Source organism: Heterodontus francisci, chromosome 16, assembly GCF_036365525.1.
Source record: "Heterodontus francisci isolate sHetFra1 chromosome 16, sHetFra1.hap1, whole genome shotgun sequence".
Taxonomy (NCBI): domain Eukaryota; kingdom Metazoa; phylum Chordata; class Chondrichthyes; order Heterodontiformes; family Heterodontidae; genus Heterodontus; species Heterodontus francisci.
Genome location: NC_090386.1, coordinates 59,472,097 through 59,616,275, shown reverse-complemented (window position 1 = coordinate 59,616,275; position 144,179 = coordinate 59,472,097). Strand labels below are relative to the sequence as shown.

At 43.8% G+C, this 144,179-nt stretch overlaps 1 long non-coding RNA gene across 2 annotated transcripts; it reads left to right on the top strand.

Moving 5' to 3' along the window:
* The first annotated feature begins 29,653 nt into the window (after nt 1-29,653).
* LOC137378470 (uncharacterized) lies at nt 29,654-116,104 on the top strand. 2 transcript variants are annotated; one of them, XR_010976616.1, is made up of 4 exons: nt 29,654-29,749; nt 43,271-43,366; nt 112,526-112,715; nt 114,011-116,104. It is a non-coding gene; the product is annotated as an uncharacterized lncRNA (long non-coding RNA). The 2 variants fall into 2 exon arrangements; XR_010976617.1 differs by lacking the exon at nt 43,271-43,366.
* Nucleotides 116,105-144,179: the final 28,075 nt, after the last annotated feature.

The window sequence follows — 144,179 nt, the reverse complement described above, 5'->3', positions numbered from 1 at the left end:
GGCTGGATGTGGCTGGACTGAAGAGCTTAGATCTGATCAGTTGGTTATGGGATTGCTTAGCTTTGTCTATCGCATGCTGCTTATGCAGTTTGGCCCGCAAATAGACTTGTGTAGCAGCTTCACCAGGTTGACACCTCATTTTGAGGTATGCCTGGTGCTTCACCTGGCATGCCCTCCTGCACTCTCCATCTCCTGGCTTGATGGTAATGGTGGAGTGGGGAATATGCTGGGCCATGAGGTTACAGATTGTAGTTGAGTACAGTTCTGCTGCTGATGGCCCACAGCACCTCATGGATTCCCAGTTTTGCATTGCTAAATCTGTTCGAAATCTAGCCCATTTAGCATGGTGGTAGTGCTACACAACACAATGGAGGGTATCCTCAATGTGAATGTGGGACTTTGTCTCCACAAGGACTGTGCGGTCGTCACTCCTACTAATACTGTCATGGACAGTCATTTGCGGCAGGCAGATTGGTGAGGACAAGGTCAAGTATGTTTTTCCCTCTTGTTGGTTCCCTCACCACCTGCCACATACTCAGTCAACATGGAGGAGTACTGATTCATCAGCTGAGGGAGGGAGATAGGTGGTAATCAGCAGGAGGTTTCCTTGTCCATCTCTGACCTGATGCCATGAGACTTCATGGGGTCTGGAGTCGATGTTGAGGACCCCCAGGGCAGCTCCCTCCCAATTGTATCCCACTGTGCCGCCACCTCCACTGGTGGGACAGGACATACCTGTCGATGGTGATGGCAGTTTCTGGGACACTGGCTGTAAGGTATGATTCCATGAGAATGACTGTGTTAGGCTGTTGCTTGACTAGTCAGTGGGACAACTCTCCCAACTTTGGCACAAGCCCCCAGATGTTAGTAAGGAGGACTTTGCAGGGTTGACAGGGCTGGATTTGCTTTTGTCGTTTCCAGTGCCTAGGTCTATGCTGGGTGGTCCGTCCAGTTTCATTCTGTTTTATTAACTTCGTAGTGGTTAGATACAACTGAGTGGCTTGTGTGGAGGAGAAATTGAAAGAAAAATTGTGGCCGATGCAGCTAAATAAATATACACATATATACAAGATGAAAGTGTAGCCACATATTGTTACAAAATGGAGTATTTACCCAAGGCATTGTGGGACAAGTTAGTAAGCTTGCAGCCTTGAGTATGGTACTGCTTAGCACAGGCAATTAGTCTGACCAAGGAGGGCCCCCCATATTAGTACATAAGACAGCTGCTCTGTCTAATTGCAGACTGCACAACTAGGAATGCAGGCCTGATAGAGGTAGAAGGATTCATTGTGAAGACTCAAGGATAGTTGATAACGGGGTTTGGTAAACAAGCTGAGCTGGTCAGGGGCGTACCATAAGCTATTCCCACAACCGCATGATGCAGAATTAACAATTTTATTAGTAATGAATGTAATGTATGTAATCAATAACCATTATGATTGAATTGTGTCCAGCCGGGATGGGCTGAGTAACTGTATATCTGTTGTGGATTTTCATTTGTTCAGTGGAGAAGCACATGGTAAGCCCAGCGTCTTACTCTCCACCGGTGTAAAATAAACCTTTTGATGATTGGAACAGACCTGAGTATTGAGTGGTTCATTTTAGTCAATTTCACTCCAACAATTGGCATAGTTAGCAGGATCAGGTGTAGGTCAGCTCTTCTGTAACCTCGCTATCCCAATCACCCAGCCTGAGCCTGAATTAAGAGGACTTAGTCCCACGTGACGGCCAGGATCTAGTGGGCGAAGGGAACTAAGGAGCCAAGGGGGAGTTGGCTGGAGCCTGATTCCGAACTTTGGATGAACAGGATATCGAAGGGCGCCCACCATTGACAGAGTACCGGGGATGAGTATGTTTATTCATTCTCCCTGGGACCGGGTGGTGGTGTTCAGTGGTTAGGATATCCAAATTGTAGAGGGGTCTGACCAGTCGCCAAACGGTGGTAGGCAGCTCATTAGAACGCGTTATCTGGTATTGTATGAGTTACCATAAGTTTGTTGTAAAGTTGTGACAGGCTTGTGACCTGATAGTTGGCACAGTTGGTAGTTCACTACAAGTTGCAGACTTCTGACAGTAAATAGTTATTACAAGTCACGGACCTCTGAGAGTGAATAGTTCACTACAAGTCGCGCTGGGGTTACTTACTACAAGTCACGGACCTCTGAGAGTGAATAGTTCACTACAAGTCGCGCTGGGGTTACTTACTACAAGTCACGGACCTCTGAGAGTAGACTGACAGGTGGACCTCTGAGAATGGACAGTTATTAGTTTATTACAAGTCGCGCTGGGGATAGTTACTACAAGCCACAGACCTCTGAGAGTAGACTAAAAGGCGGACCTCTGAGAGTAGACTAAAAAAACAGTGCTGATCCTACCCAAATATGGCCAATGAGAAAGCAAAGCTAGAGCGGGGACCAGAGGGTTCCCTTACTTGTTATTGGGCAGTTAAGAACAAGAAACTTATCAATAAGATGATTAAATCTAATTGGAATCCCCCCCGACCCTGCCACAAAATAAAGGGAGTGGTGACAAAAAGAAGAAAAGCATTCATTAAGTTTATGGCAGAGTGACATAAAGACTATGTTTTAGAGTAAAAACAAGTTATTGTGTCTTTTGATTCGAATGTGTGAATGTTGGAAGCTTCCACGAGTGAATTGAATATCCCTGGAATGTACAGCTTGTGTTCTGCAGAACTGACTGTCGTTAACTCTTTGTTGTCTGGCTTTAATGTTGAAAGCATGGGTCTATTAAGTTGTTTGGAATTGAATGGGTGTGAAAAGTGATTGTTGAGTGTGTTCATTTCAATTTAAGATTGTGCACCCAGGAATGGGATATAAACTTGAATTATATTTTAAGTTAAAGTTTTATTTTTATTTTAAAAGTTGGTTTTACAACTGTGAAAAGACAATGAATAATTTTCTAAGAGATAAGCTTCAGCATTGAAGGTCTGAAGACTTTTGGCAGAAATCCAATTTGAAGTTTAAAATACTGCTTTAATTGGAAACTCTGCTATTGCTTTATTTTGCAGTCAAAACTTGAAGACATGTTTTACTGACTGTTTTTAAGACGCAAATGTCAAAAGATTGAATATTGTCTTAAGGGAGAGAAGGATAAGCAAAGGAGATATGGGAAAGATTAAAGTTTGTCTAAGGAGCTGGTGTTAAGTCTTTTGTTGTAAGAATGTTAAATAACTTTTTCTTTAGTTTTTGGTTTTATTACTTTCTTCTTCTTTGGCCTCCTTATCTCAGGAGACAATGGGTAAGCACCTGGAGGTGGTCAGTGGTTTGTGAAGCAGCGCCTGGAGTGGCTATAAAGGCCAATTCTAGAGTGACAGACTCTTCCACAGGTGCTGCAGATAAAATTGGTTGTTGGAGCTGTTCCACAGTTGGCTCTCCCCTTGCGCTTCTGTCTTTTTTCCTACCAACTGCTAAGTCTCTTTGACTCGCCATGCTTTAACCCTGCCTTTATGGTTGTCTGCCAGCTCTGGCGATCGCTGGCAACTGACTCCCACGACTTGTGATCAATGTCACAGGACTTCATGTCGCGTTTGCAGACGTCTTTAAAGCGGAGACATGGACGGCCGGTGGGTCTGGTACCAATGACGAGCTCGCTGTACAATGTGTCCTTGGGGATCCTGCCATCTTCCATGCAGCTCACATGGCCAAGCCATCTCAGGCGCCGCTGGCTTAGTAGGGTGTATCTGCTGGGGATGTTGGCCGCCTTGAGGACTTCTGTGTTGGAGATACGGTCCTGCCACCTGATGCCAAGGATTCTCCGGAGGCAGCGAAGATGGAATGAATTGAGACGTCGCTCTTGGCTGACATACGTTGTCCAGGCCTCGCCGCCGTAGAGCAAGGTACTGAGGACACAGGCTTGATACACTTGGACTTTTGTGTTCCGTGTCAGTGTGCCATTTTCCCACACTCTCTTGGCCAGTCTGGACATAGCAGAGGAAGCCTTTCCCATGCGCTTGTTGATTTCTGCATCGAGAGACAGGTTACTGGTGATAGTTGAGCCCAGGTAGGTGAACTCTTGAACCACTTCCAGAGTGTGGTTGTCGATATTGATGGATGGGGCATTTCTGACGTCCTGTCCCATGATGTTTGTTTTCTTGAGGCTGATGGTTAGGCCAAATTCATTACAGGCAGCCGCAAACCTGTCGCTGAGTCTCTGAAAACACTCTTCAAGGTGAGCTGTTAATGCAGCATCGTCAGCAAAGAGGAGTTCCCTGATGAGGACTTTCCATACTTTGGTCTTCGCTTTTAAACAGGCAAGGTTGAACAACCTGCCACCCGATCTTGTGTGAAGGAAAATTCCTTCTTCTGAAGACTTGAAAGCATGTGAGGGCAGCAGGGAGAAGATCCCGAACAGTGGAGGTGCGAGAACACAGCCCTGTTTCACGCCACTCACGATTGGAAAGGGGTCTAATGAGGCGCTGCTATGCTGAATTGTCCCTTTCATATGGTCATGGAATGAGGTGATGATACTCAGTAGCTTTGGTGGGCAACCAATCTTTTCTAGTAGTCTGAAGAGACCACATCTGCTGACGAGGTCAAAGGCTTTGGTGAGATCAATGAAAGCAACGTAGAGGGGCATCTGTTGTTCACGGCATTTCTCCTGTAGCTGGCGAAGGGAGAACAGCATGTCAATGGTGGATCTCTTTGCTCGAAAGCCACACTGTGCCTCAGGATAGACACGCTCAGCCAGCTTCTGGAGCCTGTTTAAAGAAAAACGAGTGAAGACTTTCCTCACTATGCTGAGCAGGGAGATTCCACGGTAGTTGTTGCAGTCACCGCGGTCACCCTTGTTCTTATAGAGGGTGATGAAATTGGCATCGCGCATGTCCTGTGGTACTGCTCCCTCGTCCCAGCACAGGCAAAGCAGTTCATGGAGTGCTGACAGTATAGCAGGCTTGGCACTCTTGCTTATTTCAGGGGTAATGCCATCCTTCCCAGGGGCTTTTCCGCTGGCTCGAGAATCAATGGCATCACTGAGTTCCGATTTTGTTGGCTGTAAGTCCAGCTCATCCATGACTGGCAGAGACAGGGCTGCATTGAGGGCGGTCTCAGTGACAACATTCTCCCTGGAGTACAGTTCTAGGCAGTGTTCCACCCAGCGGTCCATTTGTTTGCGTTGGTCAGTGATTATGTCCCCTGATTTAGATTTGAGGGGGGCAATCTTCTTGATGGTCGGCTCAAAAGCTCTCTTAATGCCATCATACATTCCTCTGATATTTCCTGTGTCAGAGGCCAGCTGAATATGACTGCATAGGTGTTGCCAATAGTCATTTGCACAGCGCCTGGCTGTTCTTTGTGCAGCGCTTCTGGCAGCTTTAAGTGCTACGGATGTTAACTCGCTGGGGGCTTTCTTGTAGTTCAGCAGTGCAGTGCGCTTAGCGGCTATGACAGGTTCCAGCTCTTCAATGTGAGATTGAAACCAGTCTGCATTCCGCTTCGCACGATTGCCATAGGTGGTCATTGCTGAGTCATATATGGCGTCTCTGATGGTGGCCCACTTGGTCCCTGCATCCCCTGTGGGAGTATTTTGAAGGGCTTTTTCAAGTGAATTTAGAAACTTACGTAACAGCTGTGGATGAGAAATTCTGCTAGTGTTGATGCGCGGGCGACCCTTCTGCTTGGAGTGATGCAGCTTCTTTGGTTTGAGGCTAACCTTGCTGCACACCAGGGAGTGGTTGGTGTCGCAGTCCGCACTGTGGAAGCTGCGTGTGATTTGAACACCATTTATAGAGGCTCGCCTTGTGACGATGAGGTCCAGCTGGTGCCAACGACGTGATCTTGGGTGCCTCCAAAAAACCTGGTGACAGGGTTTAGTGTGAAAGAATGAGTTGGTGATGCAGAAGTTATGATAGGTACACAATTCAAGCAGTCGCTGTCCATTCTCATTCATCCTTCCCATGCCATAGCGCCCAAGGCAGGAGGGCCATGAGTCATGGTCGGCCCCAACACTGGCGTTAAAGTCCCCCAGCAGGAATAGGTGTTCGGTGTTGGGGATGCTGCTAATGATATTATGGAGTTCCTCGTAGAACTGGTCTTTAGCTTAAGGTGGGGAGCAGAGTGTTGGAGCATAGATGCTGAGTAGGTGTACTGGACCAGAGGCGGTGAACAGTCAGATGGACAGTATGCGTTCCGAGCCATTTGAGGGTGGCTGAGAAAAGAGTTTCTGATGGTGAAGCCTACTCCGTGCTGTCTTGGTTCTTCAGGATCCCGACCCTGCCAGAAGAAGGTGTAGTCTTGCTCTCTTAGAGATCCGCTTGCAGGGAGGTGTGTCTCCTGGAGTGCTGCAATGTCCACATTGAGTCTACTGAGCTCGTTGTTGATGATGGCGGTCTTCCGAGAATCGTTGAATTGTGTAAGGTCTTCCGACAGGCCAGGACACATAGTTCTGACGTTCCAGCTTGCAAAACGAAGGGCTGGTACCTTCTTTCCTTTTTTGGTTGTGCTGTTTGGTGTGGTGTTACAGTCCACTTGTCGGGCAATGACCCTGAGCTCCAAGCACCCATTGAAGCAGGTGGACTGTGGCAGGACAGAACCTTACTGACCGGGGGCTGCCCGGTTTGAGGTGGGCGGTAGCTATCCAGTGAGATGCGATGACCTTTCCCACTGACTAAGGCAACCCATGGCACCCAATCTCTATGCCAATTGAGCTGGACTTATAACCTGTAACTGTTGCCTTCCATGTTGTTTTGGTCGTTGTGAGACGACTATGGAGTGACCTCTCCATGGCGCATGCCTGGGCGGATGTATGGAGGTTGTGAGTTGCCTAAGCGAGGAGGAGGAGTGCGGTGGGAAGGGGTGGAGGGAAGGGGATGAGGGGGGAGCTGGGAGGGGGGCTGCAGGGGGTAGGGTGAGGGGTGCAGGGGAAGATGGTGCAAGGGGGGGGAGCTGGGAAGGGGGTGTGAGGGGGGTGGGGGGAGGGGAGGGGAGGAGAGTGCGAGGGAGTGAGCTGAGAAGTGGGGGGGGGGGGGGGAGAGGGGGGGTGCAGGTAATTAAAAAAAAACATTGCATCAGCTCCCACCATTGTCCCTTTTACAATGGTGTTCGACTACTGGGATCGGGATCAGGAGCCGGGAGCCGAGCCGGAGTTGTGGGGAAGGTTTGGGTGGAAACAGCGCAGAGTCGTCGAGTGAGCGGCAGCTGCTGCCGGGACCATGTGGCCGCTGTTCCTCCTGATCGCCGCCGTGGACGGGCTCCCCGAACATAGCCAAGTGGCCTTCCTGTCCAGTTGGCCAAGCTTGGCCACCACTGGCAGGGTCTCCATCAGCATTCCTTTCCCGGATTGCCAGCCATTCACCCTCTCTCTGCGGTGAATTCCTCTCCCAGCCTTACGCGACAACTGCCCTGGGCGCCGCCATGCTTACAACTTTATACCAGTCATTTGAAAAGGCATTGAAGAAAGAACAAGAAAAATTAATTATTACCTATCTTTTAAAAAAAAGCACGTGCTATTCTGTTCTGTGTGTAGTTAATGAGTATTATAAGTTAATAAGTTAATAAATCTGAATTAAATTAATACTTTTAAGGTTAACTAACCTGTTAAGTTGAGGAAAACTTTTAAATGTTTATTGACGTGAACCGGAATTTGGAATCATCTTGGTCATATAAAATCCTTGGACTAGAAATCTCTTACGAAAGATGCTAAAAGTTTAGAAACAATCTAAAATGCTGTCTTTCCTGATGGAGATGGTTTCCTTTGAAGTTGATAATGTTACTAAAGATTTTGTTGTTTTAAAATCCTAAGGATACTAAAAAAACATTTAAAATGGAGTTTAGTTCTTTTCGATAAGGAAAAAAGGGTTACGTAAAGCGACGGAGCTGAGAACGCTTTGCTCCGCCCCCTTGGAGACACCTTGCTGCAGCTACCTTTATCAATGAGACAAAGTGCTTGAGAAGGAGAAATAGTTACAAGCACTTCTGTCTTTAATGTAAAAAAAAAATGCAATATCACCCAGTCTGGGCATAAGAAATTGGAATCGATAAACAAAATTAAATTGATAAGCATTCGAAGGGAAATTTACTGTTATTAACATTTGGAATAATCTAAGAGGTCGAACATCCAGTTTAATTTGGCAAGTTATTTAAGGAACTAAAATGTCATCTCAGGTAAAAAAAAACAATATGCAGTAATGCCTGGAATCAAATGGAAATGTTTGATTTCTGTTTTAAGGAATTATGAATATTGCTTGTAAAGGTTCTCCAGGGCTCAAAATGAAATAGAATTATAATTAATGGGAATTGGCAATTATCTCTGGATGATGCAAGAGCTAATAAAGGAATTCTGGGGATAAACAAATGGTGAAATTAAAATTCAAACAGCTAAATTAATATAGTGTAAAATTTCCAAGAAGCCTAGAATTTTCCAGTGAAAGTCAGGAAAGTGTAGATAAGACTGGCAATTGATAGTTTTCTCTTGGAGATATGAGTTTTTAAGAGAGCTACATTTGAAAGTCTGGCCATTTTTGATCTTTTGATAAGATCACCTGAGAGTTGAGAATATGTGGCATGACACTGGGATACCAGTGTAGGTGTGCAGATGTGATTTGTTGCATGCAGAGCAACTAACATGCAAAATGCATGGTGAAATGCACTGACGAACGGGTCTAAAACATGTTTACTGACTTGAGAAACAGCATGGCATGAAATGGTTAATGCAGCCAGTGTGGTGAGACATCTCACAGAGAAAATGACTTTATAATAATCAGGATAAATTAAACACCTTAATAGTGACAGGAAGGGCAATGAGGTTGCCAGGGGATGTCGTAGCAGGTAGTGAGGAAATAGGACCCGCAAGAGAAAGGGTTAAAAGATTTTTGAAGGAGTTGTGCAGACAACTGCATGAGCTGAGGCAGGAGGTTCTATAGAAACAGACATGAAAGAGGAACAGACAAAGCTGCCTGCTGTGGGAGACAAAGTAATGGTAAAGGGAAGGGCTGATGGAAACATTGGTCCCAACTGAAGGTATGTAAAGACAACAGCAAATGACAGACTCTGAAATAAACACCACCTGGTATGCAAATAGATACCGGGAATGGAAGAATACACTTGAGAATGGACTAATCGGAGGGCTGGGAATAATGGTAGGATTGATAGGCATTTGGATTATTATTAGATGGGTTACTAACTGGGCAAGGATTGTGGGGAATGAAGCCCGAGCATGACGATATAGATAATTTCGGAAGAGTAGAGATGATAAGAATATAAATTAACTCCTGGATTCCCCAGGATGTGTTCAGTCCCCACAGGTAGACATGCATCCCTCATCAGGGAATACTCACAACATGGACAAGTACTAACACCTGGTGACCACCAGGGCAGTGTGTTTAAATTACAGATATAACCACTCATAGGCTCAGAGAGATACAGCCCTTTGGCCCACCGAGTCTGTGCCGACCAATGACCACCCATTTATATTAATCCTACATTGAATCCCATATTTCCTACCACATCCCCACCTTCCCTCAATTCTCCTACCACCTACCTACACTAGGGGCAATTTACAGTGGCCAATTTACCTATCAACCTGCAAGTCTATGGCTGTGGGAGGAAACTAGAGTACCCAACGGAAACCCAAACGGTCACAGGGAGAGCTTGCAAACTCTGCACAGGCAGTGCCCAGAACTGAACCCAGGTTGCTGGAGCTGCGAGGCTGCAGTGCTAACCACTGCGCCACCCAACGTGAGTATTGCTGAAAACGAAGACATTTTGCTGAAGCTTTTTGTCTTGCACTCATCAGGACAATTCGTAAGAATACCAATGTAAGGGAAAGCAACAAATCTATACTGTATGAGAAGAGAGTGCTGATTGGTTGGTAAGTTGCCTATCTTGGCACCATAAATAGGTGCAGTCTCCATGGCAATGCCTCTACCAATCAGAATCCACTTGCTAACCAATGAGCAATCTCTTCACATACAGTTTACATATGTTGCCTTCCCTTACATTGGCACTATCGCGAAAAGTCCTGATAAGTGCAAGACCAAAAGCTTCGACAAAATGTCTGTTTTCAGCAATACTATATTAATTATAATAAAAACCTAAACATTAACCAGCAATGACATTGGCAATTAACCACAGAATATGCTGTAAATACTCAGCAGGTCTGGTAGCATCCGTGGAGAGAGAAACAGAAGCAGAGTAAACGTTTTAGCTCTGTGACCGAAGGTTAACTTTTTCTCTCTCCACAGACGCTGGCAGACCTGCTGAATATCTCCAGCATTCCCCGTTTTTTTTTTCAGATTTCCCGCAGTATTTTACATTTGAGTTAACAACTAACGATATAGGTTCTATGATAATTTAGATTAGATTAGATTAGAGATACAGCACTGAAACAGGCCCTTCGGCCCACCGAGTCTGTGCCGAACATCAACCACCCATTTATACTAATCCTACATTCCTACCAAACATCCCCACCTGTCCCTATATTTCCCTACCACCTACCTACACTAGTGACAATTTATAATGGCCAATTTACCTATCAACCTGCAAGTTTTTTGGCTTGTGGGAGGAAACTGGAGCACCCGGAGAAAAACCCACGCAGACACAGGGAGAACTTGCAAACTCCACACAGGCAGTACCCGGAATCGAACCGGGTCCCTGGAGCTGTGAGGCTGCGGTGCTAACCACTGCGCCACTGTGCCGCCCTAAATAATGAGCCTATTCCTCCAGTTTATCTCTTTACCTTGAAGCTCATGATGAATATCTCCTGGACTGGTCTCATCTGCTGGGGTTCATTCTATTAACGCATGTTTTTAATAACCTGGCATTGCGGAGGCGTCAATGAATCATCCACAGGATTTCCCTGAAAACAGTCAGCACGTTTTTTCTAAATAGGTTCGATATGTGCCATGGAAGAAGGAAGTACTCACACTGTGACAGGCATGGAATTTCCCTGCTTCCCTAGCTATCGAACGGGAAAATATTTCTTATGGGAATTGTCGTCCTTATGCTTCTTAAACAATAAGAAATTCGCGGTTGGATGACTAAAATGGTAGATAATTGGTGGCGGTTTCTGCGGGTCATTTATCATCTATTAAATACCAACATTTGGAAACGACATCACTTTAAGAGGCTGTGGCAATTGTTTAATAAGTCAAATAGTGGCGAATGTTTTATATAATCGCATTCTTTTATTTCACCTCATTCTCTTTTTGTTAGTTTTTCTCAATTGCAAATTATGCTGCCTCTAAGTTAAATATTTTTGGGTCGAAGCTCTAGTCCAGGGTTTCACATACCGAGCAAGCTAGACATTATCTGCGGAGAGAGAATTAGGTCACGTTTCAGGTCGAAGACCTTTCCTCTCCACTGTGTCACTTGACAACACCAAGCATGAACGAACGCAGCCCGAAATAACAAAAAAAAATGATGGAGCAAGGCAAAAGGGTTGGTTATAGAACAAGTGAAGGAACAAAAAATGGGTCTAGAGGAGCTGTAAATGACAATCACAGAACCATTGCCAGCACCTGCTGGCTAAAAAAATGGGAGCAGTGGTTGCTTTTCTAAAATTGTTGAACACCGTAAGGTTGTAAAGTGCCTAATCGAAACAGACAGGTTGTGCCTTGAGCTCCATTGAAACAGCATAAGGGGCCAAGGACAGAAAGATCAGAATGATAATGGGAAGGAGAATTAAAATGGCAAGCAACCAGACACTCAGGGTCACTCAAAAACTGAATGGAGGTGTTCAACCAAGCAATTTCCCTCCCCCATGGTTGCCAAGGCTCTCGATCATTTCCATCCCATTTCCGGCATTTCTGCCCTCACTTCTTCCCCTCTCTCCTGGAACCAGGAGAATGTCCTCTTTGCCCTCATCTTCCACCCCACCAGCCTCCACATTCAACAGATAATCCTCCACTATTTCTGCCACCTCCTGTGTGATGACACCACCAAACAAGTCTTCTCCTCCCATCCCCTATCAGCATTCCAAAGGGTCTGTTCCCTCCACAGCAATGTGATCCACTCTTCCATCACCCCCAACACCAGCTCCCATTCCCATGGCACCTCACCTTGCAAGTGCAGGATTGTAACACCCCCTGCCTTTTCACCTTCTCCCTTCCTGTTTTCCAGGGCCCCAAATACTCCTTCAAGGTGAAATAGCAAATTACTTACATTTCTTTCAATATTGTTTTTAATTCATTCGCAGGGTGTGGGCATTGCTGGCAAAGTCAACATTTTTGTTCATTCTTAAACCGACTGGCTTGCAGCCCATTTCAGAGGACAGGTAAGAGTCAACCACATTATTGTGGTCTGGAGTCACATATAGGCCAGACCAGGCAAGGATGGCAGATTTCTTTCCCTAAAGGGAACCAGGTGGGCTCCTTATGTTAATCAGGTAGTTGCATGGTCACTATTACTGATTCTATTACCCAACTGCCAAGGTGAGATTTTAACTTACATCTCTGGATCTATACTGTATTTGTTGTTCATGTTGCAGTCTCCCTCTACATTGGGGAACCCAAATACAGATTAGGTAATTGCTTTCCTGTAAGGGGTGGTGGAATGGGCCTTGCACTTTTGTTTGAAATGGAATGCAAAGATACCAAAGTCAGATTGTTGCCTCGTTCCAGAGTTAAGATGCTACTTTCATATTAATGTGTAGCATTGAAGCTAAAGTAGCAGGCTAACTGTATCCTTCACTCACGGTCAATTCCTGCTAATTCAAAGTCATTCTTCACTCAAAGAATATTTGAGGTATCCATAAAGCAAATTAAACAAAAGCAAAACAGCACAGTAATCATTTTGCTAAAAAAAAGTCAAATTAAGATCATTTGAATTAAACAACTTCAAATTAAGAGTTGACTGTACCCTCTTCAGTTTTGCGTAACGTGCTGTGAAAAGTACAATGCACTGGAATGAGTACGGAGAAGGGGAACATGATTGATCCCCAAGTAAAGGGGTGAGCCTTGAGGAAGGAAGCTTAAGCCATAGAGAAAAAAAAACCCAGAAACCTCAATACTGGTAGATTTCCTGTGGTGTTAGGTGTGTCGAGGAATCTGTAGAATGAATGATTGTAGGGGTGAAATTGGCAATGATTATTCTTTTTACAGACACTAGTGGAGAATGGGAAGGTACCGGACTGCAGTGGCTGTGGGGCCTGATGCTAATATCCAGAGAGGAAGAACAAAGACCCAGTAATGGATGCACAACGGATTAATGAAAGGAGTATTAATCTGGACTATATGAACTATGGGGCATTGTACAACATGTTGGATGGGAAGTGTATACCGGTGAGTAAAGATCAAAACAGGGACTGATGCATGGCTTACAGTGAATCCGGGCAAAGATGCAGTATGTGTACGGTGCTCCACAGATGACCGTGCTAACTGCGTGACCAGACAGAAAGGGGGAGGGGTAACTGAGAGTTGCGTCTTTGACATCCTTGCTCCTGGCACCAGGGATGCAACATACCACCCTGGAGTCATACCTGCAGCCACAGAAAGGCCTGTCTGTTACCCTTATTAATGAATCCCCTATCACTATTGCCCTTCCACTCTTCTTTCCTCCCTCCTGTGCAGCTGAGCCACCCGTGGTGCCACAGACTTGGCTCTTGCTGCACTGCTCTGAGGAACCATCGCCCTCACCAGTATCCAAAATGGAAAACCAGTTAGCAAGCGAGATCATCTCAGGGGACTCCTGCACTACCTGCCTGGTTCTGTTAGACTGCCTGGCAGTCACCCATTCCCTCTCAGCCTGCATGCTCCTAACCTGCGGTGTGACCACCTCCCTAAACATGCTATTCACGTAGTTCTCAGTCTTGCGGATACACCACAGTGTTTCCAGCTGCTGCTCGAGTTCCAAAACCCGGAGCTCAAGCTTCTGTACTTGGTCACACTTCCTGCAGATGTCTTTGTCAAGAACACATGGTGCATCCACGAGTTCCCACATACCACAGGAGGCACATTCCACTCAGCCGAGCTGCCCTGCCATACCATAACATTACAAACTAATTACTGTTAGTGGAATAAGTAGAATATCTTACCAGTCATTCACCAATCAGCTTCTTCCCCTGTACCGAAGTAAGAACCAATTACTGGAGGCTGAAAAGGCATAAAAAGAAAAGAGACAAAGGAGCACCTCCTTTCCCTCGTCACCGAGCTCCCTCACAAACCAAACTCACAGCTACACACTCTGTCCAAGCAGCACTTTCTAATTAGTAATTACTGATAAATTACACTAACTTAAACCATTATAGTACTAAACTCACCACTGATAAGGTAGCTATTTGAGGGTTAAAAGAAATTTATTTTCCTAATTTGCCAGCTATTTACAGACACTCTCTAACAGCAGTTACTCTTACTTAATATTTTTTTAATGTTTTTAAACTCCCAGTTGTGTAGACTCAGTCCCTTAACAGCAAATACTCACCAGCTAATCAACTCACTGTTTTCCTGTGATGTCCTGAATTTTTTCCTTCTTTTTCAAACTCTGGCACGTAGAGATGCTAGGTTCCATCCAGGTCCACTGCTGCTGCCTCTGCTCCCAACTCTCTCCAGGTAGGTAGAAGGCCCCGAGCCTGGGTCTCTCTTTTATCCTCTCCCGGGTACTAGATTCCATGCAGGTCTGCCGCTGCCACTCCCAACTCCTCCAGGTAAGTGAAAGGCCCCAAGCCTGGGTCTCTCTTTCATCCTCTCCCAGGTACTAGGTTCCATGTAGGTCTGCCACTGTTGCCGCCGCTCCTGACTCTCTACAGGTAGGCCATGTTGGAAACTTTGCTTACCCCAGCCTGAAAGGAGCTCGGCGCAAAATAAATTCATGGACACGGTCACCTTCACAGCCACTGGCACTGCTGTCCTTGCCCTGCTTTGAGGCTGCAGGTCTAAATAGGTGGCAAATTTCAATGAGTACCTCCTTAGTGAAATAGTGACATCACACACATTGTTCCTTACTGAGCTTGGGCTCCCTGAAGATCATGAGTGAATACAGCCTCCTCCTGAACAGCTTGTCCTCCACTGCTCATTCTCCTTATCATAGTGCAGTTCAAGGCAGATGGATACTATTACACCCATGACTAGAAGCAAGTGGGCTGAGCACAACTCTTGAAGTGACAATCAAGACCTTCATTATATGCCACACCACTCCCTGTAGACTTTAGCAACTTTACGTAGCAGTATAAACCGCCAAACACTTCTACTAATTCAGTAACAGCCAATAGAAATCTATCAGCAACTAATCTGAAAGTGGGTAATGATCCCTTTAAATAGCATTGTTAGGAGGATTCTTCCTGTTGCTGAATGCTTGTTCAGCATTTGTTCAGCAGTGTGAGATTAACAGGACAGTGGCTGGACCATTCAGGTCAAAAATGGCTCTGCTAGAGCCAGATCAGTTACACACTGGATGACATCATGATCTGCCTATTCTGCATAATACTGGCGCACCATCCCAGCACCTGCACTGACACCGCACCAGCTAAAGCAGTACTTGTAGTGCCATAGATACGAACGTTATGCAAACGAATTTTGTGACTATGTGTTCCCACATGCGCTTCTCCAATTTTTCCATAGACAGAACTGATGAACATTGATAAGCCAAGGACAAGAACATCAAGAAGATACAGGGGGTTATTTCAAAATGCATGTACTGAACAAAAGAAGAAATTACAGACTTTTTAAAACTCTCCCTACAATGCTTCTTGAAAGCACAAAACATGAACACCGAACATATCAAATAACAGGTAGAATTGTTGACATTTTATTTCCTGTCAGGTTAGTTTCTGGCTGTGAAAACCAACATATTGTATCTTAATTCCCATCTGACCTTCTTTCTTTGTTAGGCGCAACTGGCCCGCTCCTTTTTCTTAGTTCTGATCCCAGGAAGTAGTCTCACCAAACTACCTTAAAAATAACCTCTGAAATAAAAGCAAAATACTGCAGATGCTGGAAATCTGGAATGAAAACAAAAAGTACTGGAAATACTCGGCAGGTCTGGGAGCATCTGTGGAGAGAGAAGCAGAGTTAACATTTCAGGTCTGTGACCTTTCATCAGAACTGGCAAAGGTTAGAAAAGAATTAGGTTTTAAGCAAGTGAAGGGGGAGTGAGTTGATGGGGAAGAGAACAAAAGGGATCGCATATGATAAGGCAGAAGGCAGGAGAGATTAAAAAACCTGATCTTTCGATTAGGTGCTTTACAGCCTTGTAGACTGAACATTGAGTTCATTCATTTCAGAGCATGACTGGCCTTTTGCTACATTTTTATATATTTTTTGTTTTATTTTATTGTATTTTATTTTTTAACCATATGCCTATTTTTCATGTAGACAGAGCTGCTCATTATTCTGCTATTAACACTCTCTCTGGTCTATTGCTTTGTCTTTCACCACAAGCATTAACACTCTCTTTGCCTTTGTCCCAGGACAGCTTTTTTATTTAATCTCTCCTGCCCTCTGCTCTATCACACACCATCCCTTTTGTTCTCTGCCCAACCCCCCCCAACTCACTGCTTAAAACCTAATTTTTTTCTAACCTTTGTCAGATCTGCTGAAATGTCACAGACCTGAAATGTTAACTCTGCTTCTCTCTCCACAGATGCTGCCTGAGTTGCTGAGTATTTCCAGCACTTTCTGTTTTCATTTCTAACAATAACCTCTGCTGAGCTCAAACGAATTAAGCCATCTCAATCAAAATAGGTGTGAACCATCATTGAAATGAACAACTTAACTTTTATTATAAAAGCAAAATACTGCAGATGCTGGAAATCTGAACTAAGACAAGAAATGCTGGAAATACCTAGCAGGCCTAGCAGCATCTGTGGAGAGAGAAGCAGAGTTAACGTTTCAGGTCAGTGACCCTTCTGCAGAACTGACAAATATTAGAAATGTAGAAGGTTTTAAGCAAGTAACTTTTATTGTCTGAAGCATATTGTTTCAGACAACACACTTGAATCCAATCTATATCTCCCAGCCATACTGTCTTATGAGTGTAACCCCTTGAAAGTTTGTTTTCACTCAATTGTAGCATGTTATGTTTTCCCACTTAATGCCTGGAATTACTAAATTTTCTATTTTCACAAAGTTGTGAATGATCTGGTTCATGTGACTAAATTAAAGGTGCTATACAATATTGGTATTGATTTTTCTTTAACATTTTAGCCTAGGTTTGTTAAGTAGGAAAGTTTGATTAAATTCTGAAGTCATGACCACTGAACTTTTGAACTGAGTCTGACCATGTAGCACCAGCAGCTTTCAATATGAAATAATTGCCTGCTTAATGAGAGAAGTTAATTGACCATTGCATACTGGCTAAGTTTCACAGAGCTGTAATCAATCATATGAATGCAAGGACAAAAGTTAGTCCTGCAAAAGGAAAAGATCTGGATAAGTAGTATCTTTTAATTAAGGTTTCTGTAGAATAAGGGATTAGCTGGAGCTGAATGGTAGAGAATCAAAGATGATTAAAGTTTCACTTGGTGGAATAGCAATTATATGTAACAAGAGTAAAATTTGTGATAACAAAGTAAGACTGTTAATAAATCTATGAACACTTGGCAATGTTCCAAGATCCTTACTGATGTTAAGAAATAGAACGAACCATAATTTTAAAAAATTCATTCTCGATATATGGGCATTGCTGCCAAGGCCCTCATTTATTGCCCATGCCTAGTTGCCCTTGAGAAGGTGGTGGCGTGCCTTCTTGAACCACTGCAGTTTGTACAGTGAACATGCTCCCACAATGCTGTTAGGAAGGGAGTTCCAGGATTTTGGCCCAGCAACAAATAAAAACCATCCTCGAACAAAGTCATTAACCTAGAATAATACTTTTGTTAAAGTCGTGACATAGGAATTTTTCATAAGTGCAGTTGCCAATGCACTTAAAACAGCATACAATGACATTTTAAAACAACAGTGAAAAATCTAACTTTTGGTAGCTTAAAGAATCTACATTCAAGGCACATTTTGGATTTTCTGAAAAATCATGAATAAATTAGCTGAGTTTGAAATTTCAACTACCAATTTGTACATTTGACTCTGTAATCATAGAATGATACAGCACAGAATGGAGGTCATTTAGCTCATTGTATCTGTGCCTTCTTGGTAGAGCTATCCAACAGCCCCACCATCAAAGCCCTGTAATCTTTTTCCCTTCAAGTATTTATCCAATTTCCTTCAAAAATTACTATTGAATGTACTTCCACTACCCTTTCAGGCAGTGCATTCCAGATCACAGCAATTTGCTGCAGAAAAAAGTTTCCTCATGTCGTCTGTGTTTTTTTTGCCAATCACCTTAAATCTGTGTCCTTTGGCTACCAATCATTCTGCCACTGAAAACAGTTTCTCCTTATTCACTCTTTTGAACACCTTTTTCAAATCTCCTTTTAAACTTCTCTGCTCTAAGGAAAACAACCCCAGCTTCTCCAATCTTGCCACATCACTGAAGTCTCCCATCCCTGGCACCATTCTAGTAAATCTCTTCTGCACCCTCCCCAGGGCCTTAACATCCTTCCTAAAGTGTGGTGCCCAGAATACTCCAACTGCAGCCTAATCAGTATTTTATAAAATTTTAAAATAACTTCCTTGGTTTTGAACTCTATGCCTGTATTCATAAATTCAAGGATCCCATATGCATTTTTAAGAGCCTCTTTAACTTGTCCTACCGCCTTCAAAGATCTGTGTACACACACCCCCAGGTCTCTCTGTTCCTTCGCCACTTTTAAAAATGTACCATTTAGTTCATATTGCCTCTCCTCAATTTTCCTACCAAAATGTATCACTTCACAGTGCTCTGTGTTAAATTTCATCTGCCACGTGTCAGTGTCAGCGTCAGTGTCAGTGTGCTCTCCTGAAGTCTAATACTATTCTGTTCATTGTTTACTACATTTTCAAATTTCATAGCATGTGAAAACCCAAGTTCAGGTCATTAATGTATATTAAAAAGAGCAGTTGTCCTAATACTGATACCTGGGGAAAACCATGGTATACTTCACTCCACTCTAAAAAAACAACTGTTTGCAAATCTTGTATCCAAGCTACCAATGTAATACAGCAACACTCCAGAAGATGTCAGTTTGTACCATTAACTGGGTCCACCTTGCATGCAGAACAGTTCCCTGACACGCTGCTGTGTTAACAACTTCAGAGTTTCATTTAATTTGATCAAATTTATTTGATGCTTGCTCGAAAACATATATTATTGTTCATATATATAAAAAATCTTGCTCTAAATGAATGTATTTTGCATTAATATACTGTAATGAATGTTAACTAATGAAGTTTTTAGCAGGTTCTTAAAAGGTTTCTAAAAGAAAACATGTATTCAGCTTTGCAAATCACACCTCCTCACTATTTGTTGTCTGGCAAGACAGTGTATCTGGTTTGTAAACATGTGTACTTGCGAGCAATATAGTAATCGAATCGCTGAAGATCATGTAAACAAATTTTAATATAACAAGCTTGTATGTATATAGTGTTTTAAATGTGATAAAATGTCTCAACTTGCCTCATAAGGGACAGGAGCATTGGGTAAAAGTGGTGGAGTTTGGAGAGGAGACCAAAGGAATGGTTGAATAGACAGAATTTGAGAAAGCATTTAAACAGAGGGAGAGGACGTGATATAAAGGGATTTAATGAGGGAATTCCAGAAAGTAGGACTAAGATAACTGAAAACTCTGTCACAGTAGTGATATGTAGAGAAGGAGAATTTACAAGGTACAAGTCAGGATTGCGATGGAATACTCTATATTCGCTTGGATGGGTGCAGCTGCAGTAACACTTAAGAAGCTTGACATCATCGAGGACAAAGCAGTCTGCTTGAGCTCAATGATAAACCCAGTAGCAGTAGTGTATCTATTTGCCGTTGCTCAGCAAAGGGGTACCAGAGTCCTCAGGCATAACAAAAAAGCATGTACAAAAGGGTGGCTATGCACAATGTATAAAAATGTACCCAGAGAGTACAGCAGTTTTCAATTTAGCTTTGTGCTATGTTTGATAGGGTTGCAAATGATGAAGAAGTGTACTGATACCAGGAGCACAGCTTCTGCACTTGTAGCCATAGTGTTGAGATGGCTGGTTTGGTTAAGCTTCCTATGATGTCCTCGAAGATACTGATGGTAGAGGATTCAGAGATGATTTAACGTATCACTTAAGGTCGGGGGAATAGAGCAATGGGAAGGAGTGAGAGCTGAGCGGGGGATAAAGAGCACAAGAGAGAGCGAGACTTCACTGCGAGAGCTGAGGGGAGAGGAGCGAGAGCAGAGTGGGGCACAAAGAGCACAAGAGAGAGCAAGACTTCACTGCGAGAGCTGAGGGGAGAGGAGCGAGAGCAGAGTGGGGCACAAAGAGCACAAGAGAGAGCAAGACTTCACTGCGAGAGCAGCGGGTAGGAGTGAGAGCCAAGTGGGGCATAAAGTGCACAGGAAAGAGCGAGACTTCACTGTGTGAGCGGCAGGGAGAGGAGTGAGAGCTGAGTGGGGCTAGCCTCTACCAGTATGTAGGTTCAGAGCCTGCAATCGGAAAGACAAATCGAGATGTGACATTACAGGGAATCAGGTAGTTGATTGGCTGGTGGGTATTTCCTACTTATTTTATCTAAGCTAGGGGTTTTCAATCGGGGTAAGTAGAACATTAATAAAAATAATAAGAATATAAGCACAGTCAGGACTGGAGGCATTAATTAAAATTCAATTAAGAAAATAATTAATTAATTAGTTAATTAAAACACAGTAAAGATGGCTGGACAGGTGATCTGTTGTAGCTGCAGTATATGGGAGCTGCTGGACACCAGTATGATCCAAGGCAGTAAGTGCACATTTGCAGTAAGTGTCTGTGGCTTGAGGAGCTTTGGCTCAGAGTCAATGATCTGAAGGCTAAGCTCAGACACTGTGATGCATCAGGGAGGAAAACAGATACCTGGACACTTTGTTCCAGAAGGCAGTCATACCTCTTAGGCTAGGGTCTTCTGATTTGGTCAGTGGCCAGGGACAGGAGGGTGTGACTGTGAGTGAGGCAGGTATGGGAATCGAGAAGGTAGAAGTGGAGGAGCGTCAGCCCTTGCAATTTTCTAACAGGTTCAAGGTTCTTGCAACTTGTATGGGTGAGAGCAGGGACTGCAGCCTGGATGAGCAAACTGACCATGGCACCATGGTACAGGAAGTTATTCAAGCAGGGGGAATAAATAGTAATGTAGTGGTAATAGGGGACAATATAGTCAGGGGGTACACACAGTCCTTTGTAGCCGAGAACACAAGTCCAGAAGACTGTGTCGCATGCCCAGTGCCAGGGTTCGGGACATCAACTTGAGGCTGGAGATGAATTTGCAGTGGAAGGGGAAGGTGTTACAAGTGCTTCGATTTTTTTTGAGGATTGGGTTTTAAAACTGAAAAGGATTCCATAGATGATGGAATTTGTGCTTTGCTTTAAAAAGAAGTCATTGGAAGGTTTTCTGGTCTTGGTTTGAAAACAAACAATTACTGGAAGAATCAAGGAGTGCTAAAAACAAGCCCTTACTAGAAGTCACTTGTCTTCAGATTATTACCCAGCAGAGGTTTTTTGACTTGGGGTAAGATGTTTACAAAGAAGTGACAAGTCAAGATTTGTAGGGGTCAGGAGGCTTGACTCTTGTGACATTGTTTTTGGTTTCGCTTTGGACATTGAGTTAGGGGTGTGGACAGTGTTAAAAAGAGAGTTGGAGAAAACTTACCAAGGGAGAAAACCCCAACTCAGCTTGTTACATCTCTTTAAAAAGCCTGCCACCTTTTCCATCTCTTTAAGAAGCTCTGAGAAGCACGTGTAAGAAACTGCCTGAAACCCCTGTTGCCGCATTTTTCCTGGAAAGCCTGCCCAAACTGATCTTCAACATCACCTGAAAAGAACTGTTCTAGGAAGATCCCAGTGACAGCCGTCTATACGCATTTGGGACACCAAAACAAAACAAAGGACCTCTGACATCTTTCCATATCTTCTCTTTTTTCTTCAAGAATTAGCAAGTATTTGGCCAAAGTATTTTCTTTTTGTAATAGAACTCTAAAGAGAAAATCTTTTTTTTTCAGTTTATTTTTTTCAGTTAACCGGTGTATGTGTGAGGGGCTAAGGTGAAAGGGAACTTTCATATTTCACTCTGTGTGTTAATGCTTTTCTTCTTTACTGGTTATATCTTGTTTTTAATAAACAACAAAATTTATCAGTTTATTATAAGAAATCTGGTTGGTGTATTTTATTCAGGGATAAAAATAGAGTCTATGACTGACCATATCGGTAACTTGGAAAATATTTAAATATATGTTGTGACCTGTGGAGAAGCGAATCTAGAAAACAGTGCACTCCTCCCGCCTCAGTCATAACAAAGGATCCAGTTGTCATGGCCCATATAGGTACCAATGACATAGATACAACTAGGAAAGAGGTTCTGCATAGGGAGTCTGAGCAGCTAGGGGCTAAATTAAAATGCAGAACCTCAAAAGTATTCTCTGGATTATTACCTGAGCCACGAACAAATTGATGTAGGGTAAATAAGACTAGGGAGTTAAATGCGTGGCTCAAAGATTGGTGTGGGAGGAATGGGTTTTGATTCATGGGGCACTGGCACCACTACTGGAGGAAATGGGAGCTGTACAATTGGGATGGTCTTCACCTGAACTGTGTTGGGACCAGTGTTCTGGAGTCATATAACTAGGGCAGTAGAGAGGGCTTTAAACTAAATAGTGGAGGGGTGAGGGATCACGTGAGGGAAGATGTGGTTGATTAAAGGGAAAGGACAAGGCAAGAGGACAAGGTAGGAATAAGGGTAATGATAATCAGAGCTGGCAGGAAGGGACAGAGTGTACAAACTTAAGAGTGTGCCAGCAGATAAGGCCAGAGTTTGCAAAAATAGTAAAAAGACAGAACTAAAGGTTCTGAATCTGAATGCCCATAGCATTCATAACAAAATGCATGAATTTTCAGCTCAAATGGAAACAAATATATATGACCTGATAGCCATTACAGAGATGTGGCTACAAACTGACCAAGGCTGGGACCTGAATATTTAAGGGTACTTGACATTTCAGAAGGACAGGAAGATAGGAAAAGATGGTGGGTTAGCTCTGTTATTTAAGGATGACATTAGGACAATAGTGAGAGATGACTTTAGTTCTAAAGATCAAGATATAGAATTAGTTTGGATAGAGATAAGAAATAGCAAAAGTAAGAAGTCACTTGTGGGAATAGGTCCCCCCCCCCCCAACTGTAACTACACTGTAGAATGGGGTATACAGGAAGAAATAATGAGTGCTTGTAAGAAAGGTACAGCAATAATCATGAGTGATTTTAATCTCAACTTAGATTGGACGAGTCAGATCAGCAAAGGTAGCCTGGAAGAGGAGTTCATAGAGCATTTTTGGGACAATTTCTTAGAGCAGCACATTCTAGAGTCAACCAGAGAGCAGGCTATTCTAGACCTGGTAGTTTGCAATGAAGCAGGATTAATTAATGACAACATAGTAAAGGTACCTCTAGGTAGCAGTAACCATAACATGATTGAATTTCACCTTCAGTTTGAGGGGGACAAGAGTGGGTCTAAGAATAGTATTTTAAATTTAAATAAAGGCAATTACAAGGGTTTGAAGACTGAGCTGGCTAAAGTGAACTTGGAACTTAGGTTAAGGGTTAAGCCAGTAGAGATGCAATGACAGACATTTAAGGAGATATTTTATAACACTCAGCAAAGATACATTCCAGTGAGAAAGAAAGACTCCAGGAGAAGGATGCACTATCTGTGGTTAACTAAGGAAGTTAAAGGAGGTATCAAATTGCAAGAAAAAGGGTACAATTCTGCAGAGATTTGTAGTAGGTCACAAGAGAGGACAGAACTTAAAAATCAGCAAAGAATGACAAAAAAAAGAGGGAGAAATTAGTGTATGAGAGAAAGCTAGCTATAAATACAAAAACATAGTTTCTGCAAGTATTTAAAAAGGATAATAGTAACAAAAGTGAGCATTGGTTGTCTACAGAGTGAGTCTGGGAATTAATAATGGGAATTCAGAAATAGCAGAAGTGTTGAACAGATATTTTGTGTCTGTCTTCACTGTAGAAGACAAAAATAACATCCCAGAAATACTTGTAAATCAAGAGGTGAAAGGGAGGGAGCAACTTAAAACAATTATAATCACCAGGAAAGGATACCGTTAAACCTATCACAACTAAAGGTTGACAAGTCCCCAGGACCTGATGGACTTCATCCTAGGGTTTTAAAAGAACTGGCTGCAAAGATAGTAGGTGCATTGGTTGTAATTTACCAAAATTCCCTAGATTCTGGGAAGTTCCCATCAGATTGGAAAAGAGTGAATGTAACTCCTCTGTTCAAGAAAGGAAGGAGACAGAAAGTGGGAAACTACAGGCCAGTTAGCCTAACTGCTGTCGTAGGGAAAATGCTAGAATCTATTATTAAGGAGGTTATAGCTGGGCACTAAGAAAATCTTAATGCAATCAGGCAGAATCAACATGGTTTTGTGAAGGGGAAATCATGTTTGACTAATTAATTAGAGTTCTTTGAGGAAGTAACAAGCAACATAAACAAAGGGAAACCTTTAGATGTGGTGTAATTGGATTTCCAAAAGGCAATTGATAAGGTGCCACATCAAAAGTTATTGCACAAAATAAGAGCTCATGGTGTAGGGTGTAACATGTTAGCATGGAGAGAGGATTGCTTAGCTAACAGGAAGCACAGAGTAGGGATAAATAGACCATTTTTGGGTTGGCAAACTGTAACTAGTGGAGTGCCACAGGGATCAGCACTGGGGCCTCAACTATTTACAATCTATATACATGACTTGGATGAGGGTTGGATATGGTTGCTAAGTTTGCTGATGACACAAAGATAGGTAGGAGAGTAAGTTGTAGGGAGGATATAAGGAGTCTGCAAAGGGATTTAGCTGGATTAATTGAGTGGACACAAATTTGGCAGATGGAGTATAATGTGGGAAAATGTGAACATGTCCACTTTGGTAGGAAGAATAGAAAAGCTGTATATTATTTAAATGGAGAGAGATTGCAGAACTCTGCGGTACAGAGGGATCTCGGTGTCCTGGTACATAAATCACAAAAAAGTTAGTATGTAGTTACAGCAAGTGATTTGGAAGGCAAATGGGATGTTGTAATTTATTGCAAGGGGAATGGAATATAAAAGTAAGGATGTTTTGCTACAGTTGTACAGGGCACTGGTGAAACCACATCTGGAGTATTGTATACAGTTCTGGTCTCCTTACTTAATCAGGATATTGTCAAGAAAACCTGCTATTCCAAAAGAGAATTTTTTAATTCATCAGTTGGGAACCTACATTAAACTTTTAATGAAACAAAAAGAGCTGGAATTCTATGGTTAACTTTTTTTTAAAAGCAGGCAGCTAAGATGGCCAACACAATTCACATTTGATCATCTTGCACATTGCAAGGCCTCAAAGAGGAAACCCATGTCTGATGAGCCTGCACCCAAAACAATGGCTTGCTCTGTTGAGTGAACCATAGGAGATTGCTTTCATTAGCAGGACATTCAAAGCCATCCTGGCACATTAACATTGAAAGGGCCAACTCTTCTAAGGCCTGAGGGATTGAAATTCCTAAACATAAATCTCTTTAGAGGGTTCCATACAATCCACTGAGACAGTCATGAGGCCATTTGCCCATCTCAGTGAAAGCTGGGAGTTTTCCCTTGGACAAAGCAGATAAGCCAGTGACTTAATCTGTGCAGAAGCCAGAAGGGGTGTCTCTCTCTTTCTCTCTCCAAAAGACCTCATGCGGGGCTTGCGAAGCCTAGCTGCTGGCTGCTAGATCCCAGACAAAGGCCCCGGGAGGGCACCCTTGGCTCAACTGAATCCAAGAACAACTATCAACCCAGAACTTCAGGATCACAACTTCAGCCGGCAGACAACGGAATCATCCAACCCCACAGACTGTGTATTAATTTTTACTTGTTCTGGACTCTAATCCAAACGAAACCATTTCTTGTCACTCTGTACTCTATTTATGTGTATGATTCTCATGTGCGTGTGTGAGTGAAAATGTAGAGTAATTTTATTACTTTTATCTAAATCAGGTTTTTGGTTTACAATAAACTCACCTCTTTCTTGTTTAAACTCAAGAAAATATGTCCAATTGGTTCTTTACAATCACAACAAAGGTAAAACACTCACTGGAGTGGTAAGCACAACCACTGTTTTAAAAGAGAATTAAAGCTGTTGCAGTCAAACAAGAGAAAGGGCAAGAGGGGAGCCTGGTGACCCCCTCCTCACCTGATCGTAACAATATAATTGCATTGGAAGCAATTCAGAGAAGGTTCACTTGATTGATTCCTGGGATGAAGGGGTTATCTTATCAGAAACAGTTGGACAGGTTGGGCCTGTATCCATTGGAGTTTAGAAGAATGAGAGGTGATCTTATTGATACATATAAGATCTTGAGGGGACTTGATAGGGTGGATGCTAAGAAGATATTTCCCTTATGAGACTAGAACCAGGGGACACAGCTTAAAAATAAGGGGTCTTCCATTTAAGACAGAGATGAGATTTTTTTCCCCCCAGAGGGTCATTAGGCTGTGGAATTCTATTCCCCAGAGAGCAGTGGAGGCATGGTCATTAAATATTTTTAAGGATGAGTTAGATAGATTCTGATGACCTGAAATGTTAACTATGCTTCTCTCTCCACAAATGCTGCCAGACCTGCTGAGTATTTCCAGCATTTATTGTTTTTATTTCAGATTTCCAGCAGCTGCAGTATTTTGCTTTTATTTAGTTAGATTATTGATTGATAAGGGAATTGTCTAGGGCTCCCCTATCAGCCTTTTCCTGGTTTGGCCGTAACAGGGTTTAACTTTTAAAACAGCTTCCCTCTCAGTGATTCCTTGCTCACTGCTCACTAATTGTAATTACAAAGAAATCAACCAGACAGGTTTTCTCTGATTTAAACAAGAAAGGTGTAAGTTTATTAACCTTAAAACTCTAACTCAGTTAAAACTACTAAGAATACGCGATGTGACCACACTAGCATGCATACACAATAAACACAAACACAAATAGAGACAGAGGAGGAGAAAGAAGGGGAAAGGTTTGAAGTAATAGCTGGAGTTCAGTTACTGGTTTGAATTGGATGTAAAGTCTTTGATTGAAGTTAAGTCTTTCAGTTCTCATTGGGACCCAATGCACACTTTCAAATTTGTTTCGCTGGTCTTCTGTCTTGAGGCTTAAATTACTTCCATGGGTCCCTAGAACTTTACTTGAAGGAGAGAGAGAGAGACCTTCCTTCTCTTTGTCTTCAAATTGGCAGTCTGTTCCTTTCTGCGTGGCACAATTCAAACAACCCCTCGGTTGGCCAGTAGGTTAGTCATGTGACTAGCTCCTTATTTGGAACCACCTCCTGCAGGTTTGTGGATTCCTCCAAGCTTACCAGACTTTCTCAATGGGGGGGTGGGGGGAGGAGGTGGAATGCTGGCTCAATGACTCTCAATGTCTCTTGATCATTCACCATTGACAAAAATCCATCTGGCTAATTGAGTCAGGGAATACGCCCATTGTTTTCTTCAGGCAACTGTCTTTTAGAATGCAAATGTGTAGCCATGTTTTCAGCCACTGTTGTGGTCTTTTTAAACAAGTTATTACAAGTCCAGTAACAGGTCAAAAATAATGTTCCATATGAAAAAATATGTCTCATTTTTTGTCAGGTGTGGTTTTCGTCACAGAATCAAAGGGTTTTGGGGATAGACAGGAAAGTAGAGTTGAGGGCACAATCAGATCAGCCATGATCTAATCAAAGTTAATAAACTATATATAAATTTCCATTTTTAGTCCATACTCTTAAGTTTTTGGTAAATTCGCTTCCAGCAGAAAGCTGCAGTTGAAGGACCTGTGGGTTGTAGAATAGGCACCACAGTGTCGTAGTCAAATCTGCAACTCCTCCTCCCTGTGATTGTGGCTTCCCACTGAGAATGTAGGGTCAGTGAAATTACCCTTCAGCTCTTACTTTTGGCAGCCTCGCCTGAGTTTATTCATATTGTCATGTCCTCTAGGATTTGGAGCTTTATTTACTGCCATTGTACTGAGGTTATTGAAGTCTGCCCATATGGACAATTCTTTCATTCACAGATTAACACTTTATTCCAGTTCACTTGAAGATTGGAAAATTCCAACACTTCTTGTTTTGTCCTGCCAGTCCCAACCTCGGTGTCGCAAAGTATTCTTCAGTTCTGATCGTTCGTCTCCTATTTCCTGGTCTTACAATTCAATATTGCCGCTTTAATTCCTTCTCATCGGATCTTTCTCGCCAATATGCAGAGAAGGTTTACTAGACCAATACCTCGAATGGGCAGGCTGTCTTATGAGGAAAGATTGCTAAGGCTAGGCTTGTATCCACTGGAATTTAGAAGAGTAAGAGGCGACTTGATTGAAACATATAAGATCCTGAGGGGTCTTGACAGGGTGAATGTGGAAAGGATGTTTCCCCTTGTGGGAGAATCTAGATTTAGGGGTCACTGTTTAAAAATAAGGGGTTGCCCAATTATGACAGAGATGAGGAGAAATTTTTCTGTCAGAGGGTCGTGAGTCTTTGGAATTCTTTTCCTCAAAAGGCGGTGGAAGCAGAGTCTTTGAATATTTTTAAGGCAGAGGTAGATAGATTCTTGATAAGCAAAGGGCTGGAATGTTACCGGGGGTAGGTGGAAGTATGGAGTAATCAGTTCAGCCATGAACTTATTGAATGGCAGGTCAGGTTCAGAGGGTCGAGTGACCTACTCCTGCTCCTAATTTGTATGTTCATATGTTTGTAATATTGCTCTGTATTAATAATACATTTTTAGTTCCTATGACAGAGTGTTGTTCTAGTGCAAGTTTCAAACCATCTTTGTGAATTTTAACACTTTACAATCCTGTAGAAAGAGAGCTATCATAATTTTCAACTGAGCAGTTACACTGGGCATGAGTTAATTGCAGTGATACTCTGTATCTTAGTGATCCGAAAATGTTTGTTCCTTTCCTTAGAACTGGTATGTTGGCAGCACACTGTGGGAAGTGAGCTGGGACAGAATGAGGCAATCGGTGAACTAGGGCAGCATTACAAATAACATTTTGTGATTATTTTACATTCGGGTCATTGCTATGATGATTGGAATGAGGGTAATTTATTTTACCTCTTAAACATGTATCAGGCATCATAGCCAGTAGAGACATTTGTAGCTGTCATTGTATGAGCGTGAATCAACATCTTTCTCATTCTTGAGTTGTCTTCATATTACATTGATATCACCAGAAACAGTATGCAATTTACCCATCAGTTTACCTTGCTTTCAAACTGGCATATTTCATCTAATCTCCCCTCCCCCTCCCGCACCCCCTTATTCAATTTCTCAAGTCCCTTTCCCTCCATTGCCTCCTTATTCTCTTTCTCGCCATCTGTTCCCTTCCCTCACAACCCTTTTCCACTTCCTCACCCCATTTCCCCCACCCCTGTACCTCTCCATCACCATGCTTGTGTCTGGACCCTGAGAACACGAACACCCGCGGTTATGGACCGTCCTCTCTTTTTGGTCAGTGAATTAACTTACTACCAGAGTGGGAAACCTATTTCAAAGACGCACTTTATGGACGGGAATGTACGGTGCTGTGAGTGCCTCTAGCGTTCTTAAAGACTCTTAAAATCGACCGAGTGCCAGTTTGTGGGGATTAGATAATAGTCCCACATCCTGTGGGCTGGAGTTGATGTCATTGCTGCTGGAGGGAAAGCTGATTCTGTCTTCCTTCAACGCAGGATCTCCGTTCAGTAAATGTGCTGAATTTACATTCTCCAGCACTCTTGGTATGTAAACTGCCAAACGTTTCTTTAATTTACTTTTCTGTATTTACAAACCAGGGTCTCTTTTTCTTTCAAGAAAAATGCTGCTGTCATGAGACTTTCTTTTTTCGAAGTTTGCAGCGTCACCTGAAAAGTAGTATTGGGATCTTGTAACTCACTCTTGCTTCTGTAGAAAATATTTTGTGAACGAGGAAGCATTGATCCACTCAAAGCTATTCAGCAGCCTTTCTTATATTCCTTCCCCGAATATCAGCTGGGGCTTATTTAGTAGCACTCTCGCCTGTGAATCAGGATATTGCGCATTCAAGTCCCACTCCAGAGACTTGAGCACAAAATCTAGACTGATGCTCCAGTATGGTACTGAGGTAGTGAGATACTCTGAGATACAGGGGAGAATTTTATCCTGGGGGTAGGGGTCTCAATGTCTGGAGAAACTGACACCGAGATCCCCACGTTGTCTCTTCTACATAAGGCCCACCGAAGCTTGCATAGCGCAATGGGCTGAATGGCCTCCTTCTGTGTCATAAATGACTCTATGATTTCAACGGGATCAAGGACCCCAGTGCTGGAAGTCCCGCCCTTGCAGAGCTGCCGGCCAATCAGAGGCCAGCAGCTGCAACGCTACAGTGGAGGCGGTGGCTGCTGCTGTAAATGCACCTGCTGGAGGCCCAGGAGCATCACTGGAGCCAGGCCTCCGGTAGGTCAGAATGGGAGGGGTCTCGCAGGGTTGGGGGTCACAAGGGAGGGGTGTCAGCAGCAAGGGCACGGGGGTGGCCCTCAGCGGGTTCCCCCTTTCCCAATGTCGGGTCCCTTGTTTAGGCACTAATTGCCTTTTCACGAGGGACCGCCCCACCCCCCCCCACCCCCACCCCGAGCCAGGAAGCAGACCGCATGATTTTCTGTGCCATGCTTCCCGTGCGCGACAGGGCCGCCTGTCACATGGCTAATTGCGGCTGTGGCAGGAAGAGGCCGTTAATTGGGTATTGCCCAGTTAAGGGCCTCAATTGGTGGTGGAGCAGGAAGGCCATTCACAGGCCTTCTTATGCCAGACTAAATTTTGGTGAAAGCAGGATGGTGGCAGGAACTCCCCCCCGCCCCCAGCATTCCACTGGATTTTATGCTCTCCCCCTCCAAACCTGCTGTGGGGGCGACGGGGGAGCATTAAATTCTCCCCATGCTGTCTTTTGATTTTTGAAGAACAGGGGAGTTCAGGCCCCCACCAATATCATTTAACAAAAACAGATTATGTGGTCATTATCATATTGTTGATTGTAAGAAATTGCTGTGCGCAAATTGGCTGCCATATTTCCTACATTGCAAACGTAACTAACCTTCAAAAGTACTTCATTGGCTGTCAAGTAAATTGGGACATCTTGAAAGGTGATATATAAATATACTTTTTTAACGATTCCAAATTGTCTTTATTGTTGTTGTTAATAAACCAACTTCTTTTCCTGTAGTTGAAAAATATCTACACCCAGAGGGTGGATGGAGGGACTGAAACTCACTGCTTGAAAAAATAGTGGAGGCAGAAATCCTCATCGTATTTAAAAAGTACTTGGATATGCATTTAAAGTGCTATAACATACAAGGCTATGGATCAAGAGGTGGACAGTAGGATTTGGTTGGATTGCTCCTTTTGGCCGGCACAGACATGATGGGCCAAATGGCTTCCTTCCATGCCTTAAATTCTATGTTTCTATGAGATTATCCTCCCATCAACTGTTTTGCTAATGATCTTGTGTAAAAACACCAACAAAAGTGTAACAACTAAGAAGTTTCCATAGCTAATGCGTTCTTATTTTATAGCCATTTATTATATGCTGTCAGCTGGTGATTCTGTTCTCTCTCCTCCCATAGTTATTTTAGTTCTCTTTGACTGGTTTGCTTCTTGGATGTTCCCCATCCTCCTCCCCCACTCTTACATCGTTCCTTATCTTGATTTGTTTTATTGCTGTCTACTGCCTGGACCCTAAAATAAAGTGTCTACTGTAACAAAATGATTATTCAGGATCAGGGTGAAAATGTAGGACAAATGTGAGATTAACCACTTTGGATCCAAGAAAGGCAAATTGGAATATTTTCTTAATGGTGAGAGACTGGGAGCTGTGGAAGGGCAAAGGGATTTGGGTCCCCATGTACACAGGTATAAAAAGTAATCAAAAAAGCAAATGGACCATTGGATTTTTATCTCAAGTGGGTTGAAATACGAAATTGAGGCAGTTATGCTGAATTTAGACTGGGTCAGATTCTATATGGAGTACTGTTTTGGGCACTGCACTGTAGAGATTTTAATCTTTCAATCAGGATCAACTGCAACCAATATGTTTGGTATGTTGAGTTTAATCAGCATTTAAAATGGAATATAACACACTAGTTATACAGCAAAAACATGCGACAGTGACAAGTAGCAAGTACTGGTCCAGATTAGGCAGGACCTGGCATGCGCGCAGAGCTCTTTCTGTCTTCTTCCACATCACCTCTCGGTGCCCCAAGTTGTCTTGACTTTTCGAATCACTCAGGTGTGTTGGACCAGAGTCTTCCTTGAGAATTTCGCTTCACCGCATACTGCACTGAGATCTCCCAAAGTCTCTTACTTTATTCCCTGTTTTAGGAATGGACACCTGGATGGATTATTGACAAGGGCCGGGATTTTATGTGGCCTCTGTTGGAGAAAATCCAGATTATGCCCAATTATTCAACAAATTCTCCGGACTCAGACTTTGAGGATAAACGTTTTATTCATGATATCATGGGGATCACACCTTCCCTAAAGGCGGTCCAGTGCTACTCCACAAAACAAAGGAAATCCACAACGGATATACAGTTACTCAGCCCATCCCGGCTGGACACAATCCAATCAGAATGGTTATTGATTACATACATTACACATATTACCAATTAAATTACTGATTAGGCATCATGTGGCAACATGATCAGCTTATGCCGGCCCTGATCATCAATTGATGAGCTCAGGTCCCATCCATTATCCTGAAGTCTCCCAACTGTCACTTTTAATTGGGCCTGCATTCCTGAAGGTGCCATGCAGTCTGCAGATTCACTGATAAGAGGGGCCCCCTCTCGTTATCTGTGTCATGCTGTACCAAGCTCCAACTGTGAGCTAACTAAATCTGTCCCACAGTGCCTCGGTCGAAAACTCCATTTTGTATCAATATGTGGCTATACTTTCAACTCATATATGAAAGAATAGATGTATATGTATTCACCAGGATTATATTAATCTACTTACTCAAATAACAGTTATAGAAGCAAAGACTCAACAAAACTGCACCCACAGCCCCCCTCAGGTGGAGACGGAGGCGAGGGGTCATGGAGTATCGCAACAAGTGGCAGAGAGGCAGAAGGCCCATTGCCAAGTGATCTTCCCAAGGTTGGAATAGGCCGACGATAGCCTTCCCGCCCACAGGCCAATTGAGGCCCTCAAGTGGCCTATTAATGGCCAATTAAGGGCCTCTTCCCACTGCCGCTGGGATCATACCAGCAGTGGGGGTGGGGGGGGGGATGTCTTCCGCCATGCGGGGAGGACACCTTGTACCATGAGGTGTCCTCCCTGTGGGCTTGGGGAAGGGGAGGGGGAGGTTTCCTCCTCCATGGGGCAATCTGTGGCCCATGGAGGATCCCCATCGGGAACAAGTTTACCCCCCGGGATCCCCGTCCCCCTGGGTTTAACGACCACCCTCATCTCCAGAGCATTGTGGACTGGCCCCGGCAACCCCGCCTCACTTGACTGAGGTCCGGGATTCCAGAGCTGGTCTTGGCTCCAAGGCCTCTGCAGTACCAACAGTGGCCACTGCTCACAGTGGCACTGCCAATACTGCTGAGCTGCTGACCCTCTGATTGGCTGGCAGCTCTTGGAGGTAGGCTCCCCAACTTTAAAGGGACAGGGATCCAGGAGCAAGACACTTAGCCTTGAAAACATCAGAGGATCACTTTCCCTGGCGCCGCCAACACAAAATCCAGCTCTAAGACTTTTCACCCTATAAGGATTTACCTTATTTTGAAAATAATTTGAAATGCCCTATGAAGCATCAAGTTCTTTGTCTAAACTGTAGGTTGAAAACCCCACCTTTAATGCCATTCACCTGTCATTAGCTTCTTGAGCCTTCGCACATACCTTCTGTCCTTGATCAATCACTCTTACTTCATTTTTTTCCTTATCTCATCTCAAGCTGTTCTCCTTTAGTAGTTCCAACCCCCCCAGAAACATTCCATCTCCAGTGTCAAACTAACTCACAAACGCTTCATTATCTGTATTTGTCTTATCACCATTTATTTATGTCTAAGGCCATTTCTAACAGCCATTCAGTTCAGCTGTTCTTATTTCTTATCTGATTCGCTAAAATAGGTTCTATTCTACTTCCACACAATAATTAACGTACATTTCAGCAGAGTCCTTATTAAGCAAGGTTGAATGAAAAGCCCAACACAATTTTGTATCATGGTTGTTTGTTTCAAGAATCTACCATTTGCTCTCCCACTAGGCCTTGTCTGACCATGGCCCCTTTCCAGGTTAGGTACAGCTATCATCATCTAACAATAATCACACCAGTGATATATTTCTAGAGTGACAAAACCTTGAGCAGTTTCAATAAAAACGAACCTCACAGCACTAATCCATTTCTTTACCTATTCCAGGTTGATTTTACTAGGCATATTACTAATTTCTAACAGCACCTCAGGAGCAATAAATTGCCTTGGAGGTGAAACTGCATACATTCACTGCAATTATATCAGCACTTAAAGGATTAAATTATGAGGACAGGCTACTTGTGCTTCGAAGGTTGCGGAATGATCTAATCGAGATATTTAAAATGATTAAAGGATTCAATAGCCTAAATACAGAGAAATTATTTCCTTTGGTGGAGGAATCCAGAACAAGGGAGCATAATATTAAAATTAGAACTAGTCATTTAAGAGTGAAATCCGGAAGCACCTTCTAAACTGTTCTAAAATGTAATATATTAATAGTTTAAATGTGTGTGTTTAATTGGAGTGCAGCGAACTATCTCAATAGGGAGAAAGCAGTAATTCGGAATAATAGGATGTTTAATAGCCTTAAGACATTTTTAAAAGTGAGGCTATCAAGAGAGAATTGTGCTGGTGGCTATTTGTAGTAAAATTGTAAACACATTCTTTTATAACACATGTGCTACTTGTTATGACCCAACCATAAGAATTAATATACTTATTAATATACATGTTGGATCTCATTAATTCAGGCACTTGTGTATAATAAAAGTGAAATACTGCAGATGCTGGAAATCTGAAATAAAAACAGAAAGACTTGAAATACTCAGCAGGACAGGCAGCATCTGCAGAGAGAGAAGCAGAGTTAACGTTTCAGGTCTGTGACCTTTTATCAGAACTGGCAAAGATTAGAAAAGAGTTAGGTTTTAAGCAAGTGGGGTGGGGGTGGTGGGGAAGAGAACAAAGGGGATGGTGTGTGATAGGGCAGAGGGCAGGAGAGATTAAATAACAAAGCTGTCCTGGGACAAAGGCAAAGAGTGTGTTAATGCTTGTGGTGAAAGACAAAGCATTAACAGACAGAGTGCTAATAGCAGAATAAGGAGCAGCTCTGTTTACATGAAAAACAGGAACATGGTTAAAAAATAAAATACAATAAAAAATATAGAAATATAAAAAGAAGGCCAGTCATGCTCTGAAGTTATTGAACTCAATGTTCAGTCCACAAGGCTGTAGAGTGCCTAATCAAAAGATCTGGCTTGTGTATGTTGTGTGTAAAATAGTTAGCTAATGCAGAGGGGTTTTGGCAGTGGCGATGTTAAGTTAGGAACTAATTGGTATTTTTGAAAGGTGATGTCACATTGATGAGGAAGACATTGAAGAAATACATCTTCTTTGAAAACACCTTTAATTTTTGTCCTGTCTAACTATTTTGACAACAGCAACTTCAGCGCCTTTTAACGTAGTAAAATGTCCCAAGGCCCTTCACAGGCGTATTATCAAATAAAATTTGACACTAAGCCACATCAGGAGATATTAGGACAGGTGAGAAAAACTTAGCCACAGTGTGTTTTGAGAGTGGTGGATCACTCAGGGAGGGAATTTCAGAACCTAGGGCCCAGACAGTTGAAGGCATGGCCACCAATAGTGAAGCGATTAAAATTGGGGTCAAGCAGCCAGAATTGGAGAAGTGCAGAGGTCTTGGAGGGTGGTAAGGCTGGAGGAGGTTACAAAGTTAGGGAGGGGCGTGGTCATAGAAGGATTTAAAAACAAGTGTGAGACTTCTAAAATCAAAGCAATGCTGGACTGAAAGCCAATGTAGGTCAACAAGCACAGGGGTGATGGGTGAACAGGACATGGTTTGAGTTAAGATGCAGGTAGCAAAGTTTTGGATGAGTTCAAGTTTATGGAGGGTGGAAGATGGAGGGCTGGCCATGAGAACATTGGGATATTTTTTAAAAATTTGAATAGGACTGTGTTCAAATTCATCCTTTCCAGTTTTCAATCTTACAAAAATATGACTCAGTATCAAACACATAGGGCTGGATTTTACCAGCCCCTCGATGTCATGGATCATTGTGGGGAGACCTGTAAAATACTTGCGGGAGTGGCCCACCATGACCCACAATGCCAAAAAGACCCCACCGCATATTACCAGCGGCGGCTGCCTTGATATCGAGAGCAGTCATTCTCACATCACCTCTGGAATTCAGCTCTTTTATCCATGCTTGGACCAAGGCTATAATAATGTTTGGAGCTAAGTGCTCCTGGCAGAACCCAAACTGAACATTGGTGAGCATGTTATTAGTGCCTGAGTAGTGGTTGGTAGCACAGGTGACCATCTCTTCCATTACTTTCCTGATGATCAATGATTTCCTCCTGACTGGGCAATAATTGGCCAGATTTGATTTGTCCTGCTTTTTGTGGACAGGGAATTTTCCAGTTTGTCATGTAGATGCCAGTATTGTAACTCTACTGGAACAGCTTAGCTAGATGCATGTCTAGTTGCAAATGCTTCAGCCTCGTATTTTGCACTCGTGTGCTGGGCTTAGACATCATTGAGGATTGGGATGTTCACTGAGCCTTTCCTGTTAGTTGTTTAATTGTCCACCATCATTTACAACTGGATGTGGCAGGACTGAAAAGCTTTGATCTGATTCATTGATTGTGGGATCACTTAGCTCTATCTATAGCATGATGCTTCATGTTTAGAATGCATGTAGTCCTGTATTGTAACTTCACCAGGCTGGCACCTCTTGTAGCTATGGTAGATGCTGCTCCTGACATGCTTATCTACATTCCTCATTGAACTAGGGCTGGTCCCCTGGCTTGATGGTAACGGTGGAGTCAGGAATATGCCGGGCCATAAGGTTACAGATTGTGGAGGAGTACAATTCTGCTGCTGCTGATGACCCACAGCGCCTCATTGATGCCCAGTTTTTGAGCTGCTAAATCTATCCCATTTATCCTGATGCTAGTGCCACACAACATGATACAGAGTGTCCTCAGTGTGAAGATGGAAGTTTGTCTCCACAAGAATGTCACGATGGTTACTCCTATCTATACTGTCATGGACAGATGCATCTATGACAGGTAGATTGGTGAGAATGAGGTCAAGTAGGATTTTTCCTCATGTTGGTTCTCTCACCACCTGCTGCTGGCCCAGTCTGGTAGATATGTCCTTCAGGACTCAGTCAACTCTGTCCGTAGTGGTGCTTGCAAGCCACTCTTGGTGATGGACATTGAAGTTCCCCAACCAGAGTACGTTCTGTGCCCTTGGCACTCTGTGCTTCTTCCAAGTGGTGTTCAACATGGAGGAATACAGTTTCATCAGCTGACGAAGGACTGTAACTGATAATCAGCAGGAGGTTTCCTTGCTCACGTTTGACCTGATGCCATGAGACTTCATGGGGTCTGGTGTCAACGTTCAGGTTTCCCAAGGCCACTCCTTCCTAGCACTTGTGGTGGGTCTGTCTTGTTGATTGGATGTACACAGGGATGGTTGTGGATGAGTCTGGAATATTGGCTGCAAGGTATGATTTTGTAAGTTTGATTATGTCAGCTGTTCCATGACTAGTCTGTTGGAAAGTTCTGCCAATTTTGGCACAAATTCCCAGATGTTAATGAGAAAGATTTTGCAGGGCTAACGGCTGGGTGTGCCTTTGTTGTATCCATTGCCTAGGTCGATGCTGAGTGGTCCATCTGGTTTTGTTATAGTCTTTTGTAGCAGTTTTGATAGAACTGAGTAGCTTGCTAGGCCATTTCAGAATGCAGTTAAGTTTCAGATTAATGTTCATTTTTAGAACTAAAGAATTTTTCTTACTTCTGCTCGAATAAACCTAGGATCTCAAGAATTTAAGATGATATATTGAAAGATTAAAATTTCTTTTATATCCAGTGATAGAGATTACAACTCAAATTAACAGATTATATTGACAAGATAATTGATGGTTAGACGGTTGTCAAGAAAATCCTATATGTCAAATGAGAAATATTAATTTCATCTGTTGGAAACTTACATTAGACTTTTAATGGAGAAAATCTTGCAGTTAACTTTAAAAAAAAACTAGCAGCCAAGATGGCCACCACAATTTGCATCTGAAACACCTTTTTATATTCAAAAGATCCACCTGGAGCCAGAGGTTTGAGCAGCATAGACCCAGGACAATGGCTTGCTGTAAGTGATTAAATTACTGAAAGGCTGCGTTTGCTGACAATGCAACCACTAGATGGCACAGTACTTGCACATGTGCAGATGCAGGCTGGAACGTCAGTGTCAGTGACGTTCAGGCAGCTGCCAGGATTAAAGATGGCGCTGCTCAATTTATCACAAGAAATGCTTACGGTTAGATTGTTCTAGCAAACTAACCTTACATTGAGTTAGTTGGAAGCCCAGTAATATGCTATGTGGTTATAGGATACTAACTGTAATCCTCAGATCCATTTAATATTCCAGTAATCCTGTTAAATACAAAAGGAATTTTATGATTGCATTTCCATTGGAAGAGAGTGAATTAGCACCCTGATGGATGGAAAGGAAAATCGGGCAGAGTATAAAATGTGCTGCCAATTCGTTATTGTGATTCGTTTACATGACTGACCAGGACTGATTTCACCCGAACGCAGACTCTCACTCCCGTCCCAACGGCCACTCTGCCCCCTCGGCAACTCGCTTTCTCCCCCTCCACACCAGCCGCTTCCCCCCCCTCAGCTGCACACTCCAGTCTTCGCTGCTCCCCCTTTGTTCCCCTCTCCTCTGCACCCCGCTCTCCGGCCGCTCGCACCACACTTCCCGCCCCCCTCCACAGCTCCAGCCACTAGCTCCATGCCACGCTTCTTCCCTCCACTCGGTCATTCGCTCCCACGTTTGCTCGATCTCAATGCACCGCCCGAAGAGGTAAGGGGTGACGGGGCGACGTAGGAGCGAGTGCCGAGAGGAGGGAAGTGGCGCAGCATGGAGCTAGCGGCTGGTGGGGGGGAGTGTGGGAAAGTGTCGCGCAAGGGGCTGGAGAGCGAGGTGGTGCGAAGCGAGGAGCGGGGAACAATCGGCCGGGGGAGTGGGGGGGAGCAGCGATTCTGGAGCGATGGGGGGGAAGAGCTCCAGCCTCAAAGTCTCCCATTCAGCCGCTAGCTCCAGCCAAGTGGGGGCCTGGATACCTGATGACGCTGCATCGTGCATGCGCGAAGATGGACCAGGTGCGGATACACGATGACGATGGCGCTGCGCGGTGACATCATCCCGCGCATGCACCACTTAGTCCTGGCAAGATGTAGCTGTCCATGTGCGCAGCTTGGCTCACCCTGATGATGTCAGCGGGCGACTGCGTTGTCAGGAATCATTTTGTTACCTAAAATGGCTTCATTAGCATGGTAGTCAAGGCAATCCTAACACATTGCTTTTGAAAGAGTAGCTAATGGTCCAAAATTGTAACTGAAGTTTCAAGATTCATCATCACGAATTGCTGAAGAGTAAACAGAAAAATAAAACAAAAAAAATTCATTAACCTGCATCACGTTACAACATTTAATTAAGTAAGACGGCACAGCTGTTCAGGTTAGAATTTACATGCCAAAATATGCATAAATTTACAAAAAGATCAAGTGACACACAACCTATTTCAAGTAGATGTTAAGAGGCCAGATGGTTCTGACAATACATTTTACAGATTAAAAAGGTACCATTTTCTGTTGCATATTTCAACTGGATACAAAACAGTTGATGGTACATGAAACGCTGAAGCAGTGACTCATTGTAAATGTAGGATACAGGCTCCTGACTACATTTGAGTGCATGTGATCGCTGCCATAAAGTTCTTAACTTAAACAAGTTCTTAAAAATAAGGGGGAAGCTAAGGGCGAGATGTCAATTATGTAAAGCCAATGGTGGAGTGATGTAAATTGGCCAGCAAGTTCTGGAGATTCACAACTCATGGCGTATCTCTTAATCGCTGTTAAATTCTGGCCAATGCACATTAATAATGGCATGTGCCATTAAAGAACTAGAGGGGAAACGGGGAGAAATGATTTCACGGATGGTTGTTATGCTCTGGAACATGCTACCTGAAAGGATGCTGGAATCAGATTCCATAGGAATTTTCAAAAGACAATTGAATATGTATTTGAAGAGAACTAATTTATAGCATTATGGGGAGAAAGCTGGGGTGTGGAATTAAATTGGACAGCTCTTTTAAAGAGCCTGCAGAAGCACAACATACTGAATGGTTCCCTTCTGTGCCATATGATTCTATAAGAGAGACAAATTGAGACAGAAAGGAAAAGTTTAAAAAAAAGTTAAAATTTCAACAACAATTAAAACCCAAAGAAATTAGACTCCATATTTGTAATGGTTTCCTTTTCAGTGCCAAAATAGTTGACTGGCAGTAACTAACACTCATTACATCGTTAAAAGGGTACTTGGACTGAAATGAACAAGACAACTTTATCTGTGGGGAATTTAGTTCATAACTACCTCACAAAAACATCACCTTCTTGCCAATGAATGCATTTCAATGGTGAGTCAGACCATGACAGGCTGTTTTCATGAAGCTAAAGCCAATGCAGTACATCTTCAGACAGCAAATTTTAGATTTCTGCATTTAACCACACTATTGCTATTACCTGAAATTGCAGTAGCATTTATGCATAAGCAATGGCGAGCACTATAAAATAAACTGCACAAAGCATTTTGTAGTTTTTTCAATTTCTTGTATATTTTATTTAAATATCATTGACCAAGCAATTATAAATTGGATAACACCAGTTATGAGTGTGCAGGACTTTTTGAAAAGGAAACAGGCCTTTCGAGATGAAATGATTCGCTAAACACAAAACAATCCTGTGGTGGATGTAATAGCATCTGAGTTTCCCAAATTGAATCATTCATTTTCTCAGCAGTGGCATCCTTTCACCTGTTAAGTAAACAAAATCCTTTGAGTATAAAGGTACATTGTCTCTGCTGTTAACACTTTGTTTTGGCAATTGCTAATTCTGATAAAGAATTGAAAAAAATGCAGTGCTTTGATAGCTCTTTTGAACTACATTTTTATTTAACATCATTGTGTTGAGTTTCAGTAATGGATTCCAGCTAGCTAATCATCCATATATTTGGAAGGACATCTGTTAAATGTAACTTCCGTTTACTCTTTTGGCAGCCAATAACGCTACAGAAAGTATTGTTCAGATATGGCTTTGGAAACTTTCCAAAGTCATGTTTTTACAATACTGGACAACTTATTCCCTTTCAACATACTGATTGAGTTAAGGTTTTAATTCTACCCCTCCACAAGCATATGTCGGTATGTGTCTAATACAGTGTAATCCCCTGAAAAGTATGGCTTGCCATGTCACTTTCTTTTTAAGAAGCTCATGAGCTTATTATTGCAATTTTGTGTGGTCTTATATTTACTGTGAAAAGAGCAATTAACCTTCTATCCTTTTATTTCCCCACACTTCTGACCAGAGTCTAAGTGGAAAGCTTTTTTCATTCTTCAATATTCCTTATGAGTCAACTTGAAATCCTTCATAAAAATACTGCTGTACTCTTAAAAATCTTTTAAACAGACTTCTAAAAATATCTATATTTCTTCTTTCTTCCCCCTTTCATTATCCAACACAACAACATTTGACACAAAAACAAAATACTGCAGATGCTGGAAATCGGAAATAAAAACAGGAAATGCTGGAAGTGGAGAGATAAACTGTGTTAATGTTTCACGTTGATGATCTCCTCTAAGTACTCTAGCTGCAAATGAAAATCAGCACTGGAAAGATATTTTGCAAATCCAGTGGCAGAAAGTCAAAGTTTTTAACTTCAAATTTTGTTTTTGCTTTTAATTTTCTGTGAATTTAAATAGATGAAATTAAGTACCACTGTACCAAGCTTCCAACAGCATAAGTACCAATAACTTGCCAGGTTAACCAAGTCTGGAGAAGGCCTGTCCTTGGGTTGACAGTGCAGTTTATCAAATGCCTTAAAAAATGAATAAGAGACTATTCTAGAGAGGAAAATAAATTGGAAATAATGGTACATCAATTAGAAAATGAAAAGGTCGTTAGTGTGGGAAAAGTGACACTGGCTTCATGCATATCCTTGAAAACTGAAGGCAGGATGCTGAGGATAGCATGTGACTAGGCTAAATTTAGAAAACAATGAAGAACAAAACATCAAGAATGCTCACTTATGCAAAGAAGTCCAACTCTCAAGGATACAATGAAGAATATTGGCAGCTGAATAATCCATTTTTTTGTGAAACCAGACAAGTTAGAAGATTAAATAATCCAATATAATTAGCTAAGAAACTACTTAATTTATTTATTATTTTTAATTTTTTTTTATTTATTTAGAGATACAGCACTGAAACAGGCCCTTCGGCCCACCGAGTCTGTGCCGACCCAATTATACTAACCCTACAGTAATCCCATATTCCCTACCACCTACCTACACTAGGGGCAATTTACAATGGCCAATTTACCTATCACCTGCAAGTCTTTGGTGGTGGGAGGAAACTGGAGCACCGGGCGAAAACCCACGTGGTCACAGGGAGAACTTGCAAACTCCGCACAGGCAGTACCCAGAATTGAATGCAGGTCACTGGAGCTATGAGGCTGTGGTGCTAACCACTGTGCCACTGTGCCGCCCCTAATGAGACTTGAATGCATTTCTACTTACAATTTAGCCTAAGGAGATAAGTGCTGGCAAGTTTAGCTGAATTTCTTTACAATGTCAATAAATTGATGCTGCCCTAAAGGACTTCTTTCCTGAATCGTCCTGCAGCTGGGTTGCAATAAGGGTTAGCAACAGTAGAACTTGGTGCATCTTCATCTTAGTCCTAAAATTCTGAAAGTCCTTTATGACCAGGGATCTAGTCCACTGAAATTAGCCTCAGACAAAAATATGTCATAAGGCCTGTTTGTGACATATTTTTAGTTTATTGCCTCCCCTCTCCCCACACCATGTTGTATGCCTGTTATATAGTCAAAATATCCTATTTTTCTTATTCGTTCTATAAATTCAAGTAAAACACTAATCTCATTATTTAGGTTGAGCTGATGGAAGTCCATTACACAGACCTGATAGCAAAGGGTAATCTTTAAAAGCAAGAAATTATACTGATGTATTAAAGTACCAATTTACAGGTATGTTGCTTTTAACTGTTTCCTTGTACAAGAGCTTTTAGTACATTTACAACTTCGTTTTCTTGTAATTTATCCTATAGATCATATTTTAAAATTATGCATATTGATTGCAATTGTATAAAACTTCTGTTGGAGATGGCAGGTCCTCTATGGCACACATATATTTGCAACATAAAATCTTATTCCACAGTTACAAAATTCCCATTTGCAAGTATTTTGCTCAATTTTTCATAACATTTAATATTTCACTAATTCCCTAACACTAACTAAACTTCCTTATTTTATCTTCAGCAGTGACAGGTAAGACTAACATGCAGTGCTCAGATGCTGAATAGGTTATGTATTCACTTTTCTATAGGGTATGTCTTGGTTTCTGTTGGGACGTAATTGTAGAGTGCCAAGTTTTGAGGATTAAAATTCCTCATTAATAAACAGTTCTGTTTTTAACATTACATTTCTTGAAAGAAATGTTTTATTTAAAGTTAGTTTTTGTATATGTTTTTTCAAACTCAGTTAACTTCCCCAGGCCCAGATGAGATGTATCCCAGACTGTTATGTGAGGCAAAGGAGGAGATAGCAGGGGCTCTGACACAAATATTCAAATCCTCTGTGGCCACAGGAGAGGTACCAGAGGACTGGAGGACAGCAAATGTGTTACCATTATTCAAAAAGGGTAGCAGAGATAAACCAGGTAATTACAGGCCGGTGAGTCTAACTTCAGTGGTTGGGAAACTATTGGAAAAAATTCAGATGGACACTTGGAAAGGCAGGGATTAATCAGGGATAGTCAGCATGGCTTTGTCAGGGGGAGATCGTGTCTAACTAACTTGATTGAATTTCTCAAGGCGGTGACTAGATGTGTAGATGAGGGTAAAGCAGTTCATTTAGTCTACATGGACTTCAGTAAGGCTTTTGACAAGGTCCCGCATGGAAGATTGGTTAAGAAGGTAAGAGCCCATGGGATCCAGGGCAATTTGGCAAAGTGGATCCAAAATTGGCTTAGAGGCAGGAGGCAGACGGTGATGGTCGTAGGTTGTTTTTGTGAGTGGAAACCTGTGACCAGTTGTGTACCGCAGGGATCGGTGCTGGGACCCTTGCTGTTTGTAGTGTACATTAATAATTTAGACGTGAATATAGGAGGTATGATAAGTAAGTTCGCAGATGAAACGAAAATTGGTGGTGTCGTAAATAGTGAGGAGGAAAGCCTTAGATTACAGGACGATATAGATGGGTTGGTAAGATGGGCGGAGCAGTGGCAAATGGAATTTAACTCTGAGAAGTGTGAGGTGATGCATTTTGGGAGGTCTAACAAGGCAAGGGAATATACAATGGATGGTAGGACCCCAAGAAGTACAGAGGGTCAGAGTGTCCATAGATCACTGAAGGCAGCAGCACAGGTAGATAAGGTGGTTAGGAAGGCATATGGGATACTTGCCTTTATTAGCCGAGGCATAGAATATAAGAGCAGGGAGGTTATGATGGAGCTGTATAAAACGCTAGTTAGGCCACAGCTGGAGTACTGTATACAGTTCTGGTCACCACACTATAGGAAGGATGTGATTGCACTGGAAAGGGTGCAGAGGAAATTCAGCAGGATGTTGCCTGGGCTGAAGCATTTCAGCTATGAAGAGAGACTGGAAAGGCTGGGTTGTTTTCCTTAGAGCATAGAAGGCTGAGGGCGGACCTGATTGAGGTATACAAAATTATGAGGGGCATTGATAGGTTAGATAGGAAGAAACTTTTTCCCTTAGCGGAGGTGTCAATAACCAGGGGGCATAGATTTAAGGTAAAGAGCAGGAGGTTTAGAGGGAATTTGAGGAAAAGTTTTTTCACCCAGAGGGTGGTTGGAATCTGGAACGCACTGCCTGAAGGGATGGCAGAGGCAGGAACCCTCACAACATTTAAGAAGTATTTAGATGAGCACTTGAAATGCCATAGCATACAAGGCTACGGGCCAAACGCTGGAAAATGGGATTAGAATAGATAGGTGCTTGATGGTCGGCACAGACATGATGGGCCAAAGGGCCTGTTTCTGTGCTGTATAACTCTATGACTTTATGACCTGGCAATACATTCTTAATGTGTTTAAAGGGGTTATTTATCAAAACTTAATTAGTACTGGTTATAGTTTCTGTGTTATTGGATCCAAATGTGTCTCATAACTTCAGTTTGCTGAAATGTTTAGAGCAAGATTATGGCACTCTAATGAACGTAAACCTGCTTCTGATCATGCATCTTTTTAAAGTTATCTCTCTCTCTCCAGGGATTCTCTTATCTGTCTAATTGCTGTGCATTTTTGTTAAAAACTGAATCCACATTTTGACAGTTTAGTTAATCCATCCTTTGGCTGGAAAAGAGAATAAAACAAACAGCAAATTCTCGCAATGATTTCAGCTGGGATTGTAGCTGGTGCAGTTGCTAACGTGCTTTTTGCAGAAACTAAAGAATGCTCATAAACTGTAGATTGAGGGAGGATATTTGCATGTTGTGATGTTCTTTATATGTGCTAAGTGTTAAAATCTAGTACAGTGAAGCCATGATAAACTAGTCTTAATAAAATGATTTCTTTACTACTTCTAATCAGCTTTTAAACTGATATGTACAGTTCTATGTCATATATTGTGCAAACTGTCATTTACTTTAGAGATCAATCTCTTTATGAATCAGCAGCACATTCTCCTTATAGTTGGTTGCAAAATTAGTTTTTGCTGCTCTCCTAAGCATTACGATTCACTTGCTTTACTTGCTTTGATAAAGTTAATATTATTTGGCTGATTTCAGATAACAAAGTGTCGCAGCAGTATTTGCAAAATCAAACCGTGAGCGTGTAGCAGGATTAGTCTCACCCAAGGTTGCATATCTGCATCAAGGCCAATCAGGTTCTACTTTGGAACACTTGAACCATTTTGCAAGAGTAGCCTGAAATTCTGAGATGTCTGTATCACTTGAGAAAGTATGGATAACGTAATGTGTAATATAAATGTTGTAATATGACATTCTGAACTGATCACAATGACATCCTCAAGGCAATGTATAGGATATTGTCACTGTGTAAATAAGGATGTAAATGCAAAGCAAGTCATCAACAAGCAAGGAGAAATCAGGTAATAAGTTTCACTGCAATCAGTTTAGAGGGTGGGGGTATAATTAAACCTCGGTGATGGAAGCAGATGCAAGGGTTGTTGGGAAGAAGAGATGACAGTGGGAAAGGAAGAATTTGCATTTATAAAGCATCTTCCACAATCTTGGGACGTCCCAAAGTGTTTTGTGGCTAATTAATGTTTTTTGTTGTAGAGAAACGTAGCAACCAGTTTGTGCACAGCAAGGTTCTACAATCATATTGAAAGAAATGATCAGACAATCTATTTTTGATAGTTTGTCAGAACACCAGGAGAATTCCCCTGGTTCTCTTCAAAGAATGCCATGGGATATTTTACATTCTTACAACCCACTATCTCTCTGTAGTTATTGACATAATTGACCACACCATCCTCTTCCAGTGGCCGGGATTTTACTGAGCTCCCGACATCAGGCTCCATGACAGGGGGGCGCTGGAAGATCATTCCGGCAGTGGTCCGCCAGTGAGCCCGACGCCGGGAGTGCTAGGCCTGATCTTCCTGGCAGCGGTGAGGCTCCGTGGAGGCACCCCCCCCCACCCCCCCCCCCCGACCACTGGGCGATGGGACCCGGATTAGCATATTTAAATTAATGAAATGAATACATTAAAAAAAAAATAGTGACCTTACCTTCAGGCCACGATCTTCCGAGCAGAGGCCGGCACTCACGCACCTTTACTTTCCTGTCCAGGGAAAGCAGGCGGCACTGTGGTGGGGAAGGGGGGAATTTATAATTTTTAGTGCAGTGGGAGGGTGGGGGGAAACGGGCTCTAATACAAATTACTAGTGTAGGGGAGGGTGGGAAGGGGAAATGTCTGCACTTTGATCGGTTTCGGCGGGAAGGTCAAGTGTTGAAGGTAAGTGTTTTGGGGCGGGAGAGGGCAAATGCTGAATTTAATTGTTATTGTGGGGGCAAGGGGTGATAGATTTATCGGCGGTACATTGTGATGGGGGGGCGGGGGGAGTAGCCCTTTAAAAATGTAAATGACCCGGCAGGGCTGGCTGCCCTTTAGAAATGCGCCAGCGCCTGCGCACAGGCAGCTGAAGCCATTGCCAGCATTGGAGAAGCTGCCCCCTTCACATGATAGGAGGGGCAGCCCCACACAAGCTGCAGATCATGATCATCTCGTGTAAGAGAAAACCCAACCATCTCCCCATGACCTTCAATGGCAGCAGCATCATTAAATACCCCATCAGCAACATTCTAGCTGGTGTGGGGATAAACAGAAGGATCACCACTGATCAGAAACAGAACTGGATTACTGTGGAGAACAGAGGAAAGTGCAGGTTAGGTACTCCATAATGAGTGGCTCACCTCATGACCCCTTAAAGCCTCTCCATCGACAAAAATCAAGTCAACAGTGTGATGGAAAACGCGCCATTCATTTAGATGGGTGTAGCTGCAACAACATTTAAAGCTTGACCTCTTCCAGGACAGAGCAGTTTGCTTGATTGCCCCAGCCAATAGAGTCAATATTTACCTCTTCTGTCACCAGCATACTGTGCCAGCAGCATGTACCATCTGTAGGAGGCACTGCAACAAACCACCAAATTTACTGTGACAACACCTTCATCCCACGAGACCTGTACCCCTCAACTGATTCCTGGGTTGAGAGGGTTATCATATGAGGAAAGTTTGGAGTTTAGTAGAATGAGAGGTGATCTTATGGAAACATATAAGGTCCTGAGGAGACTTGACAGGGTTGATGTTGAAAGGATGTTTCCCCTTGTGGGAGAGACTAAAGCTAGGGGGCACATTTTAAAAATGAGGGCTAGAATTTTACGACACCCCCAAAGAGCAGGATAGTGGCGGGCGTAGGGGGTAAAATGGAGCGGGAGGCTCGGGGGGCCCTTCCTGACCTGCTCCTGTCTCTGCCACCATTTTACACAGGGTGGCAGCAGCGATAAACGGGCTGCCTGCCCCAGGCCAATCAAGGCCCTTATGTGGCCAGTTAATGGCCACTTAAGGGACTTCACCAGCCGCCATGGGGATTTTACCCTTGGCTGGCGGGCGGCCCAGGCCCGAGAAAAGCTGCCTGTTATAAGTAGGCCGATTTCCGACGGCCTGGGTGGGCACTCCTGATTAGGCACTCTGTACCCGACAGAGGGCTGCCCCGATGCCCCAACCACCCCTAATGCCCAACATGTCCCCCGTCCCCCCAATCAATCATGCTTGCCTCACCGGGGCCCGTCCGATAGCCCCCAGTGAGGCCCCAAAAACTTACCCGTTCTCCAGGGCTCGACATCTTCCATCTTCAGCTGGGATGCAGTCTCAGCAGTGGCCACTGCTCCCGGTGGCGGTGCTGGGACACAGAGCTGCCAGCTCGCTGATTGGCCGGCAGCTCCATTAGGTGGGACTTCCCGCCTCAATGAAGTGGAAGTCCCGCCTCAGACCACTTAAAGGCCTGGGGACCGGAAAATGCGGTCCGGATCCCCAGGCCAGGCGGAGGCGGGTTCGCCACCAACTTTTCAGTCGGTGAACAGCTCCCATCTGCCGAGGGTAATGTTTCGCAAAGGGGTCTACCATTTAAGACAGAGATGGAGAAACTTTTTCTCTCAGAGGTCGTATGTCTGTGAACTCTCTTCCTCGGACAGCAGTGGAGGCAAGATCATTGAATGTGTTTAAGGCAGAGGTAGACAGATTCTTGACAGACAAGGGAGTCAAAGGGTATCGGGGATAGGCAGGAAAGTGGAGTTGTGTCCACAAACAGATCAGCCATGATCTTATAGAATGGCAGAGCAGGTTCTAGGGGCCATAAAGCCTACTTCTGCTAGTTAATATGCATGTAGCAATATTGTGGGTGCAGTGCTTGATCTGTGTTTGATTGTATTCGTCTGTCCACTTAACTGTGTTCACTGTGTTTGATTGCTTAAACCTATGGATGGAGCTGAAGAGTTTGAAACTGAAACTAAAAAGAGATAGACCTAGAATGTTTTACAAAACACAGACTGTCTGAAGAAGACATTGTACTAGATCTTGTAAGAGCTGAGATATTTTAAAGTGTTGTAAATAAACCAGTTGGTGATTTAATATAATTGCGATATCTGCATTGCTCAGAAATAAATCATATATATAATATATCTAGCAACACAGCGTAAACAGTGGGTACACCATCATCTCCAAATTTCCCTAGGCTAGGGTAGGAAAGAAGGAAGGATACCTCTGGGAGAAACTTGGGGCGAGACTTGAGGTGTTGGTAGGTAAAGTGTATTTTAAAAGAGAGGCAAGAGGCATGGAACAAGATGAATGACTTGAAGGAGAGGAAGGTACTAAAGGAGTAAGAGGGGAGACCAAAATGTGACTTGGTGAAGAACACCACACAGCTTGGACATATGGGAGCAGGAGCTTGAGGAACTAGTCCAACCAGTTTAGCGAGGGGTGTGATGGGAGTTCTGGAGCAGTGCCTACAGGAAGCATGCAGATAGCCGTTCTCCGTTTCCCCTCCCAGAAAGAAAAGCAGACTAGCCAGGGTGAAAAATAAAAACAAAAATCCAGCAAGAGAAACCTCTGGACCATTTTTTCCTTAGCCCAACTGAACTCCTAGGATCAAGAACAAAAACTTGTATCAACTCTTAAACTGCAGTGCTTTCAGCAGAATTATCAATTATGTTGGAAACTTTAATGTTTCATTCTACAACTCCAGTGAACAATAATCTACATAACCATGATTTGTATAAACTCTTGAAAAGTAATAACATTTTAAAAATCCAATATTTTGTAGGAACTCCATTTTCTTGTTCAGCTGTATTAGCATTTTGTTACTGCATGCATTGCTCTTTGCCTATTTGAAAACCAGAAGTAATTTTGTTGATTTTTAGGAAAAGTTCATGTATTAACCAAGTACTTGTGTTTCCTTTAGTCGGCTGAAGTAAGGTAATGGGCTCTCTAATTGACTTTTTGAAGAGATTCTAATGATTCAGCTTCATAAAATGTGTCAGAGTAGGCAAGTCTCTGCATGGGAGGTCTATTACAATACTCCTAAGTGGTCACTAAGTTGCTATATAAAATTCAGAACATGATAGTTTGTGGACTTGATGGAACAAAACAGTACTGCGTCTGGATGCTGGAATAAGTACTTGACAAGCACAAGAAGTCAATATTTTAATGTAAACTCTCCATTTCACTAATATGTAAATTACAGCAGTATAATGGAAGAATAAAATCTAGGGCCTTTCTATGCTTAAAAAATACAAATGAGTGTAATATGTCTTGTTTCTAAATGTTTGGATAATGATTTCAACAATTTTATTTTGTGGCTAGGAATTTTAAGCAAAAGTCAAGTGAATATGAATTAATTAGCTGCACAAAATGTACTTTCCAGTGTCACATGATTAATTTGTAAATGATTGCACCATTGTAAATGAGGGCTGGTACTCCTATTATTGTAGACACTAATTTGTGTGACTATCCTATATTAAATGTGCATATGATTATATTGCTTATTGTTGGGTTACAGTACAGAATTTTGCAAAATGTTATGTGTATCCGCACTTGTGAAATGATTAAATGTTGCACAGAAGGTCTCTGCCTGTGGGTCAAGTGGGTTAAAAGTTATACTTTTGTCTTGGGACCCTGCCTGGATTTAAAGCAGTGAAGGTATGATGGAATGCCAGTGACAGATTTTTCATGAATTAGATTTAGATAATTAATGTACTAAATTGACATACTTGCTTTGGGAAGGTTGACTGGTATGGGAAATGGAGAAAGTGCACTTTGGGAACTCTTCTCAGGTTAAGTTGAAGGCACTTTATTAGAAGAGAGTAGCTGGAGCATTATGGTTTTTATCAGTGATGCTGTGGCTGACCTAGGAATACTAGGCACAAACTTTTATCACAGTGGAAATATCCCTTTCCTCCAGCGATAATTAGCATGAAATAAGTAATTAAAGTAAGGTGCTGTCTGAAACTACTGCCTTGAAACAAAAGGCTTGGAAATGATCTCACTGTTTTTAATCTGATCATTTTAAATAGATTCTACCCTATATAATGAGAACAAATGTTATAATAATGCTATGCTTTTAATCAGATATGCACTTATCTGAATTTATCGCTTCCCCTTCATTATTGGTTGATAGAAGGAACATGCATTTATATCGTGCATTATGTCCTAAGGAGTTGCAAAGTACTTCACAAACAATTAAGTATTTTTGAAGTGCAGTCACGCATTCTACATAGGTCAAGGCAGCAGCCAATTTGCACAGAACCAGGCAGCAAATGAGAGAATGGTTCATTAATCATTTTGTTGGTGATGGCAAGATACAAGGAGAAATCCCTGCAGCTTCAAATAATTTAAAAAAAAAATTCATTCATGGGATGTGGGCATCGCTGGCCAGGCCAGCATTTATTGCCCATCCCTAATTGCCCTTGAGAAGGTGGTGGTGAGCTGCATTCTTGAACCGCTGCAGTCCATTTGGGGTAGGTATACTCACAGTGCTGTTAGGAAGGGAGTTCCAGGATTTTGACCCAGCGACAGTGAAGGAACGGCGATATAGTTCCAAATCAGGATGGTGTGTGACTTGGAGGGGAACTTGCAGGTGGTGGTGTTCCCATGTATTTCTTGCCCTTGTCCTTCTTGTTGGTAGAGGTCGCAGGTTTGGAAGGTGCTGTCTGAGGAGCCTTGGTGCATTACTGCAGTACATCTTGTAGATGGTACACACTGCGGCCACTGTGCATCGGTGGTGGAGGGAGTCAATGTTTGTAGACCGGGTGCCAATCAAGTGGGCTGCTTTGTCCTGGATGGTGTCGAGCTTCTTGATGTTGTTGGAGCTGCACCCATCCAGGCAAGTGGAGAGTATTCTATCACACTCCTGACTTGTGCCTTGTAGATGGTGGACAGGCTTTGGGGAATCAGGAGGTGAGTTACTCGCCTCAAGATTCCTAGCCTCTGACCTACTCTTGTAGCCACGGTATTTATATGGCTACTCCAGTTCTGGTCAATGGTAGCCCATAGGATGTTGATAGTGGGGGATTCAGCGATGGTAATGCCGTTGAATATCAAGGGGAGATGGTTAGATTCTCTCCTGTTGGAGCTGGTCATTGCCTGGCACTTGTGTGGCGCGAATGTTACTTGCCACTTCTCAGCCCAAGCCTGGTTATTGTCCAGGTTTTGCTGCATTTCTACACAGACTGCTTCAGTATCTGAGGAGTCACGAATGGTGCTGAACATTATGCAATCATCAGCGAGCATCCACACTTCTGACCTTATGATTGAAGGAAGGTCATTGATGAAAATCTGAAGATGGTTGGGCCTAGGACACTACCCTGAGGAACTCCTGCAGTGATGTCCTGGAGCTCAGATGATTGATCTCCAACAACCACAACCATCTTCCTTTGCGCTAGGTATGACTCCAGCCAGCGGAGGGTTTTCCCCCTGACTCCCATTGACCTCAGTTTTGCTAGAGCTCCTTGATGCCATACTCTGTCAAATGCTGCCTTGATGTCAAGGGCAGTCACTCTCACCTCACCTCTTGCGTTCAGCTCTTTTGTCCATGTTTGAACCAAGGCTGTGATGAGGTCAGGCTCTGAGTGGCCCTGGCGAAACACAAACTGAGCGTCACTGAGCAGGTTATTGCTAAGCAAGTGCTGCTTGATGGCACTGTTGATGACACCTTCCATCACTTTACTGATGATTGAGAGTCGGCTGATGGGGCGGTAATTGGCCAGGTTGGACTTGTCCTGCTTTTTGTGTACAGCCTGTGTGGAGTTTGCAAGGTCTCCCTGTGTCTGCGTGGGTTTTCGCCGGGTGCTCCGGTTTCCTCCCACAGCCAAAGACTTGCAGGTTGATAGGTAAATTGGCCATCATAAATTGCCCCTAGTATAGGTAGGTGGTAGGGGAATATAGGACAGGTGGGGATGTGGTAATGTAGGATTAGTATAAATGGGTGGTTGATGGTCGGCACAGACAGTGGGCCAAAGGGCCTGTTTCAGTGCTGTATCTCTAAATATAAATATAAATATAAAATATAAATAGGACATACCTGGGCAATTTTCCACATTGCAGGGTAGATGCCAGTGTTGTAGCTGTACTGGAACATCTTGGCTAGCGGCGTGGCAAGTTCTGGAGCACAGGTCTTCAGTACTATTACCGGAATATTGTCAGGGTCCATAGCCTTTGCAGTATCCAGTGCCTTCAGTCGTTTCTTGATATCACGTGGAGTGAATCGAATTGGCTGAAGTCTGGCATCTGTGATGCTGGGAACTTCAGGAGGAGGCCGAGATGGATCATCAACTCGGCACTTCTGGCTGAAGATTGTTGCAAATGCTTCAGCCTTATCTTTCGCACTGTTGTGCTGGGCTCCCCCATCAGTAAGGATGGGGAGATTTGTGGAGCCACCTCCTCCAGTTAGTTGTTTAATTGTCCACCACCATTCACGGCTGGATGTGGCAGGACTGCAGAGCTGAGATCTGATCCGTTGGTTATGGGATCGCTTAGCTCTGTCTATCGCATGCTGCTTATGCAGTTTGGCACGCAGATAGTCCTGTGTTGTAGCTTCACCAGGTTGACACCTCATTTTTAGGTATGCCTGGTGCTGCTCCTGGCATGCCCTCCTGCACTCTTCATTGAACCAGGGTTGGTCTCCTGGCTTGATGGTAATGGTAGAGTGGGGGATATGCCAGGCCATGAGGTTACAGATTGTCATTGAGTACAATTCTGCTGCTGCTGATGGCCCACAGCCCCTCATGGATGCCCAGTTTTGCATTGCTAGATCTGTTCGAAATCTATCCCATTTAGCACGGTGATAGTGCCACACAACACGATGGACGGTATCCTCAATGTGAAGGCGGGACTTCGTCTCCACAAGGACTGTGCGGTGGTCACTCCTACTAATACAGTCATGGACGGAAGCATCTGCAGTAGGCAGATTGGTGAGGACGAGGTCAAGTATGTTTTTCCTTCGTGTTGATTGCCCCACCACCTGTCGCAGACCCAGTCTAGCAACTATGTCCTTTAGGACTCGGCCAGCTCGGTCAGTAGTGGTGCTACACAGCCACTCTTGGTGATGGACATTGAAGTCCCCCACCCAGAATACATTTTGTGCCCTTGCCACCCTCAGTGCTTCCTCCAAGTGGTGTTCAACATGGAGGAGTACTGAGTCATCAGCTGAGGGAAGGCAGTAGGTGGTAATCAGTCGGAGATTACCTTTCCCATGTTTGACCTGATGCCATGAGACTTCATGGGGTCCGGAGTTGATTTTGAGGACTCCCAGGGCAACTCCCTCCTGACTGTATACCACTGGTGGGTCTGTCCTGCCGGTGGAACAAGACATTCCCGCCGATGGTGATGGCAGTGTCTGGGACATTGTCTGTAAGGTATGATTCCGTGAGTATGACTATGTCAGGTTGTTGCTTGACTAGTCTGTGGCACAGCTCTCCCAACTTTGGCACAAGCCCCCAGATGTTAGTAAGGAGGACTTTGCAGGGCCGACAGGGCTGGGTTTGCCGTTGTCATTTCCGGTGCCTAGGTCGATGCCGGGTGGTCCGTCCGGAACCTTCTCCATCCACCTGAGCAGTCAGATGGAGTCTCATAACATCTGATGCAGAAGATGCCACTTCCAACAATGTCACATGCCCTCACTCCTGCAGAGAGGTATCACCCTAAATTATCTGCTTAAATCCTGATGTGTATCTTGAACCCAGATAAGCAATTAATTTTGAGGTTTAACTGGCTTATAAAGTGTGGTTAGAGCTCTGTATCAGTTTTCTTTCAATCAGGCTACCTTAGACTGCTGCACTAACGGGTTATGGTAATATAATGGTTATGTTACTGGAATAGTAATCCAGAGGCCTGGACTAATGATCCAGAGAATGTGAGTTCAAATCCTAAAGTGGCAGCTTGAGAATTTGAATTCAGTTTTCAAAAGAAGTCTGGAATATCTAAAAACCTGATATGAGTAAAAGTGACCACAAAGCAGCTGAATTATCATTAAAAAAACCCTACTAGTTTGCTCATATCCTTTTTAGAGAAGGAAAAGCAACATGGTTGATTATTCAAGAATTGCAGAGGTTCAAGAACACTTCTTGGGCTATGATGAATAGGCAATCATGCCTGAAAATGGCAGGAAAAGAAACACGATCAGCAGTTGCTGCACGTTTCAACAATTGCATTTATGGAAATTACTCTTTTGATGGTTATTTTCAGGATCTACCCCACAAATTACCAACACAAAGGGCTGGATTTTGCAGGGGGAGGGGTTGCGAACTGTCAACGTTTACTGCCATTACCCTTCTGAAACTGACCACAAATACAGGATGTCAGACATGCACAGATTACCACGGAAATCCTGAAGTTGCAGTCTACTACTCAGTGCTCCACCACAGGCTGCGCTGTCGGCCCCATCCCACCCCCCCCCCCCCTCCCCCCCCACCCCCCTCAGAACTGGTAATCATTGAAATCAGCGAGAATTTCAACTTTTCTGCTCCCACACCACTGTTTGAAACGCCATAAAAAGTTACAGCTTTCCTTCAATCAGGTATAACTGAATTTTAAATGGTGATGTGATAAATAAAATTTGATGAACAACAGAACTTGCCCTGAAGCAACAATTCTGTAATTCTGGAGTACTGTTAAATGATTAATGAGCAGATTTTTAAGCTTTTTTTTAAAGAAAAGGTCTTTTTTCAGAAAATTTTAGCTTCCACCTCCATGTGTATGTCCCAATCTTTAATTTGGTCTATGTAAACATTTTTTAAAGTGATATTATTTCAGTGCTTTTTGTTTCCAATTTGTCAGGACAGACGCAAGAATGCCAAATTTCAAAGGGAGCAACAATTTATACAGCATGAGAAAAGGGTGCTGATTGGTTGGCAAGTTGACTCATGGTCGAGGTGTTGCCTTGGAGAATGCACAAGCAAACTATTGTCCCCTACTCTTTAATTCAAAAAATGGCGCAACGCCTAAACATGTTCCTTTTGTCTGCAGAGGACAGGTCCCTGCTTATGAATATACGTAGCTTCCAGCAAGCGTAAGTGAGCCACATTGCAAGCCCAGCTGATAATCTTAAATTGGTTGTAAGTGTAATTCTTAGCACACTGGGGATTGTTCAGCAAGTGCTGTCCAATCACGGAATCACATCTGTCGTTAGACATTGTGTCTTTTTTCAGCAATACTCAAGTTCTGTATTACCAAGTTACCTGAAAGTGTATCTTTTAAAATCCTTTAATGTGATTCACTGCTTGGACAGTCTGATGACATCCCTCATTAGATCTCTCAGCAAGACTTTCTTTGAGGTCAGTGACTAACACCCTTGCTTCGCTGCTGACCACAAACTCTGAGCTATTCAGTTTCCATTTTATAATTTGAGAAATATGCATTCAAGCATATAATTTCCAGAATACAACAACTTATGTTTATATAGCACCTTTAATGTAATAAAACCTATTAAGGCACATCACAGGGGCACTACAAAATAAAGTATGACACCAAGCCACAAAGACTTGACATAGAGGTAGGTTTTAAGGAGGAAAGCAAGGTAGAGAGGCAGAGAAGTGCAGGGAGGGTATTCCAGAGGTTGGGGCCCAGGCAACTGAAGGCACAGCCTCCAATAGCGTGGCAATTAAAATTAGGGATGCACAACAGGCCAGAATTAGAGGAGCACAGATCTCTTGGAGGGTTGTGGGGCTGGAGGAGATTACAGAAATAGAGGGGCGAAGCTTTGGAGAGATTTGAAAACAAGAATGAGAATTTTAAAATCAAGACTTTGCTTGACCAGGAGCCAATGTAGGTCAGCAAGCACAGAGATGATAGGGGAACAGGACTTGATGAGAGTTAAGACATTGGCAGCAGAATTTTGGATGACCTCAAGTTTATGGAGTGTAGAATGTGGAAGATCAGCCAGGAGTGCATTGGAATAGTCAATTCTAGAAGTAATGAATCTTGATTGAGGGTTTCAGCAGCAGATGAGCTGAGACCAGTGAAGTCTGGCGATATTACGGACGTGGAAATAGGCAGTCCTAATGATGGTATAAATATGAGGTCGGAAGCTTATCTCGGTTAAATGTGACACCAACGTTGTGAACAGCCTCGCGTAATCTGAAGACTATTGCCAGGAAGAGGGATGGAGTCGGTATCTAGGGAATGGAAATAAAAATAAAATACTGCAGATGCTGGAAAGCTGAAATAAAAACAGAAAGTGATGGAAATACTCAGCAGGTCTGGCAGCATCTGTGGAGAGAAACAGAAATCAGAACAGTTCTAATGAAAGGCCACAGGCCTGAAACGTTAACTCTGTTTCTCTCTCCACATATGCTTCCAGACCTGCTGAGTATTTCCAGAACTTTCTGTTTTTATGATAGCTAGGGATCAGAGTTTGGAGCAGGGACCAAAAACAATGGTTTCATCTTCCCAATATTTAATTGGAGAAAATTTCTGTTCATCCAGTACTGAATGTTTGATAAGCAGTCTGATAATTCAGCAAAAGCGGAGGAGTCGAGAGACGTGGTGGTGAGGTAGAGCTGAGTGTTGTCAGCTTATGTGTGAAAACTAATGCTGTGTATTCAGATGATGTCACTGAAGGGCAGCATGTTGATGAGAAATAGGAGAGGGCCAAGATTAGATACTTGGAGGACACCAGAGGTAAAAGTGTGGAGCAGAAAGAGAAGCCATTGCAAGTGATTCTCTGGCTATGATTCGATAAATAAGAACGGAATCAGGCGAGAGCAATCCCAAATAAAAGTATGATTACTTGATTTATGTTTTTGGGGTCATCTTGACAAAAACATTTCTGTAGTATAATGTTCATTAGGTTAATTCCATGCTTTGAAGAAAATACCCTTATCTGTTCATGCACAATCTATCTGTACATGAAAGCTTCTACTCAATCTTTGTTGCAGTTCCCAGGTACAAATTATTGTGTGATCACTGCTGCCATCTGCAGGAAATTCCAAGGGTAACAAATTAGCACCAATACCTTTTCAGTAATTCATATGCCGGACAACATAAAGTATGCTATTTGAAGATCACATTTCACACTGTGCTGATTTAGATTAGATTAGAGATACAGCACTGAAACAGGCCCTTCGGCCCACCGAGTCTGTGCCGAACATCAACCACCCATTTTATACTAATCCTACACTAATCCCATATTCCTACCAAACATCCCCACCTGTCCCTATATTTCCCTACCACCTACCTATACTAGTGACAATTTATAATGGCCAATTTACCTATCAACCTGCAAGTCTTTTGGCTTGTGGGAGGAAACCGGAGCACCCGGAGAAAACCCACGCAGACACAGGGAGAACTTGCAAACTCCACACAGGCAGTACCCGGAATCGAACCCGGGTCCCTGGAGCTGTGAGGCTGCGGTGCTAACCACTGCGCCACTGTGCCGCCCCAAATTTTGGAGCTGAGTAACTTTTTAAAAAAGTTTTAAATATCCTTTCTATTGTTGATCTGAATAATTGGAGACGACAGTACTCAATGAATGTGTATTGATTGATTATAAATATTAGTTACTTACTGCTATCTTCCAATGTTACCACTTGCTTTCAGCAAAATACTTCTGTATTGTTTGCAGATTTCAGAGGTCAGAACTAATGTTGATTTTTAAACATGCATACTATTTTAATCATAGCAGTCCAAATTAAATACAAGCAAAATGCTTTTACAGTTTCTGACCAATCTTACTTCGTCTAGAAGCTAAAGAGCTTTGCTTGCTCACAACTTGATGGCTTCATTCTATTTATGATGGTGTTCGTCGTATTGCAGATCCTCTTTGACAACCTCTCTCAGTCTATCTTCTGCTCTATGGAGTACACCATATCGTCCTCCCTGAATCAAGTAGACAGAAAATATCGCATTACTCTATTTTGAAGAAGAGTAGAGGAGTTATCCCCAGTGTACTGGCCAATATTTATCCCTTAATTAACATCATTAAAACTAAATATTTGGTCATTATTACATTGCTGTTTGTGGGAGCTTGCTATGTGCAAATTGGCTGCTGTGTTTCCTACATTACAACAGTGACTACACTTCAAAAACACTTCATTGGGTGTAAAGTGCTTTGGGACATCCTGTGATCATGAAAGGTGCTACATAAATGCAAGTTTTTCCCTCCCTAATATTGGTGGTGGTGGGGGGGTGGGGGATGACCATCTGGGCTGTCTTTTCCCACACTCATGCACCCCTTTCCAGTGTTACTACTGCCCCCAATTGCCCCATAAGGCTCCTCCCTCAGAGGTGTCTATCTACTTTACGATTTCCAGCATTGGAAGACCAATTTTGAAAATACTCATAGTGCTTATCACATAAATACATCAGAAGTTCTAGTTCTGGGAAACAAGCAAAGATGATAGAAGCCCAACACATGAGGGGGGGAAGTGGGTCTGAGTGGTTGAGGGGAAGAGGGAGGCAGGAAAGTGAACAGGGGAAGAGTGAGGGAATGAGACTGAAAATGGATGGGGAGAACAATGAGTGGGGTACCGAGATCATTGAATAGAGGAAGGTTGAGAAGATAACAGAATTGGGCAGCAGTGAGATTCTGACAGGAAGAGTGAGGTTGTGCATGCAGAATGTGGATTACTAAGAGATGGGTAAGAAGCAAATAGCAATGTAGTTAGGTACAGAAGGAGTGGGAAGCGTGTATGAGATATGAGGAAGTACACAAGAACTTTTTGGCAAGAGGCAAAAGGCCAACAGATGGAGCAGAACAGGAAAATGAGATACATCATAGAATCATAGACAGTTTAAGGCACAGAAAGAGGCCACTTGACCCATCATGTGTGTGCCAGCGGAAAAATGATCCACCTATTCTAATCCCACCTTCCAGCATTTGGTCCATAGCCCTGCAGCTTACTGCACTTGAGGTGCTTATCCAGACTCCTTTTGAATGAATTGAAGATCTCTGCCTCAACTACCCTTTCAGGCAGTAAGTTCTAGACAATCACCACCCTCTGGGTGAAAAAAGTTTTTCCTCATCTCCCCTCTAATTTTTCTACCAATCAGTTTAAATCTATGCCCCCTCATCACTGACCACTTTGCCAAGGTGAATAGACCCTTCACCTCCAGGCCCCTCGAAATTTTGTACATTTCAATCAGATCTCCCCTCAGCCTTCTCTGTTCCAAGGAGAACAACCCAAGCCTATCCAAACTTTCCTCATAGCTGCATTTTTCCAGTTCTGGCAACATCCTTGTAAATCTCCTCTGTACCCTCTCGAGTGCAATTACATCCTTTCTGTAATGAGGTGACCAGAACTGCACACAGTACTCAGGTTGTGGCCTAACCAATGTGTTATACAGTTCCAGCTCTTGTATTCTATACCATGGCCTTCTTAATCACTTTATCGACCTGTCATGCTACCTTCAGGGATCTGTGGACATTCACTCCAATGTCCCCTACTTCCTCTACACCTCTCAGTATTTTTCCATTAATCATGTATTCCTTTGCCTTGTTTGACCTCCCAAAATGCATCACTTCACATTTCTCCAGGTTGAATTCCATTTGCCACTTTTCTGCGCATCTGACCAGACCATCAATATCTTCTTGCAGCCTACAGCTATCTTCCTCGCTATCTACCACATGGCCAATCTTTGTGTCGTCTGCAAACCTCTTGATCATGCCCCCTACATTTACTTCCAAATTGTTAATATACACCACAAAAAGCAGGGGACCCAGAACTGAGCCCTGCGGAATGCCACTGGAAACAGTTCTCCAGTCGCTAAAACAGCAGTCAACAATCACCCTTTGTTTCCTGCCACTGAGCCAAACTTGTACCCACCTTGCTGCATTTCCCTGGATCCCAAGGGATTTTCTTTTAACCAGTCTGCCATGTGGGACCTTGTCAAAAGCCTTGCTAAAATCCATGTAGACCACATCAACTGCACTACGCTCATCTATCTTCCTTGTTACCTCTTCAAAAAATTCAATCAAGTTGATCAAACAAGATCTTCCCTTAACAAATCCATGCTGACTATCCTTGATTAATCTGTGCCTTTCTAAGTGACAGTTTATCCTGCCCCTCAGAATAGATTCCAATAATTTGCCCACTGCTGAGGTTAGACTGACTGGCCTGTAATTATTCAGTCTATCCTTCGCTCCCTTGTTAAACAGAGGTACGTTAGCAATTCTTCAATCCTCAGGCACCACACCTGTATCCAGTGAGGACTGGAAAATGATGGTCAGACCCTCTGCTATTTCCTCTCTTGATTCTTTTAACAACCTGGGATACATTTCATCTGGCCCTGGTGATTTATCAACTTTCAAGGATGCTAATCCCATTAATACTTCCTCTCTCCTTATGTTTATCACATCCAATACTTCACACATTTCCTCCTTAACTACAATATCTGCATCGCCCCCCTCTTTTGTGAAGACAAACGCAAAGTATTCATTAAGAACCATACCAATATCTTCCGCTCCTACGCATAGGTTATCTTTTTGGTCTTTTATGGGCCCTACTCTCTCCTTAGTTATCCTTTTACTCTTAATGTATTGATAAAACATCTTTGGATTCACCTGGATTTTGCTTGCCAATATTCTTTCATCCCCTCCCCTTGCTTTCCTAATTTCCTTTTTGATTTCAGCCCTCCACGTTCTATACTCCTCTTGGTTTTCTGTAGTATTGAGTTCTTGGTGTTGGACATAAGCTTTCCTTTTCTGCCTTATCTTACCCTGTAGGCTTATCATAAAACCATCAAGGAGATAGGGAATGTGTAGGGTAGGCAAAGATAGTGAAGAGAAAATGTGGCTGAGTGCGGACAGCTGCAGGGAGATAATGAACAGATTAAAGAATAAAAGTGAATGAAAACTGGAGAATAGGAGCAGGATAGTGTAAGGTAATGATAGATGGAGGAGAAAAGAATGGAATGGAAGGGGAAAAGCGTGATAGTGAGGCAATGAAGAAGAGAAATTAATTGGAAAATAACATTTAGAAAACACAACATAGGAAACAGCACAGCCACCACCATCAAAACTTCCTGTTTTATAATTTAGGAATTTGAGTCCACTGGAAATTACTTTTCTGATTTAGTTGCATCATTCAGTCTCGTAAGCAGTCTGAGTGTCTTACTTTTATGGCGTTGACTCACACCCTGCCCTTCATACAATTGCATGTTTGTCGGACCCAGGTGTGTAACAACAAAACACCCCTGACCTGAATCATATATCTTTGTATTTAATACATGCCTTTCTACAACCTCTCCAATGGATTGAGTTAGCACCAGAAGACACAAGATCAGTTCAAATCATTAAGCTGCTATATTTCACAGTAGGATGAACATACAGTGGAATAATTACGATCAGATTCACTTGATTCAATCAATGCAGACTATCTCTGAGGAGTAATGTGAAAATAATGACTGCACTATGCCAGTCCACTTCTGTTGCCCGGTTGGTTAACTCAGGTCAACTCATCCGTATCCTGTTAACGTTTCAGGTTGACCTCAAAGATTAACTCTGTTCCCCTCTCCACAGATGCTACCTCAGTATTTTGCTTCTGCATCTGTATCCTGCCTTTCCTGAGCCTGCCATTTCTGGAAGCTTTACCTCAACTGCCAGATCAATTGCACAAGCAAAACTTTTTTAGGCATCAACATTCTGCTTTATTTCCTGACTGTTAACAGTTAAAGAGAGATCAAAAACCTTCCAAAGTAAAAGATGTGAATTATTCATCATGTACAGAGACAAGGCGCTGAAAAGCTAGTCATTGACAAGGTCCCTCATGGCAGACTGATACAAAAGGTGAAGTCACATGGGATCAGAGGGGAGCTGGCAAGATGGATACAGAATTGGCTCGGTCATAGAAGACAGAGGGTAGCAGTGGAAGTGTGCTTTTCTGAATGGAGGGATGTGACTAGTGGTGTCCCGCAGGGATCAGTGCTGGGACCTTTGCTGTTTGTAGTATATATAAATGATTTGGAGGAAAATGTAGCTGGTCTGATTAGTAAGTTTGCGGACGACACAAAGGTTAGTGGAGTTGCAGATAGTGATGAGGATTGTCAGAGGATACAGCAGGATATAGATCGGTTGGAGACTTGGGCGGAGAAATGGCAGATGGAGTTTAATTCGGACAAATGTGAGGTAATGCAGTTTGGAAGATCTAATGCAGGTGGGAAGTATACAGTAAATGGCAGAGCCCTTAGGAGTATTGACAGGCAGAGAGATCTGGGCGGACAGGTCCACAAAGTGGCAACATAGCTGGATAAGGTAGCCAAGAAGGCATACGGCATGCTTGCCTTCATCGGTCGGGGCATAGAGTATAAAAATAGGCAAGTCATGCTGCAGCTGTACAGAACTTTAGTTAGGCCACACTTAGAATATTGCGTGCAATTCTGGTCGCCACACGACCAGAAGGACGTGGAGGCTTTGGAGAGGGTACAGAAGAGGTTTACCAGGATGTTGCCTGGTCTGGAGGGCATTAGCTACGAGGAGAGGTTGGATAAACTCGGATTGTTTTCACTGGAACGACGGAGGTGGAGGGGCGACATGATAGAGGTTTACAAAGTTATAAGTGGATAGTCAGAAGCTTTTTCCCAGGGTGGAAGAGTCAGTTACTACGGGACATAGGTTTAAGGTGAAAGGGGCAAAGTTTAAATGGGATGTGCGAGGCAAGTTTTTTACACAGAGGGTGGTGAGTGCCTGGGGGAGGTGGTGGAAGCAGGTACCACAGAGACGTTTAAGAGGCATCTTGACAAATACATGAATAGGATGGGAATAGAGGGATACGGACCCCGGAAGTGCAGAAGGTTTTAGTTTAGGCAGGCATCAAGATCGACGCAGGCTTGGAGGGCCGAATGGCCTGTTCTGTGCTGTACTGTTCTTTGTTCTTTGACAGTCTGAGGAAACAGCATCAAGATTAGCTCAAACACAAAATCAAAATACTGCGGATGCTGGAAATCTGAAATAAAAACAGAAAATGCTGGAAATACACAGCAGGTCTGGGAGTATCCGTGGAGAGAGAAACCAAGCTAATGGGCTAGATTTTATCCGGCCTTTGGAGACGGCTGGGAGGTGGGGGGACGTTGGGTGGCATGCTCGATGTTGTCCTGCCCCCATGCCATTTTGTTTATGGTGGGCCACTTAACAAGCTGGCAGCCTTCTAGTGGGCCCGGTGAGGTCCCACCTTTAGGAGCAATCCATGATCCACGGAGGGCCCCCTGGCAGTAATGGCTGCCGCTGCTGCAAGACACCCCCTTCCCTCACCAACCACCACTTCACCCCCTCGCTGGGCCGTATCTGACTGTCCCAAGTGACCCCAACCCCACTGACTTTTGTCCCGTGGCCTCCTCCATCTTCGCTGCTCTGGGCCTTTTGCAGGGTACCAGCAATTGCCACCACTCCTGGTGGCACTGCTGTACTGCTGAGCTGCCTGCTCTCTGATTGTCCGGCTGCTCTTGGGGTGGGATCTTGTTCCTTAAAGGGGGTGGCATCCTCAACAGTGGGCAACCTACTCACCATTGAATGCAGTCAGAGATCCGAGTAAGGGCTGGGGCGGGGTCGCTCAGCTGCCCCCGCACGCGCACGCACGCACACACACACACACACACCCCGGCCTTCCATCCTGTCGCCGGAATAAAGTTCAGCCCCGTGTTCCAGGTCTGTGAGCTTATATCAGAATGCAACATTAGCTCATTTACATCTTAACTACCGAATATGTCAGCCCTTTCTGTTAACTTACAGTAATGCACAAAGCTTTTAACATTAACAATAAAATCCTGAAACAGAACATTAACATTTCTTGAAGTTGTCAATTTCTTTTTAGAACATTAGAACATTACAGCGCAGTACAGGCCCTTTGGCCCTCGATGTTGCGCTGACCTGTGAAACCATCTGACCTACACTATTCCATTTTCATCCATATGTCTATCCAATGACCACTTAAATGCCCTTAAAGTTGGAGAGTCTACTACCGTTGCAGGCAGGGCGTTCTACGCCCCTACTACTCTCTGAGTAAAGAAACTACCTCTAACATCTGTCCTATATCTATCACCCCTCAACTTAAAGCTATGTCCCCTCGTGTTTGCCATCACCATCCGAGGAAAAAGACTCTCACTATCCACCCTATCTAACCCTCTGATTATCTTATATGTCTCTATTAAGTCACCTCTCCTCCTCCTTCTCTCCAACGAAAACAACCTCAAGTCCCTCAGCCTTTCCTCGTAAGACCTTCCCTCCATACCAGGCAACATCCTAGTAAATCTCCTCTGCACCCTTTCCAAAGCTTCCACATCCTTCCTATAATGTGGTGACCAGAACTGCACGCAATACTCCAGGTGCGGTCTCACCAGAGTTTTGTACAGCTGCGGCATGACCTCGTGGCTCCGAAACTCGATCCCCCTACTAATAAAAGCTAATACACCATATGCCTTCTTAACAGCCCTATTAACCTGGGTAGCAACTTTCAGGGATTTATGTACCTGGACACCAAGATCTCTCTGTTCATCTACACTACCAAGAATCTTCCCATTAGCCCAGTACTCTGCATTCCTGTTACTCCTTCCAAAGTGAATCACCTCACACTTTTCCGCATTAAACTCCATTTGCCATCTCTCAGCCCAGCTCTGCAGCCTATCTACGTCCCTCTGTACCCTACAACATCCTTCGGCACTATCCACAACTCCACCGACCTCGTGTCATCCGCAAATTTACTAACCCACCCTTCTACACCCTCTTCCAGGTCATTTATAAAAATGACAAACAGCAGTGGCCCCAAAACAGATCCTTGCGGTACACCACTAGTAACTAAACTCCAGGATGAACATTTGCCATCAACCACCACCCTCTGTCTTCTTTCAGCTAGCCAATTTCTGATCCAAAGCTCTAAATCACCTTCAACCCCATACTTCCGTATTTTCTGCAATAGCCTACCGTGGGGAACCTTATCAAACGCCTTACTGAAATCCATATACACCACATCCACTGCTTTACCCTCATCCACCTGTTTGGTCACCTTCTCGAAAAACTCAATAAGGTTTGTGAGGCATGACCTACCCTTCACAAAACCGTGCTGACTATCGCTAATGAACTTATTCTTTTCAAGATGATTATAAATCCTGTCTCTTATAACCTTTTCCAACATTTTACCCACAACCGAAGTAAGGCTCACAGGTCTATAATTACCAGGGCTGTCTCTACTCCCCTTCTTGAACAAGGGGACAACATTTGCCATCCTCCAGTCTTCCGGCACTATTCCTGTCGACAATGACGACATAAAGATCAAGGACAAAGGCTCTGCAATCTCTTCCCTGGCTTCCCAGAGAATCCTAGGATAAATCCCATCTGGCTCAGGGGACTTATCTATTTTCACACTTTCCAAAATTGCTAACACCTCCTCCTTGTGAACCTCAATCCCATCTAGCCTAGTAGTCTGAATCTCAGTATTCTCCTCGACAACATGTTCTTTCTCTACTGTAAATACTGATGAAAAATATTCATTTAACGCTTCCCCTATCTCCTCTGATTCCGCACACAACTTCCCACTACTATCCTTGATTGGCCCTAATCTAACTCTAGTCATTCTTTTATTCCTGATATACCTATAGAAAGCCTTAGGGTTTTCCTTGATCCTATCTGCCAATGACGTCTCGTGTCCTCTTCTTGCTCTTCTTAGCTCTCCCTTTAGATCCTTCCTGGCTAGCTTGTAACTCTCAAGAGCCCTAACTGAGCCTTCACGTCTCATCCTAACATAAGCCTTTTTCTTCCTTTTGACAAGCGCTTCAACTTCTTTAGTAAACCACGGCTCCCTCGCTTGACAACTTCCTCCCTGCCTGACAGGTACATACTTATCAAGGACACGCAGTAGCTGCTCCTTGAATAAGCTCCACATTTCGATTGTGCCCATCCCCTGCAGTTTCCTTCCCCATCCTACGCATCCTAAATCTTGCCTAATCGCATCATAATTTCCTTTCCCCCAGCTATAATTCTTGCCCTGCGGTATATACCTGTCCCTGCCCATCGCTAAGGTAAACCTAACCGAATTGTGATCACTATCACCAAAGTGCTCACCTACATCTAAATCTAACACCTGGCCGGGTTCATTTCCCAGTACCAAATCCAATGTGGCGTCGCCCCTGGTTGGCTTGTCTACATACTGTGTCAGAAAACCCTCCTGCACACACTGGACAAAAACTGACCCATCTAAAGTACTCGAACTATAGTATTTCCAGTCAATATTTGGAAAGTTAGTCCCCCATAACAACTACCCTGTTACTCTCGCCCCTGTCGAGAATCATCTTCGCTATCCTTTCCTCTACATCTCTGGAACTATTCGGAGGTCTATAGAAGACTCCCAACAGGGTGACCTCTCCTCTCCTGTTTCTAACCTCGGCCCATACTACCTCAGTAGACGAGTCCTCAAACGTCCTTTCTGCCACTGTAATACTCTCCTTGATTAACAATGCCACACCCCCTCCTCTTTTACCATCTTTTCCGTTCTTACTGAAACATCTAAATCCCGGAACCTGCAACATCCATTCCTGCCCCTGCTCTACCCATGTCTCCGAAATGGCCACTACATCGAGATCCCACATCCTACATCGATTGTGTTTGGCCATTAAACTAAGGCTCAAAACAACACATTGAAGAGAATCCAAAAGTCTTCTATAAACATATAAGTAGTAAAAGTGTGGTAAAAGGAGGAGTGGGGCCAATTAGGGGCCAAAAAGGGGATTTACAAATGGAGGCAAAGGGCATGGCTGAGGTACTAAATGAGTACTTTGCATCTGTCTTTACGAAGGAAGAAGATGCTGCCAAAGTCGTAATGAAAGATGAGATAGTTAAGATACTTGATGGGCTAAAAATTGGTAAAGAGAAGGTATTAGAAAGGCTGGCTGTACTTAAGGTTGATAAGTCACTCGGACCAGATCAGATGCATCTAAGGTTACTGAGGGAAGTAAGGATGGAAATTGTGAAGACACTGGTCATAACCTTCCAATCTTCCTTTGATACAAGGGTGGTACCAGAGGACTGGAGAATTGCAAATCTTACACCCTTGTTCAAAAAAGGGTGTAAGGATAAGTCTATCAACTACAGGCCAGTCAGCTTAAGTTCAATGGTGGAAAAGCTTTTTAGAAATGATAATCTGGGACAAAGTTAACAGTCACTCAGATAAATGTGGATTAATTAAGAAAAGTCAGCAAGGTCAAATTGTGTTTACTTTGATGTTTTTGATGAGGTAACAGGGAGGGTTGTTGAGGGTAATGCGATTGATGTGGTATACATGGACTTCCAAAAGGCATTTGATAAAGTGCCACATAACAAGCTTGCAAGCAAAGTGGAAGCCCATGAAATAAAAGGGACGGTGGCAGCATGGATACGAAATTGGCTGAGTGACAGGAAAAAGAGAGTAGTGTGATCAGTTGTTTCTCGGACTGAAGAATGGTATATAGTGGGGTTCTTGAGGGGTTGGTATATGGACCACTGTTTTTCTTGATCTATATTAATGACATAGACTTGGGTATACAGGGCAGAATTTCAAAATTTGCAGATGACACAAAACTTGGAAGTATTGTGAACTGTGAGGAGCTTAATGATAGACTTCAAGAGAACATAGACAGGCTGGTGGAATGGGCGGACACATGGCAGACGAAATTTAATGCGGAAAAATGTAAAGTGTTAGATTTTGGTAAGAAGAACGAGGAGAGGCAATATAAAATAAAGGATACAATTCTAAAGAGGGTGCAGGAGCAGAACGATCTGGGGTTATTGGCATCCTTCCATCTACGAAAGATGATGGACACGCAGCAAACGATCCATTTAGGTGGGGTGTTTTCTCTTGGTGCACCTTTGCTAATGGCTGTTAAGGCCAATCCTTAGGCAGGTTCTGCCACAAGTGCCGCACGTGAAGCTGCCAAGTGACGCTGTGAGTTGTTGTTTTTGACGTCGGCGCCTGTCGCCAAGCTGCTACAGCAATTGGTCATCGTGGTAGTGCACAGCAGTCCACAGGATATATCGCCATTTCCCTCTTTCGCCAGCTAGTGACTCCCAAGTGCAATAGTCGACATTTAGGGCCTTCATGTCACGCTTGCAAGCATCCTTGAAGAGGAGCTTTGGGTGCCCCACTGGTCCTCTGGCCCTGGCTACCTCACCATACAGAAGGTCCTGGGTATGTGACCATCTTCCATCCTGCAGACGTATCCAATCCAGTGAAGCTGCCTCTGTTTGATTAGTGCCAACATATTTGGGAGTTCTGCCTTTGCGAGGACTGCCAGACTTGTGATTTTGTCCTGCCAGGATATACCCATAATGTGCCGCAGACAGCGAAGATGGAAATTATTGAGCTTCTTTTCCTGGTAGCTGTAAATCACCCACGTTTCACAGCCATACAGCAAGGTGCTGAGAACACAGACCTTATAAACCATCAGCTTCGTCCTAAGGATCGGCTTGGCGTTATCCCATGTGCATTTCGCAAATTGGCCAGAGGAGGTAGCTGCTTTCCCTATGCATGTATCGAGCTCTGCATCAAGGGACAGATTGTCTGTCACCATTGTCCCAAGGTAGCTGAATTTGTTAACCACTTCCTGTGGGGTGTTATTTAGTGTGATCAGGAGTGGAGATGCAACACCTTGTCTCCCTTGTCCCATGAACATGGTTTTCTTGATGCTTATGGTATAGGAGAACAAGTTACAGGCATGGGAGAGATAGTCCATGAGTCTTTGTAGCTGAGGTTCTGTGTGAGTGACTAGCACCGCATCATCAGCGTAGAGGAGTTCTCTGATCAGGACGCAATGTGTTTTTGTCTTCGCTTTCAGCCTGAAGCGAAGTCCTGGGGGCATATGTGCACAAATCATTGAAGATAGCTGGGCAGGTTGAGAAAGTGGTTAATAAGGCATACGGGATCTTACACTCTATAAATAGAGGCATAGAGTACAAAAGCAAGGAAGATCTGGTGACCTTTTATAAAACACTGTTCAGCCTCAACTGGAGTATTGTGTCCAGTTCTAAGCACTGCACTTTAGGAAGGATGTGAAGACATTCAAGAGGATGCAGAAAAGATTTATGAGAATGGTTACAGGGATGAGGGACTTCAGTTATGAGAATAGATTGGAGAAATTGGGATTGTTCTCCTTGGAGAAGAGAAGGTTGAAAGCAGATTTGATAGAGGTGTTCAAAATCGTGAGGGGTCTAGACACAGTAGATTTGGAGAGCCTGTTCCTATTCGTGGAAGGGTCGAGGACCAGAGGATACCGATTTAAAGTGATTGGCAAACAAACCAGAGGCAACATGAGGAAAAGCTTTTTTATGCAGAGAGCGGTTAGGATCTGGAATGCATTGACTAAGAGTGTAGTGGAGGCAGATTCACTTGTGACTTTCAAAAGGGAATTGGATCAATATCTGAAGAGAAAAGATTTTCGGGGCTACAGGGACAAGGCGGGGGAGTAGGACTAGCTGAGTTGTTCTCACAGAGAACTGGCATGGACATGATGGGCTGAATGGCCTCCTGTATTGTAACCATTCCATGATTCTGGGAGTTAGGGAATGTACAAATCAAAAAATGAGAGTAGCTAGAAAACTGAGCAATTCTCTTTCCCTGAATAACTGGTCAAAAAAACCTACAACTAAACGGACACTGTTTTTGCTGGCCTAGTACGTGGAATGCTACTTTAGTGACTTCCTTACTGTGGTTAATCTGACTCTGTGGTCCCTTTCCATTGTACCACTGATCCTGTTCCTTCTTACTCTGAGATCATCAGTTACAAAATGGGAAGTATTTTTGAAAATTTATATACTACCTGTCTCAAATCTGATTCTCACAGCCAGGTGGGAGTTCTCAGCTTACATTTAAGCATGTATAAAATGCTGATTATGAAATTAATTTTTTCATGTAATGAGAATGTTGATGGAATGCCTGGTTTCTCAAAGAATTTGAAAGAACTGTTAAGTTTGTGAATTGTTCTGGTTTGACACTATTCTGAAGTTATAGTCCATTCAGTGCCAAACCCAAATGCTGTGAATCTGTCTTCTCGGGGTGGGGGGGGGGGTGGTTCGTGGGCGGGGGGGCGGTGGGTTGTTGGTGGGGGTGTGGTGGTGGGGTAATTCAATCTGGAATCCAGTTGGGATCAGCTAGGGTGATGATTTGAGGTTTTGTTGGAGAAGGAAAGAACAAAGGTAAGGGGGACAGTTTTCAGAAGATTCATATCTTATAGATTACTGATCTAGTTTAAAATATAGAAATAATTGAGTCTCCTATGGCATTGCTTTTAAGTTGCATCAAACAGTTTCTTACCTGCATCTGTGCTGGCATTCTCACCCATTCTTTCTCTCTAAATCTCACACTCCCTCGTTGTCTTTTGCATGTACATTCTGTTTTATGTGGTCTCGCTCTCTCTCACTTTCGCACACTTGCTCTTGCCCTCTTTCTCACTCTTTATCTTTCTTGTTCTCTGACTCTCTCTCTAGCTCTGTCTTGCTTTCTCCCTCTTCTGCTGTTGCATGCACTCTCACTATCTCGCTCTTTCTCCCTTTCTCTCTTTCCCAGTCTCATTTCTTGCCCTCTTGCTCTCATTCATGCTATCTCATTTGTTCTTGCTCGCTTACCCTTTCTCACTTTCTTTCTCTCTTTTGCTCTTGCGCTGAAACTCATGCCCACTTTCTCTCTTGCTTTATCTTTCTCACTCTTTTTTTCTTGCTCTTCTGTTCTCACACTTTCTCACTCTGTTCACCTCTGTCAGTGAGAAGTATGACCACTGGTCACAATGGTCATAGGCAGGTTGCAGGTGGGAGGAGAGATTTTGCTAACACAATGGAGATGCTGCTTTACTTTCCATGATGTCTGTTGCCACAACCACACACTGGGCTGAATTTTACACCCCCCCCCGCCCCCCCCACCAAAGAACAGTAAGGTGGTGGTGGGGCGTAAAATAGAGTGGGAGGTTCGGGGGGCCCTTCCTGACCTGCTCCCGCCTCCGCCGCTATTTTACGCAGGGCGGCGGCAGCAAACAATGGCCCTCCCACCCCAGGCCAATCAAGGACCTTAAGTGGCCACCTAACGGCCAATTAAAGGCCTCCACCCGCCGCCACAGGGATCTTACCCGTGGCCGGTTGGGCGGCTGAGGCCCGAGAGAAGCTACCTGACCAAAGCAGGCAGCTCTCTGATGGCCTGGGGGCGGCCCTCACTATCGGGCACCCTGTGCCCGATGGAAGGCCGCCGCCACTGTCCCAACCACCCCCAAAACCCAATACGCCCCCGGCGAGGGAACCAAAACTTACCTTGGTTCACGGCTCCCTGACATCTTCTTCGGATAGCTAGGTTGCAGGCCCAGCAGTTGCTACCGCTCCTGGTGGTGCTGCTGAGATTAAGAGCTGCTGGCCCACTGATTGGTCGGCAGCTCTATTAGGTGGGACTTCCTGTCTCAAGTGGGTGGAAGTCCCGCCTCAGAGCAATTAAAGGCCAGGGATCGGCAAAATATGGGTCGGATCCCCAGGCCAGGCGGAAGGGGGTTCGCCACTGTCTCTATTACTCCTGCTTCCTCCTCTCAACCCTTATACACTACTCTATTCCCAATCTGATCAACCTGACTCCGAAGCCAGTTTTCCAAAGCTGAACTGGGAAAATTACAATGTGATTTTTAAAGCTATTATGGAACCCTAAATGGACCATGGTCCTATAAGTACTTTACAAAACAAATTACTAATTTACTGTTTCATATTCTAACCATAGGTTATAACATGCTATGTGCTTCCTTTGATAATGTCTTGTTACGACCAGGTAAGAAAGAGGTCTAGGGGTTTCTTTTCAGCCTTCACCTGGTCTTACTTTAACAGGATTTATGTTTTTAAACACACTGCGTTTTGAGCTCCCCCTTAGTGAACCCTTGTTCACCACTTTCCAATTATAAGGCAAAGAAATGAGCACAAACAGGCTTTCTTAGGTTTAAAGATGAAAAGTGAAATTTATTAAAACTTAAACTCTAATTCGGTTAATGCCTACGGATACACGCCTTGCCCCACACTGGCATGCACATGCAATACGCACATGCAAATAGAGACAGAAAAGAGAAGAAGTAAAAATAAAGTGGAGAGGTTTGAAGCAATCTCTGAAGAGGGGTTTTTGTTACTGTGCTTTGAGCTCGCTGTAGTCATTGTTTGTAGATAGATCTTGCTTTTCGTTGGGGCCCAGTATTATTGTTAAACCTTGTTCACTATAGGAGATTTTTCTCTCTTGGGGTTCATATGACTTCAGTGGTTTTCAGTTCCATGAGGAAGAGATGAAATAGAGGCTGCGGCAAGCCAGCTACGAGAGGACTTGTCAGTCCAGGAGCAAACAGCTTTCTGAGTTCAAATTCTCTGTGGCAATTTTTTTTTAAACTGCAAGTCAGTTAGTCATGTGACTAAACTGGTCTGACCACGTCTGTTTGTGTATTCTGCCCATCTTAGCAGTTAACCTGGAATGCTAGCTGCTCCGTCTTCAACGTCTGGTAATCAAAGGTCCATTGTGGATTGAACGTATTAGGGAAATGGTCTTTTGTCCCTTTTAAGAACCATCTGTAAGTATGCAAATGTCTTTCCAGACAAGGGTCTGGTGTTGCTTTCTTTTAAAAAGCAAGTTCTTTCTTTACTCCAGTAACAGTTCAAAATTAAATGTTCATGTGGCGAAATTAATGTGCCTCATTCTTGGCAGGTAGGGCCCTGCATGACAGTCAGCTTCCAATATCCATCTTTCAACCCATTAGTTGGACTCTAAAGCTGTTGGTATGATTGGTTTTGCTTCTGAAGTTCATCAGTGCACATTGAAAAATGTGGATGATCAGTCCCATGTCACAATCTTGTGCTACTCTATTACAGGGTAATTAGAACAATTCAAGCACCAGGCAAGTGATGTAGCTTTATTTACCTCTGGCGTGATGTATTTAGCTTGTTTCAAGTTATAGCTAAAAATTTCACACTTTGTGCTTATTCAGACTAACTGATCTTTGTTAATGCTTTGTGACTGCAGCTGTTATACTGAAGCTAGCATAGTGTGAAATTAAATTGAGACCATGGTTTTCAGAATGTTTTGTATAAGCCAAACCAGTATTAATTTGGAAAGACACCTATTTTACCAATTTGGTGCAAAGTCCTGCTTGTTTTGGTGTAAATTTGGCATTAAATTGATGAAAAGCTAGTCCAATGGCGACCCATTGAAACCATTGTCGATTGTTGTAAAAACCCATCTGGTTCACTAATGTCCTTTAGGGAAGGAAATCTGCCATCCTTTCCTGGTCTGGCCTTCATGTGACTCCAGACCACAGCAATGTGGTTGACTCTTAACTGCCCTCTGAAATGGCCTGGCAAGCCACTCAGTTCAAGGGATATTAGGGATAGGCAATAAATGCTGGCCTAGCCAGCGATGCCCACATCCAATGAACGAATAAAAAAAAATGTAACAATGCAAATAAAATCTCAACATTTGAACTCTACTTCCAAAGAATTCAACAGATTAGCACTGATAACTAAACAGATGTGAGGCAGGCTACAAAAGCTGAGGCTGTATGGGATTTGAAACAACAATATAGTGATGCAAAGCTTTGGAAAAGTAATCTTTGTTCCTATGACAAGAGCCTTGCACATTATTAATTGGGATATCATATTTAAAAGTAGAACTGATAAGAGAAATATTTAAGGCCATCGAACAGGATGCGGAAAGAATATACATTCAACAAGACACCAGCAAATACAATGACGGCGCTGTGTGATTTGCAATGGTTTGCTTTCCATCATGTTGGCTGGAAGTACACTCACTCCTCCAATTGTTTCAGCCATGGTGGTGAAACTACTGGATTGGTCTTCCAATACTTGATACAACTGTTTATGTGGGGCTAGCATTTTTTTTCTCATTGCTGGGCCCCTGAAATCTGCATTTCTGTCCTCCTCAGCAGAGCTGCAAGAGGACCTTGCCCTCCCATAAGCTCTCTCCTGTGCTTTACAGCCATTTGTACCTGCTGTTTCTCGGTAGTATTGAGTGATTCACCACGTGTAGTCCTCCTGCAGACCAGCTGGGGTGTCAGTCTCTGTGGTACTTTGGAGTGATGCAATGTGTGACAATGCCTTCTCAGAAGGTCTGTCCTGTAGCTTCTTAGACCCTGTTGAAGCTGCATGAAGATACGTTTTTCTGAGATTCATGAAGTGGTGCAAATAATAGTCAGAGTCCCTGTTCAGATAAGCATGGCATTAAAATATCTGGTTCTGATAGCTCTGGAGGTGTCACTGATTTCCAGTGCTTGCTGCTCCAGCTTGGAAAGGTTTGTATTGTTGACTGGTCATTGTTTCTGTCGTGTCCTGTTTTATCTTATGAAAAGACAAGAGAAGGATTAATGAGTGTCTCCTACAAAGGAGAGAGCCCATGTACATGTTTTCTGCTTGTTATGCAAATGCGGAGAGGGAACAGAAGCAAGATACAAGCAGGATAGGGATGTATTCAATTGAAAGCAAGTGAGTGGAGTGTGGTGTTAAGGTCAAGTGAGGAGGGGTTAAAGGGCTTCCCTCTTTTCCCTCTTCTTGTTAGACCACAACAGGTTTATTTCTTTCTTAAAGTGGATGTACTGGCCAATTCAGTAGGTATTTGATTACTTACATGCTGTGATCATAACAAGAACCAATTGGACAGGTTTTCTTGAGTTATCAAAGAAAGAGTTTAACTTTATTGTACCTAAACCAAACTAATAAAATAATAAACAACACACCAACTTTCACTCTCACACACACTAGAGGGTTACATACACACACAAATAGGTTACAGAGTGGGGGAATGTAGATTGGTTGAGTTAGAGTCCATAGAAAAAAAGGTATACAGTCTGTGGAGTTTGGTGATTCGGCTGGCTTTTAGCTGAATTCAGTGGTCCTAAGACTTTTAGTTTGAAGAGGTAGATGACTAGTTTGGTGACTCTCTAGGATGTAGCTGTGCGGATGATTTCCTCCATGGAATTTCTGATTGTAGCCGAAGTATGCAAAGGTGGTCAGTCAACAATCTATATTTGAAAGCTTTCAAGCTGGAATGGAGAGAGAGAGAGAGAGACTCCCCACTTAGAGTCTGCTCATGTCAGAGTCCAGTTGCTTCTCCTCTGCTGCAGAGTAAAACACCAACTTAAAAACGCAGATGGGGAGGGGCTTGTCACATGACTGTCACTCAGTGATTCAAACATAGCAGTTCTTGCTGAGAGGACAAGTAGTTCCTTTAAACGTCCTGGGTCTTGGTTCTTGATGAGAGAACAGGCAGTTCCTTTAAACTTCCTGAGTCTTGGTTGTTGCTGGGGACTTAGCAGCCATTTTGTCTCTCCCCTCACAAGCATTGCAAAATAGGGCACAGTGTTGCAAATTAGGTGATCGCCTTAAACTGAAAGGATGAATTTGCTGTCAGCTTGGCTTTTAGAAATGTCTTCTAAAAAAAATACAAATTCAGATCTCCAGCCAGTGGACCAAAGTAAATTGTCATTCAACAAAACACATTGGCATTACAGTGATGTAGAAGGAGCTATAAAAGGCGTTGGTGATTCTGCAAAAACTACCAAGTGAGAAGAGGATGCTGTTAATGGCTGCTGTGAAGGGAGCAAGGAAGAGGTAAACCTGTTGTAATGAGAATGTGTGAGTGCTGGTATAGTGTGCTGATGTGATGAAGGGATGGACTTGTTCAAACTGCGGCAGCAGGGGGAAAGACTGTTCCCAGGTGTTAGATAAGGGACATGCTAATCTTGAGGTCATTGAAGCATTTCCTGCAGAGGATTCAGGCCTTGGATTACATTCCTAGTGCTGACAATCTGAGCAATATCTCGCCATGCCTGATGTACAATGTTTCAAAAACCTCCTCCTCCCCCCAGCTATGAGGATAACTTCAGTTCCCTTTCTGATCTCTTCCAGCAGAACTTCTGGGAAGGCTTCAAAACGCGGCGGTGAGTGCAGGGGCAGCTTCCCTTTGATTAATGTCAATGTTTTATGTTTCCTCTACCACTCTAAAGCAAAATCCTGCAGAAGGGACTGCAAGTTTGCTTTAACTAAGCCTCTGGCTGACCTGCTGGAAATTGCACTGACAAAGTAGACAAGTTTCTTCTTGTGTTAGCGAATCATGTGTAAGCCACCTGTGAGATTCTGGGACCTGGAAGTTAAAATATCCCAGGTCTCTCTTTCTGGTGAAGCAGGTGAGTTTCTAAATCACCCTGCTGCCTACTCCCCTGAAATTAAAATTGGTGTTACAGATTAAGATTAAGATGCAGATTAGATGCAGAGATATTCTATAAGAAAGCATGAAATACAATGCTGTTCAACCCATTGAGCCTCCACCTTTCACAGACCATGTACAAACTACTCTGTCATTGAAACATCCTAAGGGAAAGGCCTGCTTAAGCATTTAGATAATCAAGCAAGCTATGGAATACTTGTCATCCCAAAATTCCAATCTTTGGTTCTGCCCTTCATTTTATCAGTATTAAATCCTGTTCCAAAATAGTTGTGCAGTTGCTTTATTTTATCTAAAATTAAATCTCTCTGTTTAAACCTGATCTTCAGTGTCACTGAATGCAGATTAGTAGATGCTGCAACAAAGGTTTCTGATTAAGTATTTCAAAATGTAATTGTTAACTTGTCCAGAGTTTGCTTAACTAGTGCAGAGTGATTTTTCTTGGACTACATTTGATGCAAAACAGTTCAGACTGAGACAGTGTAAATCTGGAGTCTGAGCCTGACCTGATTCTAAAGCAAAGTGAGACTCTCTCTTCCAGGGAGAAAGGGAAACTGGTCTGCACTGTAGTTGTGTTTAAATGAGCACTTTGTATTGGTCAACAACTGTTTGCCTTTATATAGCACCTCTAACATAGGAAAAGGAGTATCATGAGCTTGGAATCAGACAAAAATTGACACAAAGCCAAAGAAGGTGACGTTAGGACAGATTACCAAGAGCTTGGTCAAATAGGTAGGTTTTAAGGAGCATCTTAAAGTAGGAGAGAGTTGGGAAAGGGAAAGTGGTTTAAGGAGAGCATCCCAGAGTTTAGGGACTAAATGACTGAAGGCACGGTCATCAAAGGTGTGAAGAAAGAAGTAGGGGATGAATAAGAGGCAAGAATTGGAATGCAGAGGAGCTCTTGGAGGGTTGTAGGGCTGAAGGAGGTTGTAGAGATAGGAGGAGTGAAGCAATAGAGGGATTTGAACATCAGGATTCAAATTTTAAAATTAAGATTTTGGTGGATTGGGGGTACAGGGGTGTTGCATGAACAGGAGTTGTATGAGTTAGGATACGAGTTTTGGATGAGCTCCAGTTTATGGAAGGTGGAAGATGGGGGGCCGGCCAGGAGAGTTTGGAATAGTTGATTCTGGAATAACGAAAGGCAGTGCCTGTATGTGTGTATATATAGCAATGTTCTGTGAAAGAAATAATTATTTTGTACCGAGTTTCCGACCAAGATATCCTCCCTCCTTTCCTCCCTCTGTATCTGCATTGAGTAACTCCTCATCCTTAAGTATTTCAATCTCCATCTCAACTCACTTTGCCCTCCCACCTGATTTTACTGCCTGCCTGTTCTCTCTTAACCTTTTCCTCTATTTAACACTCTTACACAGATTCATGGCCATCCTCTCAACTTTACCATCTTACATAACTCCTCTATTTTCATGTTCTCGATCACAGCTCAGGCTATCTCTGACCACTTCCTTGTATCCCTCACCACCCACACCAACTACCCACTTCCACCCCAAACTTTTTGCATCCACTCCGAGAACAAATTTTCCACCAAGTGATTTATTTTCTTACTTATTTTACTGCATTTTCAAACTCCCAACTGATTAGTCTTAGACCCTCTATTCAGCACATGCTCGCAAGAGACAGGTGTTCTCAGAGGGTTCTAGAACTAGGAGGTTAGAGGAGAGTGTGGAAGAGGCAAAGACATGGAGGGATTTGAACTTGAGGAGGAAAATTTTAAAATTGAAGCATTGGTGGAGTGGGAGCCAATGTAGGTCAATGAGCACAAGGATGAGGGGTGAGTGAGACTTTGTGCTGGTTAGGATGGGCAGCAGATTTTTTAATGAGCTCAAGTTCATGCAGGGTGGAAGATGATGGGCTGGGCAGGAGGACTTAGGAATAGTCGAGTCTGGAGGCACAAAAAATGGATGGATGAGGGTTTCAGCAGAATCAGGGGTGGTGATGGGCAATGTTACCCTCCCTACAACTCTGCCTCTTCACGTTGCTTTCCTCCTCAAAGACACTCCTTAAAGCCTACCTCTTTGACCAAGCTTTTAGTCATCTGACCTAATATTTTCTTATGTGGCTCAGTGTCATATTTTGTTTTATAATGCTCCTGTGAAACGCCTTGGGATGTTATATTACATTAAAGGTGCTATAGAAATAAAAGTTGTTGTTTCAGAGGTGGAAATAAGGCAGTCTTTGTGATGGAGAGGGTGTGATTTGGAAGCTTAGCTCCCTGGGTGAGCTCCACCCGAGGTCACATAGGACATCAAGGTTATAAACAGTCTGGGTCAGACTGAGACACTGGCCAGTGAGGGGGAATGGAACCAATGGCAAGGGAACAGTTTGGATGGTAGGTGGGTCAAAGACATTGGATTCGGTCATATTCATTTGAACTCAGTAAGGTTATTGCTAGGTTAGACTGGTGGGTTCTGCTGTTGAATGAGGTTGAGGAGAGAAGGTCAGTTTGACTGAATGCTGAATCTGACTTGAGAAAAAACATCTGACTGCAAAGGGCGGAGGTTTTTATCCCTGGCCAAAGGTCAAAATGAAGGGTATCAGTTTTCTATTGCCAGTATTTAAACAAAATGTAAACTAATTCTGAAAATATGAATAAGATGGTCCATCAATGTGGTACAGGGCTTATTCAACAAAGTGGAGCGAAGCTGAATGGAATCAATGAACTTTGATTATAACTGCTACTCTATGATCACATGCTGTAAATAAAATAGCTTAATGATTCATATCTGACCTTGTCTTGCCAAGCACCTTCCAAGAGATTGAAGAAATACCAGTGTGGAAGACAGACATAACCAGTTTAGGTCACAAAGGGGTATTATTGTTACACCCCAGGTTACAACATCATGCAAATATATATATGCAGTGTGAATCAACTCCTATAAAAATAAGACACTCAGGCTATTTATGGAAGAAACTGATCGCACAAAACCTGTGATGGTATGTACAGAAGATCTGCATTTGTAATGGGCACAAGTCTGGTATTTAGAGGTAGGTTAACCTGGCTTACATAGATGGGGTGGGGGTGCATTTGGGCATATGAAAACATACTTGTATTCATCAACTGACTGTCTGCAACACCCCAGGCAATTTATTAATAGATGATTAAATTGGCTGAATGGATTAAGAATTGGCTTGGCAACAGAAGGTGGAGGGTAATGAAAAATGCTGTGCCTAGGGAAGAGTAACCATTGGAGCTCTAGCTGCTTGTGAAACATGAAGTAAACCAGTTTCTTAGGATTATCATTTCACAGGAAAGAAGGAGCATAAAATCATCTTGTCAGTTCATGCCTGCAGTGACAAATCCAACCTACTGAAGTCCCTACTGACCTTTCCCTTTCTCTGCTTCATCAAACAGGGCACATGCATGTTCGGGATTGCAAAAGAGTGATTTATTGAAAATTATTGTTCCTTCACTTGAATGAGCGTCCATGCTGAAATTGTGATAGGATCTACGCCCGTTGGTAAAAGCCTAAAAAGGAAAGGATTTAGGAACCATTGTTGAGCATAATCTGAAAGTATCTGTGAGAGTTAGTTATTAGTGAAGCAAATTAGGTCCTGGGAGATGCATCTAAAGGACATTTTGGGTGCAAGTAAAATGTACACCAATTCTGAGGAGTATGGCATGCTGTTTATATCACCCCATTCAAAGAAAATTCATTAGAAAATGTTTACACAAGAATGCTCAAGATGAATCCAAACCATGGGGCAAATGGAATGACTAAACCTAAACCAGTGTAGACTGGAGGAAAGAAGACTGAGGGAGATAGTGATACATGTCATCAAAATAATGAAAGGTATAAATGCAGTGGAAGTAAAGAAGTCATTTATCCAGGGCAATGAACACTAGTACAAAATTCACAAGCCTCAAATAAGGTTAAAGGTTTTAAAAATAAATCTCCCCTCAGGATGAGTAGAACGAACAGTTAAAGAAGATAGTCGATTTGGGGTAGATATATTTTTTTTTTAAAAAGAGTTTGCTTCTGTATTTATGTATTGAGGGATATGAGATCTTTGAGACAGCTTAATTTTATTTTCAGAGGAGCAAAATTGATGGTCCGCAAAGTTTGCTTGGGGATCAACAGATATTCTAATGTTCATACATAGACTCTGATACTCAATGGGTGCTAAATTTGATGGCTCCCAAAAACAGATGTGGCGTTTGCAATGCACAATTAACCCATGCCCATTGTTTGCAACACAGGCATTACACCAAATTCCTGCTGCTTTCTCATTTCACTGATTTCAGCATCCAGCCATCGCTAACCGTAGTGTTAATTGAGTGGACGCCTGAGCAGGGTGCCAGTATTGTGAGTGGTTGGCACCAGTTAAAGCTAACCTGCACTGTTTAAAGTTCGCCTGTACCTCTTAAAGGGAAGATGCATTGTGGCTGGAGCAGGAGTTGGCAGTCGTGCAGGAAGTGAATCGGACCTGGGAAACACGTTGAAGAATGGCACAACGTGGGAGAACGCGGGCTGCAAGGTTTTTGGATGTTGCACTGGAGGCCTTGGCTGAGGCAGTGGAAAGGAGGAGAGATGTCCTACATTTGTAGGAGGCCCTCCAGACGCAAATTTAGAAGGTAGTGGGAGCAGATAGCCATCGATGTCAGACCCAAGGACCTGGAAGTACTGCCGCAAGTTCAAAATCCTCACACAGGTGGTCAAGGTCATCTTAAAATGCCATATCCTACCAACTGCACCAGATACTGCTCAATTCCTGACACCCCATCACACACCTACCATTGATCTCTACCATTCAGGACTCAGAAATTTATATTCACCGCACCCTTGCACTGTTAGCACTGCTTCAAGCCTCAAACCCACATATCACAGCTTGCACACACAGCTAGCTATTCAACCATGACAGCCACATCAGCCAAACAGATTGCATAACACACATTGACATACTTCCCTCTCTCTTGCAGGACAAGGTGGCACATAACTGGAGGCAGCAGGAGCTAACCAGAGGGTACAAGTGAGCTTGCAATCCTAGCCCACATGGAAGTGACAGTTCTGGCCCTTATTTGGATGTCCATTGCTGAGGCCTTGGCCGGTGGCTGGGCTGAAACCATTGACGATAACAATATCCTCATACCTAATCCACCATCTCACATCCCATTTCCCTCTCTTCCCTCACTCTCTTCTGATTTTCAAGCTGTGCCTCTTATATCTCCCCACTCCATGCACAACAACCTTACCCTTGTGCCTTTCTCCTTTCAGGTAACCAACAAGTGCAGCCTGGCCAGGCAGTGGAGGAACAGCAAGAAGACAGTGACGATGAAGATGCATCGTCACTCGATTTCAAATATGCAGCCACCAGCTCAGCTGCTGACACTGTGCATAATTTAGAGCAGTCGTTCTCAAATGTTTTTGGTCGATGGACCCCTTTTCAAATGGATTAGTAATCACAGATCACCCATCTAAATTATAATATATAATATTCATAATATGAAAGTGCTGCATCTAAAGAGTGTTTTAATAATGCCTTTAAGAGATGTCAGCGAGATGGGTGTACCAACTTCTCACTGCAGAATATGTCTACCTTTGGCAGGAGCCTGTGGTGAGCACTAGGGGAGCACAGGGGGAGTAGGAGCAGAGGGAGAGAGCACTAGAGGAGCAGAGGGAAGAGCAAGAGTAGAGGGGCAGCACTTACTTACTCTAGACCACAGCACCCTGGGTAATCACCCACATTGTCCACCATGAAGGCCAGTCTTGTATCCTGGATCCAAGTTTAAGAACCACTGATTGAGAGGATAGCATAGAGGCAGGATGTGCACATGATGAGACACCAGGCAGAAGGGTGCTGCAGCCAGTCAAGGGGCAAGGATAACACAGGTGCCTAGTCTGCTGAGGACGAGATTGTATTATAGCTCCTCTGCAGAGGACTCAGGTGAACACTTCAATGGCAACCTACAGAAGAAGACTATGGGTGCCCACAACAAAACGTTTGGTGCATTGGGAAGCCTGCAGTCAATGCCAAGGCGCATGATAGAGTTTGGCACCAACTTGGCACAAACTTTGTGCAGAGCTTGGAACCCATCCTTTCCAACATAGAAGTGGTGGCCAAATCTGCTCGCTAACTTGTGGACCCTACCATGATGCAGCACACAATGCCTGAGTACTGCAGTGGAAGCTCAAACTGCTACTATCATGGCTGTGGATTACAATGTAAAAAGGGGGTTGCAGGGTGTCACAGCAGTCCAGCAAACTGTCATTCAACAGATTACTAGGATTACTGAGATGCCACCCTAGGGGAGTGGCAGTGACTCCATGGAGTATGAACTTGTTATTCACTCTCAGGAAGACCTCCAACCCCTGCCACTCTGGCAGTGCCCTTGCTGTTTTCTGTCAGCCAGCTAGCCCTGACTACTGCTGCCCATGCTAAAGTGGTGCAATCCCCAGCCATGCTTTCTAGGCCGAGAGCTGCTCAAGGTCATTTTCCAAGGCCAAATGCAGTCTCCCCCACTGAAAGTCAGCTGCCTTCTACCAACCGTACTATAGCCACTGGGGTAGCACCGTGTAGGAGGACTAGGACAAGCAAAGGCACACAGAAGACAGGCACTAAGGGAATGCACAAATGTGACTATTGTCTTTTGTATGCAATATGACATTATTTCATTTATAAATTTGATTTGGAATGTTTATTTTGTGATGGCTTTTATTTTGCATTGTGGCCAAATGGCTGCTATGATGATCAGTGAGAGAGGAAGGTAAAGTAGGGGACTGTTGGCAAGTGAGGAATTGGGGTTGCAGTTATTGATAGTGCACTCTTCACGAACAACCTGACCAGAAGGGGGATATCTGGGTTGCGTCCTCCCTCTTCTTCCTGCTGCTCCTCCCCATCCTGCTGCTCTTCAGCTGTTCGCCTTATAGCTGGTGGCAAAAGCTGTCCCCTCATGATGGTGAAGTTGTGCAGCATGCAGGAGACCACTACAAATCTTGACACTCACACTGCCAAATACTTCAGGGCTCCTCCAGAGCAGTCCAGGCAGTGGAAGCGTAGTTTCAGCACCCCAATGGTCTGCTCTATCATGTTTAGTGTGTCAGCAAGGCTGCGCGCATGTGCATGGATTGCACACTGGTCTCATGAACTATATTGTCGGACAATAGCCAACCTTTGGTTTGTTGTGGTGATTCAAATGCGGTTGGCACAGCGGACTGCCACAGAATGAAGGCATCATGACTGCTGCCAGGATACTGGGCATTGATCTGCATGACTCACTGGCTGTAGTCATACGCAAGTTAGATGTTCAGGAAGTAGAATCGCTTTCGGTTCTGGCATAGAATGGAGTTGACTTGCAGTACCTGCAAAATGATATGCGTGCAGTCAGTGGCACCCTGCACCGTGGGGAGTCTGCAATTGTAGTGAAGCCATACACAAACTCTGCCTGTTACTGTCTGGCATGAGAGAATGAAATGTAGTCAGCACTCATTTAGTTGAGAGCTTCAGTGACCTCCCTTTCACAATAGTAGATGACAAACTGTGAGATGTTGCAAATATGTCTAGTTCTAGCCTCGATGGAGCTAGGCACATACAAGTTTACCATGGTCACCTTCACAGTCACAGGAAATGCTGTCCTTGCCCTGCTCTGAGGTTGTAGTTGTGGCTGCAGCAGGTGGCAGATTTCAGTGAGAATGTTCTTACTGAAGCATAGGCATTTGATACATTGATCCTCACTAAAATTTAGGTAAGAGAATTGCTCTCTGAACACCCAGGGTAGAAATGGCCTCCTGCTGAGAGCCATTCTCCCTCTCCTCCTCCTTGCACTGGCTTGTCTTGCTCTATATGGCCTCTGTTAATTCTCTAAGTCATACTGTATTCCAAGGGGAATGCCTACTAGTGCACCCTTATCTGGGACAACTCAACTGGTTTGTGCAGAAGCCTTGAAGTCAGCAAAAAAGTCCTTCTGCACCTGCCACACCACTCCCTGTACACTTTTCCAAATTTGAACAGATATATAATACTCTAAACACCTGTAGATTTGAAGCAACAACCAGAAGTAATCAACCTGCCGATAATCTGTAAGTAGTTGATCCCTTTAAATAGCAGTGATGGGGGGTGGGGGGGGGTGGGGTGTCCCTTCCTGCTGCTGAATGCGTGTTCATTCGTGTGAGGTTGAGAATGTGTTAGTTGGAGCGTTGAACTTCAAAATAGCACCGCTGGTATCTTATCAGTATTGCACATTGATTGACGTCATGATCTGCCTACTCTGCATATTTCTGGCAGCTGTTTACTGCACGTGCTAATACCCTCACCAATATGGTATCCAGTGTGACTTGCCCCACATGTGCGCTCATGTGCCACAGGCACTATTTTTGAGGTCGAAGGGCAATTACGGAACCCAGAAAATGGATACAAATGATTCCAATTACATAGCCAATGCAAATGAATGTTGTGAAGATACAAAACAAGATGCCGATTCACTACCACTCATTTTACAGTATCGCACAAATTCAAAATCTATCCCATTTTCCCATGCTCTCCTCATAGTCATGGAGCTTTTTCTACATCAAATATTTATCCAATTTTCCTCAAGTATTGACAGTATATTAGTAGAAAAGTAGCATACATAATCGTTTGTTGTAAGTGTCTGTAAAATGTAAACAGGCATTGGTAAGACCATGGCTGGAATTTTACAGCATCTACTATGAGCGGGACAGTGGCGGGGGGGAGGCGTAAAATGGAGTGGGAGGCACCGGGAGACATTCCCGACCCACTCCCGCCTCGGCTGACAATTTATGCATTGCGGTGGCAGCGAGAAACAGCCCCCGCCCCAGGCCAGTCAAGGCCCTTCAGTGGCCACTTAATGGTCTTCGCCACCTCCATGCGGATTTTACACGTGGCAGCACCCTGTGCCCGATGGAGGGTTGCCCACGCTACCCCAACCACCCAAAGACCCAACACACTCCTCTTCCCGCCAATTGCCCACCCTTGCCTCGCCAGGACCCGATCGATTACCCTCGGCAAGGCGACCAAATCTTATCTTCCCTTCCGGCTGCCAGGCATCTTGTTGTCACGCTGGGCTGCAGTCCCAGCAGTAGCCACCGCTCCGCATGGCGCTGCTGGAACTAAGAGCTACTGGCCTGCTCATTGGCTGGCAGCTCTATTAGGTGGGACTTCCTACCTCAAGCGGTGGAAGACCTGCCTCACACCAATTGAAGCCCGGGAACCCCCAAAATACAGGGTAGATCCCCAGGCGAGGTGGGTGGGTGGGTTCGCCACCAACTTTTCAGTCAGTGGCCAGCTCCCGTCCACCTACCGTTAAATTCCAGCCCACATCTCGAATCAGTTATACAGGGCATTGGTGAGACCACATCTTGAATACTGTGTGCAGTTTTGGTCTCCTTATTTAAGAAAGGATGGAAATGCGTTGGAGGCGGTTCAGAGGAGGTTTACTAGATTGATACCAGGAATGAGCAGGTTGTCTTATCAGGAAAGGTTGGACAGATTGGGCTTGTTTTCACTGGAGTTTAGAAGAGTGAGGGGAGACTTGATTGAAGTTTATAAGATCCTGAACGGTCTTGACAAGGTGGATGTGGTTTTAAAATTAGAGGTTGTCCTTATAGGACAGAGCTGAGAAATGTTTTCTCTCAGAGGGTTGTGTGATGTTGGAACTCTCTGCCTCAGAAAGTGGTGGAGGCGGAGTCATTAAATATTTTTAAGGCGGAGGTAGATAGATTCTTGTTAGACAAGGGAATCAAAGGTTATGGGGGGTAGATGGGAGTGTGAAATTTGAAACACAAACAGATCAGCCATGACCTTATTGAATGGCGGGGCAGGCTCGAGGGGCTGAATAGCCTACTTCTGCTCCTAATTCGTATGTGCATATAACATGACTGATAGTTAACTTAATCATTAAAGTGTTGTTAAATTGGCAGGTTTATGTTACTATAGAGGTAGAGGCTGAAGCTTGAGTATCCCACTTAACGAAGTGTGGAATTGGTCAGAGCATGAGAGCTGTTGTGTGAATTAGGAAATTATTTTAATTTGTTTATAGGCAGGTGGGAAATGATAGGGGTGGTTTCCCTTTCTCACCTCTCAACTGACCAAAGTCAGCGTTTTTATTAGAAATATGTTTTAAACCCTGAGCATTTTAGTGGTCAACAAACAGACAAATGACAGGTTTTCTTTTAAGTTTAAAGAATGATAGATGTTTATTAAACAACACCTGAAAATATTCGCAACTTCACCCACAATCACACACACACATGCACACACAAGAAAAGATAGAGATCGAAAGATAACATGTATTTAGGTCTGATAATTTTAAAAAGAGTTCACTGTAAACCTGGCATTCTTCCCTAGGGGTGAAGATTTAAATAATGATGTAGGCCTGTTTTTCCTTTTTCCTGGTTCGCTGAAGACAAAACTTGAAAAGTTTCAGGAGGGCGAGCGAATGCATTGTTGCAGATATCATTTGGCTGCATCTCAGTCACAGTTCAATGTCGAAAACCCTGGTACAATTTCTCAGGTAGAGAGTTCAAGGCCACTTCCAGACACTGTCTACTGGTAGTTTTAAAACAGTTTTCTTAGGCAGCATCCTTCTTCTTCCGCTGGAGCAGATAAAATCTCTTTCTCTGGCTCTGCCTTTGTCTGTTCGGCATATACTTTTATTCAGCTCCTTATCAGACCCCTGGTTTCTGTCATGTGACCATGGTTTCTCTTTACCATTGTCTTCATAAAGGGTGTCTGGTGATGGGGCCATTGTTAGACAATGGGGTCTGGGTGTTACCCATCTTCATTGCATTTTGATAAAGTGGAGTTTTTTCACACCCATTCATTTGTGTTTCAATTTGGAGACACCATGCCTGCCATGCCATTGTTAACCCAATTTGTTGAGGAGAGGTAGCCATTAACACAGAATGGGCCATTTACGTTGAAATGCCTTCTTCAAGGCCGGTCCAGACATGAAGATTGACTCAGGGTTCTTGTAGTTTCCATGTGTATTGGCAGTACAGGATAAGGTCACCTGACCTCTCGAATCCATCTTTTTTTTCAAGAAAAATGTCCATTTTTGTGTTTGTTTTATAAGTTCATATAGTTCATAATTCCTCCTTGTGTGAGCATGACAGGAGATGTAAGATTTTTATTGTACTAATGGTTCTTATTTGGTTTTGCACATGGGGACTCAATACGAAGTACAATATTCAGGTCAAACAGGATTAATGGGTGAAGAGGGTAAGAGGGCAGATGAAATGATGGAGGAGAGAATAGAATGGAAAATGAGGAATAAAATAGGAAACAGAGAGAGAGGTGATGGGAAATGAGGTAAGTAGTAGTGGGAAAGGAAGAGGATGAGTAAAGCAGGATGGAGAAAAGATAATGGGCATGTGGCGGGGAGGCAGAGGAGAGGATGGGGAGGGAAAATGGGAAGAAGATAGAGTCATAGATTCACTTATGGCTTAGAAAGAGGCTACTCTACCCAGCAAGTCCAATCCAGCTCTCCATGGAGCTATCCATTCAGTCTGAGTTCTGATGAAATGTCACAGACCTGAAACATTAACTCTGCTTCTCTCTCCACAGATGCTGCCCGACCTGCTGAGTATTTCCAGCACAGTCTCTTTTTATTTCAGATTTCCAGCATCTGCAGTATTTTGCTTTTTTAAATCCATTCAGTCCAACACCTGCACTCGATCACCATAGCCTGGCAAATCCATTTCCTTCAAGTGGCCATTCAATTTCCTTTTAAAGTCATTAATTGTCTCTGCTTCTACCACCCTTGTGGGCAGCGAGTTCCAGGTCATTACCACCAGCTGCATAAAAAAAGTTCTTCCTTATATTCCCCCTGCATCTCTTGTCTAAAACAGATTGAGAGAGGAAAAGGCAGCCAGGAACCATGTTCAAGGGTTGAGAGTTAGAGGTTTTGGAAAGTTGGCCACAGTGGAACTGATACTACTACATGTGGGATGGGGATTTGGAGGGTTCTTTTTATTCGTTCATGGGAGGTGGGCATCGTTGGCTAGGACAACATGTATTGCCCATCCCTTATTGCCCTTGAGAAGGTGGTGGTAAGCTGCCTTTTTGAACCGCTGCAGTCCATGTAGGGTAGGTACACCTACAGTGCTGTTATGAAGGGAGTTCCAGGATTTTTACCCAGTGACAGTGAAGGAACAGCAATATAGTTCCAAGTCAGGATGGTGTGTGACTTGGAGGGGAACTTGCAGGTGGTGGTGTTCCCATACATCTGCTGCCCTTGTCCTTCTTGTTGGTAGAGGTCGCAGGTTTGGAAGGTGCTGTCTAAGGAGCCTTGGTGCATTGCTGCAGTGCATCTTGTAGATGGTACACACTGCTGACACTGTGCGTCGGAAGTGGAGGGAGTGAATGTTTGTGGATGGTGTGCCAATCAAGCGGACTGCTTTGTCCTGGATGGTGTCGACCATCTTGAGTGTTGTTGGAGCTGCACCCATCCAAACAAGTGGAGAGTATTCCATCACACTCCTGACTTGTGCCTTGTAGATGGTGGACAGGCTTTGGGAAATCAGGAGGTGAGTTACTCGCTGCAGGATTCCTAGCCTCTGATCTGCCGGTATTTATATGACTACTCCAGTTCAGTTTCTGGTCAATGGTAACCCCCAAGATGTTGATAGTAGGGGATTCAGTGATCATAATACCATTGAATTTCAAGGGGAGATGGTTAGATTCTCTTGTGTTGGAGATGGTCATTGCCTGGTACTTGTGTGGCGTGAATGTTACTTGCCACTTATCACCCCAAGCCTGAATATTGTTGAGGTTTTGCTGCATTTCTACATGGACTGTTACAGTATCTGAGGAGTCGCAAATGGTGCTGAACATTGTGCAACCATCAGCGAACATCCCACTTCTGACCTTATGATTGAAGGAAGGTCATTGATGAAGCAGCTGAAGATGGTTGGGCCTAGGACACTACCCTGAGGAACTCCTGCAGTGATGTGCTGGAGCTGAGATGATTGACCTCCAACAACCACAACCATCTTCCTAGGTCTGACTCCAGCCAGCGTCGAGATTTCCTCCTGATTTCCATTGACTCCAGTTTTGCCAGGGCTACTTGATGTCATACTTGGTCAAATACTGCCTTGATGTCAAGGACAATCACTCTCACCTTACCTCTTGAGTTCAGCTCTTCTGCCTATGTTTGAACCAAGGCTGGAATGAGGTCAGGAGCTGAGTGGCGCTGGCGGAACCTAAACTGAGCGTCACTGAGCAGGTTATTGCTAAGCTAGTGCCGCTTGATAGCACTGTTGACGACACCTTCCATCACTTTACATGACGATTGAGAGTAAACTGATGGGGTGATAATTGGCCGGGTTGGACTTGTCCTGCTTTTTGTGTACAGGACATACCTGGGCAATTTCCACATTTCTGGGTAGATGCCAGTGCTGTAGCTGTACTAGAACAGCTTGGCTAGGGGTGCAACAAGTGCTGGAGCACAGGTCTTCAGTACTATTGCCAGAATGTTGTCAGGACCCATAGCCTTTGCAGTATCCAGTGCCTTCATTCGTATCTTGATATCACACAGAGTGAATTATATTTTCTGAAGACTGGCATCTGTGACTTCAGGAGGAGGCCGAGATGGATCATCCACTCGGCACTTCTGGCTGAAGATTGTTGCAAATGCTTCAACCTTGTCTTTAGGGTGGGGAAAATCCTGCTACGGGTTTAGAAGAGATTGCTCAATGAGATTGGGGGATTCACAAACCTGTTCAGTTGAGGGATGGGTCCATATGATTAAAATTTTTCCCCAGTTTAGGATTAGTAGGGCTGAAGTTGAGAAGGGCTGATTGAGGCTTAGATAATTCTGCTTTGGGCAGGTGGGTGAGGGTTCTTGCATATTATCTGAATAATGCTCAGGAGTGAAGGGGAGTATTTTTTTCTAGGTGTGTGAAGAAAGGTAGGTCTTTTTTGCCAATATGATGGCCACATTAGAGCTTGGACAGGGTTTCACAGACAATTGCTTAGCTGGGGGTCAGTGGAGAGGGATGGTTCAATTATTCTTCAAATCAGTGTCGGGGTGGAAAGAGGACACAATCCCTAAAATGATGCTTAGTGGGGAGGGGAGGTTTTGCTCATCTGAAGGAGTTTTGATTGACCTGAATTTTGATCTTTATAGAGATAGTGGAGTTTGTTTAGGATCACCAGAATGATGCTCAGTGGGGAAGAAGGAATTTGTTTACCTGCATTGAGTTTGTTCAGATTTCCACATTGCTGCTCAGTTAGTGGGTTGGGGGGGGGGGGGGGGTGGTGCTAAGTTCTGTTCATCTGTTCACAATACTAATTGACTGTGTGGGCTCCAGTTTTCCTAAATATACCAGTTGTGTCTCTAATTACATCTACAGCACTAGGTAATTCAGTCAAAGGCTATGTTGGATCAATCTTGCATCAGCTGCCAAGCAAACTTCCTTGCTTTACAGCCAGCAATGAGTGTCTCTCCGTCAACATTCCTGCAGCTTCGTTCTGCTTGTGTGAAAATTGACACCAAAGTGTAAAAGCAAGCATGAAAAATGATTCCGGTTTGTGCTTGTGAGATTGACACACTGAAGTTGTTCAGTGGCATTTTAAGAAGCAATGGTGTGAAGATTACTGCTGTTTATTGCCTATTTGTTTCCTGCTAGGAATGCTATCTGACCTGGGAGCTGGTCCCTTTATCAATAACTACATTGGTGCAGCAACACTCCAGTGACAAATGTAAGGTATTGCAAGGAGAGTACAGATAAACAGCATCATTTCGTTGACAATCACACAATGTTAGATAGAACCCCATTTTTAGTCACATAACTAAATGTTGCCATCTACAAGCACAATGCCATTGGAATGTTGTGACCATTAACTCTTTTGAATATTGTGTAATAGATGTAAAGACAGTTATGATTAACATTATAAAGTTATTTCTTATTTACTGGACTACTGAAACAAACTTGTCTTGAGGTTGCCATATCCCGGCAAGAAGAATGATGTATGAAATTTATAGTAGGTAGATCTGTAGTTATTTTTATTAATGTATTCCTGTCCCCACCACTTATAATGGTTGTGTTGGTATGAATGTGATTTGCTCACTATAAGTAGTGGTCAGTTACACCGTAATAGGTTAAGTCTCCTCATTTTGAGCTCAGTGTTAAGCTTCATCATTTCATTGCTCTAACAGACTGGAGCTAGTTAACATAATCAGCTGCATATAGTGACACCACTATTCCTGACTAGAATGGAGATGATTGGGTAATTACCCCATCAATTACGTCTGGAGCCCACACTGCTGTAAGTGACTGGGATTCATTTTACGCATATTATTTTAATGTAACCATCCTTCACTCACTGCCCTTTTCTGGAGAAATAATCAATTTGTATTATGTAACCATCCTAGCTCACCACATTTTACTGGAGAAATCACCCTGCTTTTATCGGGAAACATTGCTGCAATTTCAGCCATGAGTTCTGTTTGCTGTCATTTGTGATTCTTTTTAAATAGACGCTGTAGACTGTTTGGTGCAGTGTACTGTTTACACAGACTCAGCTTACTGAGTAAATAGACTTTATCTTCTGTAAAATACACTGTAGCTGTGAGTCCTTCTGTAAATCCTGCCCCAGCTGCAAAACTATTGCTGACACAGTGCAACTCACTGGCTGACAGAGTTATGGCAGTAGACACACTGAGCATATTCTCAACAGGTGCCAAGAATTAAATTGCAGCCTATGGATTCACCACCAGTTTCAAATTGGTGTTTTTTCCCTTCCTCTCCCTCTTTACTGTTCTAATTTGACATCTCTGATGAATCCAGTTACTGAGACAAAGGGCCAATTTCACAAATACAGAGGATTAATGAGTTTCAAACTTATTGATGAATCTATTGAACTCCACAAAATAGCCAGTGTGCTTAATATGTTATAAACATCGCTTTTGCAATCGACTCCGAAGGTACTGGCAAATGGTTAGCACTATTTCCCCGATAGAGACAGCTGTCCATTTTAAACACTGACGGCATAAGTGGCGGTGACCATACTACCGTACACAACTATTGCAAAATACTCTAAGTAGTGTTGATTCTGGAAGTTCAAGTCGCAATTTGAATTGATCCAAACCATGCTGCTAGCTATTAATGGCTGGGGATGCCTAGGAGATGATAGTGTCCAATATTGTCTAAAAATGGGCACAGACAGGATGTAACTGATCAGAAAATTGGAGATAAACCTGATCAGTCTGATTTCTGCTCTTGGTGGTGGATTTTCAGACAGATTGTGGGGCGGGTAGTGGAAGCTCCCATCCAGAAGAAGAAGGAATTTGGACATGAAATCACTTTTATGCTGTTTACGGCCTTGTATCACCAGTTCCTGTTCTCACTCACAAACCAGAGTTGAAGAATTCAGTTATTTCAAATGGAACCTATTTAAAGAGCCCAGCAAATGATAGATTTTTTTTCTTTGCTGCAGAAAGTATTCGGATGATTAGAGGCACTCAGCTTTGCGAAAACAGTTTGAATATTTTTGCAAGCAGCCTAACCCTTTGCAGTGTGGGTATCCTTCTGGAAATCTGCTATATTTGGCATACTTGAAGGAGGATTGCTTGGACCCACCCTTATCCTCTCTACCCCAGAAAGCTGTGGATGCTCAGTTGGTGAGTATATTCAAGACAGGCCACAACAATACACACAAGTACTGATCCACTGGTACAGCAACCACTTTCATCATTTTTTCCATCGACATGCAGAAACAATTCTCCAGATTGATGAATTTTCCAAAGGCCAGAATGTCATAGATTTTATGCATGTTGGCCTACGTGCTTCTGTCCACACTACTAAGCAGAATTCAGCTCACCTCGAATGCTAATCTGCAGTGTTGTTACAGGAATACTCTCAACACAATGTCAGTGAAATCCCACCACCTTGTATTACACTATATTGTTTGAATTTTACTGTTTGCCAAAACCTGTGTCTTTCCCTTGGTTATTTAATGCAATCCCTACTTCTACAGGCCCTTCCCCAGAGGCTACATCTTGGAAGGTTGATGCTGGCTGCCATGTCTCAGTCAAAGGCCCTTAACAGGGTCATGGTGGTAGTTGTGATGCCTCTTGGGACTGGAGTGAGTTTAGCTCAGTTTAATATAAGATATGTGAGACAGAGTCTGCAGGCTGTTGAACATAAAGGCTTCTTCTTTATCCTCTGATTTACTTTCACTTTCCCTTTGCTAGCACGTGTGTTCTACAGGAGCCTCTAGAGTACACAATGCAAAATGCAATTGCAATTTCAAAACACTACATCTCCCTTTCTTAGTAAATGTGAGACATAGCATGTTTCAATGATTTGTTTCCAAAGCTGTAAACAATAAATTTAAACCTAAATAATTCACTTTGTAACATAGTCACTTAAGTATGATGGGCATTTTCTCTCATGAGTAGGATATTGTTTGATATCAGATGTAGTCTCATCTGAGGTGTTGATGTTGGAATTGGGTTCAATGCTTACGAGTGGTGTTTTCAGTGCTTTGAAGAATGACTCATTTCTTGTGATGATTTATGAACCGCACTTAGCAGTGATCACTGAATCTTCTGTATTGGTCACAACAAATGGTTGGATGTCATAAAGAGTTGTTTGCTTTCCAGCATGACCATCACGTTTCACAAGTACTTTATCTCCTGGCTTAAGCAGCATAGCTCTAAATTTCATGTTTCACTCTGCATTTACCTTCATTCGTTCCTTCTGTTCTCAATCACGTTCGCATACATGTTGATCATTAGCTCCGCAGGGAAGCTCAGGTAGACGTGTGGGCATAGGTTTTGCAAAGCTGAGTGTATCTGGAGGTTTTCCAGTTGTCGAGTGAGGTGTCAGTCTGTAATTACAAAGAAAGTGATATTGCTGTTGCTTCCTTGACCTATTCTCAGCTGTAGCTGTACGTATCACTTTTTTCAAAGTTTGCATAAATCTTTCAACTTCTCCATTAGCTCTTGGCCAATGGAGTGTGATTTTTCCTATGAGTGAACCTTGGGTACTTAGTGAATTTGCTGAACTCATCGCTGTTGAATAGGGGCCCATTGTCACTTTTTACCGTTTGAGGGATTCCAAACAAGGTGAAGATTTTGTCAAGCTTTGGGTTGACTGCTTTCATTGAAGTTGGCATAAATAATGCCATGATTGGGAATCTGCTGTAGTCATCAGTGACAACAAGCAAGTGTTCACCTGTGGGCTAATCTGTGAAGTCAACGCTGACTTCAATCCATGGGCCTGGAGGTAGTTCGGACATCTTGCGAAGATCATGAAGATTTGACATTTTGGTGGCTTGACATGGCAAACATTAATTGATTTCGTGCTCTACCATACGGTTGATTCCTAGGAATCATACCTCTTACTTAAGGAGTTGTTGCTATTACAGAGACTTGGTTGAGAGGACAGGATTGGCAGCTAAATGTTCCGGGATTTAGAAGCTTCAGGCGGGATAGAGGGGGATGTAAAAAGGGGTGGGGGAGTTGCAGTACTGCTTAAGGAGAATATCACAGCTGTACTGCGGGAGGACACCTCGGAGGAGTCATGCAGCGAGGCAATATGGGTGGAGCTCAGGAATAGGAAGGGAGCAGTCACGATGTTGGGGGTTTACTACAGGCCTCCCAACAGCCAGCGGGAGGTAGAGGAGCAGATATGTAGACAGATTTTGGAAAGATGTAAAGGTAACAGGGTTGTAGTGGTGGGTGATTTTAACTTCCCCTATATTGACTGGGACTCACTTAGTGCTAGGGGCTTGGATGGGGCAGAATTTGCAAGGAGCATCCAAGAGGGCTTCTTGAAACAATATGTAGATAGTCTAACTAGGGATGGGGCCGTACTGGACCTGGTATTGGGGAATGAGCCCAGCCAGGTGGTCGAAGTTTCAGTAGGGGAGAATTTCGGGAACAGTGACCATAATTCCGTAAGTTTTAAGGTACTTGTGGATAAGGATAAGAGTAGTCCTCGGGTGAAGGTGCTAAATTGGGGGAAGGCTAATTATAACAATATTAGGCAGGAACTGAAGAATTTAGATTGGGGGCAGCTGTTTGAGGGTAAATCAACATCTGACATGTGGGAGTCTTTCAAACGTCACTTGATTAGAATTCGGTTCCAGCATGTTCCTGTGAGGAAGAAGGATAAGTTTGGCAAGTTTCGGGAACCTTGGATAACACGGGATATTGTGAGCCTAGAAAAAGGAAGCATTCATAAGGGCTGGAAGGCTGGGAACGGACGAAGCCCTTGAGGAGTATAAAGACAGTAGGAAGGAACTTAAGCAAGAGTCAGGAGGGCTAAAAGGGGTCATGAAAAGTCATTGACAAACAGGATTAAGGAGACTCCCAAGGCTTTTTATACGTATATAAAGAGCAAGAGGGTAACCAGGGAAAGGGTTGGCCCACTCAAGGACAGAGGAGGGAATCTATGTGTGGAGCCAAAGGAAATGGGCGAGGTACTAAATGAGTACTTTGCATCAGTATTCACCAAAGAGAAGGACTTGGTGGATGATGAGTCTAGGGAAGGGACTGTAGATAGTCTCGGTCATGTCGTTATCAAAAAGGAGGAAGTGTCGAGCGTCTTGCAAAGCATTAAGGTAGATAAGTCCCCAGGGCCTGATGGGACCTATCCCAGAATACTGAGGGAGGCAAGGGAAGAAATTGCTGGGTCCTTGACAGAAATCTTTGTATCCTCATTGGCTACAGGTGAGGTCCCAGAGGACTGGAGAATAGCCAATGTTGTTCCTCTGTTTAGGAAGGGTGGCAAGGATAATCCAGGAAATTATAGGCCGGTGAGCCTTACGTCAGTGGTAGGGAAATTATTAGAGAGGATTCTTCAGGACAGGATTTACTTCCATTTGGAAACAAACAAACTTACTAGCGAGAGGCAGCATGGTTTTGTGAAGGGGAGGTCGTATCTCACTAACTTGATTGAGTTTTTTGAGGAAGTGACGAAGATGATTGATGAAGGAAGGGCAGTGGATGTTGTCTGTATGGACTTCAGTAAAGACTTTGACAAGGTCCCTCATGGCAGACTGGTACAAAAGGTGAAGTCACAAGGCATCAGAGGTGAGCTGGCAAGATGGATACAGAACTGGCTCGGTCATAGAAGACAGAGGGTAGCAGTGGAAGAGTGCTTTTATGAATGGAGGGCTGTGACTACTGGTGTTCCGCAGGGATCAGTGCTGAAACCTTTGCTGTTTGTAGTATATATAAATGATTTGGAGGAAAATGTAGCTGGTCTGACTAGTAAGTTTGCAGATGACACAAAGGTTGGTGGAGTTGCGGATAGTGATGAGGATTGTCAGAGGATACAGCAGGATATAGATCGGTTGGAGACTTGGGTGGAGAAATGACAAATGGAGTTTAATCCGGACAAATGTGAGGTAATGCAGTTTGGAAGGTCTAATGCAGGTGGGAAGTATACAGTAAATGGCAGAACCCTTAGGAGTATTGACAGGCAGAGCGATTTGGCGTACAGGTCCACAGGTCACTGAGAGTGGCAACGCAAGTGGATAAGATAGTCAAGAAGGCATACGACATGCTTGCCTTCATCGGTCGGGGCATAGAGTATAAAAATTGGCAAGTCATGCTGCAGCTGTACAGAACTTTAATTAGGCCACACTTAGAATATTGCGTGCAATTCTGGTCGCCACACTACCAGAAGGACGTGGAGGCTTTGGAGAGGGTACAAAAGAGGTTTACCAGGATGCTGCCTGGTCTGGAGAGCATTAGCTATGAGGAGAGGTTGGATAAACTCGGATTGTTTTCACTGGAACGACGGAGGTGGAGGGGCGACATGATAGAGGTTTACAAAGTTATAAGCGGCATGGACAGAGTGGATAGTCAGAAGCTTTTTCCCAGGGTGGAAGAGTCAGTTACTAGGGGACATAGGTTTAAGGTGAGAGGGGCAAAGTTTAGAGGGGATGTGCGAGGCACGTTCTTTACACAGAGGGTGGTGAGTGCCTGGAACTTGCTGCCGGGGGAGGTGGTGGAAGCAGGTACGATAGCGACATTTAAGAGGCATCCTGACAAATACACGAATAGGATGGGAATAGAGGGATACGGTCCCCGGAAGTGCAGTAGGTTTTAGTTTAGGCAGGCATCAAGATCAGCGCAGGCTTGGAGGGCCGAATGGCCTGTTCCTGTGCTGTCCTGTTCTTTGTTCTTTGTTCTTGTTGAGTTGATTGATCTTGACTATTCCTTGGTGTCCTTCATGTGCTATATCAACAACACATTCCCTCAATGAATGTATAATGATAATACAGTTGTTGCATAATACAAGATCAGATGTAGTTGTCAAGTTGAGCTCATTGTGAAGACATTGTAGTGTGTGAGCAGATTCATTTGTAGATGCTTTCTTGATCAAGTTTAGTGTAAGATATGTGAGACAAAGACTGCAGATCGTTTAATATAAAAGCTTCTTCTTTATTCTCTGTCTTAGTTTCACTTTCCTTTTGCTAACATGTATGTTTTACAGCAGCCTCTCGAGTACACAATGCACAATGCAATTGCAATTTCAAAATACTACAACACTACAGTGGTGCTTGGCAGTCTCTGTGTAATTTATTGTAGACTAGAGTAGAGCATGACTACCTGACTCGAACCCGACGGGACCCGCAACATGTGTCGGGTTGGGCCGAGCCGGGTCAGACACTGTGACAGCCAGGGCGTCAAGGCGGGAAACACTCCACACTATTCTGCAGTGAGCGATTCCATCGAAGGTAGAGCACAATCTCTTTAATATAATCAACTTTATTTCGGTGGTCGGGTCGGGCCTGGTTGGGTGCGGGAAAAAATGAAAGGACTTGGGCCGGGTCGGGCTCGGGTTGGATGTGGTTCTGTCAGGCTCAGGTCGGGTTTCATTTGCAGACCCGAGCAGGCCTTTAGACTACAGTACAACCATTTATTTTGTGTATTCCAGTTTAAAGTTGACAACACATCATTGATTTTCTCTGGTCTATAATCAATAATAATTTTCAGAATCTGCTCTGTATTAAAAAGCAATATAAATTTTGCATTAATTGATGGAAATAATGTGATGGCGTGAACTGTTGCTATCTTTATTGCAATTTAGCCTGTTATTGTAGTGGCTGTCCCAGTGTTATTGCTGATAGCTCCTTTGATTGATGGGGGCTGAAGACCAGTATGTGCACAGGAGTTGGATTTCAGTCAAACAACCAGTTTTCTTGATGGCCAGCGAGAAAAATATGAAGTGTGTTGGATAGAGAGAAACCAAGGAAATTACTTAGCTGAAAGCTTAACTGTGCATCATCACTTTCCAGCTGGGGCTGGACTCCCAGTTTCTCACACAGCAGAAATGATGCAACAGTAAAAGATGCCTTCTTGTTTTGAATATGGTCAAGTTTGAACACAATGAAAAATCTTTAATTAAAAACAGAAAGCATTAGAAATACTCAACAGGTCAGGCAGCATTTTTTTAATTTCACGGGATGTGGGTGTTGCTCACTCGGTGAGCATTTATTGCCGATCCTTAATTGTCCTTGAGAAGGTGGTGGTGTGCCGCCTTCTTGAACCGCTGCAGTCCATGTGGCATAGGTACACCCACAGTGCTGTTAGGAAGGGAGTTCCAGGATTTTGACCCAGCAACAGTGAAGGAACGGCGATATACTTCCAAGTCAGGATAGTGTGTGGCTTGGAGAGGAACTTGCAGGTGGTTGTCTTCCCATGCATCCACTGCCCTTGTCCTTCTAGGTGGTAGAGGTCGTGGGTTTGGAAGGTGCTGTTGAAGAAGTCGATGAGTTGCTGCAGTGCATCTTGTAGATGGTACACACTGCTTACACTGTGTGTTGTTGGTGGTGGAGGGAATGAAGGTTTAAAGTTGTGGATGGGGTGCCAATCAAGTGGGCTGCTTTGTCGTGGATGGTATCAAGCTTCTTGAGTGTTGTTGGAGCTGCACCCATCCAGGCAAGTGGAGAGTATTCCATCACACTCCTGACTTGTGCCTTGTAGATGGTGGACAGGCTTTGGGGAGTCAGGAGATGAGTTACTCACTGCAGAATCCCCAGACTCTGACCTGCTCTTGTATTCACAGTATTTATATGGCTGGTGCAGTTCAATTCCTGGTTGATGGTAACTCCCAGGATGTTGATAGTGAGGGATTCAGCGATTGTAATGCCATTGAATGTTAAGGGGAAATGGTTGGATGCTCTCTTGTTGGAGATTATCATTGCCTGTCACTTCTGTAGCGCGAATGTTACGTGCCACTTATCACTCCAAGCCCAAATGTTGTCCAGGTCTTGTTGCATATGGACACAGACTGCTTCAGTATCTGAGGAGTCGTGAATGGTGCTGAACATTGTGCAATCATCATCAAAAACCCAACTTCTGACCTTATGACTGGGAAAGAAGCTGAAGGTTGTTGGGCCTAGGACACTACCCTGAGGAACTCCTGCAGTGATGTCCTGGGACTGAGATGATTGACCTCCAACAACCACAACCATTTTCATTTGTGCTGGGTATGACTCCAATTAGTGGAGAGTTTCCCCTGATTCCCATTGACTCCAGTTTTGCTTGGGCTCCTTGATGCCACACTTGGCCAAATGTTGCCTTGATGTCAAGGACAGTTACTCTCACCTCATCTCTGGAATTCAGCTCTTTTGTCCATGTTTGGAACAAGGCTGTAATGAGGTCAACAGCTGAGTGGCCCTGGCAGAACCCAAGCTGAGCATAAGTGAGCAGGTTATTGCTGAGTAAGTGTCGCTTGATAGCACTGTCAACGACACCTTCCATCACTTTGCTGATGATAAAGAGTAGACTGTTAGGGTGGTAATTGGCTGAATTGGATTTGTCCTGCTTTTTGTTAACAGGACATACCTGGGCAATTTTCCACATGGTCGGGTAGATGCCAGTGTTGTAGCTGTACTGGCTAGGGGCACAGCCAGTTCTGAAGTACAAGTCTTCAGTATTATTGTTACTATATTACTATATGTGGAGAGAGAGAGTTAATGTATCAGGTCAATGACCTTGCATCAAGCATGGAGGCTACATCACCTTGGAGAACATCAGGAAACCAGTGCAGGATGAGTGGAGCAATGGTCTGGAGGCAATGCAGAGAGTTCTGCGGATGGAAAAGAATGTAAACCAGTCTACGGGATCTTGACAAACTCTCCACTGAGAGCACTGATCCTCATTTTTGTGATTTCACGGGGATTCACTACTTGGATGAATGTGAAAATGATCAAGAAGCTTGGAGATTATATCACCTATTTCAAGCAGCTGGGAGCCCCAAGAATGGCATGGGAGAGTACCTGTTCAACACAGGCTGGGGGAGCGTGATTAACCTGAATGCAGGTGTCTAGTAATCTTGTTTATATATTCTTGTGTGTAGAACTGCCATCTTAAAGGGAATAAGGACTTGTGACTTAGCACAAAAGCTGAGTGAGATGGGCTCAAGATGTAAAATGTAATATCATCTAACTGTAAATAAACTGATAATATTGAAATATGTTCTGACTGCCAGAATGGTTCCAGGGATGAGAGATTTTAGCTACAAGGTTAGGCTGGAGAAACTGGGGTTATTTTCCTTGGCGCAAAAAAGATTGAGGGGAGATTTGAGAGAGGTGTACAAGATTATGACAGGTTGGATAGCGTCGACAAAAAAAGTTGTTCTCATTACAAGGACTAGGGGACACAGATTTAAGATTTTGGGCAAGAGATGCAGGGGGGAATGTGAGGAACAACTTTTTACACAGTGAGTGGTAATGACCTGGAACTCTGCCTACGAGGGTGGTGGAAGCAGAGATGATGAATGATTTCAACAGGAAATTGGATGGGCACTTGAGGGAAATAAGCTCACTGGGCTATGGGGATAGAGCCAGGAATGGGACTGATTGGATTGTTCTACTGAGAGCCGACATGGACTTGATGGGCTGAATGGCCTCCTTCTATGCTGTTTTGTCTCCACGACTCAATGATAGGTCATCGACCTGAAACATTAACTCTTTCTGTTTCCAACCACAGATGCTGCCTGACCGACTGAGTATTTCCAGCATTTTCTGTTTTTATTTCAGATTTCCAGCATCCACAGTATTTTACTTTGGAAGATCTTTTGGTTGGCTGTGACTGCTCTGTGTATCTAATCAACACTTGCAGTAAACCTCATGGTATACAAATAAATTAACTTATGAAATACAGCAATTATTATATAGACCTATGTTGTTTGTGCATGATATAAGTTGATCTGTTTTGTCTCTTGTGGAATTGAAGACCAGTTATAGTGTATAGATGAAACAGAGTTTGAGGGCAATATATAATTGGATCAGGGCCTGCAGGTGTAATGCAGTCTCTGTTTTAACATTGCATATTCCTTAAATTTTTATCTGGAGAAGGGCATCTCGTGGCATGCCCTGTTAGTTACACTTTTTCCTGCAGCCTTCAGATCAATATAATTTACAATTTCACTTATTGAAAGTGCGAGTTGACAACGACATGGCAAGGGCAACAGGGCATGTGGCTGCTTAGTAAATGATGGGACCAACAGTGTATTTCCTTTAACCAACGAGATTTAAGGATTGGGACAGAAACAGGAACAATGAGGAATGAAGGTGAATTAGACTGGGTAAATTAGAGTTAAATCAGATACAGAAAGAAATAGAGAGGAAAAGAAAGAGATTCGATTAATAGAGGGAGATCAAATAAAGTAAGAAAAACAATTTTTAAAAAATTCTAATTATGTACCACACATGCAGGGTTGAGACTTTCTGGGCCTGAGAGATGGAATGGATTGCTTTAACAATGATCATGTTAAAAGGATACTTGCGCTATCAATTATAAGCCCTAACTTTCTTTGATTAGTTTAATAGGCAATTAATGTGCAAATTCACAAAGTGGTTAAAAATATCAGGCAGGCTAAGGATGAGATGCTGTTTGTGTGAGGCAAATGACAGAACAGTGTCATTCGACCAGCAAGCTCTGGAGATTTGCAACTCATGCCTTATCCCTACTTCCCCTGAACTTACTGGCCACGTTCCGCATTAATAACTGCATTGTTTGGACTGCCCTGCTCTCATGCATTTTTTACTTGTTATTTTTCCAGGAAGATTTGGCCATTATATTTACAGTTAAATACCAAAATGTATCGCAATGTGGAAAGCAGAGAAATGGTTAGCTGGAGGATAGGAGACTCTCTGCAATACAGTCTGAGGAGTTGGGAAGTACAAAACTGAAATGTGACATAGGAACATAGGAAACAGGAGCAGGAATAGGCCACTCGACCTCTCAAGTCTGCTGCGCCATTTAACTAGATTATGGCTGATCTACCTCAGCACCATTTTTCAGCAGTATCTCCATATCCCTTGATATCTTTAATATCTAGAAACCTATCGATCTCTGTCTTGAACACTCTCAATGACTGAGCCTCTACAGCCCTCTCGGGTAGAGAATTCCAAAAATTCATCACCCTCTGAATGAAGAAATTCCTCCTCATCTCAGTCCTAAATAGCCTACCTCTTATTCTGAGGCTGTCTCCCCTGATTCTAGACCACCACTCCCCCCAACACCCCGCCAGGGGAAACATCCTTCCTGCACCTACCGTATCGAAGCCTGTAAGAATTTTGTATGCTTCAATGAGATCACCTCTCATTCTTCTAAACTCTAGAGAATACAGGCCCAGTCTCCTCAATCTCTCCTCATAGGACAACACAGCCATCCCAAGGATCAGTCTGGTGAACCTTCATTGCACTGCAAGTATATCCTTCCCTAGGTAAGGAGACCAAAACTGTACACAATACTCCAGGTGCGGTCTCACCAAGGCTCTATGTATTTGCAGCAAGACTTTGTTACTCCTGTACTCAAATCCTCTTGCAATAAAGGCCAGCATACCATTTACCTTCCTAATTGCTTGTTGTACCTGCGTGTTAGCTTTTAGTGACTTATGAACGAGGACACCCAGGTCCATTTAGACATCAACACTTTCCAATCTCTCACCATTTAAGAAATACTCTTCTTTTCTGTTCTTCCTACCAATGTGGATAACTGCTCATTTTCCACATTATATTCCATCTGTCGTGTTCTTGCCCACTTACTTAGCCTGTTTAAATCCCTTGAAACCTCTTTGCATCCTCCTCACAACTCACATTCCCACCTAGTTTTCTGTCAGTTGGGGTCAGTCTGCTAAGAGAGAAAACTAGTTAATTCTTTCTCCAACTCTCTGAGAAACCCTGAGAATCCAGTGTGAGCTGAAACCCCTGATGCCGCATTTCTGCTAGAAAGCCTGCCAGACTAATCCTCGACTTCGCTTGAAGAGAACTGCTCCAAAAAGATCCCAGTGACAGCTGTCTACACGTATTTGGGATGCCAGAATAAAGGGACAACTGATATCATTCCATATCTTCTCCCTTTCCTTCAAGAATTAACAAGTATTTGGCCAAAGTATTTTTACTTTATCTTTTTCGGAAAGATCACTGCAGAGAAAACCTCTATTTTTTCTTTAACTGGTGTGTGTGTGCGTATGTGTTTGTGTGTTGGGCTATGTTAAAAGGGAACTTTCATATTTCAATCTGTGTGTTAATGCTTTGCATCTTTACTGAGTAAGTCTTGTTTTATAATAAATTTAAAATTTTTTTGTTTATTAAAGAAACCTGGTTGGTGGATTTTATTCTGAAATAAAAATATAGTATATAATTGGGCCGTATTGTTAACTAGGTAAATATTTAAATGTATGTTGTGACCCATGGAGAAGTGAAACTAGAGAAAGGCAGTGCATTCCTCCAGCCTCGGTCGTAACAATTGTTTAAACTGTTCATACTGTACAAATACAGTGTAAACCACTTTAGTACTTTTTTAAAAAAAGGTTATCTTCCAGCTTAATGTTGAAAGAAACAAACATTTTCATTTTTAAAAAAATGTACAAGTTTGGGGTAGGGGAAGGAGGTGGAGGAGACAGTGGTTTGAAGGGAGGCTTAACAGAAGACAATAGTAGGTGTGATGGAGAGGAGATGGAGTGGAAAGGGTATGAGGGAACAAACATACAGTAAGGGATTATTGGGGATCAAGTAGTAGGAATGATAAAATATTTGATCTCCCATGCCATTACACATGGTGAGCAGGAGGATCCAGTAATATAAATGATGATAATCATAAGGTCATAAGAACTAGGAGCAGGAGTAGGCAATTCAGCCCCTCGAGCCTGCTCTGCCATCCAATAAGATAATGGCTGATCTCATCTCAGCCTCAACTCCACTTTCTTGCCCGTTCTCCATAACCCTTCAACCCTTTACTAATTAAAAATCTGTCTATCTCCTCCTTAAATGTACTGAATGTCCTGGCATCCAATCCACTCTGGGGTAGTGAATTCCACAGATTCACGACCCTTTGAGAGAAGTAATTTCTCCTCATCTCTGTTTTAAATCTACTACCCCTTATCTTAAAACTATAACCTCTCATTCTAGATTGCCCCACAAGAGGAAACATCCTCTCTATGTCTACTTTGTCAATCCCCATAATCATCTTATATACCTCAATTAGATCTTCTGTCAGTCTTCTAAACTCGAGAGAGTAATGGCCTAAACTGCTCAATCTCTCTTCATAAGACAAACCCCTCATCCCCGGAATCAATCTAGTGAACCTCCTCTGAACTGCCTCCAATGCAACTACATCTCTCCTCAAGTAAGGGGACCAAAACTGTACGCAATACTCCAGGTGCAGTCTCACTAATGCCTTGTACAGTTGCAGCAACACTTCCCTACTTTTATATTCTATTCCTTTAACAATAAATGCCAAAATTCCATTTGCCTTCCTTATTACCTGCTGTATCTGCATACTAGCTTTCTGCGATTCATGCACAAGGACACCCAGATCTCTCTGCACCGAAGCATTCTGAAGTTTCTCTCCATTTAGATAATAATTTGCCTTTCTATTCTTCCGACCAAAATGGATAACCTCACACTTATCCACATTAAACTCCATCTGCCAAAGTTTGGCCCATTCACCTAACCTTTCCATATCCATTTGTAAATTTCTTATTTCTTTATTGCAACTTACTATCCCACCAATTTTAGTGTCATCTGCAAATTTGGCTATAGTACCTTCTATCCCTGCATCCAAGTCATTTATATAAATTGTAAATAGTTGGGGCCCAAGGACCGAACACTGTGGCACACCAATAGTTACATCTTGCCAACCAGAAAAAGACCTATTTATCCTGACTCTCTGTTTTCTGTTGGTTAGCCAATCCTCTATCCAAGCTAATAAATTGTCCCTAACCCCATGTGATCTTACCTTGTGTATTAACCTTTTGTGTGGCACCTTATCAAATGCCTTCTGGAAGTCCAGATATACTACATCTACAGGATCCCCATTATCCACTTTGCTTGTTACAGCTTCGAAGAACTTTGTCCAATACCATTCCATTCAGATAATGCAAGAGAAAAAGTAAGGCCTTAATGTAATTTTAACATGCTCAACTTGAATAATTTAGCACATGGATTTTACATTGCCATGAAAATTGAATTTTGGCAGTGGACTATACAACTGATTACATTGGGCAAAACTCCAAGGCTGATCCATAGAAGCAAATGTCTTCCTAAATAATACAGCCATGCATGCTGTGTGTAGTCTTTGAGCAATTAAAACTTATCCTTTTTTATCCAAATCCAGTATATGTGAAAAAACATTGTTTTGTTTTAGTTTGATAGGAATTTTGTATCGTGTACAGCACCCTATTGACTGAACTTAGAAGCAATGTAGCAAGACTTATTTATTCATTCAAGCTGGCAAAAGAAAGTCTGATCTGAACCTCACAAAACTTGGCAGTGGTTCATGAACAATATGGGGTATTAACAGTTTTTGAACTCTGTCGTATTTACTGGTGTCTTGAACTCAGGCTTCAATTTGTAAATGGCAATTAACTTTCCCACGAAAAAATTAAATAAAAATGTGAGATTCATGGTGAAGGTGGTCCTGACCTTTATTTTCTGGTAGCATTAACATGCATTTAGAAGCAGTACAGCTCTGCAGTTATTCGAGAGAATGGTGGGGTTTTTTTAGCATTTGTACTCCAAGCCAGAAAGCCTGCCTTGGCTGTGGAATTGGTATTATGCCTCACTCAGCTGGAAGATCATATATTTGTCCCAAACTATTTGTTGCTCAGGCTCGCATTTCTGCCAAGCTGCTACGTGGAATGAATATTTCACTTACATCATTACCTCACGCTGGCTGATCCTGGAGTGACATTGACAGCAGCTGTGGATGACTATATTGTTTGGACTGCCCTGCTCACTTACATTTCCATCCAGCTGGACAGCAGGATCGCATGTGGAATGATAAAAGTAAAAAAGTAAAATTATTCTTATAAAGCCTAGAATGCCCCCATTATTTGTCAGGACTTTAATAGAAACGGGATTATATCTTTGCTTACTGACAAATCACCTTTTGGGATTCAATAGTCAATTGTAATATCCCTTGATTTCAGAAATACATCTATATGTAAGTTTAATGTGGTTCTCCTAATGTTTAAAAAAAAATAAACAACTGCGTTATCCAGTAATGTCCATCTGGTGCACATGTATCTTCTCATTATTGATCACTAAATAATGGCAACAGTAAAAATATTGCTTTTGGACTGATATAATCTTTTCATACTGCAAACTCAGAGGTATACGCAAAGTAGCAAGAAAACCATTTCTTGATGTTGTTTATGCCGAGTGCATGCATGAAGGAAAACAAGACAGTTATTGGCTATCTGCCCTCTCAAGTGTGTGTAAAAGATCAAATGGCACTATTTGAATTAAAACAGTGATTTTCTTCCATGTCCTGGACGATATGTTATCTCTAGACCAACATCATTAAAACAAGCTATTTTTCTCATTGCTGTTTGTGGGACCTTGCGGTATTTATGCTTTTGTTACCTCTAGACTTGACTATTCCAATGCTGTCCTGGCTTACTTCACACTTTCTACATTCAAACTCTGCTGTCCATGTTCTAACTTGAACCAAGTCCCTATCACCATATTCTTGTCTTTATTGGCAGCCCCTTGGGATCGTGGATGACTTGCTTCCGCTCCAGTTCAGTGAGATGCAACATGGCTAATGGGTTCAATGTGTGAACCGCAGATTGTACCACATGTGGGGCAGGTTACTTGGAGGGCTGTGTGTTCTTTCTGCTGCCTGGACTTGGCTTCCACGTGCTCCCATCAAAATCTCACAAAGTGCTCGGTAACTTCCCAAATGCACTTTCTGCACTATGAGCAGCAAGAGACAGGGACTCCCATGTGTCAGTGGATATGTTGGATTTCTTCAGGGATGGCTTGAGAATGTCCCTAACCATTTCCTCTGTCCTCTTGGGAGTCTTTTGCTGTGGAAAAGCTCAGAGTAGAGCAGTTGCTTTGCGAGCTTGGTGTCAGGCGTACAAGTGAGGTGGAACGCCAGTGAAGCTAGTTTTGGGTGATTAGCACCTCAATGCTGGGAATGTTGGTTTGGGAGAGGAGGCTGACATTAGACTGTCTATCCTGCCAATGAATGTGAAGGATATTGCAGAGACGTTATTGGTGGTATATCTTCAGTTTCTTGAGGTGCCTGGTGTAGATTGTCCAAGGCATATAGGAGCGCAGGGACCACTGCTGCCCGGTAAACCATGACCTTATTCCTGGGTTTGATGTCCTGGTCCTTGAATACTCTCTTCCAAAGTCAGCTGATAGTAGAGCAGGCACACTGAAGCCGGTAGTGGATTTCGTCATCTATGCCTAGCTTCATTGAGACGAGACTCCGAGATATAGCAAATGGTTCATGTTTTCCAGGGTCTCGCCATGGATCCTGTTTGATGGAGGGTGATGTTGTGCTGCAGGAGTGGGTTAAAAGAAGACCTTAGTTTTCCAGATGTTTAAAGTAAGGCCCTATTCAGTGAAGGTGTCAATGATGACTTGGAGCTCAGTCTCCGAGTGATTACGTACACAAACATAGTCCGCGTACGAAAGCTCAATGACTGAAATTGGAGTGACCTTTGTTTTGTGGTGGAAGCTGAATAATTTGCCTTCCATCCTGTAGGTTATCTCCATGCCTGTGGGAACTTGCTGGAGGTGAGGTGCAAAATTGGAACGAAGAAGATGGAGAAGTGGGTTGGTACGGGTATGATGACACAGCCTTGTTTGACGCCTGTCTCCACTGAGATAGGATCTGTGGTCATCCCGTTGGTGAAGATTATGGCTTGCATGTCATTGTATAGAGTAGATGGAATTCCTGCCGAAATCCTGAAACATGGAGGTGATACAATTGTACCACCTCATATCCCTTATCTGGGAAGAGGAGCACATGCCATGGGATCTCAGGGACGTCGTGATTGTGACCATTTTCAAGAAATGAAACCAATCCAATCGCAGTAATTATAACGGAGTCTCCCTGTTGTCTCCCACAGGGAAGATCATCTCAAGGATTCTCCTCAACTGCCTCCTTCCAGTGGCTGATGAATTCCTCCCAGAGTTGCAATGTGGATTTCACCCACTGAGAGGCACTACAGATATGATCTTCACTTTGCAGCAATTCCAAAAAAAATATAGAGAACAGAATCAACCACTGTACATTGCCTTTTTCTGACCTCATGAAAGCTTTTGACTCCGTCGCTCATGAGGGTTTATGGAGAGTGCTCTTCAAGTTTGGCTGCCCTCAGAAATTTGTCATCATCCTTCGACTACTACATGATGACATGCAAGGCCCTATCATGCATCATCTCTTTGCTCATTGGCCTATATTAGCTCCCAGTCTGGCAACGCCTCAATTTTAAAATTCTCATCCTTGTTTTCAAAATCCTCCATGGCCTCATCCCTCCCTATCTCTGTAACCTTCTCCAGCTCTACACCGGTCCAAGCCCCATGAGTTTTTCACAGCCTGCTGGGAACAGGGCAGGTTTCCACTGGATCTTTGTGATGCCATTATCACCACCTTGTACAAAAACAAAGGTCCCAGTGGTGCTGCCGATACTGCTGAGCTGCCGGCTCTGATTGGCCAGCAGCTCTTGGAAGGGGGATCCCTGTCCTTGCAAAGTCTTTAAAGGGACAGGGATCCCACCTCCTAAAACTTTGAATCATAAAGACAGGAGGATCACTTCGGAGTGGGGGAGGGAAGGGGCGCGGGGCACGAAAAGGCAGAAGCGGGGTTCTCCCCACCTTTTTGGCCTGGCACCAGGAGCCCCGCCACCTGCACAAAATCCAGTCCCATGTATTTAAATTTTTTTTGGTGGAAAAATCAATGTGTTTCAATTTGTGCTTTTGTAAATAATTTAAATGCATGTAAGATGATGAATTAGAGTTGGGTTTCAACTAAACTTTAATATAAGTTACTTCAAGAGCTGAGAGAGAGAACCTTATATCTTATCCCAATGCTTCCCAGAAATGGCTCTGACTAGCATCACAAGCTCACACATGATATATAACCTGGAACAAGTTTGAAATTACTGAATTAATTGCTTGCAATCTCTGCAGTCAGATGGTCCCCAAATTTGGCAGCACTGATTTGTAAGTGTGTGTCAAACTTTGGCCCTTGCCCTTGTCCTTGCTCTTTCTTTCATTGCTGATCAGTGAGCCAAATATCACATTCCATTTAACAGTTCTATCAAATCTTTGATTCTGCATCCACACTTCTATCAAGCTCTGGCTTGCCCTCCACAGCAGTCCAAGAGCACAAGACCCCACTCTAGTTCTGTCAGAATCTAGGAATGCCTCATCCTGTATAAATAAATACTATTCCTCATATTACGGCTAAAACAAGATATCTACTTCAACAGGAACAATGTAAATACGTTTAGTGTCCTCAGCTTTCAAAAAATGATATTGGATTAAAAAAGATTAACCACATAAGTAAAAACTATATAAATAAAAATAAACTCCATTCATTTTTTTATACAAAATAATGGACAGTGTCGTGAAATTTGATCTCCAAAGCATTGGGAAAATCCCATCAATCCTTGTAATAAAAACAGAAATTAATTTAGTCACTAATAATTAGTGGCATAGATTATAGCACTTTGTGGATTTTAACTCCCTCTACCTGGCAGAAATTGGGTGAAACCAGAATTAAAATTGAGCATCTCTTTTTCCTTTTCCAGGACCACCCAATGGTTATTTTAATGTTGCGTCCATCTAAATCAAGTGTCGCATTAATGTATGCTAAAAGGACTTCTATCACTCAGATAAGATCCAGAGGCAATCTTAACTGCCTGCTGGCTGGAGCAACCACCACAGTTGCTCTGATCAGTGAAACCTGACAGATACCAAGCAGAGTCCCCAAAAGTCCTGTAAAAATCTTTATGGAGTGAGGAAGAACAGGATCCACCAAGAAAGTGTGAGCACTGCCATTCTAGAAACCCCACCTCAAGAGCAAGCAGGTGACCTCTGGGCCACCTGATGTTTACCTGCTGGCAGCCAGCTAATAAACGTTTCTCTATACCCGTTTCAGGCAGGCAGCTGGCCAGTCAGACGATAAAGAGGCCCGGCCATTAAAATTGGCCAGGTCTCCCTTGGAGACCCAGGTGGGCAGTTCGGTGGCTCCCCAGCTTAAAATCCACAGCAAACAACACCATGGAAGATCTGATACTAATGATAACATAAACGCTTACAATGCAAGTTTCAAGGACAATAGATGGCACTACCACTGTAAATCTATTTTCCTTTTTAATAAGGAATGGGTGCTTCTCATAAAATAATCATCTCATTTAAAAATGTTATTGTAAGACTTGCTGTTGAAAACTCACCAACAGCACATTGTGCATAATCTTGTTACATCTGCAAGTATTCTGTAAAGTATTTGACATTCCAGGCTGTAAACATCTTTAAGAACCTCTACACTTCTGCTTTGGTTCTGTTGACAGGATGCATCCTTGATTGCTGGTTGGGGAGGAAAAGAAATTTCACTTTCTACAAGTGAAGCTGGCATGAGAGAACATATTCTTAAAATATAAAATTGGTTTAATATATTGTCAGCCAGATGTCTGCCCTTATAAAATGAGCATGAATCTGCTTCAGTCATTTGTTATGAATTATGTTATCTCCGCTTATTCAACTGCAGGTGCAGCTGCATGCAAATGGGTCTCAAATGACGGATATAAACAATTCATTCAAAGAATTCATTTCTTCGGCACGGTCAGGTCGTAGGAATGCTGTACCTGACATAAGGGAGACACAGGTAAATTCAACTGATAATGGAGGTACAAGCAAATTAACCACAGATATGGACGGGCTCGCAATCAAATCAAAAGGTTTGTAAATCATCTCCAGATTTAAAGATTTAATCTCTTATTAACAAGCTATGCATAAGGGTTGTTCTGAATTGGGGAATTATTTTTGGAATTTTGTCTGGCTATAATTCTAACTTTTTTAATGAATTTTATCTGCAAAACTACCTACTGTGAATGTTCTAACACAGCACATTTAAAGTTTCCAATTTGAAACTACATTAATAGACCACTCAAAAGCAGAGTGGTTAAAGACTGGATTCATTTGAGTATGTGCAAACTCAAGAAGAATTGACCATCTAGTTCAATCTTCACATCTCTTCTTCCTCTTATTCCCCACCCTTCCCTAATACAACAATGCAGGGTAACCAAGACTGAAACCATCACCGCAAGCACCATGAACATATCCTTGGTTCTGTTACCAGGATACATTTTTGACTGTTTGTGGGGAAGAAAGAAAACTTGACTCCCCACAGCTGAAGCTGGCAAAAACAAGAACATATTTTTTCAAAATATGAAATGTAATATTAATATTTGTTTGTTCAATTCTTAATAGCCTTTGGTGTCACTAACAAGTCCTGTCAAACACATGTGACCAGTTCTAAAATTTAGTTGAATAAATCAGTTATTTTTCTACAGTAATACAGTAACTGCTTATTTCTCATCCCAGGCACTTTGACCATTCTACTGGTATTTTGAATCCTTTAAATTAAAAAATTACAAATTCTGTGCAAGAGTTACAGAATATACCACAGTTATATTCAAACCCAAGGGTCTGGATATATATTTATATCTTGAAAATTGTGCACAGAACATGCTCTTTTTGTCCACAATCTTTTCTTGCTTATGGCATTTGGTCACACTTTTCTGTTGGAAAATTATTTTATTTATTTAGAGATACAGCACTGAAACAGGCCCTTCGGCCCATCGAGTCTGTGCCGACCATCAAACACCCATTTATACTGATCCTACAATAATCCCATTACCCTCTCACATCCCCACCTTCCCTCAATTCTCCTACCACCTACCTATACTAGGGGCAATTTATAATGGCCAATTTACCTATCAACCTGCAAGTCATTGGCTGTGGGAGGAAACCAGAGCACCCAGCGAAAACCCACGCAGTCTCAGGAAGAACTTGCAAACTTTGCACAGGCAGTACCCAGAATTGAACCCGGGTCGCTGGAGCTGTGAGGCTGCGGTGCTAACCACTGCACCACTGTGCTGCCTATGTTGACATTTCACTTTTTCTGTATCAGCTGTCTAAAGCTGACATATATATTATTTATATTTTAAAAGCCTCAATTCTTTTTCCACAGAAGCCTCCAATGAAGAAATGAACAGTGCTACAAATGCACAGGCTCATAATAGTCAAAAAGACCTCCAGGGGGAAAAAAAGTGAACACAGACTCTCAATGGATGGATGAATGGATGTTTGAGAACACATATGACAATGTGAAACTGATTTTAATCATATTCTGTGTAAAAATCTCTGACAATATGGTCCTTCCATTACGAAAGGAATAATTTAAAGTATTCTGTAACTCACAATGAACTGTGCAGTGGATGGATTTAAGTTATCTGCACCAATTAACATTTTTAGTTTTTGTTCTCAACACTACAATATTTTGATAGTACTTGCTAATACTGCTGAGATACCTGATAATTGGTATCTGAGAGCATTAATAAAGTTAAAGTTTTTGCATACATTTATTTAGTAGGATAACATTTGATGTCTACTGCCTTTCAGACCTCTTGACATGTTACAAATGGATTATAGATATGTTGTTGCAAGAAATGGGCCAAAGGACCTTCCTAATCTCATCAATAGGACTCTAAAACTCCAGCAACATATTATTTGCATACATTCCACTGTGACTTACTTTCTTGTTTTGAAAAATACTTGACAATTGGGCCAGATTTTGTGGTCAACGGCACGAGCCGTTGATTATATTTGCATTTGCCCACAGGCTTTCCATGAGGTCTCGCACTGGAATGTACTGTGATTAGAAAGCCATTTTGGTGCAGCACCCTCTAGCGGGGATCAGGAACCTGTGTGAACAGGGCAAACAACTATATTGCCCCTTAACCAATCAAATTGAAGAACTGTTACTGAGTCATGTAGAATCTGAATAAAGCAGTGCAAGTTCGAATAGTTAATTCAATGCCGAATCATGTACAGAAGGTGAAATGAAGAGAAGGAATGAAAGACAGGATTGAGAGAGAGAAAAAAGACACAAAGAAAAAATTTAAAAATGTATTTTATGATATCTCCAACAATAATTAAATTCTGAAGGAGTGAGACGCCACACTCGTTAAAAAAGAATTCAGTGCCAGAGAGGTTGTTTTACAGTCATTAAGATTAATCACGCTATTAAAAAATTTCTTGCACTGGAATGGACATGTCCTAATTATTTTTGTTGCGTTTAGAGGGAAAATACAGCAACTTCACCCTGTTCCATGTGTTTTAATACCGAGTCTTTAAGTGAAATACCAGTATAGCAAAGCTTCTGGAGGAGCAGGGCAAATCAGACAGCACCACCTGATTTCTTCATTTAACTGCATATGTGCTGTTACTGTATGTTGCCATATGATTTACACTTCAATAACAGTGAGCGCTGATAGCCTCACTACTATTTCTACAGCAAAATCCAAGCCATGAAGACTCTATTGACTTGCATAAAACATAAAGTAAGTGGAAAGCAGTATTTACAGCCAAGACATTTTAGTTGCTTAAACAGCAGATTTGTATTGCAGTTACGTTGAATAGATAGCAGAATCAACTTTGTATAGTTGTATAAAAATTAATAATCAAAAGCTTTCCTTCCCGCACATGGGGTTTAGTGTTGCAGTGAAACAAAATGTACTCTAATGCACTATAAACTTAATTTAATGTAACATTTGTCTACTCAATGTAAACCCACTCTTCTGCAAAGTAATATGGAATATCTGAGCCTTTCCAAAACTAGTCACTGATCACTCATTCTTCACACAAAAGATTACATTTCACGTAATGTTGCAGATTTGGAGGACAGGGAAATAAAAACCTTGTAAATTTAGTATACCTTGGGATGTTTTACTACATTAAAGGAGCTATATAAATAAAAGTTGTTGCTGTACAAGTAGGATTGTTATATGAATGGTCCAGAGTTTGAATTTGTGCCTAAAGGTGTTTTCACTCAATGACTCAGTTCTTGTTCATTTTGTCTGGCCACTGAATGCTCCACTTTGTAATAATGGAGCCTTCAACAGCAGCTTTCAAATCGTTCTTTCTCTATCGTAATGTCAGAACTGAAATTTACAATTTTTTTCTTGTCTTCCCTTTATAGTTGGTACCATCACAGATGTTTATCAACCTGTGAAATGTGGGGTAGTCAAGTTAGTTACAGCAAAATAAAGAGCCATGCACACTTCTATTTTTGTTGCATTTATTTATGCAGAGTCTGCAAAGTAGTTGTCATTTTACTAAGCAGGAGGATAGATTACTGGATTAAAATTGGTTAGCAGGAAGAAATGCGAGAGAAGGAATTCAAGTGCTGTCAAGAAAACATGCTATGCCAAATGAGGCTTTTTAGTTCATCGGTTGGAAACTCACATTGAACTTAAAAAACAGAAAACTGGAATATTAAAGACAACTTTTACAAAGAGTTTGGGCTGAATTTTATATTTCCACTTCCGAAATCGGCAGCGGGCGATAGCCAAGGCGGGCCGTCCCCCCCACCCCACCCTATGATGTGAAATGGGCGGGCTGTCCGTCCCCGGCAATGTTGTCAGCTGCCTGTGCACAGGCGCTGATAACATTTTTAAAGGGCTTTGAGCCCTACCATTAAATATTTAAAGATACAGTGAATTACAAAAATTAAATACATTTATTTTGCCCCTCTCCCACCGCCCCAATAACCATAAAATTAATTACTTGCCCTCTCCCCCTCCCAAAATACCTACCTTGTCCACCTGATCTTCCCCCACGAAAGTGCATAAACTTTAACCTAAAGCCCTTCCCACCATCCCCTACACAAATAATGTCACTTTGACCTTGTTCCCTCCCCTCCCATACTGAGAAACTTACCTCCTCTGTTGTCCCCACCAGTGTTATGCCTCGTTTCCCTGGATGGGGATCCGAAGGCGTGAGAGTGCCAGCCAGTGGCAGGAAGATAGCACCGGGATGGAAGGTGGTGACGTAAGTATAATTAATGCATTCATTTTAATTTATTTGAATATGTAAATGGGGGTCCAGTCGCCAAGTGGCGGTGAGGGGTGGGAGGGGGCCGCCACAAGGCCTCGCCGCCACTGGCAATATCAGTGTCGGGGTGCGTGGTGGCCCTCTCCTGGAGACAATTTCTGCCCCCCCATGTGCCACGAACCCCGATGTTGGGGATGGGGGGGCTCTGTAAAATCCAGCCCTTTTTCACAGCTAAAAATGGCCACCACCATTTGCATTTCAAAATTCAAATTCCATGGCATTAAAAGTGGTGACAAACGTCTTATTAGCCTGTACCCAAAACAATAGCTTGCCCTATTGATTGAGCTATATCAGATTGCTTTCATTAGCAAGACATTCAAAGCCATCCATTGAAATGGCAAACCCCACTGGGGAAAACATGGGCATCGTGAGGCTTGAGAGATGGAAATTCCTAAACTTGAATCTCAGAAGATACCAGGGAATACACTGAGACAGTCATGTGACCATCTGTCCATCTCTGTGAAAGCGGGGAGTTTCTCTCGTACAAGCAGACAAGCCAGTGACTCAAGCTGTGCAGAAGCCAGAAGGGCTCTCTCTCCAGAAGGCCTTGTGGGTTATGCGAAGCCTAGCTACCGGTTGCTAGATCCAAGACAAAGACACGGAGAAGGAAGCCCTCTGCTCAACTGTCTCCAAGGACAACTACCAACGCAGAACTTCAGGACCACAAATTCAACCGGAAGACCACTAAAGTCACCGGACAACACAGACTGCATTATTTTTATTTGTTCTGGACTCTAATGCAACACAAATCTATTCCTCATCACTCTGTAATCATTTTGTGTGTGTATGATTCTCGTGTGTGTGTGCTTGAAAGTGTAGCATAATTTTATTGACCGCAATTGTTGACAACGCGATCGGTAGGTGGCGCTGTTTTGGCACATGCGCAGATGCAGCATGTGCCACGAAAACGTCATAGCCAGCGACTGTTGCAGCTGCCAGGACCAAAGATGGCGCTATTCAAAAAATCACAGAGATGAAACCTAACAAACACGTGGCAGAATACAATGGCCGGAGTGAGAGAGTGGAGCGGGCCGGGGAGATCAGCGCGGGGGCCGGGAAAGGCAGCGCGGGGGCCGGGGAGATCAGCGCGGGGGCCGGGAAAGGCAGCACGGGGGCCGGGGAGATCAGCGCGAGGGCCGGGAAAGGCAGCACGGGGGCCGGGGAGATCAGCGCGAGGGCCGGGAAAGGCAGCACGGGGGCCGTGGAGAGCAGCGCGGGGGCCGGGGAGAGCAGCGCGGGGGCCGGGGAGAGCAGCGCGGGGAGACCAGCGGTAGCAGTGCCGGGGAGGGGGGGGGGGAGAAAGAGGGAGAGGGAGGGGGGGAGAAAGAGGCAGAGGGAGGGGGGAGAGGGAGGGGGGAGGGGGAGAAAGAGGGAGGGGGGGTGAAAGAGGGAGAGGGAGGGGTAAGGAAGGGGGAGGGGGAGAGCTGGGGGGAGAGGGAGGAAGGGGAGAGAGTGGGGGGGGGAGCAGCGGAACGGAAGAGGAGTGCAGCAAAAGACTTACTGGCCAGTCCCTGGACCCGGTGACACAAAGGTCTTCGCACGCTCGCTCCCCGCGGCTCTCTACGGCCTCTCGCTTCCGGCCCTCTCCATTCAGCCGTTCCCTCCAGCTGCGGATGCGCAATCCAGTTGCTTTCTCCCCTACCCAGTTGCTTTCTCTAAATCTCCTCAGTACTTCAGGCATTGCAACTGTTTGGTCCCTGCACTTTGCATGCTCCCTCTCCCCACCCCTCCCCGCACTCCCCACCCCTCCCCCTCTTCAAACACCCCTCCCTATGCCCCCCCCCCCCACCATAGTTGAATATCTGAAGTGCAGTTGCAAAGTCGGGGAAATAGCATGCAAAACAAAACCTCAACAATTCTGGGTTTAATTATTGAAAAGTTTTATTAAGTTCATTAAGTATCTGAGGAACTGCTGTGCATGGATACATGAGTGTTGTGTCCAGCATTCCCGTTAGACAGACAGGCCGATTCTCTGCTATGCACAGCTGAAGAGATTGTTCCTGGAGAGCCTTGTGGTGAATAAAAGCTTGGCTCTCTATTCCACTACTGTATTGTCCATGTGAAGAAGGCAAAGTCACAAGAGTCTGAGCTCAATCTATTCTTGGTGAATGTTCCCCAAGTGCATCCCAATGTTCATTCCCAATTCATCCATAAATGCAATGTTCCTTTTCACATCGTGATGAGCTCCGCAGCATGATCCAGTTGCCTTCGTTGCTTGAATGCTGACCGTAAGTCTCGAGGATTGTTTTCTCGACGGCATGTTTTACATGAAAACAAGAAAAGCAAATCAGAGTCAGAGCTTGCCTCCCTCCATCCACTGAAATTACTGTTGCGCACACCTTTTTAAGTTCTGCAGTGAAGGCACCAATTGATAACGTCGCCAATGAAGCACTTATTACCCACCTCAGATGCAGGAATCATCACATCCTTGCGTCCTCTCCCGCACTGCCTCCTTTGCTTGAATGCCGTCCTTAAGTGTCAAGGATTGTTTTCTCAAGGGCACGTTTTACATGAAAGAAAATAAGGAAAGAACATCAGTGTCAGAGCTTCCCTCCCTCCAATGAAATTACTGTTGAGCATGCTTTGTGTTCTGCGGTTAAGGCATGTACTGATAACACCGCCAATGAATCACTTAGTACCCACCTCAGCTGCAGGAGGCAGGATGATGTTACTGCCCCTATCTCGTGATGGTTCAATGCTGCTCTCAGGGAAAACATAAATGATGTGAGGGTGCTGGAAAAGAAGCACATTTCTTTTGGGCTATGAACATAAAGCTGGCCATTTAGCCCAGCAGTTCCCTGCCAGTGGTTATGTTACTCGTGCGTCTTTCCATCCATTCCCATTTAATCCTGCCTACTACTATCACCAGTTGTGTTCACAGCAAGAGCATTCACATTTCTGCTACCGCTGGACACGGCATGCTTGTTTCTTTTAGTGCTCAGTCTCTTCTTGCTGAATGTTCCCCAAGTGCTTGACCCCTTTGGACGCCCTCTCTGCTTGACAGGCAGCAACTGGCAATTGCGGAGTCTCACAAGGCTCTGCATGGTTGTTTCAACGTCGGATGGGGTAACAGGTGGCTGTGTGTCCATGAGCACTGCCCTGATGGGTGTAGGAGCAGGTAACTGTGTGTCCATGTGCACTGCCCTGATGGGTGTAGGAGCAGGTAACTGTGTGTCCATGTGCACTGCCCTGATGGGTGTAGGAGCAGGTGACTGTGTGTCCATGTGCACTGCCCTGATGGGTGTAGGAGCAGGTAACTGTGTGTCCATGTGCACTGCCCTGATGGGTGTAGGAGCAGGTGACTGTGTAACTGAGCAGCAAGGAGAGGGTACCGCAGGTAGGGGAAGTGGAGATTTGAACAGGTAGGCATATGTATGGTCCATCAGATCATTAGGCCAGGGGGTGAGACGCTCAGGATCCAGGGTTTGTGACACGTGACTGATGTCCAGCGCGCGGCCACCTCCATCCGAAGGTGCTTCCGGGCAATTGTTGGGCATAGTAAATGGCTCCATCTCATCAGCCAGTCCTTGCTGCCAGCGGAGAGTCTGTTGCCGCAGCCAGTCCAGTCTCCTCATGAATGCTGCCGTTCCACTCTGCAGAACGGCCTGTTGCAGCTGGTACAATTGATCTGAAAGCAAGCGGTATTTTTCATTGTGGCTGAGGGGCCTTGGCTGTTCCTCTGTAATCACAATGGCAGCAGCCATGCCTGTCGTCGTTGGTGTCTAAGATGCACGCCAGCGACAATTGGGGGTGAGCCTGTCCAAAGGCAGACCCAGATGCCTCTGCACAACAACAGCACGTTTGCAGGGCAACAAAGTCTGAATGGAGAAGATGCAGCTGCAGGTAGCCTGGCCATCATGTATCTGCAGTGTGTACTGTTTGGCGCCAGAAATCACAGTCACTGTGCCTTCATCCTGCTACCTGCAGTGGCCCAGACAATGGAAATGTTTTCAGAGCAACTCACAACAAGGGCTGGAGAACATGCGGTGGCCCAGACAATGGAAATGTTTTCAGAGCAACTCACAACAGGGACTGGAGAACATGCGGTGGCCCAGACAATGGAAATGTTTTCAGAGCAACTTACAAAGGCAGAGCAACTTACCTTGGAACAATCTCCTGTGTCAAATAAAAATGAAGCAAGTCTCCAAAACGAATAAATAATTCAGATAAGATGCCCGACGAAACCTCCGCTCCTTCCACTTTCAAAAAGTCGCGCCGAAGCTTTGACGCATGCGCAGAGGCCAAACTGGCGCGTCAGGAGGAAGACGAAATAACGCGATGACGTCATCTGCGCATGCGCACAACCTTACCGGCAGGTTGGTCCGCAGCGCATGCGCAGAGATGAATAGACTGTGTGCGCATGCGCGTACCGCGTCCTTTGCGCATGCGCAAATCAGTCCTGGAGAGTCGGACCGCAGCGCATGCGCAAGGGGCATGACACCGTCTGCGCATGTGCGCAACGCGGCGCATCCTGATGACGTTATCCGATGAAGTAGCGTTGTCATGAATTACTTTGAATTTTATTATTCTTATTTAGATTGGGTTTAGATTATTAAATATAATAAACTCACCTCTTTCTTGTTTAAACTCAAGAAAACCTGTCTGATTTATTCTTTTACGATCACAACAAAGGTAAAAGGTAAAACACTGACTGAAATAGTAAGCACATCCACTGTTTAAAAAGGAAAAAAACCCTGTTGTGGTCAACTAAGAGGAAGGACAAGAGGGGAGCCTTGTGACCCCTCCTCACTGATTGTAACAGTGCATTTTTTTGAGTGTTGGGAAGATGTCTCAGTTCTGGGGCCACTTCTGTTTAAAGGTCTACATAGGAAACCCGACCCGAGCCCGAATGCCGGACCCGGAAGTGCGACCCGACCCAACCCAAATCCGACACATGTCATCGGGTCCCGTCGGGGTCAGGTCGGGTAGCATGCATTTACTTCTGTTCACCCTGTACATCAACAATTTGGATATAAACCTAGAGAAAGGTTTTGAAATTTGCAAATGAAAAACAAAGTGGCAGATGAAATTCAGTGTAACTAGGTATGAGGTGATACATTTTGGTTGAATTAAAATACAATAGTAGCTCTTCACGGAATGGAAGAGCTGTGGAAGAAGAGGAATTTGGAGGTACAGGTTCACAGCATATTAAAGGCAGTACCTTCTGCTGTGAAACAAAGTGATGGAATTTTAGGTTTTACTTCAAGATAAATATTAATGCCATGAGCTAATAATGAAACTATATAAAAGCTTAAGACCTCAAAGAGTATTGTGTACAGTATTTGGATCCCCATTACAGGAAGGGTATTGACACCAGGAATTTCTTCAGAGTTTTCCTGCTTGCCCAAAATAAATTCACTGAAAAATTGATGGAAACCCTGTGTATGCAGCATAATTGGAGTTTCCACTTAATTAATGGGAGCTAATGGAAAATCCCCAAGTGAATTTGCTGCAAGAGGCTTTAGTGAAGTTACAATGCAGATTCATGTGGTTGCTGTCTGGTATGAAGAAATATAAAGAAGAAAGATTGGGGCTCTTATTCATGGAACAATGCAAATATTTAAAATTATGAAAGGATGGGTCAGGGTGTCTAGGTGTAGGGTTTAGAAGTATTGTCCATAAATGCAAGACCAAATGTAGGAGATTGAGAACAGAGAGCAAGAGAAACTACACTGACAGTTGTGAGGCTTTAGAATAAATTTCCAGTACTAATGGTTGGAATTAATTTCTCTTATCTGTCTCTTACACAGACAAGATGTGGATCACTGTTGCCCTGACCAATCTCTGTTAATTGAATTAGTGAGCAGTTCCCATTGTCTCTTCTTTTCTCAACTGTCTTTTAGAATGCAAAACGAGCAGTCATGTTTCCAGCCACTGTCCTTTTAAACCAAGCTATTTTTTCAGTTCAGTAACTGTTTAAAATTAATGTTCCTTATGACGAAATTAGTATGTCTCATTTTGGCAGGTGTGGTTTTCATGACAATTATAAATCAAAGTATTCACGTCCATAAAGCTGTATGATCATGAGGAGGATAATTGTATCCTGTGCATATAAATGTCATTAAAAGTGCAGTTTAACAAACTGAAGAACCTTTCATGTACTGCAGTTATATAGAAAGGTAGAACATAAGAACATAAAAATAGGACCAGGAGTGGGCCTTTAGAGCCTATTCCACCATCCACCAAGATCATGGCTGATCATCTACCTCAACTCCACCTTCCCACACTCGCCCCCTTTCCCTTAATTCCCTTAGTACTGAAAAATCTATTGATCCCTGTTTATGTTTAGAGATACAGCACTGAAACAGGCCCTTCAGCCCACTGAGTCTGTGCTGCTCATCAACCACCCATTTATACTAACCCTATACTAATTCCATATACCACATCCCCACCTGTCCCTATATTTCCCTACCAGTTACCTATACTAGGGGCAATTTATAATGGCCAATTTGCCTATCAACGGAGGAAACCCACGCAGACACAGGGAGAACTTGCAAACTCCACACAGGCAGTACCCAGAATTGAACCCGGGTCGCTGGAGCTGTGAGGCTGCGGTGCTAACCACTGCGCCACTGTGCCACCCATGTCTTGAATATACTCAACAACTGAGCATCTACAGCTTTCTGGGGTAGAGAATTCCAAAGATTTACAATCCTTTCAGTTAATAAATTTCTTCCCAGTTCTAAATAGCCAACCCCTTATTCTGAGACTGTGACCCCCTGTTCTAGATTCCCCAGCCAGGGGGAATATTTTCTCAGCATCTACCCTGTCAAGCCCTGTAAGAATTTTATATATTTCAATTAGATCACCTCTCATTCTTCTAAATTCCAATGAGTATAGGCCTAGCCTACTCAATCTCTCATCGTAGGGCAATCCCTTCATCCCAGTAAGCAGTCTAGTGAATCTTCAATGCATTCCCTCTAGGGTTATCTTAGGGAAGGAGTCCAAGACTGCACACAGGATTCCAGGTGTGACTTCTCCAGTACCCTGTATAATTGTAGTAAGACTTATTTACTCATATACTCCAATCCCTTTGTAACAAAAGCAAAAACATACCATTTGCCTTCCTAATTGCTTGCTGGACCTGCATGTTAACTTTCTGTGATTCATACACAAGGACATCCAGGTCACTCTGAATGCAGTCTCACCATTCAAAAAAATTCTGATTTTTTATTTTTTCTACCAAAGTGGATAACTTAGCACTTTGTCACATTGTATTCCATCTGCCATGTTCTTGCCCATGCACCCAACCAGTTCATATCCCTCTGCAACATCTTTGCATCCTCCTCACCGCTTGCTTTCCCACCTAACTTTGTATCATCAGCAAAACTTGGATACGTTCCACTCAGTTCCCTTATTTAAGTCATTAATATAGATTGTAAATAGCTGAGACCCAGGTGCTGATCCTTGCCGTCCCTTGTTAGTTATATAGTTAATGATTCCTTCCTGCAGCAGCCTTCTGTGCTCTAGGACTTGTTCTCAGAAGTTGTTGTACATATTATTGAATACACATTGGGAAGAAAAAACATTTAATTATGGGCAAAAGAGATGCAAAACCTGTTTATAGCATTTTTAATCTGAAACAATAAGTGATCTTTTTGGTTAAAGCAACCTATGCAAATGAATGTTACTATTTAATAAAGTTGTTATTACTGCATAATTTATATCATTTATTTTGAAAGTGCAATTTATTAATCTATTTTTACACTGTTGGACAGAGTTAAAAGACAGAATTAATTAAAAAGAAAAATTGTGAATGCTGTTATACTCCCCAAAGCAATGTTTGTTAAGACGTGCGATGGTGCTGCAAACAAACAGCTAGTGTGCCATATTCGCACTGCAACAGACAGCAAGTATTAAAACATGGACCTCCGTTCACTGATCTAACTGGCCAGTGAATATTTTCTACCTTTGGAAAGTTATGGCCACTTCCGCAGATCTTCAGCGTTCTTTTTCCTTTCTTTTAACTTAACACTGGGCCCAGCGCGGTTGCAACAGATTATAAGCCATGACTGATTCTGGCTGAGTTTCCCTATCAACCCTAAATTGAATTCTAATGGCAGGGTTCAGCTGAAGCCAACTGCGCAGGAAAACAAAGACTCATATCTTTTGGAAAGTCTATGTGATATTTTAAAATTGAATGTTGTTACAAAATGGATTACAGCAGTGTTAGATATTGTCTTTCTTTTGGGCCTCCTTATCTCGAGAGACAATGGATACGCGCCTGGAGGTGGTCAGTGGTTTGTGAAGCAGCGCCTGGAGTGGCTATAAAGGCCAATTCTGGAGTGACAGGCTCTTCCACAGGTGCTGCAGAGAAATTTGTTTGTTGGGGCTGTTGCACAGTTGGCTCTCCCCTTGCGCCTCTGTCTTTTTTCCTGCCAACTACTAAGTCTCTTCGACTCGCCACAATTTAGCCCTGTCTTTATGGCTGCCCGCCAGCTCTGGCGAATGCTGGCAACTGACTCCCACGACTTGTGATCAATGTCACACGATTTCATGTCGCGTTTGCAGACGTCTTTATAACGGAGACATGGACGGCCGGTGGGTCTGATACCAGTGGCGAGCTCGCTGTACAATGTGTCTTTGGGGATCCTGCCATCTTCCATGCGGCTCACATGGCCAAGCCATCTCAAGCGCCGCTGACTCAGTAGTGTGTATAAGCTGGGGGTGTTGGCCGCTTCAAGGACTTCTGTGTTGGAGATATAGTCCTGCCACCTGATGCCAAGTATTCTCCGAAGGCAGCGAAGATGGAATGAATTAAGACGTCGCTCTTGGCTGGCATACGTTGTCCAGGCCTCGCTGCCGTAGAGCAAGGTACTGAGGACACAGGCCTGATACACTCGGACTTTTGTGTTCCGTGTCAGTGCGCCATTTTCCCACACTCTCTTGGCCAGTCTGGACATAGCAGTGGAAGCCTTACCCATGCGCTTGTTGATTTCTGCATCTAGAGACAGGTTACTGGTGATAGTTGAGCCTAGGTAGGTGAACTCTTGAACCACTTCCAGAGCGTGGTCGCCAATATTGATGGATGGAGCATTTCTGACATCCTGCCCCATGATGTTCGTTTTCTTGAGGCTGATGGTTAGGCCAAATTCATTGCAGGCAGACGCAAACCTGTCGATGAGACTCTGCAGGCATTCTTCAGTGTGAGATGTTAAAGCAGCATCGTCAGCAAAGAGGAGTTCTCTGATGAGGACTTTCCGTACTTTGGACTTCGCTCTTAGACGGGCAAGGTTGAACAACCTGCCCCTTGATCTTGTGTGGAGGAAAATTCCTTCTTCAGAGGATTTGAACGCATGTGAAAGCAGCAGGGAGAAGAAAATCCCAAAAAGTGTGGGTGCGAGAACACAGCCCTGTTTCACACCACTCAGGATAGGAAAGGGCTCTGATGAGGAGCCACCATGTTGAATTGTGCCTTTCATATTGTCATGGAATGAGGTGATGATACTTAGTAGCTTTGGTGGACATCCGATCTTTTCTAGTAGTCTGAAGAGACCACGTCTGCTGACGAGGTCAAAGGCTTTGGTGAGATCAATGAAAGCAATGTAGAGGGGCATCTGTTGTTCACGGCATTTCTCCTGTATCTGACGAAGGGAGAACAGCATGTCAATAGTCGATCTCTCTGCACGAAAGCCACACTGTGCCTCAGGGTAGACGCGCTCGGCCAGCTTCTGGAGCCTGTTCAGAGCGACTCGAGCAAAGACTTTCCCCACTATGCTGAGCAGGGAGATTCCACGGTAGTTGTTGCAGTCACCGCGGTCACCTTTGTTTTTATAGAGGGTGATGATGTTAGCATCGCGCATGTCCTGGGGTACTGCTCCCTCGTCCCAGCACAGGCATAGCAGTTCATGTAGTGCTGAGAGTATAGCAGGCTTGGCACTCTTGATTATTTCAGGGGTAATGCTGTCCTTCCCAGGGGCTTTTCCGCTGGCTAGGGAATCAATGGCATCACTGAGTTCCGATTTGGTTGGCTGTATGTCCAGCTCATCCATGACTGGTAGAGGCTGGGCTGCATTGAGGGCAGTCTCAGTGACAGCATTCTCCCTGGAGTACAGTTCTAGGTAGTGCTCAACCCAGCGGTCCATCTGTTTGCGTTGGTCAGTGATTATGTCCCCCGATTTAGATTTGAGGGGGGTGATCTTCTTGATGGTTGGCCCAAGAGCTCTCTTCATGCCATCATACATTCCTCTGATGTTTCCGGTGTCTGAGGCCAGCTGAATATGGCTGCATAGGTGTTGCCAGTAGTCGTTTGCGCAACGCCTAGCTGTTCTTTGTGCAGTACTTCTGGCTGCTTTAAGTGCTGCGGATGTTAAATCGCTGGGGGCTTTCTTGTAGTTCAAAAGTGCAATGCGCTTAGCGGCTATGACAGGTTCCAGCTCTTCATTATGAGATTGAAACCAGTCTGCATTTCTCTTCGCACTTTTGCCGTAGGTGGTCAAAGCTGACTCATAGATGGCGTCTCTGATGTGGGCCCACTTGGTCTCAGCATCCCCTGTGGGAGTGTTTTGAAGGGCTGTTACAAGTGAATTTAGAAATTTTTGTAACAGCTGTGGGTGAGAAATTCTGCTCGTGTTGATGCGCGGGTGGCCCTTCTGCTTGGAATGATGCAACTTCTTTGGTCTGAGTCTAACCTTGCTGCACACCAGGGAGTGGTCGGTGTCGCAGTCCGCACTGTGGAAGCTGCGTGTGATTTGAACACTGTTTAAGGCGGCTCGCCTTGTGACAATGAGGTCTCGCTGGTGCCAACGACGTGATCTTGGGTGCCTCCATGAAACCTGGTGACAGGGTTTAGTGTGAAAGAACGAGTTGGTGATGCAGAGGTTATGATAGGTACACAACTCAAGCAGTCTCTGCCCGTTCTCATTCATCCTTCCAACGCCATAGCGCCCAAGGCAGGAGGGCCATGAGTCATGGTCGGCCCCAACCCTGGCATTAAAGTCCCCCAGCAGGAATAGGTGTTCGGTGTTGGGGATGCTGCTAATGATGTTATGGAGTTGTTCATAGAACTGGTCTTTAGTTTCAGGTGCGGAACAGAGTGTTGGAGCATAGATGCTGAGTAGGTGTACTGGACCAGAGGTGGTGAGCAGTCGGATGGACAGTATGCGTTCCGAGCCATTTGAGGGAGGCTCTATCATGCTGAGCAAGGAGTTTCTGATGGCGAAGCCCACTCCATGCTGTCTTGGTTCTTCAGGATCCCTGCCCTGCCAGAAGAAGGTGTAGTCTTGCTCTGCTAGAGAGCCACTCGCGGGGAGGCGAGTCTCCTGAAGTGCTGCAATGTCCACATTGAGTCTACTGAGCTCGTTGTTAATGATGGCGGTCTTCCGAGAATCGTTGATTTGTGTAAGGTCTTCCGACAGGCCAGGACACATAGTTCTGACGTTCCAGCTTGCAAAGCGAAGGGCTGGTACCTTCTTTCCTTTTTTCATGTTGTTTGGTGCGGTGTATCAGTCCACCTTTCGGGCAATGACCCTGAGCTCCAAGCACCCATTGAAGCAGGCAGACTGTGGCGGGACAGAACCTTATTGACCGGGGGCTGCCCGGTTTGAGGCGGGCGGTAGCTGTCCAGTGAGGTGCAATGACCTCTCCCACCGACAAAGGCAACCCGTGGCGCCCAGTTTCTACGCCAATTTATCTGGACTTATAACCCGTAACTGCTGCCTTCCGTGTTGTTTCAGTCGCTGTGAGGCAACTATGGAGTGACCTCTCCATGGCGCATGCCTGGGCAAATTTATGGAGGTTGAGAGTTGCCCAGTCGTCAAAACCCCCCTCTCGGCCTTTCTGGTGGGGTCCAAAGGAGTGCAGGACACGACGTTTGGCACCAGTATGGCTGCAGGAACTGCCGGAAACATGCCAAAGGTGACACATGACCGCCTACGGGGTTCCGCTCCGGATTTTCTGTTAGGGTTTACTCCCTTAGCCTTGGTCTCTCCCGAGACGCCCACAAGGCAGTGGGGTTGTTGGGGCCCCTACACAGGTGTAGGATGGTGCCGGTGGGAGGAGGGGATGCAAGGGGGAGGGGTAGAGGGAGGGGGTGGGGGGGGTGCAGGGGAAGGGGGTGCGGGGTGAAGATGGTGCGAGGGGGGGGCGGGCTGGGACGGGGTTGTGAGGGGGTGAGCTGAGAGGGTGGAGCAGGGAAGGGGACGGGGGTGGGGGGGGTGGAAGGGGGGTAAAGGGGGGGGAGGGGGGGTGGAATCTGGTGCAGGTAATAAGCCATTTCCTCAGTGCCCACCATCGACGTCCGGAAAGCTCATCCACGTCCTTCGGGAGGTGAAGCATCATTTGGCAGACTTAGAGGTGATTACATTTGCTAAGGGTTTTTTTTTTTGCAGTGGTTTAAATAAAGGCATGCAGCATTGCCGACAGTGCGCTGCAGATGCTCTCCGAGCCATCTCCCGCGGGCGCTTTGAAGTTGCGGCCGGGGGGGCCGTTCGTGGATGTTTTGGGTGTTCGGGGCACCTTTTCACAGGACTTCTCTCGGGTCCCGCAGCTCCTTCTTCACCTCAATGGACTTACCGCATGCCGTGGCTGCAGACACTCTGGACTGTGAAGACAGCATATAAGTTAGATATTACTCATGACCATAATACTACTTACAGTTCGCACAATCCTTTCAACATTACTTAGAACGTGTTTTTTACCTTTTAATCAGAATGTGCAATTATTCATTTGCTTTGAAACTGCTAATTTGAAAGTAGTTATTTCAATTCAGATTAAGTGGCCAATTAAATTACTTTAGAAACCAGGAAAATGGAACTATTTTTGAGTCAGTTCTCACAGAGCGGTGGATTTATTGTGAATAAGAACATGAGAAATGGGAGCAGGAATAGGCCATATGCACTCAAACCCACTCCACCATTTAATATCATGGCTGATCCCCGACTTCAACTCCACGTTCCTGCCCGATCTCCATATCTGGTCCAAAAATCTATCAATCTCAGCCTTGAAAATACTCAATAACTGAGCACCCACAGCCCTCTGGATAGAGAATTCCAAAGATTCACAATCCTCTGAGTGAAGAAATCTTTCCTCATCTCAGTCCAAACTGGTTGTCCCCTTCCCCTGACACTATGCCTTCTATTTCTAAACTCTCCAGTCAGCGCAAACAGCCTTTCAGCATTTACCCTATCAAGCCCTCTTACAACCTTATATGTTTCAATTAGATCACCTCTCATTCTTGTAAAATCCAGAGAGTATAGGCCCACTCAATTTAGTCTCTCCTCATAGGACAACTCCCTTATGCCAGGAATCAGACTTTTTTAAAAATTCTTTCATGGGATGTGAGTGTTGTTGGCAAGGTCAGTATTTATTGCCTAATTCTAATTGTTCTTGAGAAGATGGTGGTGATCTGCCTTTTTGAATTGCTGCAGTCCATATGGTGTAAGTAACCCACAGTGCTGTTAGGAAGGGAGTTCCAGGATTTTGACACAGCAACAGTGTCACGGACTGCAGCAGCTGTATTTTTGCTACCCTGGGTAACAGCAAGAGAGAGAGAAAGAGAGGTCACATGGCAATGTTTTCACTTGGCTGTGTGTAAAACTGGCAGAAACCAACTGAAATCAGTTAGTTTTGGAGAGAATTTCCAGCGAGGCATACTGAAGAAAAGGAGCTGTTTTATTCTCAGAAAAAAATCTACAAGGAGCTACAAGCCAAGTTAATTTCCAAAGTAAAGAAGAAAAGCCTTCTTTTTCAAGAAACCATTTGTATGGCTGTGCTCCTCATTCAAAGAACTGTTTAATGCCTACTGTAGCCGAAGAGTTGAATGCCTATCAACTGAAGGACTACTTTCATCAGATCCACATGAAGATTTCAAGTGGCCTTTGACTATTTCCACATTAGAATTCCTCATCCATCAGGAACATAACCTGCAAAGACTTTCTTATTTATTCTTAAGAGACAGCTAATTTTAATAACTCCACTTTTTTAAAAAACTGGTTAATTACTTATTATTTTTGAGTGTATGGGCTGAATTTTACCAGCCCCTCAATGCCGCGGGTCATGGCACGGGGGCCAGTAAAATGCTGCGAGGAGAGGCCTGCTTCAACCCACGACATCGAGAAGGGTCCGCCCGCCACATATTACCAGCGGTGGTGGGACCTCGGTGCTGCCCCCATGCTGCCTGGCGGCGGGCCCTTCATCAGCATATGGAAATGAACACTTAAAGTATGCAAATAAACTTACCTGCAGGTGGCAGCTGTCCCACTCATTATGGCCGCCTTTCGGCTGTCGGAACTCCATAAGGAGTTCCTGGCAAGAACCTGGTGGGGAGGGGAGAGTAATATAATTTTGAGGGCGGGAGAGGTGGAGGAGCGGGAAAATCAATTTTTGTTGGATGTGGGGATGGTGGGAAGGGGCTGAAGGGCAGAAGATTGAAGGTTGGCGGGGAAAGTTCAGGTATTACATAAACCAATTGATGGTCATTTCATTGCCTGAAATGGCCATTGGGGTGATTAGGGAAGGGCCTCCATCATCTATTTTCATAAAAATCCTTTACATTGTCCCTTTAAAAATTAAATTTATTTGTGCCGACTTAAAGCCCTTTAAAAGCAATGCACCAAGGCTCCTTAGACAGCACCTTCCAAACCCACGACCTCTACCAACTAGAAGGACAAGGGCAGCAAATGCATGGGAACACCACCACCTGCAAATTCCCCTCCAAGCCACACACCATCCTGACTTGGAACAATATCGCCGTTCCTTCACTGTCGCTGGGTCAAAATCCTGGAACTCCCTTTCTAACAGAAACTTTAGGGACTTTCAAAAGGCTTTTGGATAGGTATATGGATAAAGGAGAATGATGGGGTATAGATTAAATTGTCCTTGACAGAGGACAAAGGATCGGCACAACATTGTGGGCCGAAGGGCCTGTTCTGTGCTGTATGTTCTATGTTCTATGTTCTATGTTCAGCACTGTGAGTATACCTACCCCACATGGACTGCAGCGGTTCAAGAAGGCAGCTCACCACCACCTTCTCAAGGGCATTTAGGGATGGGCAATAAATGCTGGCCTGGCCAGTGACGCCCACATCTCATGAATGAATTTTTAAAAATGACGCTGGCGTCTGCGCAGTGGCGCCGGACGCCATTGCCAGGGACACGAGGCCGGCCCCTCTCCGTCATCGGGAGCGGCCGCGCCGCCCCCTCTATTTAAATGAGCCCCTGCATGTACTATCGCGAGGGCTCAGGGACGGCACATCCGCATGGGATACATGCCGTTCTTAGAGTGCGCCACTGCGAACTGAGGCACACTCATAAAATTCAGCCCTAAGTGTGTGACTGGGGGAATTAGATTAAAATAAGAAGTTATAAGGTATTAGACATAGGTTTATCTTATGGTGTTTAAGATTTTGTTTTTTAATAAAGTTAATTTGTTGTTGTCTAAAGATACCTGGCTTGGTTTGTTTCTTTTTGGGGTTACTAGAGTGTTTAATTTGGCGGTTTTCTGATTGGTTGCGAAAGCTTCATAATATGCTGTGACCTGTGGAGTGACGGGACTGAATTTAAAGTGCATTGCTCCCGCCACGGTCGTAACAACAGTGAAGGAACAGCGATATATTTCCAAGCCAGGATGGTGTGTGCTTTAGATGGGGACTTTAAGATGGTGGTGTTCCTCTGTATCTGCTGCTCTTGTCCCTCCAGGTAGTAGAGGTTGTGGCTTTGGAACATGCTGTTGAAGGAGCCTTGGCGAGTTACTGCAGTGCATGATGTAGATGGTACACTCTGCGGCAGTGGTGGAGGGATTGAATGTTTAGAGTGGTGGATGGGGTGCCAATCAAGTGGGCTGCTTTGTCCTGGATGGTGTTCAGCTTCTTGAGTTTTGCTGGAACTGCATTCATCCAGGCAAGTGGAGAGTATTTCATCACACTCCTGATTCATGACTGGGAGATGGTGGACAGGCTTTGAGGAGTCAGAAGATGAGTTGCTCACTGTAGAATTCCTAGCCTCTGACCTGCTCTTGCAGCCACAGTATTTATATGGCTGGTCTAAATTTCTGGTCAATGGTAACCCGCAGGATTTCGATGGTTGGAGATTCAGCACTGGTAATGCTGTTGAACATCAAAGGGAGATGGATAGGTTATCTCTTGTTGGAGATGGTCATTGCCTGGCACTTCTGTGGCATGAATGTTACTTGCCACTTATAAGCCCAGGCCTGAAAGTTATCCAGATTTTATTGAATGCCACCACAGACTGCTTCAGTATCTGAAGAGTCGTGAATGGTACTGAACACTATGTGATCACCAACGGCTTCCACATTTCTGACCTTATGATGGGGGGATGGTCACTGATGAAGCAGCTGAAGATAGTTGAGTCTAGGACACCTTCCTGAGGATCTCCTGCAGCGATGTCCTGGGGCTGAGATGATTGGTTTCCAACAACCACAACCATCTTTCCTTTTGCTAGGTATGACTCCAACCAGTGGAGAGTTTGCCTCCGAACTGCCAGTGACTTTAATTTTGCCAGGCCTATTCGATGCCACTATTGGTCAAATTCTGCCTTGATGTCACTCTCATATCACCTGTGGAATTCAGCTCTTTTGTCCATGTTTGAACCAAGGCGGTAATGATATCTGGAGTCAAGCGGAACCCAAATTGAGCATTGGTGAGCAGGTTATTGCAGAGTAAGTGCTGCTTAATAGCACTGTCAATGGCCCTTTCCATCACTTGGCTTATGATTGACTGAAGGGCAGTAATTGGCCGGATTGCATTTGTCCTGGTTTTTGTGTACAGGACATACCTGGGCAATGTTCCACATTGTCAGGTAGATGCCAGTATTATAGCGATCATTTGTTGCCCCCTCTTAAAGGAAAGTGTATCCTTCCCTAGCTATGGAGACAAAGAACAAAGAACAGTACAGCACAGGAACAGGCCATTCGGCCCTCCAAGCCTCCGCCGATCTTGATGACTGCCTAAACTAAAACCTTCTGCACTTCCAGGGCCCATATCCCTCTATTCCCTTCCTATTCATGTATTTGTCAAGATGTCTCTTAAACGTCACTATCGTATCTGCTTCCACCACCTCCCCTGGCAGCAGGTTCCAGGCACTCACCACCCTCTGTGTAAAAAACTTGCCTCGCACATCCCCTCTAAACTTTGCCCCTCTCACCTTAAACCTATGTCCCCTAGTATCTGACTCTTCCACCCTGGGAAAAAGATTCTGACTATCCACTCTGTCCATGCCGCTCATAACTTTGTAAACCTCTATCATGCCGCCCCTCCACCTCCGTCGTTCCAGTGAAAACAATCCGTGTTTTTCCAACCTCTCCTCACAGGTAATGCCCTCCAGACCAGGCAACATCCTGGTAAACCTCCTCTGTACTCTCTCCAAAGCCTCCACATCCTTCTGGTAGTGTGACGACCAGAATTGCACGCAATATTCTAAGTGTGGCCTAACTAAGGTTCTGTACAGCTGCAACATGACTTGCCAATTTTTATACTCTATGCCCCGACCGATGAAGGCAAGCATGTCGTATGCCTTCTTGACTACCTTATCCACCTGCGTTGCCACTTTCAGTGACCTGTGGACCTGTACGCCCAGACCTCTCTGCCTGTCAATACTCCTAAGGGTTCTGCCATTTACTGTATACCTCCCACCTGCATTAGACCTTCCAAATGCATTACCTCACATTTGTCCAAATTAAACTCCATCTGCCATTTCTCCGCCCAAGTCTCCAACCGATCTATATCCTGCAGTATCCTCTGGCAATCCTCATCATTATCCACAACTCCACAAATCTTTGTGTCGTCCGCAAACTTACTAATCAGACCAGCTACATTTTCCTCCAAATCATTTATATATACTACAAAGAGCAAAGGTCCCAGCACTGATCCCTGCGGAACACCACCAGTCACATCCCTCCATTCAGAAAAACACCCATCCACTGATACCCTCTGTCTTCTATGACCGAGCCAGTTCTGTATCCATCTTGCCAGCTCCCCTCTGATCCCGTGTGACTTCACCTTTTGTACCAGACTGCCATGAGGGACCTTGTCAAAGGCTTTACTGAAGTCCATATAGATAACATCCACTGCCCTTCCTTCATCAATCATCTTCGTCACTTCCTCAAAAAACTCAATCAAATTAGTAAGACACGACCTCCCCTTAGGTGTTGTCTCCCCAAAGCCCTACACAATTGAAGCAAGGCTTCCTTACTCTTGTACTCCATTCTCCTGAAATTAAAGGCCAACATATCATTTGCCTTCCTAATTACTTGCTGTACTTGCACATTAACTTGCTGTGTTTCTTGGACAAGGACACCAGCATTTAATACTTTCTCATCATTTACAAAATATTCTGTTACCAAAGTGCATAATTTCACACTTCTCCACATTATACTCCATCTGCCACCTATTTGCCAACTCACTGAACCTATCTATACCCATTTGTATTCTTCTTGTGTCTTCCCCACAGCTTACCTTCCCAACTAGCTTTGTATCATTACTAAACTTAGATACATTACACTCAGTCCCTTTATCTAAGTCATTAATAGAGATTGTAAACAGCTGACGGCCCAAGCACTGATCCGTGTGGCACCCCACTAATAATAGCCTGCCAACCCGAAAATTACCCATTTATTCCTCCTGTGTTTTCTCTGTGCTTTAACCAATCCTCTATTCATGCTAATATATTACTCCAACCCCATGAAGAGCAATCTTTCACGTGGCAACTTATTGGATGCCTTTTAAAAATCCATTGGTTCCCCTTTACATACCCTCTTGTTATATCCTCAAAAAACTCTAATAAATTTGTCAAACATGGCTTCCCTTGCCTAAAACCATGTTGCTTTGCTTAATCATGTCCTTAATAACAGATTCAGGCATTTTCCTGAAGACTGCTCACTATTTCAGGATCATCCTGGAATGCAAATATAGCCCCTGGCTTCTTTTATCTATTGCAAACCATCTTGTTAAACCTCTCTCCCCCATCTCCTCCAGCCTCACCTCCAACAAGTGGTGTGAGGAGCTCATGGGCTTCTTTGTCACTATGATTGAGACCATAGGGGCGGCACAGTGGCGCAGTGGTTAACACCGCAGCCTCACAGCTCCAGGGACCCGGGTTCGATTCTGGGTACTGCCTGTGCGGAGTTTGCAAGTTCTCCCTGTGACCGCTTGGGTTTTCGCCGGGTGCTCTGGTTTCCTCCCACAGCCAAAGACTTGCAGGTTGATAGGTAAATTGACCATTGTAAATTGCCCCTAGTGTAGGTAGGTAGTTGGGAATATGGGATTACTGCAGGGTTAGTATAAATGGGTGGTTGTTGGTCGGCACAGACTTGGTGGGACGAAGGGCCTGTTTCAGTGCTGTATCTCTAAATAAAAATAAATCTGATCTGCTGCCTCCCTTCCACTAGCCCACTGGGCCACACTTCCTCTAAAATTCTCTTCTGCCCTAGCCCTGAATTTGCATCTTTCTCCTGTTTCTCTATTTCCCCTCATGCCCTCACTGAGTTCAACCTGTACATGAGACCCACCTCCTGCACCCTTGACTCTATTCCCACCAAACTGTTGACCAGCGAACATCCCCTGCTGGTCCCCATGTTAGTCGATATTGTTAGCAGTGCATTTCTCCTTTAAATCTGTCATTACCCCTCTCTTCAAAAAACCAACCCATGACCCTACCATCCTTGCAAACCACTGTCCCCTCTTCAACCTCCTGTTTCTCTCCAAAGTCCTAGAATGTGTTGTTGCCTCCCAAATCTCTGTCTATCTTTCCTGGAACTCCATGCCTGAATCCCTTCAATCAAGTTTCTGCCCCTGTCACAGTACCACAGTCACAAATGACATTCTAAGTGGCTGTGACAAAGGTAAACTGTCCTTCTTGGCCTGTCTGCAGCCCTTGACATTGTTGACCACATCATTGTCCTCCAATGTCTCTCCATTGTCAACCAGCTGGGTGGGACTGCTCTCACCTGGTTCCACTCTTATCTATCTAAGCATAGTGTTACGATCATGTGGACATACGAATTAGGAGTAGGCTACTCAGCCCCTCGAGCCTGCTCCGCCATCCAACAAGATCATGGCTGACCTGATTGTAACCTCAACTCCATATTCTCACCTACCCCCAATAAGCTTTCACCCCCTTGCTTATCAAGAATCTAGGTGAAGATGAGGAGAGGTCGAAGGGCTTCCCTCTTTTTCCTCTCCTTGACTGACCACAGCAGGGTTTATTTATTTTTAAAAGTGGATATACTTGTCAATTCAGTTTCAGTGAGTGTTTCACTATTTACATGCTATGATCAGAAAAGAAACAATCAGACAGGTTTTCTTGAGTTTAACAAAGAAATAGGTTAGCCTTATTGTCCTTAACAGATCATGGTTAAATAATAAACTATGCTCCAACTTTCACACGCACACACACACAAATAAATTGCAGAGTGGGGAAGTATAGGTTGATCATAGCGTCTGGAGCATATAAAAAAGGGGTATACAGTCTGTGGAGTTTGGTGACTTGGTTGTCTTCTGAATGAACTTGGTAGTCCTAAGGCTTCTGGCTTGTAGAGGTGGCCAGCAGATTCAGGCTTTCCTGGAGAGCAGTGATGCAAATGGTTTCCTTCACAGAGTCTCTGCCTGCTGCAGTGATAGACTTAGGTGGTCACAACCAGCAGGCAGTGTTTGTAAATTTCCAGGTGGACTGGGGAGAGAGAGTGAGAGAGGGACCCCACTTGGGTCTCTTCTGATCAGTGTTAGTTGCTTGTCTGCTGCAGAGAGAGAATAGCTAGTTTAAAACACAGATGGTGAGCCCGTCACATGATGGCTCAGTCTATTCCCTTTTGCAACTTAATTAGTTCATGTCTAGGAATTCCCCTTCTTTCAATCAGGAGCCCATTATCCAAGCGATTACATTTGAGTAGTCAGTCTCCATTAGTTTTAATGTTCCAAGATTGCCTTTAATGTCTCGTTAATGGAGACTGGTCAGGTGAGGCACTCCAAACATCTCAAGCCATTGTTCTGGAGGAGACTGGCCAGACATCCTGACTCCCTCTCAATTCAATAGAATGCAAGGGATTCTGATGCAAATTTCAGTGGCCATTTTAGCTGCTAGCAGCCACCTTTTGGTCTGTTCCTTCTTCCATTTAAAAAAAATTGAATTTCAGTTTTCTGACAATGGATTAAAAAGTCATCATTCAGCATAGCACGTGTTGGTGACAATAGCCAGATTCACTTGCAATATCTTCTCTTCCCCCTCCAACACCTTTACATCTGGTGTCCCCCAAGGATCTCGCCTTGACCCCCTTCTATTTCTCATCTACATGCTGCCATTCTTCAACATCATCTGAAAGCACAGCGTTAGTTTTTACAAGCCTGCTGATGGCACTATTACTGGCAGGTGGTCAAGTGGTGTGGACGACTTCCACTTTTCACTTCCCAACTGATGGCAGATAGTATTTTGTCAAAAATGGCAGTCCCGGAGTGTTTTTACGGTCAAATAAACAGATAAATGGCAGGTTTTCTGGTAGGTTTAAAAAAAAAGGTTAAATTTTTATTTAAACAGTAAAAACCGAATTGTTCAAAATCTTCACCTACTCATGCATTTACATACACAAGAATAGATGGATAGAGAGAAAAAGGGGAGGATGCAATTAAAGTCCAAAGTGATGTAAAGGTTTATGGTTCACAGAAACCTGGTGAATCTTCTCGGGAAGAAAGTCTTTTCGAAGGTGCAGACCTGGATGTTTGCAGTTGTGAACTTGTTGAGGTGTTGCAGATTTGCAATGGTTAAAAATTTAGTCCGGAGGCACGTGGCTCAGGTACTAATCCAGAGATTATTTTCTTCGAAGTTCTTAGTTTTAGTTTTGATCCTAGCTCCTCAAACTTTCTCAGCAGAATCCCTTTCCTCATTCTACCAATGTCGGCGGTTCATACGTGGACCACAACAACTGAATCTTCCCCCTCCCACTCCAAATTCTTGTCTCGCTGTGAGACATCTTCAACCTTGGCATGGGCAGGCAACACGTCCTTTGGAATTCCCAGTCACAGCTGCAGAGAACTGTATCTATTCGACCTGACTATACTGCCCCCTACCACTACCATATTCCTTTTCACTTCCCCCCACTTGAAAGAACTCCTGTACCACAGTGTCATGGTCAGTTTGCCTATCCACGCTGGCAACCAGAACTTTGTACCAGTAGGATAAGGGCAAAGGCTGAGTCTCCTCAGCTGCCTATCTCAGCCACACCCTTGTCCCTGACCACTAACCAGCTCTGTACCATCTCCTATCCTAAGTGGTATGACTGCCTCCTGGATGAAAGTGTCCAGGTGACTCTTCCCCCTCCCTGATGCTCTGCAACACCTGCACCTCAGACTCCAGCTTAACAACTCTGAGATGAAGTTCCTGGAGATGCAGTGCAACCATCTACTGCCAATGTGGTTGTCCGGGATCACAATACTCTTCATAAACTCCCAGATGTTGCAGTTGTGGCACACCATTTGCACTGCCATCCTATATAAAACTTTGCTTTATTTATTTAATTAATTGATTAGTCTATGTATTTAATCAACTTAATTTTTGTTTTTAGTCTTAACTAATTACTTGATCTAATTTAAATTATAGATAAAATTAAATATTTGCTTGCAACACAAACACTTTGGAGGTAAAAAGTAGCATCTCTTTCCCCATCTGCACTGAATTCCTACTTGTACCAAATTCCAAACTTTTAATCTCAGTTCCTTCGGTTAAAAGAAACTGCAAGTTGGTCAAGTTCCAAGTTAAATTCTAAAAATTAAACTAAATTTCAGTTTGACACAACTCAACTGCTATTACTTACCAGACAGTTCCACTTGCACCAAGTTCCCAACATTTACATGCTGCTTGTGATGCACTCTGTTTAAAGCCACAGTGTACCGACCACACTCAATGGCTAAATGCCTAATGAGTTGTCACTGTGTTAGTAGGGGACTTCTGTAACTCTACACACTAAGGTCTGAATTTTATTGCAGCGCTGCGCTCTGCGGTGGCGCCCTTTGAACTTGGCAGCACACCCGCATTCTTCGGCCGCCGCCGAGCCCCCACGATATTAATTGCGGGGGCTCATTTCCATGGAGGCCACGCGCCGCTCACCCCATATTACGTGGGGAGAGGTGGGACATTCAGCGCAGCGTGGGTTTTTGACAGTTGAGTAGCAGGTGCTGGGGCCCTATTTTAAGCATCCCAGCACCTGCTTCCTGACAGCTGTCAAAGAATACTTACCTGACTGCTGAAGAGTGGGGCTGCTGTCAATCTGGCAGTAAAGCAGAAAGTCCTGCAGTAATCCAGCAGGTCAGGCAGCATCGGTGGAGAGAGAAGCAGAGTTAACTTGTCCAAATTCACAGACCTGAAAGTTAACTCTGCTTCTCCACAAATGCTGCCTGACCTGCTGAGTTACCCCAACACTTTTTGCTTTGCTGCCACATACTTACCCTGCTGTGTCCCAGTGTCCTGTGAAGTTGCGATCCTCTTCTCCCACTCAAGTGTAACATTCCTTCTTGTAGGCATGCCGCACCTCGGTGAATAATCGTAAATTTGCACATTCCAGGATGTGAGACTTAAATTGACCATAAAAGATATTACAGAGGTTTACAGAGAACACACTGACACAAATGGGAATGCATGCGTGTCACAGCAATGTAAATACGTCTTTCACTAAATGTTCCTCACCAACATGTGTGCCCTTTTCTCGGTGTGAATGTGTGCCTGCATGTAGTGCCAATGTCACACCCCTTTGCCCCATTGGCCCTTCAGGAGAGACAATGTATGCAGTAACATCATTGCCATGCCACCATTACTCATGAGCGTCTCCTTGGATGTAGTGACATGGACATTGGCTCAGTGGTTTACACAGAGATGCTGCAGATGTGGACTGGTGCACAGCAGGTGAGCGAGGCTGATGGGTGGCTTGCAGAGCTCATGTTGGTTCTTATGAAGCAGGTAGCCTTTGTCTGATAAGCCACTTCAGTAAATCCTTACCTCACTGCTAGCCCTGCGTACAGTACCTGGGTGCCATCTGCCCTCCCATGCGTCTTTCATGTTGTAGGTCCTCAGCGTCCTCATAGTCCGAGGAGAAATCCTGTTGACGTCTCTCCTCATCATGCCAGGCTTGACCGCTATTGGGTGCATAGTTGTGCAGAGCAGCAAAGAAAGGAGCTGGCCTTTTCGGTCCCTAGTACAGGGCATCACCCTATCCATACAGGCTTTGGAGGCACTCTTTCAGCATGCCGATCTCCTGCTCAATGGTGACTCATGTAACTCAGTGGCTGGCATTGTATCTCTCCTCTGCAGCAGTGGTGGAGTCTCCCATTGGTGTCGGGAGCCATGTCTGCAAAGGATAGCCCTTATCTCCAAGAAGCCACCCCTCCATCTGAGCTGGTTCAGTGAACAGCGGTGGCAGCCGGGACTGGTGCAGGACTCAGGTGTCATGGCAGCTGCCTGAGAGGCGGTCACACATTCGCAGCAAGCATCTGCAGTGTTCACATACCAACTTCACCTAGATTGAGAGGGCTCCTTTAATGGTTACGTCTGCAGGTGGTAGTCTGGTGGGAGGCCTGATAGCCACATGAGTGCAGTTTATGGACATTACAAACTATGGTTCTCCGGCAATGGTGCCAGAACCAATGGCCATAGAGTCATACAGCGCAGAAACAGGCCCTTTAGCCCTCTGGGCCTGGCTGAAAGGGTCCGTCCTGAAGCAGACATACTAACTGGCCCTCTGATGCAGGGAATTGGTGACCTCCCTGATACAGCGGTGCACTGCTGACTGTGTGCCCCCACAAAGGTCTCTGGTGGGCCCCTAAAAAGGTGCAGAGGCGTCAGGCTTGAGAACCGCTGCCACTATGAGGAATAAAGGCATGGTATGTCCACCGGAGCCCACGGGCTGCAGGTCACCCTAGAGCAGGGCACACAGGCGTGTCACCATCCTCTCTACATGCACAATCACCTCTGACACTGGTGCTCTGACATCCGATGACATGTCATGTGGGACCTGTAGATGCACGGCCATCATAATGGAGAGCTCCCCTTGGAGGCTGCTGCTCACGAGGGGGTGAGGGGGGGAGGGGGGGGGGCGCATGTAGGATGAGCCCTACCTATTTCCATGTGACAAATAAAGTTGAACCCGTCATGCATTCAAAGGTTCCTAACAGAGCAGGGATTGGTGTTGACGGGTACATCAACTGCTTTCCTGGATCAACTATGTGGTGTGCTATGACATTGCCCATCTTGGTTAACATTCAGTATGGCACAGCATGACCACATCACGTTCCTACCAGCTGACTCGATTGCCCCCACCATTCATACAACGTTAATGCTCCTGCCCTTTCTGGCATCCTCCCCTCACACAGGGTGCCTAGCGTGCCGTTGCTCCCTTACAAACACAGAGCATACAGTGTTAACGGAGGGCTGGTACACAGTATCACCCCCTTCATGCCAGCAGAGCTTTCCCACCAGTAATCCTAGACCCCTTCCTGTTAAGAATGCAGAGTGAGACGCCTGTCATGCCCCCCTGCCTTGAAGAATGCAGAGTGAGACCCCGCTGGATCCCCCCCTCTCCCAGTATGTAGAGTGAGACCCCTGTAATGCCCCCCTCCCTCTAGGAATGCTCTTCTAGACATCGCAGCCAGAGGTGGGCCTCTCCCTGCAGCAGTTTACCAGTAAAACTCAGTCCCAAGTATGTGAATAGGTTGAGAAATGGCACCAATGGTCCATATAACTTTAATTAGCTCAATTGCACAAATGTGAAATGCAGTTTTAAAGCAGATTGTGATATGCATTAGTTGTACAGTGCACTGCAACCATGATTCCTGCAGTAAAGTAGTGTCCTGAATGTTTTCGTTCCAGGCTTCCAGTACAGTATTGGGGGATTGTGAAAGGTGCTATATAATGCAAATTTACTTTGTCTAACATCCTTGCCTTTTTATTTCAATTATTTGTTTTCTTTTCTAAAGCAATGTTAAATTTCAGACTCTAATTACTTTGAACTTTCCATTTTATTTGTACTGATTTTTCTCCAATGACAATGTGAGAAAGTTATACAATCTGCACTTGAGAGTCACAGTCCCTGCTGCTTTATAAACTAGACCAAATTAGAGATTAGTGGTTCCTGGTTGGTAAAATATCTATATAAATTTTTACTGCGAGTTAGGCTTTACTAATCAGATTTAAAATTGATCACATGTCTCTGCACCTACTGTGGCAAAATCAATCAACTTTTTACTGAAAACAGAAATCTGGTCACCAGCACATTTAAAGAAATGTGTAATATAATGAGTCATATTTGTTCTTTCTAATGGAGTCTGAGGTTTCCTTGCTACATAGCACAGAACTTTACTACTGTGCCTGCTGGGAACATTATCAGTTGCACAATACATTCTTGATTAAAGTACACAGAGGAATTACAGATCCTTCACTCTTTAAATCTACTTATCCCTGTGCATTGCCATAAACAATAAACCTTTTCAGGACAGTGAGCAATACATATGATGTTTAACAGAAACTTAACTGGACAAGCCACATAAATACTGTGGCTACCAGAATAGGTCAGAGGCTAGGAATTCTGCAGCAGGGAACTCGCCATCTGATTGCCCAAAAATGAGGCACACATTATTTCGCCATATGAACATTAAAACTTAAAATTGTTGCTGGGAAGAAGAGGGCCTATCAAAAGGAATTGCCAGGCCCCTCACCAGTAAGACCTTTTTTTGCATACTAGCAGAGTGTTGGAACAAAGGAACCAGTCCCTGCTTCCCCAATACACAGAAGACGCAGTCAGACCAATTTAGCCACATACGAACTGGCTGTTCGAGTTTTTTGAATTTGAATTTACCACAGCGTTTTAAAACTCAAAGCTGTTTGCTCCTGGACTGGAAAAGACCTCTCCTCCTGCCTGATCATCTCTTTCTCACCAGCTTTGGAATTCATTGAAGACACAGGAACCCCGAGAGAGAAAAGTCTCCTACAGTAAACAAGGTTTAAGAGGAATTCTGGGCCCCAACGAAAAGCAAGAATTACCTACAAGCAAGAACTACCTACAAAAGGACTACAGTGATCTCGAAGCACAGTAACAAACTCTTCTGATATTGCCTAAAACCTCTCCACTTTATTTTTCTTCCCCTCTTTTCTGTCTCTATTTGCATGTGTGTATCGCGTATGCATGTTAGCGTGTGGTGCAGCGTGTATCCGTAGGCATTAATCAAATTTAAGTTTTAATTAATTTCACTTTTCTCCTTTAAACCCAAGGCGGCCTGTTTGTTCATTTCTTTGCCTTATAATTGGAAAGCGGTGAA